Source organism: Pteronotus mesoamericanus, unplaced genomic scaffold (assembly GCF_021234165.1).
Source record: "Pteronotus mesoamericanus isolate MK-2021 breed Mesoamerican mustached bat unplaced genomic scaffold, CSHL_Meso_final contig_1205, whole genome shotgun sequence".
Lineage (NCBI taxonomy): Eukaryota > Metazoa > Chordata > Mammalia > Chiroptera > Mormoopidae > Pteronotus > Pteronotus mesoamericanus.
Window position 1 is genome coordinate 8,301 of NW_026555044.1, and position 143,496 is coordinate 151,796.

Below are 143,496 nucleotides of genomic sequence, written 5' to 3' on the forward strand. Positions count from 1 at the left end.
AACTTGAGGAACTCTCACGTTCTGTTTATTCAAATATTTAGTTGTAAATATCACAGATACAGATCATGAGTACAGTCCTCATGAACATGATCTACAGCAGAATTTACCTCCAAAGAGGAAGCAGAAAAGAACCATAGACATAAAAAAGTCCTGTTTGGTGTCGGTTGCTGAGAGCAGAGGGAAGCATTTTGAATACCTGAGGAGGAAGGAGAATAGAAGTTGGAGGGGGTGAGGAGTTGAGCGGCTTCCCTGAATGACTGAAACTGCGGCGCTGTGAATCAGCAGCCTTGGGCGTAAGAAAAAAAGATTTAGAAGCTCGCTATCGTGAGTGTCAAAAGGGTGCACATACCAGCTGGAGAGATTTACGACGGGCTGCAGATGGAAAAGGATCCTTCTGGCTGTGCAAGGAGAAAACGCTTCTGTGACTGGACAGACCTAGGGTCACTCCGAAGGCTCAAAGTGAGGAGGAATTGGCTCCCATGTGAGATTGGGCAATGGAATGTTTACGGTGCTGTTTTGTGAGCATTGAGGCTGTCTATAAAGAAGAATTATACAAAGGGTTCATGATCCCACTTCAGGTGGTAACCAGACTCTGAAGATGGATCTTTTCCAGGATCATCATGAAGGGGCAAGAAAACCAGAGTAGAATCCTTCCCCACAAAGGTTACTTTGGTGATAAGGAAGGTTCATCTGTGACACACTAAACTACACATATGCCAGAAACGCTTTTCATGAAATTGTACCTGCCTTTTAAAAATTGAGGCAAAATATACATAACAGAATTTATCACCTTACTTACTTTTAATTGTACACTTCAAAGACAATAAGTAAATTCATATTATTGTGCTGTGGTAGAACTGCTTTTTAAGAGTTTATGAAGCACTTCCGGATTTTGTGGTTCACTTGGTCATCGTGGAGAACAGTAATTATGGTCGTTCAGGAGGTTGGGAAACGCCTGCAGGTGGAGAAGTTCTACTCAGCAGATGACTGGCTGTGATTCTCTGGTGTTCTGGTTGTTCACGGGGTCTGGTAGGAGATGTTGGGCCCAGCGTTGGGCCATGGCGGTGTGGCTGTGTATGGCTCAGCGTGCGTTACCTGAGAGGCAGCATCGTAGAGGAGTGCAGAGCATGCGCCTGGAGCCGGGCTTCAGGGTCCTAACCTGGGGCTGTGTGACCTACTAGCTGCAGGCCCTTGAGAGGCTGCTGAACCTCCTATGCCTACGTTTCCTCTTTTTGAAAGGAAGGTCACTGTAGCTACCTTATTGGGTTGCTATGAGCATTCGTGAGTAAATATATAAAAACGCATCGAACAGTACTTGACATGTCTTAGGTGCTATGAAAGGGCTGTTATTATTATTGGAGGGAAGCGAGAGAAGAAGAAAGGTAGAAAGTGGAACGAAGGTGATGTGTCTGACGTTCAGGCTTGAGAGAGATGGAGCCAAGTCAGCACGAGAGGGTGGAGTCAAAACCAAACCAAACCAGGTGAGAAGTGATTTCTATCTGTGACATAATCCCACTGGAGGGGAATTTGGGAAGATCGAGCGCCCCTGTGTACTCTGAAGTACACACCCGACAGACCTAGCCATCTTAACAACAGTCACAAGGACTCACATGGGCCTAACTCAGAATTCTTAGCAAAGCAAATGCATACAGAAAAGAAAAACAGAATGGATTCCTGTAGGTCTTGTAAATTTTCTTCAAATTCTGTATATAAATGCCTGAGGGCATGTGCAGAAAAGAGTCAACAGAGCAAGCCTTGGCTAGCATCTGGGAACTTAAATTTCGGGAGGGTTCCTAGCATTCCCAGAACTGCTAAGAGTGGCTCACAGGACCTAAACCACCTGGACAAAAATATGGCTCATGCTTTCCTTCTGGGAGTCTGGAATTTGGGTGTGTAGTAAGCATGGGGGGCTTATGTGACTGGCCCAAATAAAAATCCTGGGTATGGAGTCTGTAATGAACTTTCACCGTAGACAACATCTTACACATTTTTCACACGTCATTTTTGGGGAACTAAAGGTGTTCTGTGTGCCTCTGCTTGGAGAAGACACTTGCGGGCCTGCGCCTGGTTTCTCCAGGCTTCACCCCGTGCACCTTTTTCCCTTTGCTGATTTTGTTTTGTATCCAAAGTAGCCTTGAATGGTTCAAATTCCCTTTGGTTTAACCGCTTGTATACATGTGGCTATATACTTATGATTGACCATTTGCAATTTCAAAAGCCAGAAAGACTCCAAAAAAGGACTTCGATCTTTGCTTTGCTACTTCCATCATTAGATTTCATCATGAAATCCTTCCTTTCACTTAGCTGTCTTTGGTATTATTCTGTGGAGTGACAAGACATTTTTAAATGTCCTTCTACCCAGAGATCTAGGAAGAAAAGGTCTTCTTGGGCAACTTCTACTGCTGAACACGTAGCAAGATAAAAATTCTTTCAATCTGTTCAAACAAATTCCTGTTGTTTAAAAAAAAAAAGTAATTAAAATGAGACTCTCCAGTTTATTGTAGTTTCATCAGAGGGTGAAATGTGGAGAAACCTGAATGTTGGATTACTGCTTCCCTCACCGAGGTGTCCAAAACTCCTGACCAATCCTAAACTGTGATGCTAAGCCAGCGATCGTCACAGTTTCTGTGGGCGTTCTAAACACCTTCCTTCACTTGGTGAATAGATAAGTAGAAAATAATGGGTGCCTTCAAATGATCTCACTGAGAAACCTGCTGGTTTCTTTATACCTTTAGTGTCTGAGTTTTCAAGCGCATCATCGTTTTTGTTGAATTACAAGAACTTATGTTTATGTACTTGCTAAGCGGGAAAAAAAAAGTTCCCACTTAAAATGAGAAGTTGACTCAATTTCCAAGAACTCTTTCTTCATTAAAAACAAACCAAAAAAAGTAATACATGCTTCCATGTTGTGTTAGTTCTCCAGGGTTGCTGTAACAAGGAACCACATACCAGGGGACCTAACAAAAACTTACTCTCTCACAATTCTGCAGGTTAGAAGTTTGAGACCAAGATTTCAGCAGGGTGGCTCCTTGCAAGGATTCTGAGGAAGAATCTGTCCCTTGCTTCTCTCCTGCCTTCTGGTGGTTGCTGGCAACCTTTGGTGTTTCTTGGCTTCTAGAAGCATCATCCTGGTCTCTGCTATCATCTTCGAATGGTGTTCTCCGTGTGTCCAAGTTCCCTCGTTCTATAAGGACACCAATCATATTGGGTTACAGGCCTACCCTACTTCAATATGACCTCACATTAACTAATTACATCCGGAGCAACCCTGTTTCCAAATAAGGTCACATGCTGAGGCACAGAGGTTAGGATTTCAACATGTGAATTTAGAGAGGGACACAATTCAACCCATAACACATGTGACCACATTTATCTTAACAAGTAACTACATGACATTGCATAAGAGATGTACCTTCTCTGGACCTCAGATTCTTCCTTTCTTAGAAAGGGCGACTGGGACTGTTCTGCTTCCAAGGCTCGGGTTCTCCAAGGGGCCAAGGATTGGCTTGTCTTACTGAATAGGCTGAGAGGGATACAGGTCCAGCTTTACTTTTTCTCTTCAGACAAGTACCTGGAAGCAGAACTATCCCCTCACTCTATCATCAGTGCTGTCGGTGGCAAGTCCTTTGTTGTCACTCACTGCAATCCTTGCGCATGAGCTGGGCTTCATTACCAGCTCAGCTGCAGCTCCCCACGTGGTTCCACCCCCTTTGCCGGGATAGCGCACCTCCCTCCTCTCTCCCAGTATGTGAGCAACAGCCGCCATTGCAGGTCCTCACATCTGGGTGCATGTTCATCCTCTGATTTAGTGGCTCTCTGACCAACTAACATCTCCAGCCTCCCTCTCCCAGGCCCTGCCTTATTTTCCCAGGACTAGTAAGGGACAAAGCTGATGTTTTAGCCTAGGCCTTTATATCACATCCAGACAGTGGGCATTTAACTGTATACACGGCAGTTCCCTTCATCACGTGCCTTGTTAGATCTGAGACTCTCCAATCACCGGATTGTCAAAGCTATACATCATGTATTCCCAATTCCTAGAATGGAATTCACTGCCATCCAACTTTTGGAGCAGTTGATTTGTGGAGCCAGTGAACCAGCCATTAAAACATGCTGGCAATGATTGTGTTCACAAACAAAAACTATCAAAATCTCATACTGTATTTAATAAGACTTAGTAGATAGCATACTCTCAGACAAGCTCTCGGGTCATGGAAAGAGGCTGAGAGGGACCTTTAAATAAAAAGAAGACTAGGTCCCTCCCTGGATATGTGATATAGGAAAGAAACTCAATCCTATGAGAAGATCGATGGGAAGGTTAATTTCATGTGTCACTTGGCTAGGTTATGTGGCCATTTGTTCAAACACTGGTCTAGATGTTGCTGTGAAGGTGTTTTGTAAATGTGATAAACACTTACAATCAGCTGACTTTGAATAAAGATTATTCTCAATAATGCCTCACCAAGTCAGCGGAAACTCTTAAGAGTAAAAATGGAAGTTTCCAAGAAAAGAAGGAATTTTGAGAGAGAGAGAATGCATCCTATTGGTCCTATTTTTCTGAAGAACCCTGGCTGATAGGATCAGACTCATTCTTAATGAACCGTGTGAATAAAGGATTTGGGATGAACTGAGAGGCTCGAAACCAAATCTGCGTACTTCAGATCTGGAGATGGGATGAATTCACAACCTACCTCTACAAGTAAATGCTTAGGAAATTTCCCTGTTAACAGGCTGTAAGTGTAAGGTGCACTTCTCTTCTGCATCTACACAGTTCTTGAAAAGATGCACCAAGTAGGTTATTCTATCCTCAGAGGCAATGAAATGAATTATGAATGACTCTGGAGAAAACTGTGCAGATAAAAAAATACACATCTTGTAGGCCAAAAATAAGCTAATTAAGTCAAAACTCAAAAGGTAAACATTAGATGAAGGGAACTATTTACTAACAATATGGAACAGAATTAATAGCCTTAATATTTAAAGAGGTCATAACATTCAGTGAGAAAACCCCAATAGATAAACATGCCAAGGATTCTACCAAACAATGTTAAAAAACGGGCTATATGAATAACTGGCAGACATTTGGGAAAAAGTACAATGTGATTCAAAGTGCAAACTGAAGCAACCGTTGAGATTGCATCTTTCCACCTAACAAATGAGCAAAGGCAGAAAAAAATGAAACTGCCCGTGTGGTAGCACTGATGGCCTATGGGAAAGCAGTTTGGCAATACCTGAAAGTCTTGACTCAGTAATTCCTCCCCTGGGAGTCTACCTAAGGAAGGGCTGAATGACCAGAATGTTTCATCCAGCTTTATTTAAAATAGCACGAAATGGAAGTATCTCACCAAAGATAACTGGTTCATTCATTTAGCCAGTCAAATACTTATTGAGTCCCTCCTATGTGATCATTTCCTGAGACTGCTAAACAACAAGTAGTTATTCTAGATGAATCTTCTTTTAAAATGTGGGAATGTGGGTAGATCAGTATAAATAAATAGACATATGTGGTTATGCATAAGCTTATAGGTGATTACATGTGTGTATGTTATGGCCGGAAGGCTGCACAAGGAACTCATAACACGGTTGCTGGGTGACGGGTAGAAAGGAGAATTACTTTCCACTGTACTCTTTTATACCATCTTGAAGTTTTAAACATGTACCTGGCTTTTGTTGGCATTTTAATAGTGCACAGTGTCTATCTGATCTTATTTTTCATAGACATGTCTTGAGTTGTCTTCAAGTGATTTCATGGGTGTCTCATCTTCCTGAATGTGAAAAGCCAGCTCTTCAAGGGAAGGGACTGTTTTATATTTCTTTGTATTCTCCCATAGTGCTTAGCAAAATTTTGACACGTAATGGGGATGCAAAAATACTTTAATAGAAAAATAATGTAATTTGGTGCTCAAATACCCTGCAAGTGGAAATTAAAATCAGTTGACTCTGAGTATTGCTTTAATGTTGACGTGTATTTTAAAGCATATCACTTCTATTTTATATCATAGTTTGCTGCTCTGCAATGGGGAAAAACAAGATAAGCAATGACATTCTTTGGTGAAACTCTGTATAGAGAAATGCCAAATTCCCTTTTAATTCTTATGTATCCATTTGTAATCTTAATAGTTAAATTGACTTAAAGACCTCAGTAGCAAGTAAGAAAACTATATATAGACAATCTGAAGGTTTTGATTATTACAAAAAAATTGTTATATAGGGATTATGCATTTGTAAGAGACTAGGTTTGTTTTCCTATATGTTAGGCACCTGTAATCTACAGCAATTCCTTTGTCATCAAACACAGTTTTATTTTTCTTTATTCTCCTCTAGATGAGAAACGGAGAACAAAGTTGTTACGGTGATAAGTTGTGTTCACCAGTGAATTTATCTCTTTTCTGCAGTTTTATGAATGAATGACAACATCATTTGAAACTGGCACCTGATTTAGTGTGTTGATTCCCTTCACTGACTTTACACACACACGCCCCATACCCATAGCCATTTACTTTCATTGCTGCTGAAGAAATTAGCTGGAAAACTATCAAAGGAAGTTTATTTCACTAAATGAAGTTCCTGAAGTGCAGCTTTTGGTTTTGGTTTCTTTTTCTTGTGCCAGCAACTTTAGATTATGAGACAGTAGGTTCTCTGCCTTGCATAATAAGGTACAGCCACTACTCGATGCAAAGTACAAAGCAGGGACTGGCTTGAGGAAGAGAAGGAAGGAACTGTCGGACAAAGGATCTGTTTTTGTGTCTGAAATTCATAGGTGGAATTCCATTCAACTTCATAGTTCGATGTTGCGTGAAGTACTGCTGGTGAAAGGGCAGACTGAAAAGGTTGGTCCTGTGTGAAAACACAGGCTTGGAGACAGGGATAAATAAGGTCTTTTTTAATCAAAGTGTGAAAAGGACCATGTTCAGTGAGCAGAGTCCTCCCAGCTGGTTCTGGGGATTTTGCTGCAGAATTCCGTCATGAAAAGAAACTCACAGACCTGCTGGAATGCAGTTAAGCTACATAGTGGGAAATTGGAAATTTTATTAAACTAGAAATATAGATCAAGATTCCAGTACAATAACTGACAGATTACCAACTGCCAATCGCCAGTCTGAGGCCAGAAATCAGAAAGGGTGGCCCAGGAAGATCTAGCGGGTACACCTTGTCATCGAGGGAGGGGGGACAGAGTGCTGTGTTTATTGTAGCCTGGGCAGTACTTCCTTCAGTAAGAGGAAGATGAAAGACCAAAAAAAAAAAAAAAAAGGAAAGAGAAAGAAAAAAGGAGGAAGAGAAAAGAAAACAAGGGAAAAGACAAAAGATAAAGAAATTCTTATTTCACTGAGAATAAACAAAGAAGGAGAGGAAGAAAGAGAAAGAGGTGGAAATTAACGTTTATAGATGTCCTCTCCTTTCCTCCTCTCTAGAATCCCAAAGTAGTATTTTATCCCCATTTTACAGAGGAAGGAGGTACAGGTCCACACAGCTAGGAAGGTACAGAGCTGGACTGGAGGCTGACTATATTAGTTCCCCCTCATTAGTTTCCATGGCGCATGCCAAAACATTCAAGTCAGCCGAGAGGACATCTGTGAGCTATGGTTCAGTCAGTCGGTGTAAGTGCGTAAAGGGAAGTCAGCATGTGAGACGTTACTTGCAGAACTGTTGCTGAAACATTAAGTTACACATCACCTTTGGGAAAGAGGTACTGAAGGGAGTGGAAAAGCTTTAAACTCCTTCACTTCAATCCTAAATACATAGGAATGGAATTTACAACCAGTCATAATAATGTGCTAAAGAGTAGGCCTTAAAGAAAAAAAAAAGGTTCATTTGTCCTGGAAATGAAAAGCTGAAAAGAGATGTAGTGTTCTGTGATTAAAAAAAAAAATTATATTGTAGGGACTTGCTGATATTTTAAATCATCATCAAAAAAAAAAAAAGAGGAGGGGATTGGGAACATAGTGTGAGTGTTTACAACTACAGAGGTGAACTGTAAACATTCAACTTGGAATTTTCTCTGTTTCAAAGCATCACCTATCCCTTAGAGAACTGATGAATTGGCTTAATGGTGTCGTGTCTAAAAGCAGAGGTTATGGGCTGAGTTATTTCTTTGTTGGTGTTAGCAGTACGTCAGAAGGAGCCGGGACATAGGTTCCAATGCAGTGTCCTTTGTTTCACAGGGGACAGGACCATAGTCCCAAACTCTCCCAGGTTACTACTGTCATTCCAAACCCTCTTCAGTCCAAATAGAATCCTCTATTCGTCACTTCTCACTTGGTCCCCAAAACAACTGTGTCTTCTCATTTCAGGGAAGACCTGTCGGGCAGTCCATGGAAATCACCTTTCAACAATCGCTGCGTCTAAGCACCTTAACTTCCAGCTTCAGGCCCCACACTCTGTCCTTGTCGTGGCCTGCCTCTGTCCTAGGTCCCATCCCGGAATCTTATCGCAGCGAAACATACTGCCCTCTTAACTGGCTAAGGGGGAAAGAAGACAAAACCACCACCATAAAGCAAATAACTGATTTTTAATGAATTATATTTAACCATGGTAAAATACACATAACATAAAACTTACCATTCTAACCAGATTCAAATGTACAGCTGTGTGCAACCATTTCTACCATCCATTTCCAGGTCACCGTTCAGTGCTGAAACTTGGCGCGCCCTGAACAGTAACTCCCCACCTGACCGAATTTGACGGCTCAAACTAACTCTCGTAAGTGGAATCATACAGTATTTGTCCTTATACTTGCTTTGTTTCACTCAGCATAATGTCCTCAGGGTTCCTCTATGTGGTAGCCTGTGTCCAAATTTCCTTCCTTTTGTAGGCTGACTAATATCCAATTGTATGTATAGAGCATATCTGGTTAACCTTTCATCCATCAGTGGACACTTGGGTTGCTTTGGCCTTTTGGCGATTGATTTTTAAAATCTTGCATTTGTACCTAAATTTTCAAGAAGGTTTCAAAGTCTTTTTCCATATGACCTTACTGTATTCTCTGTATCTTCTTCATTGCAGTTAGGGATCAATTCATAGAGTTAGGTTTTGACATGCATTTTGAAGGGAAAGTCTGTCCCAAAAGGTGGGAAACAGCCGCACAAAGCCATTGCCACCGGTCCATGGAGAGGCCGCATCAAAGGCAAGGAGGGCCCAGAGGCACCCAGCTCTGTGCTCCAGGGTAGGCTGGGTATTAGGTTGCCCTTGGCACACTGGAGAAACCCAATCCCAGGCCAGAGCAGGCAGGAGAAGGAAGGGCTTGCCCTAGACCTGGCATGTACGATCTGCTGCCCTGTTGTTTGATCACAGGCAAAAAAACATACACTAGGTCCGATATTGCTATAAAGCAGCTGAGGTCAGAACACAAATGACTCCCTTGTCATTTGTTAGTTAGACCTGACATCTATATAGTTCAGGATTAGAGAGATTTTTCATAAAGTTCCTATCAGAAAGAAGCCTCTATAGAGTTAATGATAAGGAAAAGCAGCCAAGAAATATGACAGTTATCTGATGAGCTCCTCAGCAGTCAGTCCGTCGTTTCACAAACGTTCTTCAGGGCCCGGTGGGTGCTGGCAGTCACACACGGTCGGCCCGCTCCGGCCCTGCAGGGACCCTCTGCCGCAGGCCGGTGCGGCCGCATTTTGCAGGGTCATTACCAGGCACGGGGCTCGGCGCGGCAGGTGGGCTGTGCAGCAGAGGGCCTGTCCCCACCGCTACCAGCTGGCCACCTGTAGAAGTGACTTCCCCTTTCTGAGTTTTGGTTTCCACATTTCTAAAATAAGGCCACCGATAACGCCCACTTCCTGGAGGCCGTGTTATAAAGGTGGGATGAGATAAAGTAAGTAAACCATTTAGTCCAATGCCTGGCAGGTAGCTGGCAGTTAATAGATTCCACCCATTGTTGCACATATGCACTCATCCCAGCTTAGCTGCCCAAAAACCCCATGAGGTGTACACTCTTAATATACCCATTTCTGGGTGAGAATACAGCAGCTCAGAGGAGTTAAGTAACCATCCAAGGCCTTGAGTGCCAGTTTTACTAACGGGTGGGGTTCACTGCTGGGATCTTTACAGCTGCCTGTGGAGCTGGACCTCCCCGTCCAGGAAGCTCCATTGTCCTGGGATGATTGTATGTGGCTGTCCTGACAGTGACGGGGAGGTCACCAGGCTGGGAGCTGGACGGGGCCCCCAGCAGCGTCTTTAGCCACAGCGCAGCTGTCGCCTGGGTACAAGACCTGACCTGCCTCATTTAGGAACCCTGAGGCTTCCCCCCTCCATCTACACGCCCCGCCCTCCTTGTCCCCCTCATCTCTCTCACCCCGTTTCTGCCTCCGGCAGCCACAGGCTCCCTCTTCATAGTTCCCTAACTTTGTCTCTTCCTTCCCCATTAGCCTAATTTGGGACGGAACTAAATTATTCTGTGTTCATTAGAGAAGGCGTTAAGTTTCCTGCTCTGAAGTTTTAAAAGCGAATGAACTGAATATTTAAGCCAGGCTTTGAAAAAGCGTCTAACTTCAGTGGCTTGGAGAGATGAAAGAATATATTAAAAGGAAAGGAAATCTAGGAAAATGTTAATTGTAGAATCTTAGGTGGTACATAGGTAAGTGTTCACTGCATAACTCTTCCAACTTCTCTGTATGTTTAGGAATTTTCACGTTAAAATGTTGGGGAGGGGCCATCACTGCCTTGATATTTGTCACTTTCAACCAATTTTTGTTAGGAGGAGGGCTGGGACAATGGCCTCAATGTAAAAAAGAGCTCTTGTTCGTCCTGGCAGAGTGTATTTGGGGGGTCTCAGTGCTGGCATCTCTTTGGGAGGGAAATCACTAGGGGCTCAGCCAGGGCCGGCCGTCAAGTGAGGCATTTCCAGACAAAGCTGGGCAGCGGCAGACGTGCAACTGTTGGCTTTTCTACGAGAAATCACCAGCTTCCGTGAAAGCTTTGATCTCAGGACGAAGAATATGAGAACTGAGCTGAAGTCAGTTGGCCAGGTCTTTTCACAAGAGAAACAGCCATAGGTAGATAACCCTTAGAGAACCCCATCCAGTTTGTTCCCTGTCTGCTGGGCCACGTTGCCCTAAATTACAACCGCGGCTTCCAGCTACATGAGTCACAGAACCAGTCCTGCCCCTGAGACTGAAGGTCCAGTGGAAAAGATGACAGTGGCATATTGGCCCAGGCATATTTGGAGAAGCTCGAGGTGTGTTTCTGTTGCTGCTGCTACCAGACTGCAGCTGCGGTCCGGAGGCTTTTTCTGAGCTCTTCCTCCACATGGCCGGATGAATTCTCTTCTGACTCCAGCCCTCTGGAGCAAACTCCAGCAGTAATCTCTGCTTTGCTCGCTGGAAAAGGAGGACCTGCCATAAACTCGGCGCCCTCCCTCCCCCACACCCGTGACCGGAGAGATCTCAAAGAGGCCTGCACAGCACCCCAACAAAAACACACGCAGATTCATTACGCAGGCCTGTCAGAGCTTCCGGTTTGAAACAGCCTAATCAGTCACCGTAGGCGACTGGTTAGATAAATTATGACACAGCCCTACAACAGAAATGCATGCAGCCCCTTTAAAAAGGGAGAGAGTGCTTTAGGTATTGACAAGGAATACGTTCCAAGCTACATTGTTAATTAGAAATGAAAGGAAATGTAAAAACAGTGTGGGGAGCCTATGCCCATTTGTGTCCTTAAAAATGTATACGTCTGAGGTTATATATGCAAGACTAGCTTTAGCTGGATGTAGAAGGAAGAGGTTGCCTCAGAGGATGGAGACAAGGCAGGGGTAAGATGAAAAACCACAATCAATAATAGATAACATGCTTTTTGTATTCTTTGACTTGTTATCATGTGTGTAATTTCTATTTAAAAAATACTACGTAGCTAAAGAAAGGAGAAACAAAGCCAGATTCTCAACGCAGCAGCATCAGAACCGTAGTATTCAGGCTGCCCAAGCTCCCATTTATGATTGACATGTGAGTCCCAGGTAATTAATTCAGCATTGAGCCTGGAGGGTTGGAGCTTATATCAGGTATTGAGGGGACCTGCTGGGAAGACTCCCACCAGCCTTCTGCAGCATCTGTTCTGAAAGCCCCACCAGCAGTGCCCCAGAGCAGGTTCCCTGGGGCGTTCACAGGCCTAATTTCCAATTTCCAGGCACCTGGTTTGGTAAGAAGGGAGGAAAAGAAAGAAGAAAATGCAGCAGTGTTGGAGTTTGGGGTGGAAGGTGTGGCCAGGTCAGGTCAATGTGGGTATTCCCAGGGGGGGCCTTTGGCAAGATTCTCTGGGGGTTAGCAAGCTGTGATCTCTCGCTCCCTAGGACTCCGACACCTGGGGATACTTGACCCTAGATTTTGAGAACAAGCTGCCCGGCTCCCCATCCTGGCTCCACCTTTGGCTGTGGGACTTGGGACCTGATAAGTTTTCTAAGCCTTGGGTTATTTTTCATTGAAAAAGTAGGAGGGAGGGTGGGCAGAGGAAGAGACTACTGCTCCTAATGGTGCCGTAAGGTCGCTGCTAAAATCGGACTTTCAATAAATGTTGCCTAATGTAGTAAAATCGTAGATTCTGGAGTCAAACCGCCTGGGTTTAAGTCACAGCTATAACATTTACTAGTTTGGTGAGCCTGGGAAAATTATTTAATTTCTGTGCCTCAGTCTATTCACCTTCTAAATGGACATAATAATAGTACTTATATCATATGACTTTTATGAGCTGTAAATAAGTTAACACATGTAAAATGCTTTAAATAGTGCCTTGTATATCAATATTTGAGCTGCATAAGTTCTTCACCCTGCTTTTTCTTTTTAATAATGAGGAACTGTGGTCCAAGGTCGGGGGCTATTGATTAGTGACAGAGTCAGGCGTTAAAACCAGTCTTCTAACTCCCATTCCAGTATGTTTTCCACTGTTTACTTGAGAGCAAAATGTCTTCCTCCAGTCTGATATGAAATCAGAAAGAAGTGAGCAAAAATCTGTTTGGAATCAAATAAAATGATATTGATTCAAATACCCCTTGAAATTCAGTTATGTGGCCACAGCCAAGTTTCTTCAGCTCTTGAAACCCCCTCTTCCTTGGAACTAGGTTGAGGATGATAACATGTACCTGGTAGCGCTGATGTGGTAAGTGATCTTCTGCGTGTGAGATACCTGGCACCCAGTGTTTCTCAGTAAATGGTAATATTAATACCACTTAATAATAGGTGATGGTGTAGTAAGATCCCACATCTGCGGTTAGACGGCTTTTATCCCTCGCTCTTCCAGGGCTTGCAAACTGACTCGGTAATAATCCCCAGTGTGGATAATTATAACGACACACATTCATTTTGGTAGCAGTTATTTTCCAAACAAATTGGAAATGTCAGTATAAGCTCTCAAATATCAGGGGCCGTAAATGAGGTTGTTTTCGAAGTTGGGCAGTAAAATTTTCTGATCAAAAGTAGGTGTGGCGTCATCAGGAAAATTCAAATCAACACCACAGTGAGAAACAACTCCACACCCACATGCGAGGCTAATATTTGAAAGACTTGATGATAGGTATCAAGTGTTAGTAAGGATGAGGCATCTGGAACCCTCATGCACTGCTGGTCAGAGTACAAAATGGTTAGATCATCTCAGAAAATAGTTTGGTAATTTCTTATAAAGTTAACTATAATCGTACCATGCAAGTTATCTATTGCTGTGAAACAAAATACCCCCAAATATAGTGGCATTACGCTTTATTTGTTAATTTCTCATGGTTTCTATGGCTCAGAAATTGAGACAGGACACGTTTTGCTCCACCTCATCTGGACACCGCTGGAAGTCTGAAGGTTGGGGACAAGAGCTCCTGAGGGCTGGTTCACTCACATGCGCAGTAGATGATGTTGGTGTTGGCAGGGGGCTATTGTCTGGAATCCCCACACATGGCTTCCCTGAATGGCCTGGGTTCCTCACATACTGTGCCTGGGTTCCCAGGGCAAGCCTTCCAAGAGAGGAGAGGGGGAAGGAGAAGGAAGAGGTAGGAAGAGAGAGAGAGAGATTCCTGAAAGCAGGGATCATATCCATTTTTATACTCTCACAATGGTTTCAGCCTGGTAAGCAACCTTGTCATTCAGCAAGTGAATTTTCCAAAATGGGTGTATGTTAGCCGGTGTGATAGTTAGTTTTATGTGTCGCCTTGGCGGGGCCACAGTGCCCAGATATGTGGTCAAGCATTACTCTGAATGTTTCTGTGAGGGTATTTTTGGATGAGGTTAGCATTTAAATCATTGCCCTCCATAGGGTGGGTGGGCCTCATCCAATCAGTTGAAGGGCTGAATAGTACCTCCACTGAGCAAGAGGGAATTCTACCATATAGAACCTTCAGAATTGAGGCACCAGTTTGTCATTTCACTTGGCAGATTTTGGGGTTGACAGCCTCCATAGTCACATGAGCCAACTCCTGAAATAAATCTATTCATCCATCCATCTACCCATCCCTCCATCCACCCATCCATCCATGCATCAATCCATCCTATTGGTTCCTCTAGAGAACCCCAACTAACATAGCCTGGTATGCTCATATTACCAAAGTCATGGAGTTTCTGCCCTTGGTTCATAACTTCAAGTGGGATTTTTATGTAAAATATTTTCTGTGCTACTTCCTAATAGTAGACAGTGTGCCCCTAATACAGAGCATTTACATAGCAGCTGTGAGGCTTTGTAGCAAGGTGGCAGCCCTCTGTGGTTTCCCAGGGAGGACGTGAACGGGAACCATTACTTGGCTCACCAGTAATCTGTTGCAAAGAAGCTGTGCCCATCAGAGCAGAAGCAAATCTTTCATTACTGGAAAATGTGAATCAACCCAAGTGAAACAGGGTTCTGTCAGCTTATAAAACTTAATTATGTTTTTAACTCCATGAATTTGTCCAACTAAAAACATTTGAAAATACACAATTTCCAGCATGAACCGACAGAAAATTAATTATAAGAATGCAATGTGTTAAGAAACGATCTGGATTCCTTAACTCTGTCTTCCAGCAAGGTTGTGCGCTTGAAATTTTTGTGTCACTCTGCATCAGAGTTGCTCAGTTGCTTCTTATAGAACAAAGCCCAGAAAAGTCTAAACTTTCTTTTCCCAAGAAGAGAAAATAGAGTGGGGGGGGGGGGGGATCCGAATGTGGCGTAGGTTTTTCACCCTTGTGGAGTGTAGGAAAAACACTTCAGCCTGAGGACAAAAGCTCCCTTGTTTAAGCACTTACCCAGCTGCACTTCAACTAAATATATCCTGGGCAGAGTGTTTTCACTTCTCCACCCCTCTCCTGGAGCCAATCACATGGTGACAAACAGCTCAGAGGCCCCTAGGGACAGGCCCTGCGGAGGCCCTGCCTGGGTTACAGGACTTCACCTTCCTCTCCAGCGCGCAGGCCCGCTCTGCGGCCGCCGCTTCCCCCAGAGGCTGCGGGGAGCCTCAGCTCCAAGGGGAGGCCCTCACGGGTTAACTCGGCAGCCTCCGTCTGGAATTCACGCACCACCTGGGCTGACAGCATGAATGACTCATTGTTCCCCCTCTGAGCGGTCTGAGGAGTGCTTCTCGGTGTCAATAATGGAGGCAAAGTCAAATTATTTTTTTCCCTTTCAACATAACCAGTTCTCAAAAACTGAATACAGAGCTGGAAATCTGGAGTGTATGTTTCTTATGGGGCAACCGTAGCCAAGGTTACTGCTCTGAGTTGGTCTGCGGGGACAAAGGATTTAAATTTACCGTCTACAAACAGAAAGAGGCCTAAAACCAGGGGTCCTTTTACTTGTAGCTGATGTGCCTGTCCTGTAAAACGAAGCACACTTAGTTGAAACCGCCAGTCTGCCTAAATCTGTGGTCGTACTGTATGCAACCCCAGATTTTATATTATTCACAATCTGTAGAAATGGAAATTTTGACGGATCATTTCCCATAGCTGAATGTAAGGCATGTATGCATTACAGTTTGTATGTGTCTTTCACACTCCTATTCCTAAAGCAGCGTGTTCATAATTGTGCCCCATCTTAAATTTTTCTGTGTGGCGCCCTTCCTTGCTCTCAGCGAGTTTTACGCTCCTTGGGAAACGGGACTGGGAGATTTGCTTGGACTGTGGAGTCATTTGCTTTTCATAAATGTATCTCAGCCCAAAAGCTTGAGAGCCAGATGACACACTTTTCTGTCTGCATGTGTGTCAGAGACAGCACATTTTCAACTCATGTTTCTTTGGCCTCCTCCTTCTATTTACCTACATGTATAGGTGTTTAAAGGGAAATATTGGGGAAAAAATGTGGAAAAATAACTAAGTATAGAAAGGAAAGGAGGGCAGGCCTGTGTAGATTGAGGACCTAGGTTCTAACTCAAATCTGGGGGAGGTGGGCGGCACACAGCAGAGTGTTCGTCTCATCAAATTAAGTGACAGCCCCAAAGATATTCCAAGTCACCGTCACTTGTGATAAGGATGAGGGCTCTTGATACTGAACGAAGAGGGAATTATGTACAGGATATGGAGGCTAAATAGGGTGCTTAATAAAACGGCAGTAATGCCTGTATTTTAGTTGCTATAAATCCATTCACATGGCCTTTAAATTTCGCCAGGAATAGGAGACTGGTTTGGGTTTGGCTGGTTTCGTGAGATGTATGGGCTGACTCTATCCCATGGATGGAAATTCATGTAGATTCTGAATTAGAGAAAAATCGCAATTACAAAGGGCACGTTCATTTCCTTCAAACCCATGCTATAATTTAGAAGGTTGAGTCTCTTTCTTTGGTTGTTAGCACCCTTAAAGTCAGGTATCAGAACACTTGCATTAGCCCTTTTGATGCTACTGAAAACCTGCAAAGGTTAAGTATTTCTCCGTTTTTGCAGACAGGACACGTTATTGCAGCATCCTTAGGGAAGTGGCAATAATCAAAGCTTTGGTTTCTCACATCTAACCACCAGTAAATGTGCAGTGCTCTGAATGAGCCTGTTTCACACCATATACAATCTATTTGCCAGTGAGCTTCCTTAGCTACTGAAGATTTGGGGGATGTTGTCCCAAGACCATAATCAGGCAGGGCTGTTGAAATATCTGAAGGACTGCGACTGCAGACAAGCAGAATAAGCAGGATCCTACCATGTGCAACACAGTCTGAGTTTTCCAGCAGAGACTGGAATGTAGATTTTGGGGCAGCTTCTAGGCTGCTCCCATGAGAAGTGACTCATTTCCATTTTCTCATCAGAACAGCTACCTTCTCCTTGTCCATACGGAGTTTTTTCATCAAAACACAGTTCTGAGGACTTCACCTCTGCTTTAGGTCCTTCCTGGTCACTGGTGGGTTCATTCTGCTTTTCTCAAGTCTGAAGTAAACGCAGTTTGCGTGGCTGATTGTTTTTTCTCCCAGTGCCTAGAACCCTCCCACCATGAGTTAAATAAGTGTAAAATTCTCTGACACCACTCCCCTTGAGAACCCTGTTGTATACCCTTCATTCATTTGTCAGGGGCCCTGGAAAAGGAAAAGGGCAGGTTCATAATGGAAGGTATGTCAGAATCAACTGCGAAGCTCTTCCTAACCAATTCTGCCCCAGTCACTTCCCTTGCACGTCTACACTTTGGAAAGGACTGATAAGGCCAGACAATACAATACCTAATGACTTTTAAATCCCTTAGATTTCAAGGCAAGGAGAAGGGGACAGATGATGTGAGTTACCTGTCATGATTTCACCGCGTATTTGGAGCAGAAAGGAACACTGTGCCTTGATTCCATGTTATCACCCCATACTCAATAATGTCATTAGAGGACAGTGAACACTCAGGTATTTAGAAAAATTCTCTGTTCCACTAAACCAGATACGATACTTGTTCAAACAATGTATTAATAGCTCTAAGCCATCAGACTTCAGGAGGAAATAATCTAAAATCCTTCTTTGAAAACAAAAGTGCTATTAAAAAAATCTCTGGAATTAAACACTGTAACATATTCAATTTTTTTTTAAGATTTTATTTCTTTTTTAGAGAGAGGGGAAGGGAGAGAGAAAGAGGGGGAGGGAATCATCAATGTGTGAGAGAAACATCAATCATTTGCCCCTCCCACACTCCCAAACAGGGACCTGGTCCTCAACCCAGGCATGTGCCCTGACTGGGAATCAAACCAGCGACTTTTCGGTTTATGGGATGACGCCCAACCCACTGACCCACACCAGTTAGGGCTTAAATATGCTTTTTTTTTTTTTTTTTTAAATCTTGGTTAGTTTTATGTGAGACAGAACATCAATACCCTTCTACTTTGTATGCACATCAATACTTGCTAGTGTGTTTCAAGGAGAAAAATCATATTTATGTAGACATTCATTTTGATATGAAAGCATTGATAGCAACAGGAGTAACAATTTTCTCTGGTTTATAAGTTTTACAAAATAGTTCAAACCTTGTCTATCATATATAAGAAGGTATGGATAATCCTCTAGAAAACCATCTGCGCGAAATGATTTTGTGTGCATATTCCATGCCTATTGAGTCATTAAGGACAAAGGGCATATATGAATAGATGAATTTATCTCACTGGTTTTTGATAAGGTAGTTGCTATAGGAATCTGATTATCATGTACAATCCAAATCCAGAAAATGTTAGATGTTCAGAGTGAAACTGAAGAATTGGCTAAAGGTAATACTTTGGGAAGTCTTATTTAAGTAGCTGGATTTAAGAGTTTGGAATCTTAACCATTTGCTGAACTTGTTTTTCTTGCCTTCCTTCTTTACTCCCTTCCTCAAACAACTCATGCGTATTTACCCTAAGGGTCAAAAACTCAAATATCTGTGGGACCAGGAAGATAATCTAGCAAGCAAAGCTAGTGGATTTAAGAAAAGTGGAAATAGACATATTTTATGTGCCTAAAAAACACAGACAACTAACTCTTCATTCCCACCGAGAAATGGGCTCTCCCATTATTCTTGGAAAATGTTTTAGTATTGCTTTCTTTCTTTTGGTATTGAGATCTATTTAGTCCAAGACAAATATCAGCTCAAACTCAATATAAATGACAACTCATATTTAGCCTCAATGGGGAAGCAGGAGCGAGTGACAGAAGGTGCAGGAGAGTGGAGAGCTAGTATCCCATCTAAGTGGCCCATCTCTGCACCAAGCACCTGCTGCCACGTGAGAGCAGGCCAGGGTCCGCAGGGGTGGGGGGGGGTGGGGGGGATATATCTTATTCTTCAAGAGAAGTCAGAGACCCTGGTTTTTATGTAAATTCAGGTTTTAAAATGTTACCTGAATCTTAAAAAATTGTTTTTTAAATTGATTTGAGAAAGAGAAACATTAATTGCTTCTTGTATGTGCCCTGACCTGGAATCAATCCTGCAACCTTGGCGTATCAAGACAACACTTGAACTAACAGAGCTAGCTGACCAGGGCTAATATTAAAACAATTTTTTAAAGGAGCCAAACAAAAGTTGGTGAGCTGGCTGAGGCCTATAGATGACCAGTTTGAGACCTTACATCTACTCAACTAGGCACCCTGCTATAAGGTGCTGGGGATGCAAAGATTTTTAAAAAATCTTTGCTCTCAAGAAGTTTATGAACTAGTACTTTAAACATGACAAGTTGTGTGTTTCCCAGGAGGGGAAATGACCAAATCAGAACGAGGTGCAGGATCAGGGGAGGAGGTCAGGGAAGGCTCCATAAGGAAAGTATAGCAGAGCTGTCTTGCTAGTTGAGCCAAGTAAGCAAAAACTAGAGGAAGGGGGTCTAGGCGGAATGTTAACACGTGCTAAATCACGGTGGCCACCAGCAGCCCAAGCCTTTTGTCAAAGCATCTAAGATAGGTGTTTGACAGTCAGAAGATGAACAGAGGGAAGAGGTCTTCCCTCTCATGCATCTCTAAGGCTGTGCAATGAAGAAGGATGAGGGAAGAGTGAAGACTGAACTCAAAGGAACATCAAAGCCAGCAGTCCATTTGGCAGTTCTGAGGCACGTTCTCATGGTCGGGTGCAGCAGGCAACACTGAGCATCTGTTAGGAATTAGGTGCAATTTTAAAAAAACCAGAAAGTAAGAATTTGAATCAGAATAGAAAAATTAACCCTCTGCATTTGGTATACACTTCTGGCTTCCAGCTCTTTGGCTAACTAGTATGTCTACGGAAAGAGTAGTCCACTGAGGTGAAAAGTTGAATGCAAGCAGACTCTTTGATGGAAAAGGTGGCCTGGGCTGTCTCTACATCCTTTGTCAGGGTAAATACAAATCTAAACAAATAAACAAATCTCCCCAGTACAAACAGGGAAAGAAACACACGCCCTTCTTTTCTTTCTGCATTTACTTCAGAAAATTTGTGATGTAAATTTTTTCTCTGTCCGTTTGAGAAATATGCAGACCTTTTCAAAAGCTAAGCCAGCCTCTTGCCAGCCTTACAAGCCAGGGACGTCTTTCTCAGTGACCTGGGAGCCAGCTCCTTGAAATGTAATTACCAAGGAAGATAACATCTCTATTTCCCGTTTCTGTAAGAGACTAGAAGTCTAACTTCAGTAGGTGCCTGGTTTCAAGTTATAAACCTTCCTCCTGTTATAAAAATCTAAGTTTATTTTTCCTTCAGATAAACTAATTAGCTAACAGATATTAGCGGCCAATTACCAAGGAGAATTTAGAATGAACTATGTGTGACAAATGGTGTTGCCAAGTCCTCCTACCTGAGGACAAGTTAGTATTTGTTTATCTTGAGAACAGGTATGTAACAGGGTGTGTCTGTTTAGCTATATACGCGGGTGAAATGTCTTTGCAGTCTCCATGGATTGCCAGTGCTGCACATCATATTTCGGTTTAATGCTTATCCAATAATAAACCTGTTTCCTTTCTCTTCTGCTTTTGTGGAGAGGGTTTTTTCGGGTTAGCTGGTTATTTTGTTTTTAATTATATTTCTTTTAACACCTGCCACAAAGGTTGGCTCTGTTTAGGTTTTTCAGCTCAGAGTATGATAAGCCATATAAAATACCTGGGCTGATGCAAATGTGAAAAGTTTATTCATAACAAAGCGGAACATATTTCTGGAAAAGACTTTGACACTCCTCCCAGAGGGTGCTGCAATTAGAAAACATCACGTACTTTCTGCAGTGTTTACAGACGCAGTTGAGCACAAGGCCAGCCCAGCACAGGCAGTCCCGACTGTCCGCGTGGTTTGAATCTGAGCTCTACCCTTTACTACCTGTGCGTCTGGGGCCTGCCAGACTCCTGGAGCCTTAGTTTCTCCATCTAGGAAACGGCAGGCAGAGTGGGGGCACAGTGTTTAGCAGAGTAAAAATCCTCAATAGTTGATTTGTAATATACAGCGATGTGTTTTTAAGATTTGTTATAGGCAGACACCTTTGTGGAAGACAAAGATGAATAAAACATAGTTCCTATGCTCAGAGGAATTTACAATCGTATAATAATTACAATGGTACTGTAGGATTCATCTGGGTATAAACCAACTGTATAGAGAGAGAAAAATAGAAAAATCAACGGGTATTTCTAAAGAGAGGACTGCCAAGGGCCTATTACCTCATTGAGATCCGCATAATTATATGGTTTATAGTCCAGTTTAAATCTCGAAAGATCTCTTCCTGAGCAATTTTAACAGGAAAAACCAGAATTCTTATCAAAAGAAGTGAATGTTATCAACAACTTTGAAGCCAAAAGCCCTGCCACGCCAAGGCTAAGAGACCATGGTTAAAGACCCTGAAACACTCCCTGATAGTTCTCTCAGACCACCTAACTAAAAAGGTTATAAAAGTAAATAAATATTGTCATCGAACTCTGTTAAAGTCAGCCGTAAAACTCTTGATTTCTGCTACGCTCAAGGGTGTTCAACTGGCTTTGCTTTGTTCCTGGCGCATTAAGACAGGGCTCGGAAGCCATCTTGGAAACAAAAGGGTTGCGTGCGCCAGGGGTGGAGGAGTTGGTATCCAGGCAACGAGATACGCGGCCTGCCGCGCAACCGCACTCCTTCGTGCCCACGGCCAGCCGCGTGGGCGGAGCTAGAGGGGGGCGGGTATGGAAAATTACAGAGGCTTCTCTTAAAGGCGCCCGTTCATTTCCTGCCCAAAGCTCTTGCCCTGGTCACCCTATTAAACTGAAATGTGAAGCGGGGTCTCCATTTCAGCTTCGGAGAGGAAATAAAATTCGGTTCGAAGTCAATTCCCAAGGCAGGCCTAGTCTATAATTAGGTAAATATGTTGGAATGAACAGGCTTCCTAATAATCAAGAAAAGAAAGGAGACAAAATAACCAAAACCCTGAAATATGGACTCTGGTACAGAAAGAGCTTCTAAACACCCAGGAATGGGACAAAAGAAAAGAAAAATCTGTTGCAAATTGATTATGCAACAGATTTAACATGATTGGGCTCTGAAGCAAAGACTTGACAGATGAATTGACAAATTATACTAAAAATTATCAAAAAAACAACGTGTTTTAAGAGGCTACAGGATGGGTTCAGTGTGCAGCGGATTTGTTTTTTATAGATCAATTTATACAGTAGAATAATCAGCTTTTTCCTGCTTCCTAGTCGCTAAAGAATTTCATGTGAGAAGATTTTATGATTTACAAGTTAAGCGTTAATTTATTGCTGTCTGTGTTTTCTGAAAGAAGAAATAACATGACTCCTTCTGGTTTTTGCAACATAAACATTTTAGAATATACTCTACTGCACTCCTTGGGTCCGCAGTTCTTCTTAGCAAGCAGTATTCACTAGAAGCCATCCTGCAAACAGCCGGATGTAAAAGATATATTGGTCTCAAAATAAAGCTCTTGACACATTAAATGTCTTTTCTGTCCATTTCAAAAGATGAAAGGTCGTCCTCCTGGCTTCTTCCTCTGATGGTTTGCTGCGTGGCATTTTCTTTTTTGTAAACTGCGATCGGGCATACCCATCCCCTCCTGCTGTACCCACGCTCTGACTGCAGGCATTACCGTGGGTATCAGAACGTGTTGACACAAATACGGAGGTGAGGTTCCAGTCTTACCATGGCCCAGGCAAACTGATTTTCCACTGCCCGACCGAACCGTTTCCACCGTGCTTTTCGGCTCTGTTCAAGCCAACCCTTCTCTTAAGGTCTCTTTTTTTCCCCTCATGTAAATTCCCTCACGTTCCAATCGCCACTTAATAATTCCTGACGTCCCGTTTCCTGTATTCCAGAACGCAGAGCTGTGATATCTGAGAACTAAGCAAATGTTTGGCAGGAGTTGAGAATACTAGAGCAGTGGTTAGCCTGTAATTTTCAAGCTTGACATCAAAGAAGGGATGACATTTGTGATACTGTCTTTCTAGAACCACAGGGAAAGCTGATCACAGCTAACAAAAAGGTATGTTGCGCAGAGTTGTCATCCACTTTGAAGCTGTAGCTTTAAAATCATGGGAATGGTGCGTTTGAAACAAAAATGCGTGCAGCTGCAGTGGGTGCCTGCATTTCTGGCCTACAAAAAAATTTATCAAAGCTAAGAAACTAAAATCTTTCAAATCAGATGATGTTTTTAACTTTTAAAAGTCTTGGTAGTGGAAAGGCTAGTCTGTAATGATACCTAATAACTGCACAGCTAGGTCAGTGCAGGTGCCCTCGCTGGGAACTGTGCCTGCCCACTTTCCTCCACAGGAAAGTGGCATTTTACAGCCCAAATAGCTCTGCGGGGTTTCGGTGGCAGGCAGGAGCCCTACGGTGCCCTGGGATAATCTCTGCAGAATAGAGACGGAAAGAAAATGCTGTATGTGGGAAAAGTAGGTTTACAGTCGTACACCTAACAGTGTATGCTTGTAGTATTACTAATTATTGTATTATTTTCCATATGAACTATGAACCTACTTTTGCCCCACCCTGTATAGAGAATTCAGATGAAAAGGGCCACCTGGATTTTCCCTCTGAGGCCCAATTCTACCATTAAGTGGCCAAGAGGCTAAGTCATTGTAAACTAAAATGTAACTCTGATGGTTAGAATATAATAAAAGAATTCTGGAAGAAAACAAAGTGTTTATATATGTGTAAAAATATTAGTAAGCAGAATGGGGAGAGTTTGGGTTGTTTATTTATTTAATAAAGATGATAAAATCACATAGTTCATAAAATTCTCCCAGAATTCCGAGGTCTCAGTGCAGGAAGACAGAGTTTGGGAATTCAGCCTTTGAAGTAGGGGTGCCAGATAAAATAGAGGATATCTAGACAAAGTAGAATTTCTGATAAACAATGCATAATTTTTGGTGTGTAATATACTAAATTATATAACTGCACTAAAGGATTGTGATCAGTAATGTAACTGTATTTCTTTATTAAAAATGACAATCGTACTTCAAGGGCCTTATGAAGGGCCTGCGTAATTAGGTTTCTCCATCTGCATGCGAGTGGTCAACACCATGAAAAGCTTCCGGTTCAAGGTGCCAGGCTGAGATATGAATGTGACACACGCAGCATACAAGTCTGGTGCCCCAGTAAGGAATAGATGGCCACTATGTGCAGCCCATTAAAATATCATGAGCACTTACTATTAACTTGCTTATTCATCCATTCATTAAACATTTTTTCATGAAATATTTATTGAGTGCCTGCTATGTGCCAGGCATAACTTCTGGGAAGAGTAATATAAATTAGGTAAAAATCCCCTTCTGTGAAGAGTAGTTATTTTCATCAGATGGACTAACATGTAAAATAATAATTGCAATAAATGATAGATTACAAGCTTGGTCAGAGAGCCCTGGGAACATCAAGTTAAGTTTATCTGACTAAGGCAGGGGGAAAACGGGAAGGCTTCAAAGGGGAAGTGACCTTGAATGAAGGAGACTGAGCTGGTGAAATCGGAAAGGACAATAGTAGCGGGAAATGCAAGTGCAGAGGCAAAGAGTATGAGGGCCTTGTGGGTTTTTTAAAAAGCAAACAAAGTAGGACACACCAACAACTTCAAAAGCAGTGAAAAGTCAGGTGTAGCAGGAGCTGTAAAAGGATTTGATGAGACTATTTGATAGTACAGGGTGGGGCCAGATTGTAAAGAGCTGTGTACCGAGCTCAAAAATCTGCTGTGGGCCATCGGAATAGGATCAGGGAGTGGTGAGAGAGACTGTGATAGGAGACCTTTTCAATTCTTAAAAAAAAAGTGTGGGGGTGTGTGTGTAGTTTCTTGTGCTGGATCCTTGGAACATAAAAATGAACACAATACTGATCCTACATTCTAGGTGCTTTTAGTTTTTTAGGGAAACCAGTTAGGTGGACAGCTACATTCAATACAATAGGATAAGTGCTATTAAGTAATAGAGGTAAACACTGGGGTGAGTCAATCCATCGAGAACTTATTTGTGCCAGACATTTTGCTAAGTACTGCGTTCTGTCTATTGTATCCTCACAAGAAAGAAAGAAATATCCCCAAATTGGGGGAAGGAACCCAAGGCCCAGAAATGTTAACCTGCCCAAGGTCACGCAGCTTGTAAATGACCGATCTGGAACCCGACTTCGGCTTCCTCTGACTCCTAAGCCCCAGTTCTTAACCGCCGCTCCATGGGGTCTTGAGAGAATGAGGAGCAGGACTTGGGGGCTATTTGATATGGGGAGAGAGGGAAATTTGGGGGAGACTAGAAGACAAGTGAGGCAGAGGCCTGGAGAGCCCCGGCCCTGCTGGGCATGCCTACAACTTGCAAGACCTTTTCCTTTCACGCTGGCACTGAGTGGAATCTGGATGCTTTCAAGTTTAAATAAGTTTTAAATGGAAAAAAAATTTTTTCTTCTCCCTCCTCCCATCCTTACCCCCTTCTTCATTTATATCAAGAGCAGATTTTATACTTCAGCTCCTAGGAGACAGGTTTCTAAGAGCTCTGTAGCTTCCAAAAGCTGTTCTAAGTCAACTGACCCTTAAAAGAAGTACATTTAAAAATATCCATCCATTTGATGTCTTGAATATCAGCTCTGAAATCTAAATGACATAACAAAAAATCTAGAGCTATTTTGAAAGGATTACAGTCAATCAATCAAATCTCATAACTGATTTTAAACTCAGGTGCAGTGCTGACATAGCTAAAAAAAAAATCTTCATGCGTTGTGTATTGCTGTGCACCTGTAGAATTAAGACTGTTTAGTAACTGGCCTCTGCACTTGGGTATTGTCACCAAAAGGAAGACAAGTAGAGAATAATAGTGATTGCCCAAAATTGTAGCTTTTAATGCATCAAACCCTTTTGAATAAATATTTTTAAACTGTGTTTTCTATTCTAGTGGAATGCATTTTAAACATAGTATTTAAAAGGGCTTCATTTAAAGAGAAACTTTAAACAACTAAGAGTTGTTTAAAATACAGGGGCAGGGCAAGCAGAACTGGAGATACTATCTCCAGGAAAGAGGTCATCTTCTCTGAATTGATTTTATGACCATCATGCAATGGCTCCTGATTGATATTTTCACATTATTCATGAATTTGTTTTATTCCTCTTTACCTCTTGATATTCTATAAATCATTTTTAGCGAGCAAAGGAAGGACCATGGCAAAGAGAGGTTTAGATGAGACTGTACAATGATTTTCTGGTAAAAGAGTACCCTAGTATCACTACTCGACTATAGAGGAGAAACAATAGAACTACTTGGCCACCTTGGCTTTAAACAGAGCTGTCTTTCCTGTCCCTGTGGATAAAGGGTCTAGCAGCGTATCCACACTAAAACAATTGAAAATAGCTAATAAAATGGTTAGTATGTGATGTTTAGAAGTGTTTAGCTCACATACATAACGGCATTCATTTACATTAGGTAAATTTTGGAGAATTACAAAACTTATGTATGTGCTGCACATTGGAAAAATAACCTCAGCAATTAGTTTCTTTTGAACCACATCTATACACAGAAATGAACTAGGTAAAAGAAAAAGAGGTTTCTATATAATAGGTTCACAGTGAAAGGATTCCTTTTAAATATTTTACTTAAAGTTAGACATCCACATCTGATGTTTGTTAGACACATATCTGTATCAAAACAACACACAAAGATTGCATGATTTAGCCCTGACTGGTGTGGCTCAGTGGATTGAGCACCAGTCTATAAACCAAAAGGTTGCCAGTTCAATTCCCAGTCAGGGCACATGCCCCGTTATGGGTTGAGGGCCAGGTCCCAGGTTGGGGGTTTAGGAAAGGCAACAATGTTTCTCTCCTTATCTTTCTCCCTCCCTTCCACTCTGTCTAAAAATAAATGAATAAAATCTTTTGGGGGAAAAAAAGATCAGTAAAGGCACCAAATTGAATATGCAATATAATCTCCCCAAAACACTTTAATCTATACCTGCAAGGACAAATACCTGAATTATTGGAGTACGTGTTTTCTTTTAACTGTTTTTCTAGTTTAAAAAAAATGAAACTTACTAAAATATTTGAAAATTAAAAATACATTTGCTCCTTTTGTCAGAAAGGAGTGCTAATGAAATTCTGGAGGCAAACAACCTAAGGTCTGAGGATGCTCTCTAATCCTTGTGCTTCTTTACCTGTCAGGCTTGTTTGCAGAAATAGTTGCCCAAGATTGTGTCTCAATCCTGTGTACAAAATGAGACAAGAAAGGGGTCTCCTTGCAAAATATAAGGACAAAATGAGGCAGGCTCCTTTTCAGGAATTACTAAGATGCAAAATGCGTTTTTTTCCCCTGGCTGAGTGAACAAGGGGTTTGAAACTTAGTCCAGCCTTTCTTTGACAAATGATGGACTTTAAAGTGAAATCTGTAAAGGCATGAATACAAAAAGGAGTGGCCGAAGGGAAATTCTCTCAAACTTCTGCTTAGGTCAAAAATCTGTAGTTAAGTTTTAAAACTAAAGTCTTGAGCCTTATGCCTCCTCCTGATCACATTATACCCTTTCTAGTCTGTCACTTAATAGCAATGCAGTATTTTATGAAAGCCTACGTGTTAAAATCCATAGCAGATTGAGGAAACCATACAGACTCCCTCCTTCATGAAGAAAGTTCATGTCTTTCCTGAGCTTTGTCACTGTAGTGTACTGTCATTTGAGGCCATTATTAAATTCAGAAATTTTCATTAATTAAACCTTGCAAACCTTTGGGAAGAAAGTTTTATTATCAAAATTAAAAAAAAAAATCACATTATTTCGGAGGCTTTCCAATGGTCTCACAAATAAGAAAGAAAATCTGAATCCCGACTCTAAGGGAACAAATTTATAAAAAAAAAACCCCAAGGACAAATGTCTCCTTTATGCTAAATATACCATCACAAGGCGAATGGCTTGTGCTATTTTTACACTCACTGGCTCTTTTACATCCCCAACTCAGTAAAGTAAAACAGAGAGAAGGAATGAAAATTAATCCAGGGCGGTAGTCCAGGCAGAGACGAAAGGGCTAGGTCCATGGACTTGGAGAGGAAGCTTTGGGCCTTTATCTAAATGCCATGCACACTAAGTGACTTTGCTTCCTTTCTTCTTTCCTGCATTACCTAATGCACAATTACCAACATCTACATTTTGCTTTTTGAAAAAACCCAGGTGGTGATATAAGATAACACAGCTTTGCACTCTGTCGCACTCTTTGTTCCTGAGCAACTCCCGGGTGCAAATCAAACCAATTCCAACACTTGGGCAGGGCAGGGCAGCTACTTTAAGGCCTACAATCATTCAGGGGTTTTTTTTCCTCCATCTGGAGGGAGGCTGGTCTAACCCTTTGTGCAAAGGTAAGAAATGGTAAATAAAGCTGCTGCAAAGAGAGGAGAAAAATATATTTTAGTCCAACTACGACTCGCCCGGTACTACCTGCAGCGCCTTCTCTCTCCCTCAGCAAGAAAACGCCCATAAGAAGGCGTTTCTGCCGTCCCGGTTATGGTTAAGTAGCAGCAAACTTAGGGACAAAAGACAGTGGGCCCAGAGAATGGAGCCGGCGGCTCCTAGCAATCGCACCGCGGGGAGCCTTGGGGGTGCCCAGGGTCTGGCCCGCTTGGCACGCGCGGCTGTTTGATCCTAGGCCCAGGGGCGGCCGGGTGACCGCCAAGGCTGGACAAAGGAACAGCGCAGCACGTCTAGAGTCCACCATTTGGCTCGTTCAGCCATGCCCTCCGATGTCCACCCTTTAAGAAACCCGTGGCCTAAGGGTCGTCCAGGGAGCCACACCCTTCACCGCTGACGCCGCCATCTTGTTGTTTTCTTCCCGGCTGGCCACGTGACGCGCCGCTGCGGAAGCCCAGGTCCCGCCCCAACTTCCGGTCAGACCGGTTCCAGCCGGCCGCGGCCTACAGACGCGCGGCTGCCCCCTGGCGGCCGGCCGCCTGAGGACCCGCCTACTCTTCCGCCATTCCTGTTACGCCTTGCTGCACGTCGGCGTTTTGCGGTAGCTCAGCGCCCTGCTGTTCGGCGCTGGCGCTGCAGCATTTTCTGTTGTGTTCACTGTGAGTCAGCTGCATCTTTACGCGCACTTTAAGCATGAAACGCATCACACTGCCATCGAGGGATATTGGTACGTGGTGATTGGCTTGTCAGGTCCTTCAACCACGAGTCCCCAAACGCGGCGTTCGGACTCTGGCCCCGAGCACGTGGCAACCCACCCATCCCCTGGGTGGGGCTGGGGACGCAATCCAGGGCCCTCCCCCGTGTCCCTACCCGCCCTACGTCTCATTCACAGTGCGTTTCCTGAGTGTGTCTTATGACAAAGGTTCGCGTGCGCGGTTTATCTTATTCAGCCTTAACAACTCAATGTTGGTTGGGAGTTTTGGGGTTTTTCGAAAGGAAACCGAAGCCAAGATTATTTGGACTAGTGGCACAACCTACGTTGAATATCGGGCATCAAATTTCCCACACAGCCGTGAGGCTCTTAAATGACCCTGCAGGTCTGCAGCCTCAGGGGGCTCCTTGCAAATGCAAATAGTGGGGCCTGCGTTAGCTTAGATTTACCAAATTCTTAACATTTGGCCACAGTTGCTTTATCATTTTTCTGTTTATATAAGATTTGCAGAGCAACCCTGTTTTAAAGTTAGGGAAACCAGAGTTTAGAGAAGTAAATGACTGCCCAAGGCGCTCGGTTTATAAAGGAGGGAGTCAGGATTTGAACCTGGGTCTGTGTGTCTATTACCTCCATTAAAAAAAAAAAAAAGTTAAATTTGCCTCAACTGTTTGAAACAGGAACGAACAAGGAAAATATTTCAAATGTTAAGAATTCCCCTTCAGAGGAGCTGAGCCTACCGGGCTAAGTTTCTCTCTTTGCAAAACACATCAGCCAAAGGCTGTTGTGATAAGGTGTCAGGAATGCTAGCACTCAAGCTTTTGGGCCACAATGTTTAAACAGCCCCTGAACGGATGGGGGCCATGAAAAGGAGCTAACGCAAGAAGGGAGAGCAATTTGCCGGAAAGGGAACAGAATCAGGGGCTTCTTCTAATCCCACTATCTCCTGGTTTTTGTTCTTTTTATGCTTTGATTCTCTTGAAACCTTCCATTGTCTCCACCCTAACCTCTGGCCCTAGTTAGATTCCTAATGCCCCCTTTAGCATATCTCTAAGCAGTCAGCTGCTGGATTCCAGGGTGTGAGCTATTGGTCTTCTGGTGGCCTGGCTTCTTTCTCCTGTCTTCACTGGCTGATGGTCTTCTCTCTGCCTAGCTGACTGACTTTGTTCTATTTTTAAGCTGTAGATGCAAATATTCCTTTATCTTCTGGGAGTTTCCACCTGGATATCAGAGTGAGCTACCCAATCACCATATAAAGTCCCTCCCTCCTCCCTTCAGTTTCCCTTCCATCTGCTGTCCTGTCTGAGCAGATACTTAGGAGCCATCTCTGGCACTAACCTATCCTGCGCCACCCCTAGCTAGTGAGTTCTGGTACCTTTCCCTGTCGCTCAGTCCTTTCTCCCATCTCCATTGCCCCTACCCCGAGCCAAGGCACATTCTTCTCCCCTTGACTCCAATGATAGTTCACTAACTGCTCTAGCTGCCTCTACTGGCTTCCTTCAATCGAATCCCCAGAGGGGAACCATGTGCTCCTGTCAAAATGCAAATCAAATCTAGCCACCAGCTCTCTCCCCTGGAGGGGTTAAAAAAACCTCAGTGACCTCCTATTGTGCTGTGGGTCTAGACCCAAATCCCCAAACGAACAAAGCTCTTGAGGCCACTGGTCCTTAGTCTTTGGGCTGCAGATACGTAATCGCACAGGGTTCCCACTTGTCTGGGAGCCTTTGCCTGAGCTCTCCCCTCCCACCCATCACTTCCCAGCTCCTGTTATTTCTCAGACCTTGGCTCCTTCCGTTTTTGCTCCTCTCTTTCTCCGGGATGCTTCCCTCTCCTTAGGGGATGAAATCTCCCCCGTACACTCTCACAGCACTTAGTAAGGCGTGATATTTTACTGATGTCATTCTTTGTCCCTTTCACCACCCTGGTCCATAAGGTCCACAGACAGGGACCATGTGTCTTCCTCAGCGGATCCTTGTATCCTAACGGTGGTGCCAGGTACACAGCAGGCATTGACTAAATATTTGTTGGTTGAATGAATGAATGAGTAAATACTGAGTAACAGAAAGAGTGTTCAGTTCTGAGAAGGACCCATCTTAATAACCTATTACTTAGCACTGTTATTGCCATCTAGTGGTGACTGATGTTGTCATACCCCTGGGCCCATTCTCAGTGTGGTCCTTTAGTTAACGTGATCTCTCAGGGTACTCCTGGCACACAAGGGAATCAATACATGAGTAAGGAAGACCTAAATTAAATTAAACTTGGTTGGTTAATTCTCTTGACTTTCAGTAAAGATTAACCGTGGATCTGATTCTTTGACCACACCAACGATTTTTTTTAATAACAGGATAGTTAGGAGATCTCTGCAGTAGTCAGAGAGTGACCTGAAAAAGCCCCACGCAGATGGATTTAAAGACAAAGCCTGGACTTTATACGCTGGTCTTTTCAGAGGCTGTTCAAATGCAGGCTTCCTGACAGCATCTAATCCAGAGGAAAGCCCCACTTCCTTGAATTGTCCCTAAAAGCACCTAATACAAACACAGATTCTACGAGTCCTTTCTAATGTCCTGGCACTGAGATGCCTTAACATTGTGGCACTAAGGTACATGGACTTCATGAGACTCAATGTCACTTTCCAAATACAGAGAAAACTTTCACCTTGGCCCTTGAGCAAGGGGGCAGAAGTGAAAGAAGCTCTGACTTGTGGTTATGGATGTTGGTGCCATCACTGTCCAGTTGAGGTACTTTGGGTGGCTTGAAGTTTCTCCAGTGCAAAGCGGGACTAATTGTATAAAACTATTATATTAAGTTCTGATAATTCATAAAGTTTTGTTTTATATACGGTAAGTCCTCACTTAACATTGTCAGTAGCGTCTATGGCTTTTCAGCAAAATGATGTACGATGATGAAATCAATTTTCCCATAGGCTCATTGAGATACACAAGAGTTAAGTTCCTACAACATCTGATCGACACTATTAACAAAATGACATTGACTGAAATGACCTTGTTCGAGGACCTCCAGGGTTGACACCAGGAACGGCTGGGTCTGCTCGTACTGCGTGTGGTGGGGGTAGAGTGTAAGGCGGGCAGCGGAGCGACTGCCCATGTTGAGCTGAAACACGGCAGGTCTTCAGCCATCCTGGGGCTTTGGATGGCTGCGTGCAGGTGTAACCCCACCCCTGAACTGCACCAGCCATACAACTCAAAAGGTTTTCCATTCCCAGTGGAAGGATATGTAAATCTGACTCAATTCACAGCCTCTCTTTAACAGTTCAGTTGAAATTGCATCTCATTTAGGCTCATTCATAATTGTCAATGTTGTAAATAACTGCAAATGTGGAGGAGCCCACCACAAGGCCTGATAATTACTTCAGGATGAAAACCCAACTGTAGGAACATCATGGTTGCTATGACAACTATGCGAGAGGCCCGGTTGCCCACGGTTACCTATGTTACCAGATGTCACTGGCGCTTGAGTCTTAGCTCTGAATGAGCCTCAGGAGCATAATGGGGAAAGGCAATGGGGACTCTGTGAGTGGGTCTGAATGAAAGAATCTCCCAGTGCCCATGGGGATGCCTGACATCCCTTTTGTCTTTTTAGCCCTGATGGGCTCATGAAGAGTATCTCATTACAGTTGTCATCTTGGAGGCAGAGTCCTAAAATGACCCCTCCTCTAAAAGACCTTTCTTTTGGCTTTTCTTTCAAAACTTCTTTGTTAAATTTAAAAAATAAGTAATGGAAATATGTAGTTCAGGCCCCCAAAATGCAAAAGGTCTGTGGGGAAGTTCTCCTTCCTATCCTTCTCCTCCCCCCATTTTCTCACTTCCTATTTTGCCCCAAAGGTATTTTGTATGCCTATCCAAGATATATTTCTTTCCTTTTTTTTACACAAAAGAATATATGACATACACAAAAGAATAATATATCATACACACTGTTATAGTCCTTGCTTTTTTCCTTAATGTATCTTGAAAGTGTCTTATATCTATCCATAAAGCGCTTCCTCAATCTTTTTAAAGTGCAGCCTATTTTATTATATGGATATGCCAAATGCATTCAGCCGGTTCCTATTGACAGCCTTTAAGATTGTTGCCAGGACTTTGCAGTCACAAAGGTAGCGTGGGTTAGCCTTATGTTAACACCAATTTGCATGTGTGAGTTATCTGCAGGGTAGTTTCTAGATGTAGAATTGCTGGTTAAATCCATAGATACCATATTGATTTGCACACACCCCCCCATCCCCCGCAACATTGTACATGAGGCTGTTTCTCCACAGACTCACAGAGTGTTTTGTCAGACTTTTGGGTTTTTGCCAATCTGGTAGGTGAGGAATGGTATCTCAGTGAGCATCTTTCTTGTGTAGATTTAGTTTCAGTGAACTAGCTATTCATATGCTTTGCCTATTTTTCTTTTGGGTTGGTGGCCTCATTCTTAGGGAGAGCTCTTAATATAGTAGGAAGAGTAGCACTTTGTGCTATGAGTTTCAAATATTTTTTTCTTCCAATCTGTCATTTATCTTAAAATTTGACAGAATAGCATAATGGGTGAGAGCACAGTCTCTGGAGCCAGGCTGTCTCCGTTCGGATTCCAGCTCTGCCTGAGAAAGAAAGAAAGAAGCACGTGGAAGTGAATTGAATTGAACTGCATTTCTCTGGGCCTTAGTTCCTCCGTCTCTAAAATGGGCGTGGAGAAGCCGAGTGGCCTCTGCCCTGGGGCTGGGGTTCCTTTGCGGGCTCTGGTTATCAGAGAGGGATACTAACTCTGTTGTTGTTATTTTTTTAAGATTTTACTACTTTTTAGAGAGAGGAGAAGGGAGAGAGAAGAGAGGGAAAGAAAGATAGATCAATGTGCGAGAGATACATCAATGGGTTGCCTCTCACACGCCCCCAAATGGGGACCTGGCCTGCAACCCAGGCATGCGCCCTGACTGGAAATCGAACAGGTGACCTTTTGATTCACCAGGCAGTGCTCAGTCCACTGAGCCACACCAGCCAGAGGTGGGGAATGTTAGCTTTGGCTCTGCGCTGGCTCTTCCCCAGACTCTGTATTTTCACATCTTCACCCTCTTTCCTAATAAAGTTATTTTTCCTCCCATTACATTCGTAATATATGCCCACCAGGTAATCATTGTTAATTGTCTGCCATATAGTCAACCAGATTTTTTTTTCACTCAATAAGAACATAATTTTTCAAGTTATTTTGTAATAAAATTGGCCATTGTGTGATTCCTCATCACAGTGCGATTTTTGTGGAGATTATTGAGTGATTCTTTGTAAAAACTTTAGTTATTGTTAGAAAGTGCTGGGGCAGGACAACATAGGTATTGTTTTAAGTTAATCAAACACGGGAGATGGCATGTATCCGCAGGGAGAAGCAGTGTAACCCGGGGGAAGGAGCAGCTACAGAATGGGACAGTTGAGTGTAAGATGCGGGACCAAACCCTGCCCCGAGCCCCAGATTTCATCAGATTGGACACAGACCAATGGGATCCATGAGTTTGGTGTCCAGTAGCAGCAGGAAAGACCTGTTAGTTCACTACCTACGGTTGCTTTAATCCACCCATCTCTGGAGATTCTAAGCCTCCCGCTCTCCCCTCCCACCCTAGGAGCGGGCTGTGGGGGGAATGCGTACCGTAATCTCTTGTAGTGTTGATCAACTGGAAATTTAAAAAACACGAAACAAGAATATATAATTCTAATGTACATGTCTTCCCTTGCCAAAGTAGAAGCATTACACAAACCCTCATACTACAAACTCCGTTTTTGAGTTCTTAATTTGACTTTCCTTTCACTTGGCCTCAGTATGTCTTCAAGTAAATTTTCCCCAAAAGCAGTGTGCAGGATATGTTTTCCAGTCCTTGGACATCTGAGAATAATTTTCTTTTGCTTTTACACATGAAAAACGTTTTGACTAGATTTTAGAATATTTGCTCACATCCTTTCTGCTCAAGATGTAATAGGTACTGCTTCACGCCTCTTCCTTTTCTGCCTGCTTCTGGTCACTCTGCGGTGTCTTCAAACAGCTGTATTTTAGAAAAAGTCCTGAAATGATCATCAAGAGGGACAGACAGATAAAAGTTACTGGGCTATGACCAAGCTAATTGTATTTCTTGCCTGTATTTTTGTAATTTACTTTCTTGGACCCTTGCTTCCTGCAGTCTAGCCTCACGCTGTTAAGACTGATGAGCTTCTCCTTCCCTTCCGAGTCTCTGGGAGCCCCGCTCCCCGAGAATGAAAGCCCACGTGGCTGTACCCAGCTGTGTTGTCCTCCATGTGCCCGCCCCCTCTCGACCATTTCTCTCTGACTTGGTGTCCAATTATTTTCCGTTTTAATCACTCTCTTCTTGCCAAACTGACCCTCTTCCTGTTCTTTGCATCTGTCTCAGAGCCTTTCCCCCTTGTAGTCTCTCTTCCTGCAACAGGCTTCCCCACCGCATTTAAAACCATAAACCCCTACATCCCTGCCTACTCTTACAGTCTTTTTTCCATCTCCGCTGGTGCGCTGGATCTCCATGCTGCCCCGAACCTGCCTGTAACCGTGCTTCCACACAAGAAAGCAAATTTAATGAAGGCAGGGATTGGGCGTTTTGTTCATGTCTGTATTCCCAGGGTCTGGAATAGGTGGTGCTGAGTGAATCAGTGTCTCTCCCTAGGGCTTCATATGGCTCGGCTCTCTAGTACTGAAAACGTATGTCCAGGGCAGCTCCTAGTACTGGGAACTGTGTATTTTATCTTGGGCTCTGTCTCTTCCCTCCTGTGGAGCCTGTCCCGTTGCTCTCCCTTGCTGTGCTGTATCTTAGGACACAGCACTGGAGTCTGATAAAATGTTGGTGAATGAGGTGTCCATGGGGTTTGGGTTATTTTAATCAGTGATAGCCTCAGGAGAACAGGCTATCTTTTAAACTTGTTCCTAGCACATACAATACACCAGTGTTTTGGTGTTTATAGAGTTAAGAGGTAGAGATTGAAAAAAAAAAAGGAAGGGAATATTAGTTTAATCATCATTTATGTAATGCAGGTTTATAAGCCTACATAAATTATGCATTGATGACCTTTAAATTAATTTAGGCTAATTGAGATGGTTTCATTATGTTTGAAGACGTAATGTAATTATTTTATTATGTTTTTATTGTTTTCTAAGCTTATTTATGCTTTATCCCCATTAAGGTCCAAGTATATGGCCTTCTTATGGAATATTGTTCTAGCTGTTTTTTGGTGTGAGGTTTGCAGAAGCCTGGTCTAATTTAAGTATGGCGTTTGCAAATTGTTTACTTTTCCAGGACACATTACAAATTTAATGGAGGCCTATATTTCCAAAAGAGGTAACTATTGTGATCTGAAAATGAGCTCTTTAAAAATGTTTGCAAGAGGAATCTATGTCATCCTGGGCACAAATAGAAAAATGAAGCTGTAGTTCAGCTGAGGCTCAGCCTGGTGCCCTCTAGTGTTGGATTTTGAAGATGCAGATTAATTTTGAACGGGATTGTGTCACGTGGAGTCCCAAGGATGCCCTGCGGGTCCCAGGAAATCAGAGGGGAAGGAGAAAGACGCTGCACAGGCTGGTCTCTGACCTCATCACATTCAGGCACAGAAGCTACACTGTTACATTATTTTTTTCAATTTGGGACGCTGCTAACCTCTTACTTGATAATATAGTTACTTTAATGCTTCACAAAGGTTGAAAAACTATAGTACTAGAGTGTAAGCACATGAAACCTACGGAAGTGCTTGTCCATTCACGTCATCAGATTTTAGGATTTGGGCGGTATTTCCTCATAAAAAACATATCCATACTTGGGCTAGTCCCAAATAACTAACCTATGAGGGAATCGAACACCTATATATTTTCATTAAAAAATATACAGCAGGAAATTGTTTTTAAGCCCAGGTTTCATGCCTTCATAGTCAAAGAGCCAGGCTTGGGGACTCCTTAGCAATACTGCATTTATTGCTTACAGTCACTGGGCCTTTGATCCCACTGCAGGGAGGCCTTGGTGGAAGCGTCCTGAAAGCAGTCCCAACGTCCGTGCTGTGGCCAGTAGAGAACTGTCCCCATCGACCCTTCACTGGCACGGGGAGAAGCAGAACATTCAGCAGCCTGTCGAGAACTGTCCGGTGACACTGCGCGATGCACTTTCATTCCCATCAGCAGTAAGTCAGACTCGCACAGAAGATGGTCACCTTGTCTGTAAGGGCAGGGGGCGGTTCTCCTGAAATCGGTGGTCATTTCCACAGTTGGAGGTTTATGAGCAGATGATCAGTCTTCGAATTCTCATCCAGTGTGCCCCCTCCCCTCTGACAGCGTGTTCCTCCTCTGTGAAGCGGGCGTGGAAATACCCCTCTCAGGGGGCCCGCAGGGTTAAATGGACTAATGTTCATCTAACATAGTCCCTGACACTTAGTAAGGGCTCAGACAGGGTCTTCCCTGTGATTAGTTTAACCCTGTGAAACTGCTATTTTTTGTTGATCAGACATGACTGAATGTCAGCAATTTCATGTGGTTCAAGCTAATAGTTTTTCTTTCAGAGTAAAACTTCATTTGAAATAGAACTTTCTACCTGAAACTTCAGTGCCTGGGAAGGGTGCTATGTAGAGGAAACAGTATGAGTCTCATTTTTCTAGCAAAGTCAAGGGACAAGGTCACACAGAAGTCACTGGGGTTTAATGACCAGCAGAGAGTGAATCATTAAAAATGTGTTTTTTTCCCTGATGCTAAAGGTTATACATTTTTATTGTGGGAAATTTGGAAAATATCAAATAGCTCAAGAAAGAAAATAAAAAGAATGGCATAAAGAGACTTTGGAGGTTCCCCCCCAAAGTAAGAGGATCTAAGGGGCATGTGATTCTTAACTAAGTTCCTTTTCTATTGGCTACTGCTGCATAACACCCTGACACTTGTGGCTTAAACTAACCATTTCCTTACGTCTACAGATCCTGGGGGTCAGAAATTCAGACTGGTCACGGTCGTGACAACATCGTGCTCCTTGATGTCTGGGCATCAGCTGGAAACCCTAAAAGCCGGGGATGACCTGACTGCAGGGGCTGGAATCACCTGGAGGCACCTTCATTCCCATGTCTGATGGGTTATACTGGATGAAGACTGGGATCCCCCCAACAATGGCTGCTCCATGTGGTCTCCCCGAATAGACCAGCTTGGGCTTCTTCACAGCGTGGACGCTAGGTTCCAAGGCAAGTATCTCAAGGAACAGGACGTACAAGGTGCTACTGTCTTAAGAGCCTGGGTAGATAGAGTCATAGTGTCGTTTCTTCTATAGCCTGTTGGTCAAGGACTGACAGAGCCCAGGTTCAGCCTTGACCCCCCCCTTGATTGGAAGAAAGGTAAAAAGTTTATGTGGCTCTGTTTTAAAACCTACACAGCCGCCCCCCCGACCCTCCCCTGCTGCCTTGGATGGCTGTGGTTAAATCTGGGCCTGGGCTCAGACTGCCTGGGTTCACACCTCACTTCCATGCACGCTGGCTGGGTGACCTTAGGTACGTTCATGGTGGTAGAAACTGTTGTTGCTTGCCAGTGTCTACCTCCATTTTTCTCTCCTCCCTAAGATCACCAGTATTTCCCAGCCCCTTGCATTCAGAGCTGAGAGACTAGTTTTAGCTGTGGCTGAGAGTGAGCCGAAGTGCCACCTGTCATCTTGAGTCGAAGAAGGTGAGAGTCATGGATATATGCTCACCTTGTCCTCTTCACCTGCTGGCTTAGCTGCAGAGGGTCCAGTGGACTCCGGCGCAGGAGGGGGTGGAGTCACGATAGGGAAGGAGCCTGAGCCCCCGAACGACTGCTGGAGTGAGTCCTTTCTCTCATGCCCGCTGCCAACAAGGACAGGGAGGACAGGTGGGCCTTTACGATGTCGAGTCACTGAGATGTCGGTGGTGTTTGGGATAGCAGTTACCTTATCCTGACTAGTACCATCACCCAACTTCTCTGAACCCGATCCCTTACCTGTAAAGGGGGGTATTAGCTTAGATACCTTTGGGTGAATTAGATACCGTGTGAATTAAGTAAAATAACTTAATGTGCAGCACTTGGCATATAGTGAGTGCTCATTGGATGGTAGCTATTGTTATCAGTGCATGTGACTGCCAGTTAGAAGGGGCAGGTTTGTGTCTGGGAGGATGGCGGTCTAGGAGGAGTGTTAACAGTAGGATTGTCATTGTCATCACCATCGTGAAGATGGAACCCGCCATTTACTGACTGGGCCAGGCTCTGTCCTCGGGTGCATCACTTGTACTCATTTCACTCCCCCGAGGCAGGTATTACTCGCCGCGAGGTCAGGGTGAGGACCCAGGAGCGCGGAGCTGCTGCCGGAGCTGTGCAGAGCACATGGGCAGCGACGGTGGCTGGCTCTCCACTCAGGGCTTCCCACCTCGGAGCCTGAATCCTTTACTTCAGAAATGACACCATGTGTATTTTGGGGAAATGTGATATATATTTAAAGAAAAAAAAATTTTTTTAGGTGAGACCTGCTTTGCTTCTTGCTAGGGAAGTATTGTTTTCCTTCTGAGACTCTCTCTACTTCACCTTGTAAGGCTTGGCTTTTATAAATTAATCCTTTGGCCCAGGGATCGGCTGCAGATGTGAAAGGCCCAGCGTCCTTTTCTTTCCCAGGGTCCTGTTGCTTCTCTTTTGTTTGAACTCCTTCAGGCTCTATGTGGAGTAGGTCAGTGGAAAACCGGACTGGATTTCCAGAACAATGCCTGTGTCTGAGTCCTGAGAGTCTCCCTTCAGCTCAAGGCCTCCAGTGAGGAGAGCAGCTATTTTAAAGCCCTCTCCGTGACTCGCAGAACCTGAGGTATCTAGCTTGTCAGGAACAGCTTCCATTTCTTCATTTCTGTGTGGAGTGAGGGAAGAAGATTTGTTTGTGATTCCACAAGAACAAGAAAGACTCGATGAAAACTTCTGAGGTGCTGGCGCTTAAAATCCTGATATTAGATTTACTAGATTAACCAAATGAATAATTTCTCTTAACAATGATGTGTAATTTCTTCCCTCGTCTTCCCCTTTGAGATAACAGTTTTGGCTTTTGCAACATGACCCGCCCTGTAGACCAGTAGACACAGGGGGTGTTGCTGGACCACACTGGCATTTATATTGCGACAACTCTACTTGCAGCTGTGTATGTCATGCCCACTTGCTCTGTGTTAAGACAGCAGGTGAGGACAGGTTTATGACATGTTTTACTTACACTGATCTTCTTCTGGGTCTGATAAAAATTTAAACACAAAACATATCTTCCCTTTTATCTCACAGTTCCTCTGTCAAAGGCAGTGCTAAAGGAAGAGGAATACAACCAACTTCTACACTTAAGGTTACTTTTGAAATATTTATAAGTATGTTCAGGAAAAAGCCTAGGATCCTCGCTGCTAGAGCAATGGGTTATGATGCTTTTATTCTAGAATATTATTATTAATAAAATACTATTATATTGGTAGAGAAGTTTGTAGAAATTCTACAGTAACACTTCAAAAGCTATATTGTTCTTGAAAAATTTGTGGCTGTTTCCAAAATAACACGAGATGGCGCTAGAGAGCCAACGTGGAGATGGAGCTGCTTCCAGGCCGGAGGAAGGCCTGCGTGGAAAGGGGGGGCCTTTTACAATACATTCTCTGAAGCACTGCAAAAGGGTCCCCATTTCTCCACATTCTCACGACACTTGTTATTTTCTTTCTTTTTTTAAAATAGCCATCCTAATGGGAGTGAAGTAGTCCGTTTTTGTGGTTTTGATTTGCATTTCCTTGAGCTATTGGTTTTTACTTATTTCTTAAGCCACAGAGTATTCTGTTGACAGCTTGTGCAGCATGGCCGGTGGTTGGGGGCTTGGGCCTGGGGTGCGCAGCCCAAGGCAGATTCCCAGCACCCCCTTCCTTTGAGTCACAGCCACCCAGAGCCGCGGTGCCTTCACCTGGGGGATGGACACTCCTGCACGTGGGTCGGTGGGAGGGATTCACAAGGTAGGTCTGGGCGCAGCTGCTGGCGTGCAGTAAGTGCTCAGGTGCAGGAGCCGTTATACAAAAGCCCAAAGGATAAAGCAGTTAACCAGGGAGGTGGTTAGGGAGATGTGGCCATGGCCTTTGGTCCCCCTCCTGAATACCAGCTTTTGTCCAAATTGCTGACACCCTGTCCCCACGTGGGACATCTTTAGCAAAGAGGAGCCCATTTTGAGTCCTTCGCTAAGAGGTATCTAGGATCCCTCTAAGTGCCAAAGTCTAAGCCGATCCCCAAGAGTCAGTCGGAACAGACCGGTGTCACCAGTATCCTTGGGAGCCATTCACGGCACTGGGCTTACACTCATTCTTCCAGAGAATGACAGCCATGCCAGGGTTCCTGCCTGTTAGAGAGTCCTGATTAGGACCCCTGGGTGACACCTGGTGCATCTCTCTGCCCTGCTCAGCTTCCTCTTTGAAAGGCAGGAGCCAGAGGGCTTCAGAAAGAGGCAAGAGGTAAAGTGTCACTGTTGCTGAAGACAGGGAGCGATGCTTGGAGGAAATGGGTTGTACTGAGCTTCATTAAATGTGTAAATGTGTTCATCCTTTGCAATTTGAACAGAGCAAGAAGTATTTTGAAATAGTGCTGCAAGTTCACCGAGAAGCCAGGAAGCCTGGGAGGAAAGAGAGGCCAGGGCAGGACCTGGGTCCCTTTTCCTTCCAAGGAGCCGGTGATAACTGCAGCATGATTGCTTTTTGGATCTGCGCCACCAGACTTGTTTACTGTGCAGGAACAGTCCATAAAGGAAGAGATAGTATCTGTACAGGGCAACTGCAGAGCAGTAGAAAGAGGCCGGCTCACAGGGAGGCTGGAGCTGGGGAGGGCCAGGCTGATGGGACAGGAGCACAGGGGAAGGGACCGGCTGGGCAAGAGGGAGGGCCAGCGGCCCGGGCCAAGGGAGAGACCTTGGATGGTTAGCAGGAGCTGCCTCAAGTGGCGATGCTGCAAAGCAGTCCTTCCTGCGGGCGAGAGCTGCAGCAGGGGGCTCCTCAGCCGGTGAGGGGGCCGAGGAGTGGGGCCTGCGAGACCCCCTCTGGAGAGACAGCATCGCCACCTCTTCTTTCCATTCAGGAGGATGCTCAACCCCACTGCTTCCGTAGGTCAGCTGCTCACCGCTCAGCAGAGACCGTGAAGAGCATCCATAAAAGAGACGTCGCAGATTTTGTTGGCCATAAAACTGAGAGATGAATTTTCCTATTACGTTTTTATGAATATGGGTTCTAAAGCCTTCCTAATGCCGGCGGGCCCTCTCCAGGACCCATGAACTTCCCCCTAAGGCGGTGATTGGTGGTGGTAACTCACCCAGGAGAAGACTTTGGATGACTCACATGTCTTATCGCAGGGAGCTGATGGAGGTGATTTTCTTTTTTGTTTTTTTCATGGATAGCAGAGGGAAGATTTTACTGTCTTCTGTGAACTTCTCAGTCCACAGATGGGATCCTCTGTGGGCAACTTGGGGGGATCCCGAGTAGGCAGGAGATGCCTGGTCCCCAACAGTATCCAAAGACCCTGTGGGTTAGTAAGAACAGATAAAATTAAGAAGTGGATTTTAAAATTTGTTTCATTTTCTTTTGTTTTAATTATTTGAATAGATAATACAGTCATTGCATGGAGAAATGTGCAGCAAAAAGTTACCCCAACTGTTTAGTACTTGTTACCTCCTCCTATAGGTAAGTAGAGCCTATTACCCACTTCCACGGTTTCCGATGCATATACAAACACATTCAGAGACACGTTCTTATGCCCACATTGTTTTCCAAACTAAAGATAGTATTTTCTGCCCTGACCAGCATAGCTCAGTTGGTTGAGTGTCGTCCCACAAAGCAAAAGGGTGCCAGTTCGATTCCCAGTCAGGGCACACGCCATGGTTGAGGGCCTGATCCCTGCTTGGGGCACTGTGTAAGAGGCAACTGATGGATGTTTCTTTTCTCCCCCTTTTCTCTCTCTTCCCCTGCCTCTAAAAATAAATAAATAAAATGTTAAAAAAATAAATGAAAGGGAAAAATAGTATTGTATTTTATAGCACTGTTTTCTGTCTTGCTTTTTCCACTTAATATATCTGGGAATGTGGATTTGAAGGAGCCTCTGGAGGGAAGGGAGTGAAGTGGACAAAACTGTAGATTGCGAAAGCTGGACGAAGCCTTTGGGGTTGTTTGCCTCCGTCTCTTAAGTTTACAGACTGGGCACCAAACCTTGAGCACGTTTGAGGCTTTAGTCAAGGTTATCCAGTGGCCTCTAACACCTAAAAATAATTCTTTAATTGACAAAAGCAAAGTTTCTTTTGTTAAGTGGGGCAGTTAAATGAACACAGGCCTTAATCTGTAGCCTAATAATAACCCAGAAGTTTTCTACTGCCCTACATTCAGTGAACCTCATTAGGGAATGGGGCTTTTGTTGCAAGAAGCCGCAGAGCATGGCCTGTTTTCCTCCACTTAGAAGGACAGCAGCAATTATAGCTTGTGGCCGAGGCAGTGGTTTTCTGAGCCTTCTCTGTGCCTGTGAGAGGTGAGAGTCATCAATGAGACGCTGAAGATCCCAGACTTAACTATGAGTGTACTTCTGCCTTTTCTGGAAGCGGTGAAGAGGCCTTTGTAATTTTTCTCCCCTTAAACTGTGTTGGTGAATTCAAGCCAACTCTGGAGCAAGGGGCAGATATGCAAAAGTTGGCCAGACTAAACACTATCCATTTTGGGGAAACGATGACAAGGGAGAGTGTACTCTGCAAGGGCACAGAGCCCCGGACAGTGGGCCTGCCCCTGGAGGCCTTGGAAGCTCAGTCCTCCCTCCACTGGCCTGGTTTTCTCGTCGGAGAACGCATGACCTGGAAAAGATCTACTCAGTCACAGCCTGTTCGCCTGGCGTGGCCTCCGAGTTGGATTACTCTTTTCTTTGTCATCACGGACCTTTGTTTGTAAACAGAGGCCTGGCCTTTCCCTGTATGCACGGGCAGTCCTTTCTTGAGAGATGCTACGTCAGATCTGCACAATGTATATAAAATGTCTAGCTTGGTGCCTGTTCAAGCACACAGAACGGTCCAATTATTTAGTTTAGGTTCCCCCAGAAACAAATCTTGAGACGCTCTGGAAGGAGGCAGGGGAAATGAGACATGGGCAGGCAGGCAGCCAATAAAGGGGCGTTATGCGGCCAGCTCCCACCCTGGGCAGCTGGAGCTCGATCCCGTGGGAGACGTGGGCTGTGCTAGGGAATTATCCCGATCGAGGGGTGGGGGAGCCGGGGTATTTATACCCTAGTTGTCAGTGGTTGGTTGAGAGCTGGTGGGCAGTGATTCCTCAAGTGCTTGCATATCTTCTGCAGCTTTGAGCGAGCCCTCGGGCACGGATGCCACTGGCCGTTGGCAGTCAGCCAGAGCACTGGCCCACAGGTATGGGATTGAAGGGTGTAGAGGGGACTTTCTCCATATACCCTTTGGTATCTTTTGAGTGTCAAATGATGTGGATATGTTGAGTAGGTACTCAAAAATATAATTTGACAGTCTGTGCGTTCTTTTTGTTATATTGCATTTCCTTATTTGTAAATAAGGAAATTTCAGTTTCCTTATTTGTAAAATGAAGAAAATAGTATTTATTTCAGAGAGTGATGACCCTTATGTCTACTTGTTTATAGCACTTGCTGCTGCCCTTATAGACTTAATTTTAGGAGCAGATGACTTGGTCTGTCTGCTGCCGGAGGAGAGAAGTGTGAGGTCAGGTCCTGGGGGTTGCTTGCTCACCACTGTATCTCTGGGGCCTGCATTTGGTGGGTGCTGAACAAAAATGGTTTTTGGAGTGAATAAAAAGGTGAGAGTGCTTTGTTAATTAGAACATGCTCTTTATGTATTTTTGTTATTTATAGAATTAAATTGCAAGAGGTAGTAGGGCATAGAGGCTCAGGTAGTCTGCGTTCAAATACCAGCTCTGCCACTTGTTAGCTGCGTGACCATGGACAAGTCACTTAACCCCTTTGTGCTCCACTCTCCTCATTAGCCAATTGGAAGCTGTGAAAGTGCCTATCCCGTAAGATTCCTTTTGGGGATACAAAGATCTCTTGTCTCTAAAGGACTTAGAACAGCACCTGACACTCAGTAAATGTGAGGCATGATTACTTGCCAAGACTTTGGTACTTTTCCTGTTATAAACACTCATCTTTACAATTCTGGCAAAACTTCTTTCAGAATTTGGAAAGACCTTTAGAAGAGTAGTGATACCTCTCTGCTTGTTTTCTCTTTGCATTTTTCCTTTCCTGGAGCATTAAGGTGGCTCATCCTCTGAAGGGTCTGTCTTATTTTTCCAGAGGAGATAATTCCAGGAACGGAGGCTTTCAATTTAAAGGGCAGTCTGCCCGCAGGTGATTGGGCAGGGGCTGTGGGTGGGGATCTTCCGTTCTTTCCTTTCTCTGCACTCGGCACTCAGAGAGTTCACACAGTCCTGAAGTCCCCAGGTCCTCGAAAGGAACCCCTTAACTCCCTGCAGGCCTTCCCTGTGAAGCCACGCCCTTCTCCTTTCCCCAGGTACAGGCCTCTTCAGCCTCTCCCTCTGCAGGCCTGAGGGAGAGGAAGCTGGCACAGGAGTCCCAGAGAGTAGCGGGATGCCTTGGGAACCTCTGCTTTCTGTTCGAGCTGGTGTGAAGAGAGACGTTGGCTGCAAGCTTCCTGAAAATTGTGGCTTGAATGGCCTTGATGGAGAGCCGCAAAGGAGACAGAGAGTTGGGGCCTGAAGTGCTCAGCACAGCTGCTTAGGGGCTGAGCTGATCAAAGTGCATTGGGAGAGAGGCTTTGAGGCCATTTTCTCAGCATCTGCCGGCATTCTGATGGCCTCCCCGTCATTGCTCCTCGCCCCTCGAGTTTCTGAGTGTTCACCCCTCTCTGACAGGTCCGGGGTGGTGGGCCGGCGGGCAGCAACTGCTGCTGGCCTCGCTCTCCTGAGCAGTTTTCATCGCAAGGATTGCACTGCAATCGTCATGCTCCAGAGTGACGCTGGGAGTCTGGGTGCTGGGGGGACATGGCTCATTAGTGCCCAGCATTCTCCGCAGATGCTCTGTGCCCGTTGCAGGTGTCTCCTGCAGAAGGTGCAGCTGCCTCGGGTTGGCTCACTGGAGCTTGACCAGGTGGCCCTGAGAGACCAACTCAGAAGCCAACAGGAGCTCTGCACACCACTGCCTGGGCTTGGAGGCCAAAATGAATCTGCTTGCTTTTTCAGAAACCTCTAGGCATGTTGGCTTTTCATCTTGTTTCCTGACACAGGATAACATCTTTTCACAGTAAGGTGAGACCTCAGTGTTCACGCCCCCCCCCCCCCCCCCCCGCAACAAATCATAGTCAGCCATATAGAAACAGCAATGAATAAAATCACCAGAGTGTTTCAAAAACTGAAGGCAGGACAATGAGTTGGCAGCAGCCTGAAGGGGAGAGAAGAAACCCACCCTCTCTCTGCAAATTTTAGGATTTAGCTTCTTATCTGCTGGATCCTGGGGGCAGGATGGAGAAAGAACTGGAATGTCTGATGGTGGCTGTTTCTCTGTTTTGAAGTCCCCATACCCCAGAGTGCATGAAAAAGAAAGAAAAAATTTACAGAGCTTGATCTTTCAAAATAGGAGGAAGCCAAAACAAACAAACAAACAGGCAAATGTCTTGTTTGTCCCAGTCTCCTCTCTTCACACCCCACCTCCTAAAAGCAAAACATGAAGGCCACAGATTGGTAGGTTGCAGGCTGTATCTGGCTTGCTGATGTGTTTTGTTTGGCCCACACAGAATTTTTGTTTTTTCTTAAACGTGAGCCAACAATGGGAGATTTCAGATAATCCAGAAAAGCCGGAGTTCCTGAGCACATACCCTGTTGCAGAACCAGATGGAGCCGTGAAGTTGGCAAGGGTTTGTCCGCTTCTTACCGTCTCCCTGCCTGCTGTCTTAGTTGGTCCCTGACCCCTGAAGGGGCCTGAGTTTGCCATCTCTGCTGTAAAAGAGCTGGAAGCTACCTGCCGTGGCAGGACTTTTCTGGATTAAGTTGCTGGAGCAGTAGGGTATGGTTCACCAATATTCCTAGACTCTTCTCCAGATTTGTCTCCCCGGCGCAACTCCCTTGATATGCTGTTTTGACCCCCTTCCTGTATTCATGCCAACCCTGGAAGGCAAGCTTCCTTCTGAGTCTCTCTGCCAGCACCCTCGTTAAAGATCTTTGCTATTTGATGTTAAATCATGAGGCTTTGTCAATTTATGAATATTCTGGCTTGAATGTTATTGAGAAAGTGAGAAAGTGTAAGTGTGTAGGTGTATAAACTATAGCATTTTCCCTCAGTTTGTAATTGAAGTCTCCGATTTGTTCTATAGCCTTGGACCCCATCAGCCTAGTAATTTTTTAAAATTTATATGTTAATTGTGGTTAACTTACAATATTATATTAGTTTTAGGTGTACAGCATAGTGATTAAACATTTATGTGCCTTACAAAGTGATTGTCACAATAGTAATTTCTTCAAGAAATTTGTCTCTGTCATCTAAGGCGTATTTTTGTCATAAAGTTGCTTATAAAGTGTCTTACCGTTTGCAGGATCTACCGTCACACCCCTCTCTCATTTTTGATACTGGAATTGGTGTCTCTTTTCTTTTTAAACGTTTAGTCTAACTTCATGGTTCTTCACACAGCTATTCTTTGGCTGTGTCCCCGCGTCCACACAGACTCTCTGTGCCATCTTAGAGTCTCTCGGTGACCTCTTTTTCCTTAAGGCACCAACCAAATTGTGGACCTTATTGCAGGCAGCACTGGGCCAACCAGCACCTGCCCAGAGAGTGTTGCTTCGCTCCCCTCCCTGCCCCCCACCCCCACCATGCAGCCTGGTCAACTCGCCATGTGCTTATAGTTTCTGGTTCTTCCTGCCATTTATGGACTTGAATAAACAGAAGGATTCTCTGTGGGCATTGGCATGTAAGTGCATGGACAGTTTAGGCCTAACCAAAGGGAGGGAATAGTCCAGACAGGGACGAATGTCAGATGGTTACGTGGTTACCTAGTTGTACTGTCTCACATGATTCTGTATAATTTTCTATATTCCTCACAAGATTATTAAAATTTTGAAGACAGAAGTCTTAGAGTGACTCCCCCTCAATGTCTTCAGCATGGTGATGGACATGTAGAATATGCTATGAAGACACGTGTGTGATTGGCTGGGCTTTTCTGTGTTCAGATGGTGAAATGTCCTCCTCTCTTGGTTACAGTTGACCTTAACTTTGACCTCTTAGAACCAGGCTGCAGCCAGGAACATTGCTAATTGATTGCTTTTCACTCCTATGAGATGGACCAGGAACATTTAGTTATTATAAACCAGTGTTGAATTCTGCTTCTTTTCACCTTCAGCCACTGAGCAGCTGTCAGGCACCACTGACTTCCAGTCAATTGCTGGGTGTCAAATTTATTGGGTGAGTCACTGGCAACCTGTGAGTGTTTCCCAGTGAACCAGTCGCCTGGAACGTGATTTGGAATTAAAGCTCATGCGTTGCTTGGAAGGAACTGGCAGGTACAGCCGTAGAGACAGAGAAGGGGCGGTGGCAGAGGCAGGGGTTGGCTCCTGCGGCTTGTGGCGGTGGGCATGACGTGGCATTCTTTCCAGCTAGGTGGGAGAGCAAAGCTCAGGACATAAATATTTCCCTTTGATGCTCACCTAAGATCAAGCTGCAGCCGGGAGCTCTCTGCTTCTGGGGGTGAACTAGCAGGTGGCTGGCTTTTTTAGTGCTGATGCGTTCGATTTAGAAGAAGGGAGACGGAAGCAAGCGCGGAGCAGCCCTCTGAGGAGCGGCGGGTGGGCGGCAGACCCGGGCCCGCCGGGAATCGCCCTTGCCGGCGCGCCTGTTGGCCCTTTGGCTTCGGGGCCCTGCCCTGAAGTAATAAAAATTCTCCCAGAATTCGGGGATTTCACTTATTAGAGGTTCGTTACTTACGAATTGCCTTCTCTGAGCATCTGGGTAGCCTCTGCCGAGGAGGCAGGAGGCTAACTAAGGTTATCAGTTCTTCCCACCTTAGTGAATTAATTTAGCAGATGACTTTTGTTTCTTAGCCGGGCAGGGAGACGGTGAGAAGCGGAGGGACTGGAGGGAGATGAACATTCATAAAGGACCTGTGATGGGCCAGGGCCTGTGCCAGGAATAGTGCCCACGTATCTCGGTCCTCACAACTGTGGGGAAGAATGTTTTGGGGTTTTTTAATCTCACAGGCAGAGGATGGAGTTCATGGCACCGCATGGTTGGTTGGTGCCCTGTCCCTTTCTTGTTTCACTGATTTTCCTACCTCGTGTCTAATCCTCTGGATCCGTTCCCCAAGCTTCCCAATGGCAACCATTCAGTGTATTTGATGTGTGTCCTTTTGTTTGTGTTTTTGTGTATTTATGTATTTTAAATGTACGTAAATTGTATGGTAGATATAGTCTTTTATTCTTTTTTTTTCACTCACCACTGTTTTTAAAACTTTTTGTTATGCCAAAGTTTCTAACATTTTAAAAGTAGATTAGGATCATGAGCGCCACTGTTTCCATCACTGTAAGTCTAACGTAAAGGGAAGGACAGTTCCATCTGTTCCCCATCCCTGCCCACCCCTTACCCTGCCCCATTCCCCCTCTTCCTGGATTACTTTGGAGTAGGTCCCAGCATCCTGATATTTCATCAATGAATATTTTAGTATGCATCTCTAAAATATAAGAACGGTATTTAAAATACATAAATATAGTCTATTGTCATCCCTAAAAATTAGAAGTAATCACTTAGTATCATCAGCTAGTCAGTTAGTGTTTAAATGTTCAAAACTGTCTCTTAATTTTTTTCTTTGTATCAAGATTTAAAAAAGATGTATACATTGGGATTGGTTGCTATGTCTTCTGAATCTCTTTTAACCTATGGGTCTGGCCTCCATTCCTAAAAATGTTTTTATTTTTAGATCAGGTCATTTTTCACAGAGTTTTCCACAGTTTGAATTTTGCTGATTGGATCCCTATGATATTAACATGTTTCTCTGCCTTCTATATCTCTTGTAAATGGCAGCCACAGGAAGAATGTATTTTCAGAAGGGACTCTCACTCTGCAGAGAGAGAGAGAGGTCAGGGGAGATGAGGAATGAAAAATGTCTGTTAAATTTAGCAATGTGGAGTCATGACTATGCTTACAAAGAGCTGAGCTGGGCCAGAGCCACGGGGAGAAGGAGGAGAGTGGGGAGCGAGGAGACGCAGACACTGAGGGGCTTCTGGGCGTGTGCTTTAAGGGGGTGGGTGAAGTGGTATGAGGCCTGTCCGTCTGCCCCATCCTCCTACTTTCAGCCAGGACGGTGAGCGTGGTGGCTAGACAACAGCAGCGGTCATGATGGGGACCCCAGGAGGAGGCCCACACAGAGACCTCAGGCCCGACGCCCTTCCCTTGAGCTGCTGAACCACTGCCCACTGTCACCCACCACTGCACACTTCTTTACACGAGAAAAATGAAACTTTGTGTTGTTTGCAGCTGAAAATAATTTGTCTTCATATAGGTGCCTTACCATTTACTGCAAATGAACTGTTGCAAACTGTTGTAAGACAGGACCCACAAACTGCATCTATTTCTGCAGCGAATTTAACTCTAATGGCTCCTTGCTGGTGATTTGGAGTCTCTTTTGCTTCTACTGCCTTGTGCTGTGGGAGGACTCAGTTTCCTACCTTGGTCCCTCTAATTGGATTGCTTCAAAAATATGTATATGTGTACTGCCTTTATAGCACAAAACTGGGCACTGAAATCTTGCAGTAAGTCTTCTATAAAGATGTTACCAAATAACGTAGAACAGTCATATTTGAGATGACGAGCAAATTGAAAACACAGGAAAAAAACTCTCTTGTAGAACTGCTGGATTCCCAAGAAGATGTCGGTGGAGCCCAGTTTGAGAAACACTGGCTGTAAAAGGAAACCCTCTGTCCCCTTGGGGAAGGCACAGATGACATGACCTCTTTTTCCTTTCCTTACGATTAGGAGAGAATGTCAGGCTGTGAAGATTCTGAAGGGAGGGGAGCAGCAGGAGCCCAAGGAAAGGCTTTAGGAAGGGGGAGACCAGCCCGTGGAGGCTGAGAATTCCCCGGGTGTTGCCCTGAAGACAAAGGGAAACACTGGGTGTTGACAACAGCTAGATTAGGGATAACTATTTGGAAAGACCCAGTGCAGCAATTAAGAGTTGAAGAGCAGCTAACCCAGGACCCTAAGGCAAAGGTTCTCAACCTGGTTGCCTATTAGAATCACCAGGGGAGCCCTTGAAGGAGCTGATGCACAGATCATCTCCAGAGGTTTGAATTAATTGGTTTGGGATTGGGTATCTGTCTTTGTAAAAGCTCCCTGGGGGATTCTAATGTGTCGCCAAGGCTGCCGACCACTGATTTAAGGGAAGCTTTCTCTACAGTATAACTACCTTTAAGGTCACATGCATTAATTTATTTCATGGGGGAAGGGAACCAATCCTTGCTGAATGCACTGTGCAAACTCTTGAAATAAAAATAAATAGCAGTGACATCTAACGTTTAGTAAAAGCTTGTTATATGCCAGGTGTTATGTTAACCACTTTACATCCATTTAATTTTCACAATGTCTCTATGAAGTGGATATTATATCTAAGTTTTACAAAGGATGAAGAAACAGAGGCTCACGAGACCAAGAAATTTGCCTGAAATTCAAGGACAAACAAATAAATATATAAACGAAAGTAATAACTTGCCCAAGGTCATGCAGGAAGGGGCACAAGATTTGAACCATGACCCTAAGCCCTTTTGCTGCAATTAATTGCTATCTCAATGAACACAATTAGCAAATAATTATTAATAGTGGACCATATGTGTGCCTGACATTAGGTTAGATGTCGGGAATGTGACCATGAGCGAAGCAAAACTTCTGCCCTCCAGTCTTGTCAGAGAGACAGTTCATTCCACAACAATGTGATCGATGCCATGCGGTGGTCCAGTGCCCCTGGGACCCTGGTTTTAGGTGTAAAAGTTCTTCATCCGGGACAACTCTTCAGTTCTGGGTGAACTGGGACAGTTGGTCAGCCATGCTGTCACAGAGGAACACGTGGGCTGGGGTGAAAAGACCACCCTGCCTAGAATAGTAGGGTGGGAATTCCCGTGAGGGGAGGAGTCTGGAGTCTAAGGGAACAGTTGGGAGGACGTCATACAGGGGAGACATGAGGATAGGAAAGAAGGGTAACATCAGTGATGCTTGATACCTATGGATTACTTGATATGTACCAGGCACTGCCATGAGCTCTGTACATGTATTATCTCATTTAATCCCAACAGTGAACTCTTGAGTTGGGTGCTATTTTATGCCCATGTTACAGATGGGGAATTTCAGACTTAGGTTAATATAGTTTAAAAATTCACACAGAGAGTAAATGGCTGGGCCAAAATTCAAACTCTTGCTTTCTGACTTTAAATATGTATGCTTAACCACTGTGTTACCTGACGTAAACTAAGGCAGTGCATGTTTGTCCATTCAGAACGTTTATTAAGCACCTACTGTGCCAGGCACCTTTCTGGCTGACAAGGACAAAGTGATGAACACAGCTGACAAAACCCCTGACTTGATGGATGTTACCTTTGCGTATTTGTCTGTGTGTGTGTTGGGAAGACAGGTAAGTGAGTGAATGTGGATGGCTTTGGACTCTATTCCAAGGGAGAAGAGAGGACTTGGTGGCGTAGGAGGGAGGAGGGGAGGAGTATGGAAGACCTCTAGGTGGCTGGCTCTGCTAGCTGATGTGTGGTGGTCCGCAGAGACGGGGAGCTCAGGAGGCAGAGCAGGTTTGGGAGTGAGACAAGAGTACAGTTTTGGACACGTTGAGCTTGATGTTCCTGGAGACAGACACTCTTAAAGATGGTGCAAATTGAGAGAGTCATTTAAAGCCAGAGCCATCGTTGAGGCCCCGGAGAGAGCGGACTGAATGTGGAGGGGTCTCAGGTGGCAGCCCTGCAGACTGAGCTAAAGGCAGGGGAACCAGCTCTGGAGAGGGAGACAGAGGTCTGGGGGAAGATGGAAAACCTGGAGAGTAAGCGGCCCAGTCTGCACGGAGCAGAGAGTTCCAAGGCAGGAAGCCACCTGGAAATTCCTGGAAGGAGCAGCTAGAGGTATCGGGAGCCAGGTGGGGGCACAAAGTTGAGGGGACTTTTTGGTAAGTGATGAGAGACCAGAATGGGATGTGTCTAGTGGAGGATTAAAGAGACAGGAGAAAGTGGAGGCAATTTGTGGGACAAAGCCTTAGGGGAGACAGAGACAGGATCCAGAGTAAGTTGCAAAGAATGGTCTTGAGTGGGAAGAACATCCCTGGTACGGAAGGGGAGTAAGGGAAGAGGACTCGGGAGGGATGTGGAGACAGGAGGGTGTGGAGTGGGGCGAGGCGGCATCTGCGGAGAGTGAAGGTTTGGAGTTCACACTGGAGGAAGGCGGGAAGGAGCCACCTGGGACCATCTCAAAACACCCTTCCCGTGTCTCAGTCCTTTAGAAAGCTCTGCCTGGGAATTCAGACGTGAATTTGTGCAAATGTAAGGCCTAATTCAGGCCTCCTCTGAGGGGTTGGTGGCAGCAGCTGTGGGAATCACAGCAGGGCAGGCATGGACAGGATGTCGACGCGGGGTGACCGCTCTAGGGAAGGCAGACCCCCGTGGACACACACAGACGGCAGCTGGTGCGTCTTCCTCAGGCGGGCTGGAGTCTGCCTCACAATCGCTACTTATTTTACAAATAGCCTTTGGAGGGTGAACTGGCCCTGTCCCCACCCTCACTTCTGCCCAGCTGGTCTTCGCCTCTCAAAAACCTTCCTTTTGAGAAGAAAAAGAATGCCTGTGACTTTGATGTGTATTAGACAAAAAGGAGCTTGACAGATGGGCCACCCTTAGCTCAGAGGTGGGGGCCCTCCTCCCGTGATGCACTTGAGGACTTTGTGTCCTATTAAAAGCCCATAAAAGTAGCTTTGTGGGTGGCACTTTTTGCTGCAGTGTGATTGGCCGGGAGGGTCCCATCAGCCAATATTATGTCATCTCTGCTTGTTGGCAGGCTATCCTAGGGGACACTTGAGAAACTTTGATAGAAATATTTCTCTTTGGCAACAGCCTGCTGTTTCCATGGTTGGACAATACTAACCAGATGTGAAGAGGGCCATCAAAGGAGAGGCACGTCCCAGGGAGAGAAGGTCTGTCACATGCTCACGTCCAACCCTGTGCACATCAGACAGCGTCACGAGGTCTCTTTTTTCCTAATCATTGATCTAGAACAACCTGAGCCCCAATTATCTTCTGGTGTTGTGAGCATGAGTGTGAAAAGACTTGGACAGTATTTTTAGTGCTTTTGGTGAATGATTCTCAAGTTCTTTGGAGGATATATTTCAGAAAAAATAATAAAGCAGAACTTAAATGAAATGACCTTGTTTTTGCTTAAGGGGAATAAACTATTGTTTGCCATTCTTAAAGCTCTAGTAAAGAGTCTTCTCACCTGATACTGGCAAAATATTTTTAACATAATTTTTTGAAGAGGTAATAAACTCGCATGGTTCAGTACTCCAAATACGTGAAATTGTATAGTCACTATGTTGTGCCCGGCTGTTGTCCCCGCCATCCAGAGTTCCTCCCCGTAGGTGAGGTGAACAATGTGTCCTGGTTTTCCCAGGGCTTTCTGGCTTAGCACTAAAAGTCCCTCATCCCAGGAGAAACCTTAGTCCCTAGCAGACTGGCTGTTACCTCTGTGCTACAGGGAACCAGCGTTACGTCTGCTGTGCATCCTTTTGGAGGTGAGCTGGCAAGAGCAATCAGTGTGTCATAAAGATCATCACACGTGATGAAACAAAGACCTCAAAATAGCTAGTACACGATATTGAGGGGGACAGGTGGACGCATAACAGCACTGAGGCCCAAATCTTTTCTAACAATGGTTTTTAAGCCTTTCCAGCTCTGGAATTACTGCCCTTCTGTAAAAGAAATCTCGCTGTCAGGCTTGAGGAAGAGTCACATAAACGTTAACAATCTGTGGTCCCATTTCCCACAGCCGTGGTTGATCAGACTCTGCTATGCTTTTGTTTATCATTTATTTTTACAGAGTTAAAAAAAAGCATTTGTGTACTAGGGGCTTGGATTTTGTAAATAGGGTTATTTGCCAAGTAATCTTTTAGAGTTCCCTGTGTGAGTGTAACTGATTTGGGAAAGCCCAGTTTCAGAGAAAGCATAACACTGCCCTTTATCAAGTGCGAACTGAGAAAGCCATTGGGAAGCCTTTTCCAGGCTAAAAATAGACCTAGAACTCCGTGTATTTTAGCTTTGGGACTTTCACAAATTGCCTGGCAAACCAGCACATTATTATTTTATGAATCAGGCATCGATGTTCCTTTTAAATGTTCTAGCTTCAGGCTATTTTACTTCTGTGCAAAGAAAGATGAATTATTTATAAAAATAGGCACGAATATCATATGATAATACCCTCATTTCTAGTGCGGAGTAAAATGAGCTGCCGCTGGTACTCTGTCAGCTCCCCAGGAGAGAGGAGTGGGAGCAAGTGTGGGGGGCCGCGTCCTTCGGAAGGGGCTGATGCTGGGATGCAAGATGCTCTCCTCCGAGGGTGCCCACGTCTCCCCTCTCTCATTCATGAAGAATATCTGATATAAGAATATCTTCTTATTCTCTTACTCTTTCTTATTCTTCCTCCCTCTTTCATCCTTCCTCCCTCCCTCCCTCCCTCCCTCCTTTCCTTTTTTTTTCCCCTAACTTTTTCACTTCCTCCCTCCTTCTTTCTGTCTCTTTCTGGCGGAGTTCAGAAAGCAGAGTAGGAGACCCTTTCTAAGCTGAAGTGTGGGCTGCTTTTTTGGAACTGTTTGTATACACGTTATTTAACATCTCCAAGTCTGTTTCTTCACAGTGATAATTGCATTTTCTCCAGGGGCCTGTGTGGAGGATTAAATGGGACAAATATGTAAAGTACCTGATACTGAGTGAACACCCCAAAAACATTAGTTCTTATGAAAGCCTACCAGTGGGGGAACACGTGCGTGAGGCGTGCACGCGGGCTGAGGAGCGACAAGAGTCTGAGGCTACATAACCTGAGCACAGAGCAGTTGGGTAAAGTGACCCACATCTCCTGGTTTGTCGGGGACTAGCCTGTCTTCAGAAGGAAGGTCCTGCATCTTGGGAACCTCTCAGACTTAGGCACACTGTTGGGCGGGTCCCTCTCTCGAGTTAGGCTGGCTTGACTTTGCCTTCTTTAATTCTTCCTCTCTTCTCAGCTGGAGGCAGAATTTCAATGAAGTGGTGCAGTTTAGACCTTTACTCTTCCGACAGATGAAGGCCGTGGTATCTACAGCCCAGTGACAGAGGAGGCACCGGCGATGGCGGAGCCTGCAGAATATCTGTCCGATGGACAGTGCTGTTGGTTAATAGCTTCCTGACAGAATCTTTCCTGGGTCTCATTTTGGCTTTGATTCTAGAAGTCTAGCCAGATTCAGCTGCCTTTTTCCATGCCTGTTCGAATGGGAATTGTAGCCAGTGCAACATCCATTTCTTCTTTCTCTCCTCTCTATAACAGAACCTTCCCTCTCCTTTAACTTCCTTCAGGGGGCTGCCTAAACCCTAGTTCCAAGGCAGGTCCAGATGAAATCAGTGCATGACATTCCCCTGGTGGGCTGTCACTCAAGGCGGACCAGTCAGAGGGAGAGGTGGGTTTCCATTTCATGCCAGAAGGTTTTTCTCTTTCTCACTTGCTGTATGTGTGTGGACAAGAAGGCGTGCCACCCTGATTGCCCCTGAGCAATGTCATGACCAGGAGGCCACCCTCCGAAGGTTGAAGTTAATGCTGTGGGCAGCAGAGCAGAGATGGAAAGACCCTTGGTCCTGGACATCATGTTGCTGCCGAATCAACCAACCCTGGGCCCTCCCCGTCTGGGATTTCCTTTATTTGACAGAAGAGATTTGCTTTGCGTTTAAGTCAGTGCAAGTTGGGTCTCCTGTTTGCCATAGCAGAAAGTATCCTAACTGACTTGCTTCTTTCTTTGCAAGCCTGATTCTCTACACTCAGAATTTTTCAAACAACTTTTCTTTTTGTATGAGGAACTTTTTGGGCCGCTTTTGATTTCCAGTCTTAAGAAAGGAGAAGGACTTCAAAGAGCTTTTGTTTATGTGTGTTATACCAAATTGCTATACTTACTGCACCAGAAATTTAAAGAGACAACTTTAAAATATTTAATTAAAAACAAAACAATAAAGAGATTAACATGTTAACATCAATGACATTTAAAAACTATATTTTCTCAAAAAATTAGAAAAGTGGCATTGCTTAACATGTTTTACAAATCTATTCAATGTCATGCTTACTAGAAGGTAGCTGGATATCGTTTTTGCCTCAGTCCGTGGTGGTTTGGTGTTTTGGTTGAAGAATATGAAGAAAAGTCCAGCCTCACCCAGATATGCAGTTAGAAAAGGGAGATTTTAAGAGCCTTTTCAGACAGGATTGGCATTCTCCATTGATGTCTTACCAAAACTTTAAAGAAGTAGTTTCTTAAAAATTAGTTGCAACCTGAAACCTAGCACCATACCAATGAACTTTTGTACTACGTTGCCTCTAAATCCATTGCTTTATTTTGTACTCTGAGTGGATCTTTCACCCATCCATGATTTTGTAACATTGTGCATTGGCCGTTGGGAAAAATTGGTTTGCTGATGTACGCTCTTCCAAATTTTAACCTATTTCATTACACAACATCCAAACGCCACACTTTTTAGCACCACCACCATGCGCGTCAGGGAAGTCTTGAAGTATTGGGGAGCAGTCTAGCCCACGGCAGAAAGCACCTGAATTGACAAGCTGTCTGAAAATTTGAATTTTCACGTGAAGGTTTGAGTTTTTATCGTTGGCTACAGTACTGTTAGTTATTATCCTTGAAGTGACAGGCTCACCTTGTGCGTTTTTGAGAAGAGGCCTGCCCAAGACCAGGTCTGAGGTTTGTCAGGCACTCTTCTGATTAAAAATGAGGTTCCAGGAGAAAAGTGGCAAGTTCAGTTTGCACACATGCTTTTTCTTGAGACAGTCATCATGCTTCATTGTGCAGCAGAAGTGATTTATTCATATTTAACATTTCATCACATAAAATATTAAAATGATCTGCTCTCAAGGGTCAAGATTTAAATAATGTCATAGATAGTTCAATGCCATTCTAAAGTGAAACTGGCTTTTTTCCCCCTATGGTTCATGGTTGTGAAGAATACAGTTACTATGAGTGTGGCTTGTCCTGATTTGTGGTAGGCTCCCATCTGGTTTCGTTACCACTGCTTTTGTAGCATCAGTGCGAATGTTGACTCAGTGAAAATGTCAGATAGCAACATAGTGTTGTTATGGAATTGATTTTGACTTTGCTGGTTCCCTAAAAGGGTCTCAGGGACCCCAGCAGCCCACAGACCACACTTTTAGAACTTCTTATCTGCCTGACAGTTGATCCTAAGAGCAACCCCACATGCTTCCAATAAAACCCTCTTTTTCTGAAATCAGCCCCAGTTGGTTTCTGTTGCCTGTCATCCATGTTCCATGTTAAAGAAAAATGTCATGTGAGTGGTTGGTTGAATGAAAATATGTAAGAACTCTAATTTAGGGTATTTTGTAAGTCCTTTCTCACTGAGGATTTGCACAGCAAATAGGAAGAACGGAAGATTGTAAAATTTTACTTTTATTAAGAAAACTAACCTTTATTCTTTCTAGATTCATGATATTAAGTCGATATTGTATAGTTAACACAAATCTGTGCTGATCCATAAATTACAGAAAAAGAAGGGGTAGGGCACTAATATTTTCTCCCTGCTATGACTGCTTCCAGTGACCTTTTAGAGCTAAGTATGACTGTCCTCATTTTAGACATTAAAACAAACAAACAAACAAACTTGAATTTGGTGGTTAAGTCCTTGGCCAAGGCCACTCAGCAGTCAAACCTCTCATCTTGTCTGAGAGGCTCCCAAACCCCAGCACCTCTTTGCTTTAGAGGCACGTAAGAATTCCTGATAAGGATAAAATTATGAAACTAGGATGTCAGAGGTGTATGCCATAGAGGCCAGTGCTGCAAAAGCATAGACGTCAGGGGTGGTTCATTAGGAATTTTTAAGTAAATTTGATGACATGATAATGCTGGCTCTGTATTAAAGCAACGTTTTTAAAACAGCGCACATGTATCGTCTCTCAGCTGGTGTGCTTCAGGGTCTCTTACAAGGGTGCAAGGGTGTGAAGGAGTATTTTCGAGTTGGAAGAGACTTGACTCAACGTGATCTGTCCAGATTTCTCACCACTGGAGCATGCTGGAATAGCCAGTGCGCATTTCAAATAGCACTTCCTGGGTGGTGACTTCTGATAACCTGATTAGTGCTCATTTCATGGAATCAAAATGTAGCACAGGCGGTGGCAGCCCTCTCCTTAGATGGCCTGAAGAAACCCCTCTCCCTGATAGTCATACCCTTGTGTGATCTCTCCCCCTGTGTGTGGACAAGCTCTGTGACTTGTCTCTAACCAACGGAATATATATAGCCAAGGGGTGGGGATGTCACTTCTGTGGCTGGGCTTCAGAAGATAAAGACTTCTGGCTTGCGAGCAGCCTCTCTTTTGCCCTCTAGATTTGCACCTTTTAATGAGGCAAGGGGCCATGTCGGAAAAACCCGCATGGCGAGGAACAGAGAGCAGCCTGTGGCCCGCAGCCAGCGAGGAAGTGAGGCTCTCAGGCCAGCAGCCTGTGCACAGCCGAATCTGGCCAGCAAGTATTGGCTGGGCTGGGCAGCCCCTTCCCCACTCTAGTCTCCAGGTGAGACCCCGGCCCAGCTGGCACCTTGATTGCACCCTTGTAAGAGACCCTGAAGCACACCAGCTGAGAGACGATACATGTGCACTGTTTTAAGCCATGGAGTTTTGGGATAATTTGCTAGGCAATAATAGGTTACCAATACACTCTGCTTTCTTTGTGTCTTTCTCTGTCAGGTCCAGGAGGGAGCTGTTTAAGGTCCCTGAGTTCTTGTCATAAGCCTTTACCTGTTTACCCACCACTGAAGAGTTTTCTGTTAGAATCCACCCCCTGGTGAAAGGAGACACTGGAAGCCCTCAGTATGCTTGGTTTCTGGGGCTCCCGGAAAGCTCTCTGTGCCCTCCACCGGATCCCACTTTTGGACCTCACACTAGAACCTACAATGAAGCATCATTTAGCTTGCAAATAAGAGGCAGCCCAGCAGTTCCCTGGAAACTTCAGCCTGGGAGGGAGACACTATGAAGCCCCCAGCTGCTGTCCACAGCCAAGTTATGGATGCAGAAATGCACATTCCAATCCAGTTCCTACGCCGAGGTGCAAAATGTCTGAATAACTGAAGCCATGAGGTAGGAAACCCTTTTTGACAGGGAAATTGGGGAGATGCGTTAATGTAGGCAATGCCCAATGCATCGTGCAGTCCACTTCTCTCTAGACATCTCGGTTTCCCCATCAATAGAATGAGGGTTTGCCTCCAGGTCACAGAGTCTTGGGTTCTCCGTCTGGCACAATCTGGGTTGCTGGGGGCTGGTTCTCTGGGTCCTAAATCAACTATTAAAGGAGAATAACAAAAATAGTTATCTCCTAAAGGGGTTGTGAGACGAAATTAAACGGAAACTGCAGCCCAGAGCCTGCAGGAGAGTGAGCCTGGCCCTTACTACTTCTTCCAGGAGTGCCAGGTCCTCAGGGCGACTGGGGCGGTGAGCCGAGCGCAGCCCGCAACCCGGCCTGGTGGCCTGCCCCGCCCACGTGGGGCCGCGGTCCGTCGAATGACTCGGTGCAACGTGTTTGTGGCGGCGGCGCGGGCTCTTCCGGGCGCCGCAGTTTCCTGCCAAGCACCGCGCAGCCGCCTCGGCCGCAAGAGCGCCGGGTGCAGGCCTCGGCGCGGGTGCAGGACCCGGGCTCAGCCGCGCGCCCTGCCCGGCCCCGCGCCGCCTGCCCGCACGATGCGCGCGGTGCCGCTGCTGCTGCTGCTACCGCCGCTGCTGCTGCTGCTGCTGCTAGTGCTCCTGGCCGCGCCCGCCGCCCGCGCCAGCCGTGCCCAGTCCGCAGCGGCGCCGCAGCCAGAGCATCGGCCGCCGGGCTTGGGGCCTGTGAACGCCACCCGGACCGGGTCTGAGGAGGAGGCGCTGGCAGGCGGCGGTAACTCCAATAGCAGCGGCGACGCTTTGGTGACCCGCATCTCCAGCCTGCTCCGCGACCTGCCCACCCTGAAGGCGGCAGTGATCGTGGCGTGCGCCTTCACCGCCTTCCTCATCGCCTGCCTGCTGCTGCGCGTCTTCAGGTGGGTCCAGCCGCCTCATTTCTTCCCCCGCAGGTCCACCTGCAGCTCCTGCTGGCTGTCACCGCGCGCCCGCGCCACCTTCGCGCACAGAAGCTATGACTGCCCCGCTCGGTGCCACCCAGCTGCCTTGGTGTGCTCCGTGTACCCCCGCTCCCGTTGCCCTGCGGTGGTACACTCGCCGGGTTTTCCTGGTAACGTTTTAGGAATTTTCTCCTCTTTTAACTAGATAGATAAAAAATAAATATTGGTCTCCCTTGAACTCTGTTGATCCTTCACACTAACGATAGTGCTCTGAATTTTTATAACCTTACATGGAATTTACTTTTAAACCCATTTCGCAGCTGAGGAAAATACTTCCCGCAGGGCATGTTGGCTTATCCAAGTAAACTCAGAGATGGAGGTAGAATTTGAACGCAGGTCTGCCCGACTCAACCTTTTTCACCTTGCTCCCCTCCCTCCCTCGATCTGAGGTTCCCCACCCCCTCCCTGCCTTTTTTCTTTCCCTTCCTTGTGCTCCCGAAAGAAGCAGTGTCTAGCCTGTGGGGATGTCCACGGGACCCACGTTGCAGGTGTGCTTTGCACCCAGGATTGGAGCCAAGCTTCAGGATGCTTGGGGACTCTTGGTGGCCTCCAAACTTTCTGTTCATGGGGGACAGATAACTCTGGGGTGCTCCTGCCTGTCTGAGCTGGCCCACTGCAAATTCCACCGGCATAAGGGATGTTGGAGAGGCTTCTGTAGGTGCTCAAGATCGTAGAAAAAGCGTCTGGGAAATTGGGAAGGGTGCTGGGTCCCGGGAGTAGTGAGATGGGAAGGGCTGCAGGGGCTGCAGGGGGGTCCTCACGCCGGGAAACCCTGTCTTTGTGGGAGATGAACCAGATGTGTCCTGTTGGCGGGCTGCCAGGTGGAGTGTGTGCGTGTGTGTGTGGGGGGGGGTCACTCACTGCCCATTCCCTCCCCTTCCAAGTGTACACAGTGTGCTCTGGTGTTTGATCAGCTGTTAGAGCTTTGGGGCCAGGGGCTTGCTCTCCCCAGGGAAGCATTTTCAGCGGCAGGAGCAGAAACCAGACCTGGAAGGGCAGGGTGAGGCGTTTTCCACAGGTTTACTGTTGTTGCTGTGTGACTTTGAACCAAAGTGCTTCCTTGTGGGTCTGTAGGATTAAATGCCAGTGGACGTAAGAAAATGGAGAAGAGAGAATTGGGATCCTGGCCATCTTTGCTGGTCCCCTTCGTGTGGGGATTGAGGGGTCCCCCTCTTCACCCCAGCCTCCCCACTGCCCCGCCTCTCTGTTTGCAAACCTCAGTGGCTCCCTGTAGCTGTTACCTAGACATGGCATTCAGGGCCCTTATAAGCTGACGCCAGTGCACCTTGCGGCCGTCAGCCCTTCAGTGCCTTCTCTCTGTCACTTGGTTCTTTTCTCACGCTCCACAGTGCTGGCTTGTGCTTTCCTGCCCCTGGGTCGGGCCGTTGCTGCGTTAATGAACCTGCCAAGGCTGCATGCAGCCACCATGCTTCTCCCCCTGTGTAGCTTTCCTGGGCATCTGGGTGAGGCCGCGGCCTCTTGCCGCCCTCGCCCTGTTCATCCGTCACCCAGCCCTTCTCATGCTGGGTTTAGTGCCCGGCTCCCATACTCAGAGACAGCCCTGAAGGGCTGGAGTCACCAGTCCATCCCAGACTCTCCCTCCCCCTCGCTGGCTTGGCATTCAGCAGGCACTCCATTATCCTTTGCTGACTCCCTGATTGTTCAGTTGGAGTGAACGGCGATGCCTAGAGCAACTATGAGCCTGCAGGTTTGAAACATTTAGCTCAAAGTAGGCCGCCGAGCCCATAAGGCCATGTGCTTTTAAAGAAGGTATTTGAACTATTTTGCCAGCCCGCTCTTTATTATCCAGGAGTGGGGGAAAAGCAAGCAGCATGCGGCCAGATGGGAGGGCGCCGAGCCACGTGTCTGAGTGGAAGAGCAGCACCCAGGCCTGGCAGGGATGGGTCCTCCCTGGCTTGGATGCAGAGTGTTGGGAGACGGTTCTGGCTTCACAGAGAAGCCAGTTATGGGCGTGATTTGTCTCCTCTCCCTGGGCGGATGGGTCTTGTTGGGGTGGGTTTCCAGGAGGACAGCTGCCACCCTGGTTGCTGATGTAGACAGGAACTTAGGGCATTTATAGCTGGGAAGGGCCCAGATGGTATACAGTGCCCATGTGCTCCTTGGCAAAGGAGAAAGTTGTGTCCGAGGGCGTGGTGTGAGTCCTCTGTTCGATTCTGGAGTGCTCTACAAGTCTATGGCCGAGGCAGTGCCGAGGCCCCATCACGCTGCTCGGGGGTCTGTTCTGTGACCTTTCCCCTTTCCACGGTCCTCTGAGGCTCAGTCCGTCAGGGTCCCAAAGGCCTGCTGCACTGGCTGGGCAGCCTCCTCACCTGTTCTCTCTCCAGTTACCATTCCTGGCCATTCTCCGCCCACTCTCCCTGAGGCTACCTCCCCCGTGCCCACAACCCCTTCACCCACGGAAGCTTCTCCACCTGCCAGCGTTCTGCCCGCCCTGAATCCCTGCTTGGTCTCTGAACCACAGAAATGACCTTCCGGCTGGTGTTTCTGCCACCAGCCTTGTCCCTGCTCCCCCCGCCCCCCTCTTCTTAGCGTGTGGGCAAGGTGGCTCTTCCTGACCAAGGCCCTGCCTCCCTTTGAGCCCTGTCTCGGCTCTGTCTGCTGCCCCAGCCCTCCCGGGCTTCCGGGGGCTCTCACCGTTGTCCTGTGGGCTTCGGCCTGCGTGTCCTGCCCCGCTCTGACCCTCTGCCTGAAGCTCCGTTTGTCACCAAGACCGCACTGCCAGCCCCTTGCTGTTTGCCCTCCTGCGTTGCCTTTCGTGAGAAGCCTGCCTGGCCGGGCTGCCCAGTGCCCCCAGAGCGCACTGCAGTTTTGACTTTCCTGCGTGGCGTCAACAGAGTTACTGAACATGACTCTTTGCCGTAGGAGGCTGAGTGCTCCCAAGAGCAGGGCTGGGCCACACTCATTTGTGTCTCGAACACCTACTGTGGCTCCAGGCACAAGCTCTCATCTAATAAAGATATTTTAGCAAATGAACGTTGAACTTCCAAGTAGTTCACACTGCTGCTGCTTCTTAAAATGTCCACTGTGACTGGGTGCCTGGCTGATGCCAGAAACCTGTGAGGTAGGAATTTGCCTGAATGGTGGCCCTTCATTTTTTCTTTTAACAATATGGAAACGGGAGGAAGAGTATTGTATTGTTGCATATTAAGTGGCAATCCTAGCCCGTTGGTCTGTTTTCCCTGAAGGAATACTTTGCCAGACAACAGAAAAAAATGTGGATCCAAGGAAACTCTTAAAATTAGAAGCAAAGAATGTGTGTTGTAGTGAAAATTATCCATGTACATCTTTAACCAAGCAATTCCGTTCCTAAGGCACACACATTTTTCACTGTGATACATGTTCTTTGCTTCTCATTTTATTAATTAGAGGAGGAAGCAAAGATGCATGGGCAATGAAATTCAGAGTAATTGTATTTGATGACAAAAAGGTTTAAATAACCAAAGTATCCAACAATTGGGCATTGGTTAAAGAAATTGTGGTAATCCTCTTAGTGGAATACTGTGTAGCTATTAATAATGATGTTTTTACAATATTATATATTATTGACTGGAACAGGCTATAAAACACATGTTTGGTGTGAGCTCATTTAAATATATATGTGAATGTGCAAAGAAGTCTATGTATGTGTGTGTATGTATACACATGAATGTACAGACTATTTATTATGTCTTTATCATTCATGACATAGTTCTACGTTGTCTGAATTCCCTTTCAGTGGACATCTCTTCATTGTTTCTCTCCCTGTCTATACACTTGGCTCCTTTCTGCGTTCTTGGACGTGTGTTCCTGAGGACCTGTGCAATAGCTTCCTGGGTAGACACCTCAGAGTGGGATTTCTGGTCCCAGGGTGCACATATGTCATTTCCTTGAGTGTATACTAGTTTACCCTCCCATCAGCAGTGCCTGTGGGTTCTCAGACCCTCCCATCTTATCCAGCATTTATTAGTATCATCAGACGTGCTAACGTTTTGCAACCAAATGGGTAGGGTGTGGTAGCTCATTGCTTTGTTTTGCATTTCCCCATTTTCTGTTGAGGTAGAGTAGCCGTGTCTTCCCATGCTTGTTAATCCATAAGGTTTCCCTGTCTGCAGAATCATGTGTACTCTTTGGTGTATTTTAATCATTAAGGAAACTTTTTTAAGATGAGACAAAATTGGAAGGTGGGAAAGGCAGTTGGGCGGCAGAGTGCCCTTCGGTGAGAGTACGTGCGCGCGCGCTGCACACACAGTTCTGCCCCGCTCATGATGCAGCCACCCTTCGTGTCTGTTCCTTGACATGTTTTTGAGAGCTAGGAGGGAATCAACGAAGAGGCCATGTCTAGTGAATAGAAGACTTTGATTCCTCCAGTTGTTTGTGTCGGACTGTCTGCTGGGGTAGCATGGATGCAGGGATAGCGCCCCCTGGCCCGTGCACAGTACCTTTTGCCGCCCGTGCTCTCTCAGGCCTGACTCCTCCCTCTGAGATCTGGGGGGATCGAGCTTTACTCTTCGGTGTCTGACAAAGAAGGTGGAGACAAGTCAGAAACCGCCACCTGAAACCACCGCTTTCCTTTCCTCTGGGGGAACCTTTCCCTGTCTTGGCGGGTCTCCCAGCTCACCTGCCCAGTCTACCTTTCTCCCAGATCTCTATTTGGCTATATGCCCAGCCACCTCCTGTTTCAAAAGCTCTGTAAAATCCTCTTATCTGAAAGAAGGGTTTGTTCTGGTGCTTCCTGGGGGACGGAGAGGAAGGAGAACTCTAGGTGATCTGCAGGCACCCAGCTGTCGCACAGGCTTCGGGGCAGAGACGCACAGCACCGCGCCCTGCAGGTGCTGGAGGCACGGAAGCTCGCTTATTTTATTCAGCCAGGCCTTTGGAAAGGAACGGACACTTTCCTGCTTAGCCCGGCACCCCCAAATGCCCCTTTGTCTGGGTATTGACATTTATAGTAGGATGGGAGTTAAGAAAAAAAATACAAAAGCTTAAAGCCGTTAGGATTTGGGGAAAGTTGCCATTCTGCAACGTTTTTAGTTATTGCTCATTAGTATGTTGGTATTGTTTTAACAAACTGGAGCTTCAGGCACAGTCACGGTTAGAAGGCCCCTTTCTGTGACTTTGAGACTGGAGTTTGTTCGACATCAGGAGGGTCAATGTTGGCTGACTTAAGATTGTGAATTGGGGGGAAAAGCTGTAGAAGTGAAACATATTCATCTTACTTTCTTTTAAACTTTTCGTTGATTTTTTTCCTTCAGTTGTATTGAGACATAACTGAGATACAGTGTTGTGTAAGTTTAAGGTGTACAGCATAATGACTTGACTTACATATATTGTGGAATAAATTTCGTTAACACTCATCATCTCAGATTTTTTAAAACTGGGTGTTTTTGGGTGATGAAAACTTTTGGGGTTTACTTTCTTAGCAGCTATTAAATGTACCACATAGCAGTGTTGAGCTCTCGTCATCACGTTGTGCATCGCCTCCGCCGTGCAGATTTGCCTCATAACTGGAAGGTGGTACCTCCTGATCACTTTCATCCAGCTCCCCTCATGTTTAATTGTATGTGCCACAGTGAAGAGAGAGTGGTAAAGAAATCTAATACATCAGAAATCCATCCAGATATATTTTTTTAAGCGGGTAGAGAGTGTTCCCTTTTTTCAGTTCTCTATGAAGTTAAAAAAAAAAAAAAAAAAGCCATGGCTCACAGGAAGTACAAGGCCTCTCAGCTGAACCCGGGCAGGTCTTCCCTGTCCCCCTCTCAGGGATCGGTTGGCAGTGTGTGGAGACATTTTTTATTGTCGTGGCTTGAGGAGGGGGATGCTACTGGCATCTAGTAGTGAGGGGCCAGGGATGCTGCTGAACACCTACTGTGCGCAGGACAGCCCCCTCTGCAAAGAACGATCCAGCCCGAGATAGCAGCAGTGCCAGGCGGACAAACCCGGAGAGCTCCAGCGGCGAGGCCTGCTGGCGGCCTGGTGCAGGCAGTGGCTGCACCTTCCTGGGCGTCTGCTTCCCACTGCTAATCAGAGTGCACGCTTCCAGGGGCTCCTGGGATGCTTAGAATGAAGCGGACTCACCAAGTCCCTGGCTCCTCTTTAAGCAGCCAAATGTCCTACTGTATTTGAAAGCACCATCCTGAAAACAGATAGAACTTACACCCAACCTTTGGTCTTGCCTGCAAAAGAGGATACAGCCATGTGGCCCAAAGAACCAGGCAGGTGCATCTATTTCTGAACTGTTCAAAAACGGAATGGGTGACTCCTTAGGCTGTGAGATCTTCCCTGGGCACATAGGACCCCTTGTACTGAACCTCCCTTGACTGCTGAATTCCCAGGATGCAGGAGGTGTCCTTACTAACAGGCCTGTGATTACCTGAGACCTTCCACTGATTTCTTCTATCAACTTGGAAAGGGAGGAAAATCGCTCTTTATTTTCACCTCGAGCCCTCTGGCTTATCTGGCTTTACCTGTATACTCTCGTGCCCATGTACCTACTTAAGTGCTTAGCCTCCTGTGGGAAGGTGTCACGGGAGGGAAACCCTCCTGGATTTAAGCAGCTGTTTCCTGAGTTGTGTGCAGTGTTTTGGTTTTATGGCTAATGTTTTGGTTCTAACCATTTGCAAAGGGAATTTCTGGGACCATGAATTTAGAATCATGTTGTCATGGTTTCCCTTTAAAAACCTGTGCTGAGTCTAAGGGCACTCTGTCAGGGATCCAGACTTGGTATTTCTTTTCCTGAGGGTGCAGTGAGGAGGGGACTCACACTTGTTGGCCAGTGTGGCACAGAGGCATGCGTGGCAAAGAGCGTGGGCAGGGCGCTCAGGACAGGGAGGGCCACGGGGTCTTGTCCCCTCTCAGGTGGCAGGTGTCCTCACACTCAGGACTGCCCTGACCTCCCTCCCTTCATCCATCGTGCAGGTGAAGAAACTGAGGCTCAGAAAGAAAAGACTTTGTTAAGGTCACCCAGTGAGTTTGTAGGAAAAGTTGGACTTAAGCCCAGTGGTTCTGATGCTCAGCTTGGCCCTTTCCGGGCCTCCAAGATGTGGTGCGTTGGGTTCTGAACTGGGCAAGCTGGCTGTCCCCAGTACCCAGCCAAGGACCTGGGAGAAAACATGGCTGAATGGCTAAGTTCTTCCCAGTGTATTTCATGGGACCTCCTGTGAATGTAGGGGCTGCCACGGGGAACACCCAGAGGCAAGGGAACTTCCAGTTCAGTCTGGGAGAAAGGACGGTGCCCTTGGATGCTGCTGCGGGGCAGATAAGGAGCAATCCGGTTCACAAGGGGGAGTCATGTATCAAAAGCCATACTAGGTAAGCTCTCAAAGGAAGGGCCCAGGGGCTTTGGAGGGGTACGGAGTGCCCTCGGAAGGCAGGTGGGGAGGAGGGTCTGGACTTGACCGGGCATGAGGCAGAGGAGATTCTTCTAGGGCCCGATGGACCAAGCAGGTTTCGTGGCGGGTAGGGTTTGAGCAAACGATCACTTAGAATCATGATGATGCCAGTAATAATAGCAACTATCATTTATGAAGCTGTTACTGTGTACCAGTCAGCCTCTGTGCTAAGTATTTCGTTTAGGTGTTCCCTCATTCTTCTGGCGTGTTGGAGTCCCCATTTTACGGATGAGTAAATCAGGGCGCAAGGATGAAGTGTCTTGCTCAAGGCCATGCATCTGGTGAAGGGCAGGAGTTTGACGTCCAATTCAGCCTTCTCACCCTTTCCCTGTTGCGGATTTTGGAAGATATGAATTCCAGCTGGAGGATTTTGGGATTTGTCGTGGGTCAGGGGAGCAAGTGGAAGATTTGAGTACAGGAGTGAAATACTTAGAGGGTGGCTTTAGACCCAGGATGGCTGGTGAGAGCTGTGGAAGGTGCTGGAAGCACCAGGAGGAGGGATGGAGGCCTGAGTGGAGGAAGAGAAACGTGTCAGGATGCCCAGACGGGCCTGAAGTGGGGTCCGTGGTGGGGGGGTTAGGACTAGTGAGTTAGGGTGGAAGGCTTGGTGCGAGATGATGACGTGCAGGTAGAATTTGCACACGGAAGTGCCAGCCACACAGCTGGACGTCTGGGCTTGCGGTCGGCAGTGTGGGAGCTGCGACCCAGAAGCAACTGTCCCTGAAGTGGGGGTTGTGGGTGGCAACTGACATGTGGCAGAGACAAGGAGATGCTGAAAGGGTCACTTATGACGCGTGTCCCAAAGCACAGCAACACCAGGTTTCCAGGTGGGGTTGCGTCCCCTGGGTTCACCAGAGAGTCCTCCTCGGTCATCTTGCTGCTGCCCTTGAGCCAACGGAGCCGCCCCTAGAGGCTGCCTTCCTCCCTCTGAGCCTCACCCTTCTCCACTGACCTCAACCAAAAACGAAGTGCACCCAGCCCTTTGCAAACACACTTGAGAGCTGGAAGAACAGGTCTTGGGCCATTGCTGCTGCCGTATTTCACACGGCTCCTCAAACAGGCCAAACCCGGGGTATGATTACTTTGTTTTAGAAGAATGAGAGTCGGGTTTGTCCCTCAGGCGTTGAGAGAGGGAAAGAGAAACACAGGTAAGAAGCAAATGGAGGCAAAATGCTGTGATGTTACAGAGAAAAGCCCTAAAAAATTTTAACTGAGCTTTGAGGGGTTGCCTGGCCCACGTTGCATGATCCTGTATGAAGCATAAACCCCACCAGGCACACTGTGTGTTGTGTGCTAGATGCAACTGTTGGGGTCAGTTCACATGGCGCCACTTTGTTAATCCCAAAGGGACAGTGCCCAAGAGGAGAGGGAAGCAGCCAGGTTGTGTGAACAGCAGTCGGTGCCCTAAGATTGCAATTGAACTGGTAGGGAACAGATTTGAGGGAGACCTTGACTGAACCTGTGTATCATGGCAGCTCTCCGGGCTCAGGGTCTTTAGCTGAATTATTCAGTGTCACTCGTGCTTGGCATTCGCGACCAAGTACACCGTGGCCCAGAAATGGAGTCACAGGTTGCAAACCGACGGCTCACAGGTAAGTTTTTTGTGGTTGTGTTGTTTTGATCTGCACAGTGTTTTTTGACTGAGGTAGTTAAGAACACTAAAAAAGGGGGAGTCTTCAAATCAAAATCTAGATCTCTTGCTCTTCTTGATAAGTAGAAATATCTGGAGATGCAGGGCCTCTGTTCCGCAGGGCAGTACTGTGTGGAAGCTGGGTAGCTGCTGTCTCGTCCCTGGGTTTGTGAGCACCACTTTCTGTATCTCCTCAACTCAAAACAGAGAGTTGGCTGCCAAATGGCCAGACGTCATGTTTGTCCTAATGTTTGCGTCACACCAGGCCCTCTTCACTGGTTTTCTGTGCTTATGGGGCCCTAGGGCATTTGAGCTGTGACGTAGCACTTTGAGTCATTTCACTTGACTTGGTGCTGGTACTGGAACGGGGGGGCCCCCACAAGGTGGGGGGTCAGCCCCAGGACAGGGGTAAGGCTGGCGGGCTCCCAAACACCTGTGCTCAGGAAGGCTTGGCCGGAGCCCTGTTAGGTAGACATAGGGGCTGGTGACTTGCTCAGAGGCACTGAGACAAAGGAATTGCAGGGCTGAGATCTGAACCCCAGTCTCTGGCTGTGCCAGCTGTGGATCTGGCCACCACACCCCCAAACTGAACTTCCAATCACAAACTAACCCTTATAGGCTTGTTTTGTTTGGTTCTCTTTGTGGGGAGGGCAAGGAAGGCAGGCCTCTCTCCAAGTCGGCCAGCTGAGCTCCGCTGCCTCGCCTGTGTGTTTGCATAAGCGGTGCCTGCCAGTGTCCACTGGGGACCTGCTGCTGACCAGCTGTTGAAAGGGCCTTCGAATAAACAACCCCCCTGGCTTTAGGATTGCATTTCAGAGTGAAAGAATTTTGAACTTCTCCTCTGTCTTGTTAGAAATGTGTATTTTGGCTCCAGGGGAAGGATCCTCTGTCTCTTCTAGCACATCCCTGGTCTTGCCTGATCCTGTGAAGCGCAGCATGGACATCATTTAAGTCCACCACGGCCATCGCTCTGTTGAGGCCTCCTGGTGTAGCAAGACTTTCTTCCAGGAAAGAGCACTTGCGCCAAAGGGGCCATGCTGTTGAGGCTGAGCCAGCGATGTATCTCCCTTCTCTGTTTCCTCCATCTCCTCCTCCTCCTCCTTCAGGAAGTGCCTTGCCCAGGAGTTTCCCGAAGCCGCTCTCCTGCTCAGTCCCCCCACCCCCATCCATGTGTGTGGGGAACAGGCCTGTGTATAGAAACACTGGGTTTTGAACCCACGTCTGACTCCACACCTGGGCTCTTTCTGGAACCAAGAGCTTCTTCCTTAAGCTGCATGCGTCTCTGGGTGACGTGAGGGCTCTGTCCACAAGGCTGACCCACTGCCGCTGGAGAGACGCTGATGACCATAGAGCCTCTGGCTTTTGCTCAGGCCACCGGCCTCATAAACGGCCCGGTGAGGAGCCGCCACCAGGGCACTTGTCTTCTGAGAAACCTGTTCGCAGGGAGCCCGCAGCAAAAATTTTCATATCGTCATAGAAGCACTTTTATGTGTATGGTTCTTTGTTTCCAGAGCGGGGAAAGAGTCCGAGGGTTCTAGAAGGTTTGAGGAAATGGGACACTTATGTTTATATGTGGGAGGTTCATTATGAAAATGCAGACAAGCCCCACGATGGTATTTGTTATCACGGGGTGGTTTCAGCACCAGTGGCGTTGTCTTCCGTTCCTGGCAACCCTGCCTTCCTTTCTTGATGACCCTTTGGCAGTTAGGTTCCTTTAGGTTGTATGTGACTGAAAACCCAGCCCAGCCCGGCTTCGGTGAAGAAGAGAGTTATCAAGGGGGGCTGGCCTCATAGGAGATGTGAAACTTGGGCCCTCGCTCTCTTTGGGCGTCCACAGGGGCTGCCCCAGGCCTCGGCTTTGTGTGTTGCGGCTCAGGCACCTGGCGCAGCCGGCAGAAGGGCCTGCCTCTCGCCTTTGCAAAGCCAGGTGCCCCTCCGAGCAGCCATGAGTCATCGGGTGGAGACAGGGCCCGTTTTCCTGAGAAGGGTGTGGTGTGCGGGTCTGCGTGTGGCGAGCCTGACCCTAGTCTTGAGGGCACACGGATGGGTGGTTTTCCTTGTGGCTTTGTCTGCGGTTGCCTGTGACATTTGGAGTCACTTCTGGGCTTAAATGTCCCCTATCCATTATTGGAGATGGATTTCGTCAGGGATCATAAGTCCTCTAGGGCAGGATGCAAAGATTTAATTCACTCCTTTGTAGGGAGGTGGAGGTAGATCAAGAATCTGTTAATGTTGAGAATGTGGGACCAATGGTGTTTTTATACAGTTAGCATTTACACCCCTGCACAAAGCCTGCTCCCAAAATACCATTGTCCCAGGGCCACTGGGGAGGCGACTGGCTATGCTGCCCCTTTTATCTCCTGTCACCAGGCTTGGCATTGGCATTATGCTCCAGCCTGTGTTCAAAATCCAAGCAGTCTCACACCCATCTCTCTCTCTCTCTCCCACCCCCTTCCCTCCCCAGTGATAAAAGGGAGGACAAATTGTTCTGTGATGAGACTTAGGGTTCATTGGGGTTTATAGCTCGTTTCTTTCTATTTCCCAGAGTCTCTACCCAAAGAACTCAAATGACCATGGAAGTGTTGTTGGTAAATCATACTAGGTAGGTAAGATGAGCAAATTGATGTTGCTAAGAAAACTGTGAGGAACCTTGGAGAGCGAACTTGTGTTTTCCTTGTTTTGTGAACTTACAGAGTTTCTGTATGCCGAGGACAAAGAGCTCTCGCAGGTGTCTCTGACCTGCCCTCCCTCGGGAGTGGCATACAGTCTGCAGGAAGAATGTTGAGAGAATATGATTCTTCAATGCCCCGTTTATGAGTTTTGGGGGTTGGCTGGTTTCTCATAGACACTACTGAATATACTTAAAAAGGAGGGACACTGGAGAAGACAAGGCATTTGGGAACGAGCTCAGGAGAGTGGAGGGATAAATGCAAAGAGCATCAGCAGTCATAATAATAGCAGCGTTCCCAGTGGCATCGTGAACGGTCAGCCATTCCCTGACAAACGTTGCATCCTTCATGCAGACAGAACAACGCTGGAGACTGAAGGCCTTGTCTCAGCACTTTCCGTGTGGCCCACAGTGGTCCTCTATTATTTCAGAGGTAAAAGCTTAGTGTTATAATGCAGTAGCCTCATAAATCCTCATGATGGATACAATACTGACTCATTTTTACAAGTCCTGGCCATAGAAAACAGGCTATAACACTTGTATTTGTTTATTGCATTTACTAACAGTCATTTTTGCTGAGAGCCTCCTGTGTATAGGATTGTTACATGCATCATCTCATTTAATCCCCCCTCACCTGGGTGGAGGGGGCACAGATGTTATTCTTATGCCATTTTATTTATGAGGAGAGTGAGGCTTAGGGAGATTAACTCACTTGCCCTTGACTACACTGGTCGAAAGTGGCCAGGCTCTGACCCAGATCCCACCTGGCCGGCCCCCAGGGCAGTGCTCATAATGCCAGCTGGGCCACCTGATCTGGAAGCAGTGACCAGCCAACACAGCAGAGCCGGAGCCGGGTGAAGGGAAGAGTAGGGGGCACGGGGTGCGTCGTGCCTGTGCAGGTGCAGGGCTGGATCCTGTCCTCATGGGGCATTTTGATCCTTTGTTCATCACGGATTTTCCTTGCATTAACTTTGCCTTTTAAAAATATTGTATTTGGGTATTATTATCTATCTTGGTTACCGGGGTTGCCAGCGTTCAGGGCAGGTATAATCATCTCTGTTTTGTGAGTGAGGACCGCCAGGCTTGTCAAGGTCAGGAGCTGGGGTATTTGCCAGGTCTCCTGGCCCCCAGACTGGGGACAGCAGTGTGGCTTGCCTCAGTGGGGACTGTGGAGCTCTCAGCAGTGCGCTTCTCTTCCAGGTCGGGAAAGAGGTTGAAGAAGACCCGCAAGTATGACATCATCACCACTCCGGCCGAGCGAGTAGAAATGGCCCCACTGAACGAAGAAGATGACGAGGATGAGGACTCCACAGTATTTGACATCAAATACAGGTACAGGTGGGGACAGCAGCTACCTCCTTGGCTCCCGGACTTGGGGTGGTGGGGCGGTTCGCCTCTGACAACCCCACAAGGCCAGGCGTGTGTTCTTGTCCTCGGGCCGAGTGTTTGACCTGGGGATGTGCTGTGCACGGGGCAGCGGCCCTGACGCCTACGACAGCACACGGCGCGCAGGAAGCCGGCAGGACGCACTTGCAGAGAAACGGCTCCTCCCCACTGTTCCTGAATGAAAAGCCAGATCTACAGGGCGAAAGGGAAGGCCAAGTTTCAGACATGGAGCCAGTCATGTGCTTGCTGTGAGGGACTTGGTCTGAGCAGCCCCGTCTGTCACACACTGTACACAAAAATGGAAACTTCTCTCTCAGCCTCTCTTGAATTCATTCCCCAGAGCAGGGAGCGAGAGTGGCCTTTACGAATAAACTCGAAAGCCAGGGGCCTTTCCTCCAGCCAGCCTAGGGAAAGGCCAGCTTGGTGGTGTGACTTCAGGAGGGAGTGTGGTGTTGGATCCTTCTGGGATGTGCTTAGGATGTGCGGGATTCTCAGTGTGCGAGCTGGGGGTGAGCACAGCTTAGAGAGGAGGGCTCAGGGGTCCATAGAGGGCGTGTTGCTTGCCCAAGGTCTCAGTTACTAGTGGCAAAAGTGAGACACAAATACAGGCTGGACCCAATCCTGAGCTCCCCCCCGCCGATGGCTCTCCAGAGAAATAGAACCAGTAACCCTGTATCTATATATAGAAAGAGATTTATTTATAAAGGTCCAAGCCCGAAGAACTGAGAACCAGGAGAACTGAAGGCGTAAGTTCCAGTCCCAGGGTAAGAGAGGACCACTATCCCACCTCAAAAATAGTCAGATAGAGCACATTCTCCGTACTCAGCCTTTTGTTCAGCTCAGGCCTCCAACAGATGGGGCGGGCCCCATGCACACTGGGGGGGGCAACCTGCTTTATTCAGGCCAGGAGATGGTTGTTAATCTCCTCCAAACCACTCCAGGGACAGGCCCAGGGTAATGCTTGACCAAATATCTGGGCACCATGTGACTCAGCAGGTTAACTCATGAAATTGACCATCATACACAGCTTTTCTGCACCTGGGAAGGTGAGTCTCCACATCTCCCTGACTTCTCCCCCATGGCTTTGGCTCTTCGGAGCCCCTGGCCCTCCCATATAAATCAGTAGTCAGATTCGGCAAAACAATGTTTGGGATTTTGATGAGAGCTGTATGGACTCTTTCGATCAGTTTAGGGAGAATCAACCGCTTTATGTTGGCTTTTCCAGTCCATGAACATGAACGGACTTACTGTTTTTTAGATATTTTCAAAACCATCTTTCAGTACTTTCAAAAGTTTCTCTGTAAATCTATTATAAATTTTAGTTATATATATTCCCAGGTATTTTATATTTTGAGACATTCATGCTTTAAAAATACCATTTTTTATATTCATGTCTAAAAAATGATTTTTTACATATATTACTGATATTAGAAATAATTTGTTAATGAATCACACCTAGAAGACATAAACAAAACACAGATTGGTTATAGATAGCAGAGTTTAGGAAGAAGTCATTAGCTATAATTTACATTTTTTGGTGAAGAGCAGCACCTTTTGAGAAGAATCCAAACAATTATACACATGCAAAATAATATACACATACAAAAGATAGTGATCGTATTGATTTTATTGCTAAACCATTTTACCTGCATCACATTCAATGCACAGAAATAAAACATAATGAGAAGAAAACTATTTCTTCATCATTTGTCACAATAAAAAGGGTTTGCTGCACCTCGCAGGCCACAGGCCGGGTGGTATTGTACAATAGGAGCACTTGATAGCTTAAGTGGATCAGCGTGCTGTTTTGATTCTGAGCCACTGAATAGAATTTTATCCATATTTGGTGACCGGAATAACTCCTTGGGAGCTGTAGTACGCTGAGCCCCTTTTGTGGTAGCCTCAGATCTCACTAAATAAGAAAAGGCCCTCAACAAAGAAATGTAACAATCAGTCGGTCCAGAAATTCTATCTATAGGCTCTTTCTTGAGTATAAGGTGGAAAAAGGGGTCCTTTCTCGAGTACATGGATACAAGTATTGTAGTCTAAAGACTACTAGATTGATACTGTGTCAGGTATAATGAAGATAAGGTACATATTGAAACCACCGTCAGATTAAGAAACTTCCCACAATTCGTCTCAATTCTTCCAACAGAGTAGCAAGTTTCCTTCCCAGGCTGAGGATGAGTGCTGTATTCGCATTGCTGCTGCTGGCTCTGACACTCACCACCAAAGGCAAATGAGTTGTTCAACTTTTAAATTTTTTTCAGTTTTATTGAGGTTTAAATGATGTGCGTTGCTGTATAAATTTAAGGTGTACAGAATAATGACTTCACATACACATACTGTGAAATGATTACCACAGTAAGTTAACATCTATCGCTTGATATAGTTACAAGTTTTTTTTCCTTTGTGGTGAGAACTTTTTGGATCTCTTCTCATAACAGCTTGAAAACACACCACACAACAGTGTTAACTGTAACTCTAGTCATCATGTTGTACGTTATATCCTCGGTACTTATTTATTTCATAACTGGCAGTTTGTACCTTTTGACTGCCTTTGCCCAATCGCCCCAGCCTCCACACACTCACCTCTGGTAATCACAAATCTGATTTTTTAAATGAGTTTGGCTGTTCTGGATTCCACCTATAAGTGAGATCATACAGTATTGGTTTTTTGCAGCCTGACTTACTTCACTTAGCGTGATGTCCTCAAGGTTCATCTACATTGCTGCGAATGACAGGATTCCCTTTTTCTTATGCTGAATAATATTCCACTACATCCATATCCATTTTATTTTATTTTTTTAAAGAGTTTATTTTTTTTTTAGAGAGAGGAGAAGGGAGGGAGAAGAAGAGGGAGAAAAACATTGATGTGTAGGAAAGACATCAGTTGGTTGCCTCTTGCACATCCCCAGCTGAGGACCCGGCCTGCAACCCAGGCCTGTGCCCTGACTGGGAATCGAACCAGTGACCTTTTGGTTCTGAGGCCAGCACTCAGTCCACGGAGCTGCACCAGCCAGGGCCCATTTTCATTTTCCATTCATCTGTTGATGGAGACTATGGTTGTTTCCAAGTCTTGGCTGTGGGAAATAATCCTGCATGAAGATGGTGGTGCAGATATTTCTTCAACAAAGCGATTTCGTTTGCAAAGGCAAATGAGTAAATGAACCCCTTGGTAGGTGTTAAGGTAACAGATAATACTTCTGTTTTCGAAGGAACAACTTTGCCCCCTGCTCAGTTGCAAGGGCAAAGGCAGGTAGGAAACCAGGTCTCCGAGCGCGCTCTGGAGCGTTTTCATTGTAACAGGCACTCCATCTCTGACACAGTAGCATGGGCCCTTCCACACATGGTAATTTGTAATAGAGGAATCTGCTCCTTCATCACCATTCTAGGCAGAAACTCAGGGCCCAGCAAGTCCACGTGTATTAGCCTTTGACCCCAGATCATCTGTCATAATGAACCCCTGTGTCCTGCAGGATCAATCTCCATGCCGAGGTTTCTGCTTCCAGGGCTGCCCGCTTTTCTCTGCGATCACTCTGGGGACAGCTTCAAAGACAGGGTCCTCTGTGAGCCGTCGTCACATGGTCTGACATCTTGCCTCTGGTATCTTTTTAAAAACACCATTTTCTCACCTTTTGCTCATGATGTTTAAAAATGTAGTTGATTTTTTAAAATACTCATTTTAAAAAATCCAGGAACTTCTTTAAATTGTTATTAATTCTAGTAGTATCAGTGGGGATTTGGGGGGGTTTTATAAACCCCCCAAATATATCATCTGTGCAAATATATCATCTGAGACTAGTACCAACTGCCTCTAAGTCCTTCAGCATCTTCTCTTTTTTCTTTTTTTCGCTCTTTCTTGTACTCTTTTTTTTTTTTTTTTTTTTTGGCCTTTAAGTCATTATTAAATGGAAGTGATGATAATAGGAATCCTGTCTCGTTCTGGATTGTATAGGGTATGCTTTTAATATTGACCAAGAAGAGTAGTGTTTGCTATAAGGCTTTGTAAATTTTTTTCTCTTTCTACCAGGAAGTCTCCTATTCCTAGTTTGCTAATGTCAAATTTTGTTAAATGCTTTTTCTGGCTCTATTGAAAAGATCATACTTTTTTTCTTTACTCTGTTAGGGTGGTGAAATTATATTCATTGATTTTTCTAACATTAAACCAACTTTGCATTCCTGAGATATAAAACAAGCTTGGGCATGGTTGTGTTATCTTTTTATACATTGCTGCATTAAGTCTGCTGATTTTTTTTAAATATTTCACAATTTATATTGTTTATTAGCGTCTACAGTCTGCTAAACAAAAGCAGGATTCAGTTTGCCAATAGTTCGTTCAGGGCTTTCTTACGTCTCTTAGTGACTAAGATTGGTTTGTTGTTTTCCTACCTTATAATATCCTTGTCCAGTCTTTGGTAAATGGTTGACTAGCTTCATAATACAAACTGGATGTGTGACTTATTTTCCTTTTCTCTGAAATAGTTTGTATCAGATTATAATCATTTGTTTCCTGAATGTTGAGTACATCTTGCCAAAGCTGGCTGGGAATAGCCTTATGCTTTCTTTGTGCAAAGATTTTAAAAAACCATTGATCAGTTCTTTGAACAGTTCTAGGGCTATTCAGTCTTTCTTTTCTCTTGGATCAGTCGTGATGGGTTGTATATTTTTGGAAATTTGTTCATTTCATCTAAGTTTTCAAATATATTGTTCTAAAGTTGTTCACAACATTCTGTTATTGTCATCTTTTTAATCTTTGTAACGTGTGGTCATGGTCCCTTTTCATCCTTAATATTAATTACGTTTGTTCTCCTTTTTCTTGATCCAGCTTGCTGGACATTTAATTTTAATTTGTGTATACAAAGAGCAAACTTTGGTTTCTTTGATGCTCTCTATTATATTAGCATTTTCAATTGATTTCTGCTTCTCTTCCACAAGCTTCCTTGGGGTGCATTTCCCTCTTTTTTCCTAACTTCTGTGGAATATTGTAGCTCATTCACCGCCAGCCTTCTTTCCTGCAGTGTTGATTCTGCAACTTGGTCTCCTTCAGCTGCCTCCCACAGGCTTTCCTTGTCGTCTTGGGCACCAGCCTGCCTCCCTGTTTCTTGGGAAGAACTGGACTTCAAGTAGCTCAGTTAGAAGTTTGTTCTGTTTATGGTTGAAATAATACAAGGATGTGAGTGAACTTGAAGTGAATCACTACACACGGGACTGTTATATAGTCCTCAGGCTCAAAGATAAGTTGTCCATTTAGACCATTTAGAGGCTTTTCAAATTGCAGGTGTAGTGTATGGTATAGAAATACAGTTAAGAAAAAGGGGAAATAAAATTAATCTCACCGCTTCACGATAACCACTAGGGTGTGTGTGAGTACATTTGTGGAACTTTCCTTTTTATAGAAATAGGACCACGCAACTCACGCTGTTTTGGAAAATTTTTCACCTGAACAGCATATCATGAACAACTTTTCAGGGCAATACATTTGAAAAGAACAAGAATTTCGAGGGTAATTTTATGTTTTGTTTAGTGCTTTTGAGAACTTTTTTGTCTACATGTGATGATCTGTTCACAGGTCCTTGTCTTTCCTGTTTAGATGTAGCTCAACTAAATGTTTTGGTTCCCTCTGGGAAACAGGACGTTTAAATCGGATGTGACTGGATCATGACCCTGGGTGATCCCATGAGTGACTGCAAAGAGGAAAATCATGTTTGTGGTGCCAGCGCAGCCAGGCAGTAGCCTGGCTCTTACTGTTACGCGTGTGTAGTTCTGAAACCACCGCGTGACTTAGATCCCGCATGCCTCAGCCAGGCAGGAAACAAAGAGAAGGCGGCAGGGCGAGGCTGCCGCCAGCTTTCTTTTTGGGCTTCCATCATGTGTAGGGCCAGAAGTTTGGGCGGGGGTGGGGGGTGCTGCGTGGGGTGGGCGCTGTAGAAAAGAGATTCCAACTGTGTACTTAGAAAGGCTAATTAAAGGAGAGGAAATGGTGGCTAAACGGAGTACAGAGAACCCTGGCACTTTGAAACGGCTCCATATTTCATAAGGCGATTAAATCCTGGTTGCATATGTTTTGAGCTTGGCTGGCCTTGCTTGCAGTTGTGGCTGATGTTTTGGGCCTCTCGGCATCCATAGTTCATTACAGGAGACTTTTGTGACACCCTCTGGGCACCCCCTAAGGCGATGCCGCTCTTCCTCCCATCTGTCCGGTAGGTGGCACTGGCATCTGTGACAAAGGCTGTCCAAAGGGATGGTGTGGGGAGAACACACCGCTCCTGCCAGCCCCGCCTACCCCACGAGGGAGGCCCTTGTTCTTTTGCTTCTTAGATTTGGGAAGCATATGGCCTGTGGGGGGTACAGGCAGTTGTTCTAGAATTGCCTGCCTCCCACCCTCTTGAGGATAGAGCTTCCTGTGGGAATTTAATTAGAAACTGATGAGATTTCTGTTGCACCCCTGGAGGCCCTGCCTGACATCTTGTCCTTGGAACAAAGGGCATTGGGTGGCTGTTTGCAGCAAGGGGACCCTGGAGGCGAGGCTGGGAGTAGGAGAAAACAGACGAGACTTGCTCATTCCTAGACTGAAGCCCAGGGCTCAGGGTCCCCAGGAGCACCCAGTGGCAATTGCTAAGCACACTCAGGGCAGGGACTCCTTGGGAGGTTGAGCCCGAAGGCTCTAGTGCCCACTGCATACTTCCTCCCTCATCTTTTGAGGATGGGCAGCAAACCTCCTTGGAACACATCAGCATGTGGACGGTGTAGAGGCAATGCATAACGTGGGCTTATGAGGCCTGAGGCCAATCGGAAGGGACCTAGGGACCTGCAGGCTCCCCTGAAGGTGCTGGAGCATCCGACCTGGGCCTGAAACATCCGCAGGGGTTACCCCCAAACCTGTGCAAATAAAGCTCTGCCACCCTCTTTCTTGCAGAATACTGAGCTCATGTGTTAGAAGTGGGCCTCTCACGAGGCATTTTTGTTTTTTTTGAAAAGCAAGATTGGCACTTGGAGGGCAGTTCTCAGCTATGCTATTGTGCATCTTAAAAGTATTTGAGTTTTATGTCTGTAAGGAGCGAGCCTATGTGAACAGGAATTTTTGTGGCAGTGAAAATTTACTACTGAATCTGATTTACACACAGTTTACAGTGCTACCTAAGTGCCTGTCAAAAAAAAAAAAAAAAAAAAAGAGAGAGAGAGAAATGGAAAACAGCACACATAATCCTGACTAGCAATGCTTTTGTAGAAACTAGCCACGTTCTTAGTTTTTTGGGGTTTTTTTCTCTGTGTTTGGTGTCCTGGGGTGAATGAAAACGGTGGGACTGCGGAGGGCTCCCATGGCGCACGTCTGTCCTGACGTCCGTCATCTCAGGCATACTCGCAAACGGGGCCTTGCTCCCCCTCGGCTTCCCTGCCGTCGTTTATTCCTGCGGCCTCCCTGCCCTCTTGCAGCCGCCTCCTTGCTTGCCGCACCATGAGGTCAGCTGCCAGGGGGCTGCACAGGCACTGAGAGAGGTGCTTTCGTGTCGAGGGCTCTTTCCACCGACAGACAAGCTTCTTGTAGAGCAGGTAGGGACACGTCCCTCTCCTTCTCTGGGATGGTGGTAACCCAATGTCATTGTACAGGACACCTGGAAATCTGAAAGGAAGACGCATGGGTTACAGCTCCTAAATGTGCCTTCACTTCTCACAGAGTTTCCAGGGAGGGCAGGGGCAGGGGCAGCCTTGACCTTCTTTCTGGTTCACCTTAACCATGATACGGGAATGTCGTCAGCAGTTTGGCTGTTCTGGGGAAAAGAAAGGGGCCAAGGGAGTCCTCTTAGAAATCTCTGCTTGTCGCCCTTTCCACGTGTCCAGCTCAAGAGCCTGCTCATCCCGTTCACTGTGAGTGCAGAGAGTGTGAGGCTGGCCCGGCTCTCCAGGAGCTTGTGCTGTGACAGGGAGACAACCAGAAACAGGGACACAGGATGACCTGGTAAGGTCTACTGGGAGGAAAGAACAAGGTGCTGTGAGCAGCCAGGAGGGGCACCCCTCCCGGGCAGGAAGCTCCTCTCAGAGCTGGTGAAGCTTATGGAAGGTCTGAAAGGCCCAGGAAGTGAGCTCAACATGGATTAAGGGACAGGGAGGAGTGAGCGCATTGCAGGGAGAAGTAGGTTTGAGCGAGGGTACGGGCCAGCAGGCGGGCTACGGCAGTGCACCTGTGCCCCCAGGGCCTTCCTTGGGGGAGAACCTCAGGGGTACAGGTGCAATGAAGGGACCAGGGACTCGACAGCCAGCCTGCCCACCCCCTCCCCGCGTCCACAGCCCTGCCAACTTCCTGAGTCACCGTCGCGCCAGAGGGTCTGAAGGGCAGCCAGCTACCCTGCTCGGACTTGGGATGGGATTGCATCCTTATGGAGGGCCCCCAAAGGCCAGTGACTGCTGTGGGAGTTCTCAGGTACCCAGAGCAACTGCCCCCCGTGGAGGTGTGAGAAGGAACTGGTGCGCTCTCTTTTCCCATAGCAGCCTTGGAGGTTTAGCGCTGCTGTGGACAGAACCCAAGGGTTAGCCACGTGCTGGGTGAGTTGTGGAGGGCTCCTGCCGTCTGCTTCGATTCTCTCCACCCTGTGTATGTTGAGGTGTGGGTGCCTCTCCCTGCCAGCACAGGGGTATCAGCAGCTGCACAGAGGGGTACAGTGCAGGCAGGGGCCCTGGCAGAACGTCCTCGGGGTATGCTCTTGGGGCATCTGTTACATGGCATGTCACCAGGTCAGAGATGCTGGGATGCCCGTGAAGGTGAGTTGTTAGCAGGTTGGAGGTGTGTGAAGTTCATACCTCTGTGGATGCTGGCATCTGCCCTTCCCAGAGTCCGCAGGCCCGCTGTGGTTGGCTTTGGCTCCCGTGCATGTCTGCTCTGGTGTAGGTATCACAAACTGGGTCCTTTCCCTTTGGTCTGATTCTTGGCTCCCCAGACCCTGGGCTCCCACCTCTCCTCATTAGTGAACTTCCAGGAGATGCAGTGGGAGACCTGACTGTGGACCAGGCCCAAAGGGGGGTTTACCTTTTGAGGCCCTCAGGCTGCATCTGTAGGGTGGGGGTCAGTGTCCAGGCTGCTGATGTCGGTCAGTGGAGGTTAGCCTCCCTCTCAGCAGCCTAGAGGAGAGGGCATTGTTTGCCATAAAAAAGCCAGCCTCTACAGCTTGGACGTGGCGGCAGAGATTTATCTTTATTTTCTAGTCTGTTGACCCAAGTAGCCACGTCCATATTTTTTTTTTTTTTGAGATAACTTTAAACTTAAAAATAAAATAGTATAGGTAGCCCTCTTTACCCAGATTTTCCTATTTCAACATTTCACCTCATTTGTCTAATGATGGGTCTGTGTGAACACAGGATTTTTTCAGAGCCATTGAGAGTAAGCTATATTATGTGTATCTAATACTTAAGTGTCTATTTCCTAAAAACAGGACGTCGATATCTTTTCGTAGGTAGTTACCTGGCATGGTAATATTTATATTTGAGATCATAATTATGAGAAGAAGTTATTTCTTTATAAATTCTATTAAGTCCCCAGTCCTTCTCCATGTGTGATTGTTTAATGCCCATGATGGAGCGTCAGTAGATGGTGGTGGTGGCTCTGACCTCTCAGACTTTCCTCATTTTCTGAGTCCCTTTAGGTGATGCCTTGAATAGATTTTAAAGGTGAGTGAACTCAAAGCTCTGCCTACAAGGAGCCTGCAGACTAAGCAAGAGACAGATGTGAATCAGATAATTACATAAATGAGGAGTCTGCAAACTGCATGTAAAATTACATGCAATTCAAACTTCAGTGTTCATAGAGTAAAGTTTTATTGGAACACAGCCACAACTAAACATTTGCGCTGTCTGTGGCTGATTTTGCCCCACAGCAGTGAGTTGAGTCAAAAATACTTACCTTGTGGACTTCTACCTAAAACTTTGGCTGAGCTCTGGCGTAAACACCTATAGAAGTGCTAGGAAGGAGGACTACAAGGAGGAAAGACTTTATGGGCTAGGGGGTCTGCGTGGGGAACTAAGAAAGGGTCCTGAGCTGGGAGCTGAGGGAAGGGAAGGAGTCAGCCGGAGGAGTACACCTTACCTTCCAGACAGCAGCACCTTCAAAGGTCCTGTGGTTGGGGAGTGTGAACCACGGGACAGAGACTGTTAGGGAGGGGGCAGAGGGGGTGCGGAGCTCTGCAGGAAGGCACTGATCACTCTTCCTTTCCTTTTAGGTAAAGCCTGTTTTCCAGCAGGTTGGCGTCCTGTGTGGAAAGTTGAATAGCTGCAGCCTGAGTGTGGAGGATCTGGAAGCCGTCTTCTCCAAAGAACTGAAACTAAAACAGACATTTATGAAACTCCGGCACGTTTGTGTGTATGAAACACCTGCTCAGAATGCCACTGCAGGGGAATCACCTCTCCCAGCCTCTGGACACCCCTTTGAAATGTCACCCTTTCTTCCTTCTGAAGAAGTCAAAGGGAGAAACATGTTGACTTAAAAAATATATTAATTTGAAAGCTACTGTTGACAAAAGTAAAAGAGATCAGAAGTTACAAGAGCCCCCCCAAAAAGCCTGCAGGATATCTGTCTGTGTATTTAGAATTTCTGACACCCTGCTCTCCTGGATGACATTCTAACCCTCTAAACCTTTGGTGATCTTCTTCGGCTTGGTCAAGTTCTGGCCTTATCTCGGGAATGACTGTGTGAAAGTTCAAAGTGAAAATGCTTAGAGCTGGTCAGCCCATAGCAGAAATATACACATTTGTGGCCCCTTCCCTTCCCTTCTTTTTTCTTTTCTTTTCTAAAGGGTTCAGCAGGATTAGACATAGCTAGTTCACAAAGAATTTTGAATATCAGGGACTGTATTTGAAGTTGGTCTTGGCCAGGCTGGACTAGAAACCCACTGAACTCAGGAGGTACCACAGGTGTGGGGCAGGGGTTCAGGTGGCTTCTGGGAGCAGGGACTTGGGCTGACTTCTCAGGTTGATAGAGGCTCCTGCTTCACTGTTCCCCCAGGGTCAATGCTTCTGCTAAAGTCGACTGGCAGTGCCCTTGGGACCCTGGGACTCTGTTCCCTCCGGAAAGGTGTTTTGTACTTTTAAAAAAAATCTCTTTTCTTTTATGGCCGTCGGCAGGGTTTGTGTATTTGCCTGTTGATTGCACCATTGCTTTGGATGAAAACTCTAGCCTTTCCCTGGTCACCCCTTTTTCAGATTCTTCAGTTTCCTGAGAAGGGGCTGCCGGAACTGTAGGGTCCCCTGGTTCCCGAGGCCCCCTGGGCACAGTGCTCTGCAGCCCTGGCCTGTAAGGATGGTACGTTGGCCTCTGCAGGAAAGAGGGGGACCCTTGGGGAGACCATTATGAGAACAGTGCTCGCTGCATGGGACACACGTGGCATGCCTGCTCCTCCCTGATTTCACTTCCTTGTTGACTTTCCTTTTCTCTGTCCTGTTTGCCAGAGGGCAGGCCTGCTTTATCGCTCCCTTCCACGGTGCGCTCATGGGCCAGACTGGTGACTAAATGGGACCAGCCACGTAGCAGCTGTGCACCCTCTGAACCTTTGAACTGGAACTGTGGCTCACACTTGCCTTTCTGACAACTGCCAGGGAATGATCAGTGGGAAAGCTGGCTTCCTCTGGCTTACAAACACCGGCCCCAGCTGCCAGGCACTCATCGCCAGGCCTGGCAGAAGCAGTGGAGAATGACCTTCCAAATTCTGGAGCTTCAACACTATAGGATCTTAAATAAAACAAACAAGCAAACAATAACAGCAGCAACAAACAAGCCCTTTGGTGGGAACCATGTGTGTATTGGTATTTGGATGTTTTTGAGATTGAGCCCAGCAAGGTGACACTTGGTGATCAGGGATGAAGGCGCAAGGCTGGAGGGGGAGGAGGTGGGACCCATGGGAGGTGCCTGGACCTGGTGGTTTAGGAAAAAACTTAGAAATAAAATGGCCCTTGTTGGGGGAGCAAGCTGCTATTCCATATTAGTTTACATCCTTAGGTCCATCTAATCATTTCTTGAGAGCAGCCTCTTTGGTTAGTAAATACTGAACCCTCATTGTTTTTGGAGAATCTTAGGATATCTCCAAAGAATAGAGAACTAGTTGAGTCAAAAACTGCTGGCTTATTACTGCCTCTCCTACTGGGCTTGGCATAAGCTTTCTAGGAGTGGGAACAGGATAGGTTCAGGTTGGCTTAATATGCCAGTGAGTAAGCTCCAGAAAGAAAAGGTCGTTGGCTTCCATTCTAACATGAGGTCCTTCGATGATATGGAGATGCTGGTGGGTGAGGCCTTACTATCCCAAGGAGCTGTTCCTGTTCTCTGCCTTGTAAAGGTGTCCGGGGGGCTCTTTCTTGATTTCAGGTTGTTTTTACAGTTGTCCTCTGTACCTTTTTCTCTGATCTCTTCCCTTGTGGTTTGTTCTTCTTTAGTGTTTTGTGTAGGTTCCTTTCTCTTTGTGTATGTTTTGTAGGTTTTTGGTTTGTGGTTACCCATGAGGTTTATGTATATCATTCGTTATAGCAGTCTATTTTAAGCTCATTGACGTTTAAGTTCCAATATATTCTCTAAGGACCACACTTTTACTCCACCGTACATGCTTCATATTATTGATGTCATAGTTTAAATTTTTTTGTGTTGTGTATCTCCTAGCTACTTATTGAATTTGATACTTTTTTCTTTTAACCTTCGTAGTAGCTTTTTAAATGTGTGATTTGCTGTATTTATTGAATATTTAGTTTTATCTGTGAAGTTTTTCCCTTTCTCATATTTTCTTATTTCTGACTATGGCCTTTCCTTTTCTACTTAAAGGTTGGCCCTTTAGCATTTCTTTTAAGGTTGGTTTAATGGTGATGATGAAGTCCTTTAGTTCTTGCATGCCTGGGGAACCATTTCTCCTTGAATTTCTTGTTGGGTAAATTATTATAGGTTGCAAGCTCTCTTGCTACTTTGTACACTCTCGCTCTTTGTAAAAAATAGATCAAGAACTGTATTGTTGGATGAAAACAGTGCCTGTTCATGGATTCCATGCTGTAGTACTCCCTCCCCAATTATTGACCCAATCTGCCTGGTCTGGGGCTTTCTTCCATCTTGGCAAGATGAAGAGATTTCCCAGAAGTTTTCCCAGAGTGTGGACCAAGTATCAGGGAATAGGCTTTAGTGCCCAGTAAAAACCCTGAAGCAGCTGGGGTTCTTCAGCTTATCATGTATCATACTTGGCTCTTCTAGAATCAAGAGAGAAGTTAGCAGACCCCATTCAACAAAGAGAAGAATTCTTGAAAGAGGTCCTGCCACTCCCTTCTAGCCTGTAAAGTTGCTGATGAGAAATCAGCTGACAGACTTATAGGGTTTCCTTTATAAGTAACTGGTTTTTCTCATGCTTCCTTCAAGAATGTCTCTATCTTTAAATTTTGTATTGACGTGGGTCTCTTTGGGTTCCTTTTGCTTAGAACTCTGTGTTTTCTGGATCTGGATGGCTGTTTCCTTTCCCAGGTTAGGCATGTTTTCAGCCATTATTTAAATAAAGTTTTTGTGTTTTTATTTCCTCTCCTCTGGGATCCCTACAATGCAAATATCTGCATGTGTGATATTAACCCAGATGTCTCTTAGATTATCTTTTTTTCCTTGTTTTTAATTCTTTTTTCTGTTGTTCTGACTGGTTGATTTCCACTAGTCTGTCTCTAGATCACTGCTTTGATCTGTATTAGCTAATCTGTTGATTTCTTCTGTGTTGTTCATTTCAGTTACTGTGTATTCTTCAGATCTGCTTGGTTCGTTCATATACTTTCTCTTTGCTGAAGTTCTAAGTTCCACTATTCTACTTTCAAGTTTGATGAGGACCCTTATGCCCATTTCTTTGAATTCTTTATCAGGCAAATTATTTCTATGTACTTAGGGGTGTTTTTTTTTCTCCTGGAGATTTTTCTTATTCCTTAATTTGAGAGATGTTGTCTCATTTTGTTTGACTTTCTATGTTTGTTTATATGAATTAGACAAAATAAAATTGCTGTCCTTTCCAGTCTTGGAAAAGCGGCCTTCTATAGAAGCCGTCTCTATGTAGTCTGTGTAGCAGGTGGTTTTGACAGACTGGTAAAAGCTGAGCGGGTGCGTAAGTCCAGGGCACTGGACCACCGAGCAGGAGGGGCTCTGGGCGGGGAGGGCAGCTGTGTGTAATAATGCCCCGCTGGTCCTGCTTGCTCTTTGTTCTGGTAGAAATGGGCTCCACTCTGGCCACGTATCCAGAAATACACCCCAGCAACCTTGCACACAGGCCAGAGCACGCAGACAGAGCCCCTGCCCACCCTGTGGAGGTGGTGCGGGGGGGATGAAAACCATACAGATCACCAGCCTTTCTAACCCCAGAGGGCTCCGGAGGGTCCTCTCTCTCTCTCTCTCTGGTTGCATTAAAAGTGATCCGTGTAGAAGCGACTTCGTGCGGCCTTTTGTTCCGGGAGGTTGTGAGAAGCCGTGTGGCGAGCATGCGCTCTTGACACCTGGAGCTGAGGCTCTCAGGAGGAGCGGGTGGTTGTGGGAAGCCGCGTGGAGCTAAGCATATGCTCTGGGCATCTGTGGCACGAGACTGAAGGAAGGAGCAGGTGGTTGTGGGAAGCCTCGTAAAGCCGAGCATGCGCTCTCGGCACCTGGGGCACGAGCTTCACAAGAGGAGCGGGTGGTTGTGGGAAGCCGCGTGGAGCTAAGCATATGCTCTGGGCATCTGTGGCACGAGACTGAAAGAAGGAGCAGGTGGTTGTGGGAAGCCTCGTAAAGCCGAGCATGCGCTCTCGGCACCTGGGGCACGAGCTTCACAAGAGGAGCGGGTGGTTGTGGGAAGCTGCGTGGAGCTAAGCATATGCTCTGGGCATCTGTGGCACGAGACTGAAGGAAGGAGCAGGTGGTTGTGGGAAGCCTCGTAAAGCCGAGCATGCGCTCTCGGCACCTGGGGCACGAGCTGGAATGGAGGAGCGGGTGGTTGTGGGAAGCCGCGTGGAGCTGAGCATACGCTCTGGGCATCTGTGGCACGAGACTGAAGGAAGGAGCAGGTGGTTGTGGGAAGCCTCGTAAAGCCGAGCATGCGCTCTCGGCACCTGGGGCACGAGCTGGAATGGAGGAGCGGGTGGTTGTGGGAAGCCTCGTGGAGCTGAGCATGCGCTTTAGGCTCCTGGGGCACGAGCTTGACAGGAGCAGCAGGTGGTTGTGGGAAGCCGCTTGGTGCCGCGCATACGCTCATGGCGCCTAGGACCCACCCTGAATGGAGGAGCCACTCTCATTAGGGAGGCCAGTGGCTGTTGTTCCTGTTTTTTCCCTTTGTCTGAGGCTGAAGGCTCCAGGCCGTGTAGCTGGTACCATCTAGCAGGTAGGCCACAGCCCCGGGTGGAGGGGTCCTGCTGCCCCACCGAGCAGAGGGGACGCGGATGCCTCCCGGGGTGTGGAGCGTTCCCGCCACTCCCGCTCCCTCGGCCTCATGGGCTTCTCCCTGTAGACTATTTCTCTCGTTCGTTGTCAGAAGCTGGTTATTCATTCCTCAGTTGTCTCTCAGGAGTAATTTCTACTTACATTCGTGTGTAATTGGTGTTGCTCACGAGAGGGGCGAGTGCATCGGCTTTTTATACGGCCGCCATCTTTACCCTTTGTGCCTTTTCTATCAAGGAAGTATTATATGGCTATTCTCACACTGGGGATGGGGAGACATTGGGAAGGTTGTTGCAAAATGACATTTTATAAAGACATTGGCATAGTATCCCCAAAAGAGATTTGTGTTCCCTCCTTCCATGGGATTCCTTTGTTTAAATATTTTAATAGAATCGGGGAAATGACCTAGAAGAGCAGGATATGGGGGATGCAGTGTATCAGTGTCCCAAACTTGCTAGTGAGATTTTAGCAACCACAGCCGTTTCAAGAGATTGAGACATTTGCTGGAAAGAGGAGGGGAGGGGAGGAGAGGGGTGTAGAGAGGAAAGCATCAGCAAAGAGGGTTACCGCTTAGCTCCTCCACGGGGGAAGCATCACCCAACCGCACTCCTGCTGACTGAGCTTTCGTCAGCTACCCACCCTCCCTGCTCACCTCTTCCTAGAGTAGAGTCATGAATTTGCAGGTCCCAGTATTGCTTGCATTTCTCACCACCGACAGTTCCTGGGCCTTCTGAGGTTATTGGGGTTAGGTCTTACCTTGTATAATTAAATGTCTTCATTCTTTAAGGTGGGGGTGAGTGAGCCCTGGTGACTTGGAGGTGTCTGCTGCAGCCCACCAGGGCAGAAAAACGGTCTGTACCAAGGAGACCGCCAGGCTGCTCTGAGAGATAGGGGGATAGCTGGAAGCCAGTGCTTACTGTGGGCCTGGCTATGCTGACACCTTGAAACATCCCTGTGGGTTTTATTTATCAGTCGGTTAAAGAATGCTTGATGTGGACTCAGTGCACACAGCACACAGGTTGTGAAAGCAAGGCTTATTTGCATTATTGTTGGGAACTAAGTAGACACAAACATTCCGAGGTGTTGTCATGAGCCATACCCAGCATTGCCTGAGTCCTTGGTCCACGAAGTACCTGGGTGTGACTGTCCTTGTAAAGTGTCTCAAAATGTGCTGATGTTTTGTGTTTAGTCTTATCCAGGTTTAGTGGGTTGGCTTATCGACAAGCTGTATTTTCCTGGGGATGGGTTTTTTGATGAGCTAAGTGGAGAGGGATGGGAGCAAAACGAACTCTTGTGTATCTGTGGATGAGGCAGGGGGCCTACAGTCTGTGGTTTAAATATTTAGCTGGCTGCTCCAGCATAGAGTGCTATGAGTTGTGGTCTGCCTATTTGTGAGTCACCATCGGAGGCTGCAAGAAAACTAGTCAGACGGTGCTAAGCGTGGTTGGAAGAGGAATCAGAATGCAGGCAGACCCCCTGTGATTCCTGGCCCCACTGTTCGTGAGCTCTGTGAGCTTGGCCTCGCTTTCCTCACCTGTAATATGGGAACAAGCTTCCCTCTTTGGTTTTTGTGATCATCAAAAGGATTACGCCGGTAAAGTGAATGCTGAACATGCCTGATGCAGTGTCACTCAGGAAAATTGTCACCTCTGCCTCCTCCACCACTTCTACCACTGGTAACGTTTGAGTCCCTTCTGTGTGCTAGGTGCTTTTGCATCCACTTTCTTGTTCAGTCCTTTGGAGAGTCCTTCAAGTGTGTGTCTTTCCTGGAACTGGCTTGGAGTTCTGCCATCATTTCCGCAGGTCTAGGGGTTTTCCCACCAGAACCATATTGCCTTCCTGGGGTCCCCGTAAGATAGCAAACAAATTGGCCTAGCATGTTAACACTCTCTTAGTTGAGCCAACAACGTGGCCAGGGTGGTGATTATCTTCATGTTGTGCTTGGAAGAGCGGGACTAGGAAGGTTTCATCGCTATGCAGGGACACCTGGTTATAAGGAACAGGTCTTGGACCTGGAGTTTCCTGCCCACTACAGCACTTTCCCGGAAGGGAGGAGGCAGGGGACTTTCTTTCTGAGTGCATAACAACGCACTCATGGGATGACATAAGATGTCTGAACTTTGGGTCAAAGGCACTGAAGGTCCCACGTCAGCTGGCACCCCACACTCTAGAGGGCACCACTCTGGCTGTGGTGTCCTGATGGGGAGAAGCAGCAGCAAGGCAGAGGGGATGTGCTCCCTGGGGTCCATGCCCTTCCATTCCTGGGTCTCACACCAGAATTCTCTGCCTGCATGTCCCTGAGCTGGTTTCCAGGACACCCTGCCTGGGTCCACTTGTCATTCTGCAACTCGGCCAAAGAATGTTTAGGTGTGACTGGGTTGGGGTGTGCAGGTTGGATTGTCCCTCACAACGCGGACCAGACTGGGGTGGCAGGAGAAGGGATTGGGTTGGCTCAATTGGGACTTGACTTCAGCTGTGCATGGACCAAAATAATGCCTTTGGTTTCGATTTTAGTTCTGATCTCATCAGCATTGTTGCACAACATTCGAACCACGAATGGGTAGATAAGGAGACACACACATGCAGTGAAGAGCCCACTCTGGGTGCCTTGAGGTTACGATGGACCATTTGCCAAGTGAGAGTCTTGTTCCAGGGGATTTTTCATGTCTCTTTTTTTAATCACAGATATGGTAGGGACGTGCTTGGAAATTGTCAATGTTCTGAGATCACATTGTTTGCATTGATTCTGTCTCTGACATTGTAAGATTTTGAGACCAATATTGATTCATGTGGCCTTCACATTAACCCCCATTTTCTGATGCTCTTACTTGCCCTCACAGTTCCCTTGATGTCATGGTGAGCATCAGTGTACTTTTCTCTCCTTTACTTGGGATCACTATCCATGGAAAATAATTAGTTGGAAATGTTCTGGAAAAGAACGTGAAGAACCACAGAGTTATCCAAGCACCATATAAAGTAATTAATGAATGGAATAATCTTCTTTTCATTCAAAGCAACCCCAGGGCACATTGCAGGGCCTTGAGAATCAGTCTCCCTTTGTCCACCTCAGGTTGTCCTGGAGATGCCTAGCTCAGCTACCTTCTGGTTGGATGCCTTTGGCCGAGACACTGAAATTCTCAGCTGTCCACAAGGCAGTGTGTATGTATGAGCTGAATGAGATCAGGGGTCCATGGTGGGCACGTGATAAATGCAGTGTCATTGTGTTTCACATCCAGAAGGTGCTCAGGGAGCAACAAGGCAGAATGTGGGCCCTCTGGCTACAGCGGTGGATGGGCCAGGCATGCCCCCATCCTTTAAGGCTGTTAGAGCAGGAGGGATAGGGGTTTGCACACAGAGCCCCATCATGGCCATCCTCTGCTTTACTAAGGCATCTGCAGCAGCGGAGCATCAACCACCATTTATTCTGCTTTTAATAGGCTCCAGACACAGCTCTAGGAGCTCAGGCTCTAAATTACCATTTCGAATCCTGGTTCTAGCATTTACCGCCTGTAGGACCTTGGGCATGGCCCTTACCTCTCTGCAAACCCCTCTTCTTATCTGTAAACGGAGAACAGAAACAGCACCCACCTCTTCTGGGCATCATGAACTGGATGCATTAGTATCTTTAAAGCTCTTACACCACCACCAGACACACAGCATTGATGTGTTAATGTGTATGTCAGTACTCTAAAGTAGTTTCTGTTATCATTTCTATATTTACAAGGAGGAAACCTAGACTTTGGTAGTGAACTCACCCAGGTCCAAAGCCCTGGGTGCTAAGCACAGCACTGCATCGTCATCCAGTGTAAGGGCTCAATTCAGACTTGCAGACAAGTGCCAACCAGGCCCCTTTGCCTCCAAGTCCTGCCAGAGCTACAAAATTCTGTGGGAATCCAGGAATGCAGAGAGCATTCTGGGGATATGTAGGAGTCCCCTGAGGCTGCTCTCTTCCCACTGGGCAAGGCAACTATGGTGACCAGTAGTTCAGTGGGGTCCAGGGTTGTAGCTCCTGGGCAGAGGGGAAAAGTGAGAATGGAGTGGGGAGAGGAGGCTGCTGAAGGGCCTTCCTTGACCTGGACAGTCCAGCTCCTCGTCCTGGGAGGCAAGATCCATATTCAAGAAGCAGAATGAGTTCAGCCCCACAGGGGCAGAGTCAGGTTGGAAGGAATATTGGACTTGGGTAGGGTGTCTCCCACTTTTCATCCTTATTATGAGCCTTTTAGAGGGGCCAACTTTAGGTGAAACAGGCCTGCTATTCAAAAGGATCCCACAATCCCAGCAGTACTGCCTTCTTCCCTAAGTAGGGTGCCTCTTCCTTAGATGTGGGGGTCTTGTTCAGATTCCTGGGGCACCCCGATTCCAAAGACTCGGTTCCATTTCTTTTATGAGCATTTGGTACCCTGTCAGATCATGTCTCAGTACTGGCGCTAGAAGAGGTGACCGCTACATAGACACAGCCTAGTTCCATTATCTTTCAGATGCACTGAGACGAAGTTTTAAGAAAAATATTTCAGACTGATATTTGACAAAATGTGAATTTATTATAAAAATAATTTTTCATTGGTGAAATTTTGGAAGACAAAATAAAATAAGTTTATCTAGATAATACTAAGACTTAACATTTTGGTGTGTTTTCCCCTGAACTAACTTTCTTCCTTTCCTCCTTCCTTCCCGCTCTTCCTTCGGGCATTTATCCAGCCATCACTTGCACACACCTGTTGACTGCCCACTTGTGCCAGGCACATTGTTAATTGGGAGGATCAAGAAGTTGAGTCTGGGGAGGGCCAGACGTGACTTCTGGGGATGAATAAAGAGCTGAGACAGGGCCGCAGGGACCTCAGATGCCCCAACAAAGGGACTAGCTTTGCTTGTACAAGGAGTGAGCTCTGGGCTTTGTGTGGTTGCCTCTTCCACGTTTTTCTTTACAAAATTAAATTATGTAACCTGGGTGGTTTTTTTGTTTGTTTGTTTGTTTTGTTTTTTACTTATGAGCATCTCCCAGTATCCATAATATTTAAAAACATTTTTAAAAAGAGGGCCTTAGAATTTTATTTTGTAGGATTGCACCGAGTGGCCCTACCTCTAACCTGTATTGGCAAAAGCTATGGATACGAGAGGCCCTATGGCAAAGGACAAGGAGTGAGGCCCCCAGGGTCTGAACTGGCCCCCAAGAAGAGGTCTGATACTCATTAGTGTTCTTTACTCCTCCTCCCTCCCCTTTACAACCCATCAATATTTCAGTCTGAAACCTGGAGAAGGATGAGCCTGCCTGAATGCAGAGCTCAGCTTACCACGGTCTGTCATTATTTCCACGTCACCAGGGAACGTATGCTCACTTCTGGGCCCAGCTGTCACAACATGGCTGCGTGCACTTCTGACCCTCTGCTGGCTCATCCTTGGCAGAACAGCTTAGTGGCCATCTGTACATCCTTGAGTGGAGCCCACGAAAGGCAGCTGCTCCATGTGGGTCCTGTTCCGTTGGCTCAGTGGACAGAGTGACTTGAAGCTCCTTGCCCCTTCCAGGCCCATCTGAAACCCCCTCCCCCCCCGCCGCCCCGGCTTGCATCCAGCCCCTGCAGGCATCACAGCCCTGAGAGCCCGCATTGGTGCTGATGTGCGGAGAGGGTTCAGAACTCCTGGTCTCGCTGCACCCTGCCCCTGAAGCAGCTGTCATGTGACGTGTACATTCAATTTCATTCTCAGATGTCCATCCAGTTGTCCCACCATCACTGACTTGAGATGCCATTTCTGTCACATACTAAGTTCTATATAGAGTTTTATGTTTAAAGCCTGAAAAGGTCCAACACAAGGTCTGAAGACTGAGTGTTGCTAAGCAGGATAACACGTGGGATTTATTGTGTGTGTGTTCAGGCTGGAGGGGCACTTGGGGACCATGGAGACAGTATCCTCATTCTGTGCTTGGAAACTCATGCTCACAGAATTTATGGAAATTCCAGCTGTTTACTCCACAGGGGGCTAAATTCCCTCTGAGGTCGGACCATTTGTACCCAGATCCCCAAGCAAAACTCAGCTGGAGGCCACTGGCTTCCTCTTCCTCCAGTTCTTTCTTCTACACTTATGCCTCAGGGCTTTCCTGCCCTAATCCAGGGAGGAGGCTGAAGGGTGTGTCAGGGGAACACCTGATCCAGGTCCAGACTGCAGAAGGTGTGACCACTGCATGAGGGCCAGAGAATGGATTTGGACCCATCTATAAGAAAAGTCAGATTCTACCAAAAGAGCGCACGGTATTTCCCAAAGCTATCGGCTCAGTGACCAAAGGATCCAGGTCATTCAGTCAACTCTGAGAGTCATGAACTTCACCAAGGGGGAACAGGAGCTCTGTGACAAGTGGTGACCCCAACTCCTTGGCTATGGCCAACTTCAGCTTCTGCTACAAGGGCTTTGGCTGCATGTTTCTCAGTCTGAACGCCCTGCCAGAGCACGCCTGGGTTGGGACAGAATGTGCCCGAGTTGGGTGTTCTACGAGGGCGTTCTGGGGCCTGGGGAGAGGAGGCAGCACCCAGGCCTTCAAATGCCAACAGTCAGCCCACTGGTCCCCCCAGAAGACCCACTTGGGGCCCACTATGAAGTCCACTGTGGCCAAGGCCACATGACATGTGGAGATGCATGAGAACTTGCCCCAGAAGCCCAGATAGATTCAGGAAGCCTGTGGTCTAAGATTCTGCATTTCCGCAAGCTCCCAGGTGAGGCCCGTGCTTCTAGTCTAGGGAACCACGTCTTAAAGAGCAGGACTTTTAGGTGGCTTTTTCCTGTATATTGCTTCATCACCAGTCCTTGGCTTTCTGCACCGTAGCTGTGGAAGTTAGCTCGCAGCCCCCTGATCACTGCTGACCCCGCCCCGTTATGCCAGAGCCTGCAAGACTATGGTGCTTCCTGGATGTCTTGACCCAAGGGTCCCCTGTGCTGACTCCACAGACCATCTCGGACACCTGAGGCTAGAAGACTGGGACAAGGATATTACTCATGCCTGGAGGAGACCAGGGAGTGACGAGTGGGGACTTGGCTGGAGTGACAGTTTCTCCCCCATGCTTAGGAGAACTATGCCTGTTTGGAGGATCAGGGTTTCCAGGATGGCATGTGCCAGGAAGGTGATTCTGATGTCAAGGGAGGGCCCAACTAGCCAGATGGGGGTATTGGAATAGATGCAGAGGAGAGAAAAAGAAACACCCTGGAACCTTTGATTACAACATAAAGTTGCAAGTCCATACTTTGCAAGCAAGAGAGAAAGAATCATGAAGCTCATGCAAGAGCATAGTAAACACGTAGGTGGGATATTTTAAATATCTTGAAATTCAGATGTTTGCTCATGGGATACTTCGAATGTGTTAAGGACTTTTTTGTAAGTGGGGGTCTAGATGGTATGAGAGAAAAAGTAAGTGGGTAGATGGGCAGCTGTGTTGATTCTAAGCAGGGCTGAGAGGACAGCAGTGTGGCGATCCCTTGGCCTGACTTCGACAAGCGGCGGGCAGCGAGGACCCGGGGCTGGTGAGAGCTGCCTCACTGAGGCTCACGTGTAAGTTCTGTACCCAGGGGTGTATGAACGGCTGCCAAGAGGGCATTTTGGGGTGGCACATGTCCCTGTCCGGTGAGACATAGACGCCTCTCTTAGCACAAGGCAAGATGGTGTGATGCCCCTGTTCACTTAAGACAGAGGAAAACAATGAGGGGAAATTTGCATCTGAGAAAAGCAGAATGAAAATCAAAAAGTTCTCTCACCTCTCTCCCCAAAATGAGCTCATCTGGCCCATTTCCCAGCTACCATGCCCCAGGGCCTACCTGCCTCTGTCCCGGCCCCCTGGGTTCCCTACCCTTCTCCCAGGCACCAGCGTCCTCCACATCATCTTTGAGTCAGTGTCTGTCCTCCTCGCCCCTCACCGCCTCTGGCCAGCTGCTCACTGGTTCTTGTCACTTCTCTAGCATCCTAAGCCTCAGCCTGTCCTTTCCACCCACAGCCCCTGCTCCCCTCCAGGCGCTCCTCCTGCAACTCTGACCCTGCTCAGTTTCCCGCCAGGTCTCTTGTTCCCTGGGTGCTCCTGATGCTGGGGCAGGGCCTCTCAAATACCCCCTCAGAGGGGGTTGTCACAAGCGCTCTTTGACCCAGGCGCTCTTTTGGCCAGTGAACCTTCCGTGGCTTCCCGTTACCAACAGATTAAAAGTCCAAACTCTTTAACTTAGCTTAGGAGGCTCTCTCTAGCAGGCTCCTGGTTTCTCCTGTCGCTTTCTCCGCTGGTTGCCTGCACAGCCCTTTTGTTTGTGTCCAGCCCACATCCTCAATTGCTTCTGGAGATGCCCAACCCTCTTCCCATCCAGTCAAGATCCACTGCAAGTTCTTCTTTAATGTGGCGACCACCTCCAAGGCTGCCAAGTCCAGCGGAAGTTTAAGGTCAGGAGAGTTTGGATGCGCTCCCGCTCTGGGTTTTTTGGAGGCCTGGGGGGCTTGTCGGTCATCCTGCCCCCCTGGTTCCTGCCCCTGTCCATCTGTCCGCTCTCTCCATTTACTGAGTAACCCTGGGTATAATATAATAAAGAGGCAAGCACAGATAATATTTGGGGGCAGTCTCTTGATTTTTCTGGAGAACGTGAGGATGTCGTGGGGAGGCCTCAGCTTGGTACGACAAACATACGTGCACACTATTTTACAAGGGTGCCTTAGACATTCCTGCCTCCTTGCGGCTGGAATGATCCCCTGGCCCCAGGGTCAGTGTCCAGCGTCATACTCTTGCCCACTTCTCTTTTTGCCCACTCTCTCTTATCTTGTTCTGCTTACTCCTTTCATCCCTTCCCCCAGCCAAAAAAAAACAAAACTTTTTTTTTTTTTTCAGACTTCCCTCTTGTCACAGGAAGTTCACCCTCTTCCCTAAGCCTTGGAGTGCTCCAGGCCAGGCTCTCAGACTTTGCCTTCTGCTGAAAGCACTGATCAAATAGCATTCTCTGTCCCAGAAGATGCCAGCTGTTCAGAGCTCGCCCCCCGCCCCGCCCCAGACACCTGTTTCAGCAACATCACCAGAGCACTCACTGGTCCGGCCTTCCCATTGACCCCTCAGCTTTTGGGGGTGGGGAAGGGGGGCCGGGGCATGGACTATTATTTTTTGTGTGATCGATCAGGTTTTGCCCTAGGGCAGCAGGGCAGTGATGACTTGTGACAGTGACAGTAGTGGGCGGACTTGCTGGAAAGTGACACTGGGAGTGGTTTGAGCAACGGAAAATAGAGGCGACCGGCACTTGACGGTGAGAGTGTTCCAAAACTGCCTGAGGACCCAGTCCCCTGAAAAGTGGTGTATGAAAGAGATCAATGAAGTGAGGCAAGGAGGGGGTTCCCGGTATTCCTCAAGGACGAGGGAGCCCTGGAACAGGCTGTTCTGGGCCCCAGGCTTTGTGTAGACATGGGCTGATCTTCACTTTTGTGCCACGCGCTGGAGCAGATTTCCCAGGGTCATACTCCCCCCTCCAGGCCGGGGTTATGTGCTAAGAGATCTTCATGGCTCCTTGCAAAGAAAGATGTGGGGAAAGAGGTTGATGAGTTTTAATGGTCCTAAAAAAAAAAAAAAAAAATGGATCTTTTCCCTTCACATAGCAAGAGGATGCCTCCAGCGTGGACACAGCAGCTTTTGTAGAGAACCGACATCTGGACCCAGGTTCATCCCAGAAAAGGGCACAGTGAGGGCTCATTGCAGCATAAGAGGGGTCGGTTTATTCTGCCATGTGACTCAGATGTTTTAGCATCCCTGGGAGGTGACTCCCATGAAAACGTCTTAGGGAAGGTAAGCTGCCAGGGGTACCTGGTAAAGAAAGACTTAAAGGATGGCTCTTTTCTCTGCAGGAATAATTTGAGGCCTAAGATGACATTGTCTTGTCCCAGAGAAGGCTTTTCTTTGCTGTTGACAAACGCCTGCTGGCCGTACCAGGCCGGGGTCACCGTGGTCCTGAATAAACCAGGTGACACGAAGCCGAACTGCACAAATACTGAACTGGCTGAGTCCTCATTCACCTTTACTCTGAGAGAGTAACTCTTCAGGGTCAGTGTAAAGGAGGTGGAGGAGGGCTTGATAGGGTCCCCATCTTTGGTGGGCCTTTGGGAGCTTAGCTCAGTTTCTGAGCAGATTCATCTGCACCCACCAGTGCTCTCAAGGCCAAAGCAGTTTTGAGAGCTGAGTTTACTGCTCTGGGTTTTCTTCTCTACAACTGTACCCGGTAATTTCTCACTATCTTGTCTCTTCGATGCCTTTAAGAAGATGTTTGTTTTATAATATCCCACCTTTAAAAAAATTGTCTTCCGGGGATGGTTTCAGTGGCTCAGTGGGCCATTTCTAGAAGCAAAAGTCTTGGCTACTTTTCTTATGCCCCCCTCAACCCCTCATCTTGCAGTGGGGCTTCTCACCAGCTTCAGAGATACCCACCCTGGGAAAATGGAGTCCAGCCGGGTGTGTGGGCTGGGGAGGGCAGGGGGAGGCAGGTTGGGCCCTGGTATCGGAGCAGAGGCAGGCACATTTGGACATTTGGGGCAGGAATTGCTCAGATGTACAGCCTCAAGTCAGAGACCTGCCTGCCTTCCCAGGAAGGTTTGGAGCGTCCAGCATCGGGGCCACCTGAGGGATCTTCCAGACCTGACATCTTCAGTCACTAGCTGCCAAGTCCTGATTTTTCTAAGAGACTCTGGGGACAGGGACAGCAGGAGAAAAGAGGAGGAATTGGAGTGCCGGAGGAGCCTGCAGAGCTTGGATGACCAGTGAGGGAGGGTCAATTTGTCTGAAGACGGAAAGAGCTGACATTTCTCAGGGACTCTCACCTAAGCCCGTAGGTAGGGTATTCTGGGGTTTCCCTCCCCCAAACTTAGGCAATGCTATGGAAAAACAGGTCCAAGTGTAAATCACATTACAGTTACATTTCTTTAAATTCACTCCAATTCTTTTTTGTTATTTACATATATGTTTATGGTATGGGGATCGGCCTGTGCCTCCTGATCCATAGTCTGTTTCTGCCGTGTTTCACAGGTTTCTGTGCCAGTGACCCCCCTGTTCGGTTTGGGACACATTGTATTCAGGTCTCTCTCTTTATAAACCTCTGTTAAGGAGAAGGAGAAGAGCAATGAGGGATGCTAAATCCCGAGGCCTAGATGACAGCTGCATGGGTGCTCAGAAGGCTGGAGGTGAGCCCAGGGAGACACTGGGGCGCAAGCTGAGTACAGCAGTGTTTTCTGTTCTGAGCAAAATGCTACGCACTCTGCAATGTACATTATCTCCGTAAACCCCTGTACTTCCTAAAATTTACAAAATCCCTTGTGGACTTGGTTTGAATTTGAGGTTCCTGCCACATTTGCTGTGTGAGTGGATGGTTTTCTGAGGAAATGTACTCTCATGTATCTAACCATTTTCCTATCCTGGGATGTTTCTGTCGCTTCCAAGTTTTCACTGTTACTAGTAATGCTTTGAAAAACATCCTTTTACAGGCATCTTACGATCGCCTTCTCTTTTTTTCTAAGAATAAATTCCTGAAAACGGGATCACAGGGGGAAAATGTTCTTGGTATACACAATCATTGCTTTTGATTTTCCTGGAGTTCATGCTAGCTTGCACTCTAGGAACCCACCTGTGAGCATGTGAGCATGTGAGCATCGCCAAGTGCCCCTGTGAATGGGCCCTGTCCCGGTCCCACACTGAGCCCGAATGTAAACTTGGGAGTGCCAGGGGGCCAGCCCAGGAGAATAAAAAGAATTGGGACTGTCGAAGGACAGTCAGAGAGAAGGGGCAGATACCGGGGAGTTATGCCCGTAGGCCATGATGGTGGCTCCTGGGACATAAGTCTCTCTTTTTTCTAGTGATTGCCTTGGCCTTGGAGTTTATTAGCTTTTTATACCAAGTAGAACCATGCTTCAGCGTTTGCAGAGGTTGTGCGGAGGTCCTCGCGCCTCCCCTGGTCATCCACGGCCTCGAGGGAGAAGCATGCCTTTTAGTACTGAGGAAGCTGCCCTTCTCAGTAACTGCCTTGGGCAGCTTGGCTGGCAGGGACCCTCTTTAACTTCACAATCTTAGATCTGCTTTCACTTTGTAAGGAACCAATCTCGAACCATTCATTCATTCATTCATTCATTTCAAAAATATTTACTGAGCACCTACCATGTGCCAAGTCCTATTTTGGGCCCTGGGGACACACCAGTCTACAAAACAGACCAAAGAATCTTTACATCCTTTGGAAAGATTTCCTGCATGAGGGTAAGTTTAGGAAACTTTCACTTTTCTAAGTCATTAGAGTAGACGTTTCCCCCCCCCCACCACGCCCACCACTCCCCCCACCCCGGCCATGTGTCTGAACAAGGATGGTTCCTTCCAGGACTTGTTTCGCCCACAGCCCACGATAAATAAAGGCTGGGTAGATCCCTCAGTCATGTTTATACCTACAGGGTAGGGCAAGTGGCAAGACAGACCAAAGCTCGGTGTCGTCACTGGCAGGCTTCCATCAGGGGAGAAATGCTGGGCTGGGGCTGGGGGAAGGGGGTGGGCTGCAAGCTGGTCTGATGCAGCATATTGCATATTTCCCAGGCAGCCCTGATGTCGGCTAAGAGAGGTGCAGCAGTTCATTTAGCCTGAATGTCAGGACCTGTGGCTGTCAGGACCTGTGGTAATGACATTACTTAGGTTTAGAGGTATATCCTCAGGGGACTGCAGTGATTGAAGAAAGACTTGATCCAGTCACACTATGGTCTGGATGCATTCATTTGCATTTTCTTTCTGTTACGTGGATTAAGAAATGGGATAGAAATGGGATGTACAACATATTTGCATGATTGCAATTTAGCACTTCTGAAAACCTGCAAGTGACTGAGCTCCATGAAGACATGCCTGTCATTGACAAGGCTACAGTATAGGAGAGGGGTCACCATGTCATCTGCAGCCATGGGATCCCAATATCACCAGGGCTCCAGGCCACAGTTCTACAGAAGGTCACAGCACACCGCTGTTTTCCTGCCAGTTTCCAGGAAGGGCCTTTTCTCTGTCCTCTGGCCTCAGACTTCTACTTGAAATCATGTTGCCCCTGTTCACAAATGGCGAAACACAGCCCCTTTACCATTTTCCCCAGACAAGCCAATCCCACTAGACATTTCTCGGTCTCTTCTGTAGACTTGGCTGCTTCAAAGAGAGGGAGTCATGCTGAGCCACATACGGTCTTCAGAAATGTCACCTGTACCCTTCCCCTGTACTGTCATGGCTTAGCTCCTCCCAACTCCCTTCCTGTTAGGTGAACGCACTTCTCCGTAGGTCTGACCTTGCCTACTTGAACCACTAACAGTGCTCCTTGAAGTAAAGGGCTTCCATTCACCCATGCATCCTCCTCGGCCACGCTGAGGAGGTAGCGGAGGTGACGGTTAGCACTTCGGGAGATGCGGAGGGAGAAGGCAGCCAGGGTGTTTATGTGTGGAACACCTTCCCAGGACGCAGTCCACCTGAACCTCGTCCTGCTGAATCTGGCTGTGAGCCCATCAGTACTTGTTCTCTCTGAACTGACAGGGAGAGAGGGCTGTGATGAGGGCGTGGCCAGGGACCATCCTCTACCCCTCCAAAGACAGTTTCTGGAGGTAAGGGAGGGGCTGCCTCAGGTCTGGTGAAGCTCCTGTGTCCCAGACTTGGGGGTGGACAGGGAAGGCAAGTGTGGTTGCGTGCCTTCTCGAGGCCAGATGTCCTCATCTAAATAAGAGTGCAGTTGGTGCCTCCCAAGGGACGCACTTCTCCTCCCGCAGCAGTAGTGAGGCTTTTCCCAGGCAAAGGCATATTTCAGGATATTTTAACGGGCCTGGGGAGAGAGCATATATCAGGTTCTACAGTGGGCAGCATGCCAACCAGTGCTTTACATGTGCTTTAAGATTAAGCTCTGGAAGCATCCTAGAGAGTTCGCATGGCCGCCTGAGCAGCTGGATGAGGGGAAGTGCTTCCCCTCTTGCGTTCCTACTGGTCATGGATGGTGCTGTGCTGACAGCAGTAGTTTTATTCCTAAGATCTCCTGGTTTCTCCTCCAAAAGAAATTTCTAGGGTAAAGTCAAAGTTCTATTCCTCCTTCCAGAACTCCTTGGTTTTTCTCTTCTATACAGCACATTCCCGCTGGTCAGTATTTTCTGTGCCCTGGAGGAGGAGCTTGGCAGGCAGAACCACTTGGGTCACACTGTTTTTGATTGCTTTTTTGGATCCCAGTATAGAATACCATTGTTTCCAGGGGGTCAACTGAAATACACAGATGATCCATCAATAACCACAATGCCAAGACCAGTGAGGCTGTGCTTCCTGGAGCCCTGCTCTAGCCCCTGTACCGCCAAGCTCAGCAGCTTTCTCTTAACAGCTTCAGCCAGAATCAAATAAGCTATGCCCAGAGCCAAGAAGCAGCCGGGTCAAGCAGGAAGAAAGGGCAGAGTCCTACAATAAACTGTTGATACTTATCTATTATATGGCAAATTCCCCAGGGCAAGGACAGGCTGCCTCCTCTTTTTCGCAACCAGCTCCCTTTCCAGGAGCTGGTCTGCCTGTGAGACTCAGGAGATGTTTGTTTCAATTAAAAAATGATCCTCAATTAGATGCCTTCTTAGAACCAATTTCTGAGTCTGCCTTTAAATTCAAATGCAGAAACAAAAAGTAAGGTTGACATCTCCGAAACATTCTGGAGGAAGTTTATGAATGTATCACCTTTCATTTAATCACCACCTAATTTTCTTTCTCTAGGTTGTCAATACCCAGAATTGTAAGTAATCGAGTATCTAGTCATTTAGTTGGCTGATAAAGGAAAACTCAGGTCTTTGAGATTATGTTAGGGCAGGCCAAACTACTATAACAAATAGACCCAAAATATAAGGCTCAGACATGACAGAAGTTTCTTTCTTTCTCACATAAAGTCCAGAGCAGATGTTCCAGATTGTTGAAATTAGGAGAGGTAGTTCTGTGTATGGATTCCCTCAGGGACGCAGGCTGATAGTGGCTCTGCCATATTTCAGTGGCTTCCGAAGTTGCTATTATCATCATCATTCCAAGTTATGGAACATGGGGAACGTAGAGGAGGATACTCAGGAGGTCGTATGGGCTACCTGGGAGTGGCACATGTCCCTTGTGTTCACATTGGGAAGAAAATGGCTGCACCCAGCATGACTGGGAAACCAGGTAGTAAGTAGGTGGTCAACCGTGCACCTAGCAGCCTTGGAAACAGAGGATGAATTTTGGGTGGAACTAGAGGCTTTGGATTTGGAAGCGATCTTAGATGTCTGCTCGTCCAATGACCACCTCAGTCTGAGCACTAACCGTTTTGCTCAAAGAGTCCCATACCCTAGCTATGTGCATAAGCTGACTTTCTCATTCAGGGCCTGAGGAGTACTAAGCTTAAGTCTGTGGGAAGAAAACAGGAAGAGTCTCTTCCTTCACACACACTATTAATCACTTGACAAAAATGACAAGAAGAAAATAAATCCCGAGAAGCTGCTTGCATGGGGGAACCCCTTCTCTGTGGCCCTGGGGGACTGGGATTGTGTCATCCCAGCCGTTAGTCACCCACGGCTTACTGTACTGCGTCGCCGATGATGCCTGAGGATCCCTGGAAATTGTAACTGCTGCTTCCAGCTGTCTGGGGTTGTGTTACCAGAAGGATAACTCGTTTTTGAGATTCTGGAGTAAAGACAACATTAACCCGTAGGTGACTTTAGAAGGCTTCCTTGCCTCCAATTAGCCTGCCTCATGAATAGTCTCTCTCTTAAGCTTGACTGACCTCACTTCCTCATGTCCCTTCTCCCCTCACTCCTCCCCACCATCCCATTTACTTTTTTTTTTTACACCAACCCTCTAGTCCGGCCTAGTGGTGTCTTTGATTGTTCTTAGACGTATGCGTCTTCCTGCCACTGCCCTTGAGCTCACATTCCACTGCGCTATGCAGACCTCCTCAGTCGCCCTGCCCAACTCTCACTCCATCATGAGAGCCTATCTTGGGACTCCTGTCTTGGTCACTTACATGTTGCTTGGATTGTAGCGTAACTTTGCTCCATGTTAATTGTGTCTTCTAAGTGACATTGTAAGCTCCTTGAGTGGAATACACCTTGTTTCTTGGTGTTCCCTCGGGCTAGCGTGTGGTGTAGTGAGCATTCTGTAAATGCTTGTGCATGATGGTGGATGTGTAAAAACTTGGGAGACTGCAGTGACCTGAGCTAGACACATAGATGAATGTAACCCTCGAGTGGCAGGGATTGATAAAATCTCTCTACTGGGCTAGTCCCTGGTGCCTGGGAGCCGAAGAGACGTGGCCAGAGGAGAGAACAAAAGAAAGGGCTCCCAACTTCACTCAGCAACAGTGAACTTGACTCTAGCAGGGTCAGGCCCTAGTGGCAGTGTCCGGGGCCTTGGGGGCTGTGTGGGCAGTGCCAGACAGCTGACAGTCTGAGGGGCGAAACTCCCGGCTCAATGGAGAGGACAACAGCTTCCCAAAGAGATGGGGAGGCCAGGATGATGAGAATGGACCGCGGCTAGGAAGGAAGGGCAGAGGGCGGGCTTTGGGCCACTTCTCCCACCTTTCCTGCTTTATTTCTCTGGGGGCCTTATTCCCCCGGGGGCCTTTCTTGCCCCTGAGAGGGTAGAGGGTAGGACAGGGATGAGAAGTCATTTATTTCTTGTGTCCAAAGTGAAAAGGTGTCTGATGAGCTTAGTCTCATCCTCTTCAAGTGGGAATTTAATGGGGTCCCGGTTGCTCCTAAACTCCACTTATTTAGGAAGTGGGTGACAAACTTGGCTCTATTTGAGAGCCTGAGTCCAGGAGCCCAGGACTCCCTGAGCCGAAGGGCCCCAGGGTAAGGAGTGTTTGTGCAGCAGAGACGGGTGGGAAAAGGCCTAGGGATGCAGGTGCCATGGTTCTGCTGCGCAGATTGACATGGGGCATGCCTCAAAGCACATCTTCTCCAAAATTCCCTTTCTTTCCATTTTCTTTTCTGCAGACACTGGCTCTCTACCTCCACCCAGTGATCATTACCTTTCCTCCCTCAACCTAAAAAGTGACAGGAAGTATGCAGGGGTGAGTGTTGGAGAAACACGGGATTCTGGAATGGCATCCATAGAATGGACTCTCTGCTGAGACCATTCATCCTGTGCGTTTTCTATGGTCCAGATTCCAGGAGGAAAATTTTCTATGTCTGATCCCCCTTCTCCAGCAGCTCCGTCAGGGTACCTGTTGGGTTCCTGTGACATGCTACAGAGGAATCTGTCACTCTGTCCACTCTGCTTTTTACTGTTTTACTTCTGTACATTGTAGCAAAGCCACACCCATCACTCATAGACGTAAACTGCAAGCTCCCTTCCTAGAGGGGGCTTCTCCTGCCCCCAGCGAAATGGAGGGAAGGGAGGCCCTTCACCAGCTCATTCTAATTCTGATTGTTTCCCTCTAAAACCTAAGAGGGGGGATCCAGGATTTCCAGGACCCCAAGGGATACCACCCGTCTCCTAGAGCACCCAACAGTGAGTTGTGGAATAACTCATGGGGTCTTGAACAAGATTGAAATAATAATAGAAAACATCAGCATGTACTGCACATAGTAGGGTAATTATTGTTTTTGTGAAACGTAGGTTTCATCTTTAAATACACCAGTGGGTGTAATGGGTGCCCACGTGATATGTATTTCTTACTGTGGTCCTGGTTAACAAAATACATGAATGACTCTCCTACAGTGTCTCAGCTGATCCCCACTCATCCTGGAGTTGTGCAGAGTGAAAGTGAGGCCCAGCCGGGGTAGTTGGGGAGGCCACAGCGAACGAGGCGAGTCTTTTTATCTGCTTCCCGGGAATGCCTCCTCTGATCCTTGAAGGGTTAGGGTCCTGGGACCCAGCCTTTCTGGGCCTGGAAAGCCACCATGAGCCTTGTGCCCACATCACTTCCGGGAAAGGAATCTTCCAAGAGAACCTGGGTGGGAGGAGCTGCCCTTTGGGAATTTAAAGGGATTCAACAGTGGAAGTGCAGACATGTCCAGGGCTTTTCTTCATCCCTACATTCCCTGTGAATTTCTGAGATGCACAGACTGGAAGAAGAGAGCCTGCTGAGCTTGGCAGAAAGGAGGGCGGTGAGCTTGGCCTGCTTCCACTCCTGCCTCTGGGGTTGAGCACCCCCTTCTGCAGGGGGTAGGGGATTGGAACAGGCAGCATTTAGGGGTATCTGGGCCCATTCTTCTAGTAGGTCCAGCTCACAGTGGCCTCAGAAGACCCTCTGAGGCAGAAAACAGCATTTGGGGCAAGAGGAGTCCTCCGGGATGGAAGCTCACAGTTTACGTCTGAGAGTCACGTGTGTGGCTTTGCTACAATATACAGAAGTAAAAAGCAAAGAGTGGATGGGGTGGGTCTTTAAGAGGGAGGGCTTTGGGGGTTCCCTAAGAGTTTAAGGGTAACGGGACAGGCCTAACCCACGAGGGAGGGTTTCTTAGCATAGGCATTCTGATGGGAACAGGGCTTTGTTGTGATTTTTTTTCAAACAGAAGCATCTTGAGAGTTGTCATAACTTCCCCAAGCTACAGGCTAAACCATGGCTCTGAAACATTGCCTGAGGTAATTTCCACAAGTACGTTCTTCCCCGAAGTCTTCAAGCTTGGGGTTGGGAATTCATTTTCTGTTCTTCATCTCCCACTGCTTCCCCCTCACCCGTTCTGTTTACTCATTTTTGAGCTACAAGAGGTCACTGAAGGCCCAATATTTTCAAAAAGATGGGAAGAGTGAAGATGTCCTCAGCCACCTTCCTCTCCAATTTCCTCCTAGGTTGCTGACTGGGAGAGATGGGTCCTTGTCCAATTTATCCATGTGAGGGAGAGTGAGGTGTGCTCATACTAGAAAGAGCTCCCTGAGAGATTAGTGCCCAGGTATGCATCCATACGGGCTCTGTTCATCATAGGGCACCACCTAAAAATGTTTCATAGGGTTATCACACATCCCAGCAAATGAAGACGCACCCACATCCCTAAATGGAAGGACTGTTCAGAGTCCCATTCTTGGAATGTATGAGCATAATCTTTCCCAAATACCTTCTCTCAAAACTGAAACAGATTAAGCAAAAGAGAAGAAAAACCAATCCCAAGAAATAACCTTTTTCAAGAAAAGCCTGTCTTCCCAGGACTGGAAGGTGGGGCCGGAGCTGTGGCCCTGTTTGCTTTGGCTCCAGGCCCCCGTCTACCCGTGTTGTCTTGCAGACGGGTGCCCTCAAGTCTGGTAGAAGCACGTCTGACCGTTAAGTCCCAGCCCGCTCCTTGCGGATCGGGGGTGTGCGTGCTTTCTCTGGGGTGAATGGTTTAGTCTGGGGATTCAGAGGAAACCTGGGGAGAGAACGTTACCTCACTGGCAGTGCTAGAAAGCCCACAGGGGTTTCCGCAGGCTAGTTAGTTTGGCATCTGAAGACACTCTTCACTTGAAACTCTTGAAGGCTCTTCTGACTTGAACCTCTATCTCAGTGTTTCCTATGACCTTTCTTCATAAGCCCTCCTTCCCATTGGCGGTTGAGGTCATGTCCTGTTCATAGCCATTTCCTCCCTGGGGCCACCGCCGCTCCAGTCATTGAATGTCACCCTGTCCACACAGCCCAGCCAGGGGCCCTTTTGTCTTTCCCAATCCATGTAGTGGTTTCTGTATATTACATTTGGCTTGGTTCTATCACTATCCTCTTGGCTTATGTTTAGATTGTGTTTATCAAAGCAACAGTTTCTGGTTATAATTTATATTGTTTACAGAAAACATGAAAACTATAGAAAAGTATGAAGAGAGATCATTCATAATTCCATCCTCGGAGATAGCCACCTTGTACATCCTGGTGGATTTGCCACTTTTTTTGGTGATCATTTATAAAATTGACACAGTGCTGTCAGTGTAGTTTCTCAGTTTACACAGTTCAGGTTACAACACAAGTATTTCGCCTTTCAGGCATCTTCCCAAATACTAACCGTAACCATCCTGTTGAATGATGGAGAATCATAATTCAGTTATTCGTAGTCTCCAGAAGGGTGTTCGTTCATACTTCTGTTAGCAGTGTGTGAGACTGCCTGTACCACTTTGGTGTTTGAGAGGCCTTCAGACATTTGTGAAGGCAAGAGAGGAAAGCATTGGATAACAGCCTCAGGTTGCTGGGCGATTCTAAGCAAGTTTTGGGCAGGGGATGGGAAATCCCCAACCACAGTTTCTCAAAGGGGCAGTTCCCAAACAGGCAGGAACGGGCTGGTGCCACGGCAGGGGGGCGGGCAGCTGGAGCTGTCAGTCAAGTCTGCTTCCCAGAGGCAGGTTCTCTTGAAGGAGACCTGAGCAGCACAGCGCCCCTCCCTCAACCACGGTTGCCCCGCTGTACCTGATCAGCCATGAGTGTGAAACACACAGCAAAAATGGACTCATTTGTTGGTCTGCCTTCTGATTTAAGCTTGAGATTGAACAAAGGCTTCTCGTGAATTTTGTTACAGACTTGTGTCTCTTCTAAAATTGTATGTCTGGTTTCTCTGTTTACCCATGGTTACTTTCCTTATTTATGCATAAAAGTGTTTGCTATATTAAAAGTAAATACTCTTTGTCCATTTCCTACTAATATTTTTAACCAATTTACCATTTCCTTTTCTATTTTATGTAGCATGTTTTTGAGGTGTTTTTAAGTAATTTACTCTCCTGTTATGATCACTTTCATTTGCTTCATACTCAGAAAGCTTTTGCTCATGTAGGCTTTAAATAACCACCAATATTTTCTTAGATATTTTGTAGATATTTTTGGATTATTTTTTTCTACATTTAACACACTGGGTTTTATTTTGGTGTATGGTATGAGGGAGGGATCAAATTTGATTTTTTTCCCCCTCCCAAACAGCCACATTTTCCAATTTCACTTTTAGAGAATTCAACCATTGCTTTCTGGTGATTCCTTTCTCAGATTTAAGCTTTAAGAATCTATACAGCAGATTTCAGGACTGTCTAATTCTACTTCATTGATTGGTCTGCAGACTCTTGCATCAGCACCACAGTATTTTAATTACTGTATCAACAATAATAGAGTTGGATTATCTCTTCAGGAAAACACCTTGATATTCTTTAAACAGCTTTTAGCTATTCTCATTCCATTTTTCTCTTCTGGATGAGCTGTGGAATCTTTCATCAAGTTAAAAAAAACTCCAAGATATAATTAGTATTGCATTTCACCTAAAAATTACTTTGGCAAGGCTTAACAGCATTAATATACCTAATATTTCAATCTAAGGTTATGTCTTTCCATTAACTTTTCTTTTTTTATCAACCTCTGTAAAAAGTTTGTTTTTAATATGGGTCTTGGATATTTCTCATTAATGTTGTTTCTAAATTTTTTCAATACTCTTATGAAAGAAATTTTTGCCCTGTAAGTTTTCTGCCTATTGTTGCAGTATAGGAAAGGTATTGATTTGGGAATTTTTGATATATTAATCTTGCATCTTACCACTTCCTTAATGTCTAATTCATAGTAAGAATGTTCCAATTGATGCTCTGATATTACTTGGTGCATAATCATATTATAGTCTACAGATAAACATTTTGTTTCCTCCTTTCTAACAGATATATAGCTATTATGAGTTGAATTTATTTTGAACTTTTAAATAACCTTGAAGGAACAATATGTGATTTTAAGGCTTATCGAGAGGAAGATTGGCTTTAAAAGCTTGAACAATGCTGTTTGGAGTGCCAAGCGAGCACAGTGGTCTGTATTTCAGGATAGTCCCATGCTTTTCACAGCTGTTTGGGAGTGTGGTCGCTGATGAATCCCGGGAGTGTGGCTACTCCGTGATGCTGGGTAGTCGCTGTAGCAGGCTGCACAGCTGGAGTAGGGTTGGGGTCTGCTAGGAAAGCTGAGAAAGCCAACAAGGTTGGAAGTGCATGGGCCTGGGACAGCACACATAGGCTGGAAGAACAGCGTTTTCCCCCAGACAAGCCAACCCACAAAAAGCACCCACAAACACACCCCTTTGATATTTTTCAAAGTCCTGGTCAGGGTGCCTTTCCATCAGCTGCTCTAGGAGATGTTTTCCAACTGTTGGTTTATGAACTTGGAGAAACACTTGGAGGAATTAAAGGAGGTAAATATCTAATTTTAAAAATCTGTAAGTATTTTCAGACGATCCCCTTTTAAAGCAAAATGTGGATGTTCTGCGCATGTATTGATTGCATCTGTACAGTAGCTGGGGAGACTGACTGAGTGTCTTCAGGACTCAAGCCGTGGAGCAGCTTAGTGCTCAGCTGATCCTGCCATGATGCTTTCGGACCACCAAGGAGTTCAAACTCTTCTCCTTAGTCCTCCCTTATTTGAACAAGACACACAATGGACTTGTTCAAAATAAGAAGCCAAGGGAATCCTGATAGTAAAGTACAAGTTAATGTGAAGCACAGACAGAAAAATAATTTCCTATCATCCCAATATCTCAAAAATTAAGAAAGGAGTGATAAATGGGGCCCAGCATGATATAATCTGTGGTGCTGGCCCTGAAGTAGAAACAATCTTTTGTGTTTTTTCCCGTCGGTTTATGCTGTGTACTGCATTGAATGCTGTCAGTACTGTTTATGAATCAGTGGGCCCAGGGATTTTCTGTTTAGATTTATAACCTGTTTTTAGAAGAACAGCCCACTTCAAAATAGGGAGGGCCCATTGCTTATGCTAAAAAAATCTTGGAATTCGGGTTTAAACAGTTATCCTTTTAATGGAATATACAGAATAAATAAAAGATCGCCTAAGGGTGACCATATTCCCTGAGCAGACAGATTGCAGCACACACACAGGAGGAATGCAAATGTAGTTGGCTTCAATTTTTTTTTAACTTAAGAGAAGGCGGTCTCTCCTCTTTAAACACCCACTTGAGCGTTCATATTAGCTATGCAGAAACAGAGCTAATATGAACTCATTTTTTATAGGTTTGTTACAGAACTTTCTGTGACTTTTCCTGAATCTCCTGAATGAAGAGCTAACTAGGTGAGGAGGTGGACCTATTTGCATGGGAGCTAGGGTCTTCTGTGACAAACTCCAACCTCTAATTCCTGACATCAAAGTCCTGAAGTTTTTTGGGGATGGATATAAGGGTGCGCCAAAGTCAGGCATAAAACACTACCTTGAAGAAGGACTGCTGACCCAGGCTTAGTATAAGCAAAGTGCAAGGAGAGTGTGAGCTGGGGAAAGGGCTGGGATTTTAGCACAGTGTGTGATAGGGGTGGAAGCAGCACTTGACCCAGCTGCTCAGGCACACTGGAGGTGCTTTGGAAATAGCAACTGGGTGTGTGCGCGCGCGCGCGCATGTGCTTGAAGATACAGCACCCTAGATTGAATTGAACACCAAGAAGGCGGGTCCGTATTCTCTTGCAGAATCCTGCAGCCTAGCCTGTTCAGGGGCCAAGGATAGCGTCCTCACTGTGGGCTAGCCCAACAGTGGGGAACCACGCAGGGTGGGTGCTCCACAGTGACACCATGCGGCAGTGAGTCCCAACAGCAAAAGAAAAGCTGCTAAAGAAAGCCAAACCAAGGTGGCACTTGTTGAGTCAATTCCCCGAAACCAAACTGTCTGGCCTTTCCCGTCAAGTGATGTGCTTCCTGTTTTGAAGAAGTCCATTGTGGGTCTTGTTCAAATAAGAGAAAAGGTATTAAGGGAGAAGTGAAACTTCTCTGGAGGGATTTCTGAGCACCCCCCTCCTTGGAGATGAAGGCCCAGGAAGACGACCCAGGTTGGCAGGGCCTCTCCAGGGGTGAAGAAGGCACCAGGGGCAGGTACAGTGTGGGTTGTTTCTATTTCTGGAATTAGACACAAAGTCTTTGGGCCTTTTTGAAAACAAATGATGGACGTGTAGAACATAGAAGGGCCAGCAATGCAGTAACAGCCTAGGGAGACCCAACCTTCCTGCGTGTGCAGGGTGGCTGGCGGTTCTCGGCAGGTGGCTGCCGTGTTACTGTCTGTTTCGTCTGGTGCCTGTGGAAGCGGGTGTCTGAGGATGGAAGTCCAGTGACCTTTCAGACCCTAAAGGTTGCTTCTGGTGGGAGCCACCATGAAAGCTATCAGCAGGAGGTCCCTTTTATCTAATATTGTGGAATGTGAAACCATTGTCAACCAATTAGTAAAGTGGTTGGGAAGTCCAGTTCAGCTGGGAGAGAAGCGAACAATTTTCTAAAGGCCCATTCTCCACTATTCTTACATCATTCCGGGCATTTTCCTCCTAGCACTTAGAATTGTAAATACAAATTTGGGTGATTATTTGATTAATGTCCGTTTCATCCCTCTAGAGTATGAACTTGCTGGGGACAGAGATCCTGTCTGTTTGCCCATCATTTTAACCTCATGAAGACACAGGAGGTTGAAGTGTCCACCTGAAATTTGGGGGACATAGCTACCTGTTTTAGGTGCAGGATGCGGAGATGGTATTTGGGGGCTGTCAGAGGCCACTCCATTTTGGGTCAGTGGCTGCTCAAATCAGGGGGGCATGTGCTTAGTGGCAGCTTCAAAGCTGTCTGTGGAAAGGACCCCCACCCTGGCCAACACACTAGTTTTAGACTAATACTCCTGTGCCTGCCTTGTCAAGATTGATTGGGGCAGGGAGACTGATTGTGGGGAGAGGAAGAAAGGGGGCATCTCTTGGGCCCCAGGAGAGTTAGTGCGAGTGGGGTGAGCAGTTTCCCTGGCTTAAGAAAGTCATCCAAACAGATGGATTTAACATCTGGTTGGGAGGAAAGCCAGTTGAAGAGAAGGCCAAAGAGTAAAGGAGAAACTGTCACTCCCTTGGGAAGCCCTGGCCTTAGGGAAGCAGCTAGGAGCGGGGAATTTCTGCCCCTGCCTCCCTGGTACCCCCCATTTTCCCAGTTCTATGAGCCCCATCATAACACCCCTGGGGAAGAGTCACTTAGACGGGGCTCCCAGGGGCAGCATCCCCAAGGAAATGGGCCTAGGCTGCCCATAGCCTGAACTTGGCCCCAGGAAGGAAGAGACAGTGAACGTTAGCCAGATTTATAAAAGTTTCTTAACATCAAAAGGTTCCAGTATCCTGTAAATAAAACAAAGCCCCAAAGCAAAAAGGGTGCCATTGCTATCGAGTTGAGCCAGGAGGAATGTCTTACCTCCTCCCTGCTGGATTGGAAAGCTCATCATCCCATGCTAATTTGGGAGGAGGCAGGGACGGGGACCTAGCGCAGATGCACCAGTGAACACTGTGTATTTTTGATCGTTGCTTATTTGTCTATCCGTTCTACCCAGACCTGAGTGTTGGAGGCGGGGTCTGACTTGTTCATTTTTCATCCCCTGGGCTGGTACCCTGTCCCTGCCAGAAGCATTCAAAGTGGGATCCCTGCTAGTGCTGTCACCTGGTTTCTATTCAGGCAAATGTCAATATGAGCACAATAGAATTGAGGAGACATGGAGCTGGGTCATGTCGTGTTGACTCCTACCTATGTCCTTGACCTGTAGGAGGCAGGAAGAATTGAGTTTGGGTGAAGAAGATAAAGCTGATGGCTCTTCACAAAATGATGGGCTGCTAGTGCCAGAGGGTCACCTCCCACCCACTGAGTCCAAAGACCTCATTTTATATCTGGGGGAACCGTGGCCTGCAGGGCCCCATGCATTTTCTTTGCTTTGTGCCAGCCTTTCTGAGGCTGGGTCCAGTGTGTCTCCACACATGACATAGCCTGGGGGAGTCATCATTGTGGCCAGTTTGTCACAGCCTACAATGGCTTCTATGGCTTGGGCGGCTGCCTTGCATGACCACCCCTCAATGGGGCCAAAGAAAGTTTTGTCTGCGAGGGCACAGGCATATAAGAGACTTGAGACCCAGTATCAGCAGGGGCAGCTCATCTTTAGTGGCATGAAGACCAAAGTACAGAGGGAAAGACACAGGAGGACTCACTCCAGAGCAGCTTACCCCCCAAAAAACAAGTCCGGGATTGGAAGGAAGCCCTCAGAGGTCCAGCTGGACTCCCCTCTGATTATCATCTGGAGCAGCTTCTACCTGCTCCTACCCCCGCCGACTGCCACAAAGCCTGTGCCCCCACCTGGGTGGTGCCGGGGACCACATGCTGGGAAAGCCGCCCACCACAGACGTTCTTTCAGAGGCAGCTACCCAGGACTTTGGGATGTTCTGGCAATATCAGAGGAGAAGCGAGCAGGGACGTCCCGTACCCACCAAGTATGGATAGAAATAGCACTTCACAGGAATTTGGCAGGTGCGAGCACCAGGAGAAGCGGCCCTGATGTCTGGGCAAAGGTAGACTTGGCTTTTGTGCATTTCAAGAAGCAAGAGCACATAGCCTTGTTTTGGTTGTAGCCCGCTTTTCTGCAGAGATCCCCATTGCTCTCAGTAACTAGTGGTCAAGAAAGAAGGCCCAAATCACAAGAAGTGAAAGTGTCTCTTGCCTACTCCAGTGAGCCAATGGAAAGAAAGGTGACGTTTTTGTTCCCCAAGGACAAGTCAGTTCAGAGGCACGGGGTGCTCCAGGCAACACACCAGCTGTCCTCTGTGCACTGCCAGGCCCTGCCATCCACAAGGCATGGCCCCCCTCTGCTCAGCTGTCTATCAGTAGGGAACTGCCAGTATTGCCCAGGGCAGAATGACACCCAGGTCCAAGGAAAACATTCTGTAGTACCTGAAGAGATTGGGTGTGTGGGGGGGGAAATAAGCACCTGCTCGGACTCATCTGTCTGATGGGATTTCTATGATACTGCATCAAGGAGGTAGCACTTCCTGCTTGCCTACCACTCCTGCAGATGAACGCTTTTGACTGTGCTCTCACATAATGGCAGATCCCCCATGTGGACTAGCACCCAGTTCTCCCACACCGGAAACCTGGATGTCACCTTTGACCCCAACACAGCAACTGCTGTCTGTTTCCACTCCCCAAGCCCTCAAAGGCGTATCCACAGTCTCCAGATGAGCCCTGACCCTGGCTGCCAGTCACGGGAACTCCTGCACAGGTTCCCTGCCAGGTGCAGCCCTTCCAATTCTGAGACCCAGCCCTGCCAGGCCTTTCCGGGCACCAGTGGCGATTCTCCCCTGATTCCGTTTCTTCCTGGCTCACAAAACCCTCAGCAGCTTCCCATTGTTTACAGATTAAAGTCCAAACTCCCCAACTTGCTGTGGGTGACCAGACCTTCCCTGCATAGCCCTTGGCTGACCTCTTTTGCTTTGTCTCTTACTCTTCATCTGGAGGCAGATTACATTCTTGTCCAAATGTTTCCTCAGTTGCTCCTTTTCCCTCCCCATGCACCCCCACCTCCTCTCACCGTTGAGAACCTCAGACTTCACTCAGCTTCCAGCTGACACCCCCATCTGCAGGTGCCTGGCACTCTTTAGCAAGCCTGCAAACTGGGATGTGTCCTCCAGCTGCCTTGTATGGCGGCCTATGATTTGTCTTTCTCTCCAAAGACACTGTAAATTCCTTGAGGGCATGGATTGGAGTTTATGGCTCTCTGAAGCCTCAGCCTTAAACAAATGGGCCTGAAGATTGCAGTTTCTTGCTCTGCTGGGTTGTGGGTTAAAGATTTTCCCAAGACCCCTAGGGTCCAGGTCTAGGGGAACTCAGTTGAAGAGATGCATCATTGGCTCAACACTGATGTCTGATTTGGACTGGAAGATACCTGGGTTGAGATGAAATGAGGAGGGAGAAATAGAGAGAAGACAGAAGGTCTGGAGGTAGCTCCTTGTGACCCTGGGGAGGAAGGGGAAACTCTCTGTACCCATCAACAGGGAATACCAACCAGGCAGGCCCCGGCCCCAGCCCCACGGCAGCCTGAGTGGAAATTGCTGTCACTATGCCAAGCATTTGTAATATCCACCCAGGCTTCCAGGATGAGCCAAGGGGGCCAGTCTGGCTGCAGGTCAGTAGAAAAGCTGGTGGGGCTGCAAATAATGTCATGAACACAACAAATAGCAGTTGTTTAAGAAGAGTAAACATCTCAGACTGATGCAGAGTGACCTTCATCATCCAGAAAGGAATGGGGAAAAGACTGTGAGTGCAGATGGGGGACCTTGGACTGCACCCACCCTGCCTGCCCAGGGGTGGGGCAGTGGCCCCGTGGGGAGGGCCAGAAGGCTGCAGACTTCTCTCAAGTGATTCCCAGGGTCTCTTCCTCTTTACGTTGGAACTGAACGTCATCTCAGACGTTCCCCAAGCCCTAGCCATTTGAGGTGTGGTTGACAGCCCACCCTCTGCTAGACCCTCAGGGTCAGGGATGGCCTCTGTTATGAAAATGTTTTTATGGGTAGAGAAAGGAGTTGAGATCTGAAAGATTGGGTCCTCTGCCCCGCAGGGGGAAAGTGGGCAAAGGCCAAGCCTGCACTGGCTGCATGCGGTATTGCTGTCTGGGGACAGGGACAGCGCCTGCCCCCTCCCGCCCTGGGGAAGGATCTGACCTTTTTTCCCTCCACCACGTGCCCCCTTCTCCCTGCCGGTCTCCCCCTAGTCAGGGCTGCTGGGCACCCTGCAATCGTGTGAGTGCCTGAAAGAGAGAAGAGGGTGGGGGGCGGGGTTCAGGGATGACAGCCATGCAGAGGGATGTGGGGGAGCCCTGCCCTCGTCCAGCCTGGCCTCTGGGAGACTTTGCTGGGAGCAGATGCTACCTGCGCCGCGGGGCAGCCCGACTCCAGCCGCCCCAGGGGACGTGGCGGGTGCTGAGGGGCCTCTTGGATCAGTTCAGATTTGGAACTTTCCCCAGTATTCATTCAGAGCAGAAAGCTTCCTGTTGGGGTGCAGGAATGAGGAAGACACCTTACTAATCCCACACGGCAGTGTTTTTCATACTGACAGCCACAAACCATTAGTGGGTTGTGAAATCAATGTAGTGGTTTATAGCTAGCATTTTAAAACAGATCAAAAACAAAAGCATCAGTGTATCACTTGCAGAAAGCGAGTTTTGTTTTTTACAATTGCATGTTCATCTACTTCTATCCATACCTATACCTACACCTATACCTACCTATACCTATAGTATATCTAAATATCTGTACTGGGAGAAGAAAATGTTATATTTCTTACCAGACTGGCCTAGACTAGAACATCAGTGCTGGGCCCTGCTGGCCCTGCAGTGTCACAGAAAGAGATCAAACCAGATGTTCGGGGTCTTTTTTGGCCACATGAGTCGAGAGACCTGGGATTAGGTGACCACCTCCTCCTTGGGCCCTGTCTCTCCTTGGGCGAGAGGACATGCTGGGGGCCCCTTGGTGGGAAGAACTGTGATGAGAAACATCCTGGAGGACTCTAAGTGTATCTCTAGCAGCCTAAATCCTGTGGTCCCCCAGCGCTTGGGGGCTCACATTAGCTTCTGAGACGTACAGACTGGAACAAGAGAACCCAGGAGGACTCAGGATGACCTGAAGAGGCAGAACGGGAAAAGTGCAAGTTGTCAGCAGCCCTCTGGGACTCATGGGCTGTCAAGTGAGCCTAGGGGATGGGCAGGGACAAACACTTGTCTTTGGTAAAAGCGTTAAATCCAAGACTAGCTGGAGAGTGGAGGTGCCAGGGACAGAGACCTTCCTGGCAGATCGGAGTCGCAGGACTGTTCCAGGAGGACCGTTCATTGGAGAAAGAACAAGGAACGAGGGAGGGGGCAGTCCCTGCCAGATGCCTCCGAGCAGGCACCTCTGCTAGCCGCGTGCTGCTCTAGAGAAAGACAAGCATGCAAGGCCAGTCGTTCGTTATAGGAATGCTTCACGACTTACTGAGGATTGGAGGATAGCTTCCACAATTCTGAGAGAGGAGAGAGTGTGTGTGTGTGTGCGCGCGCGCGCGCGCGTGCACGCATGCCTGCACACACAATGCTCCTGCCTGGTGTCTAATGGTGACCTCATTGGGTTGGGGGGATGCCCTGGGTGAGGGGCCTTGTGGATCAGGGTTGTGGGAAGGCTACACAGAGGATGGCACATCTTGCTGAGGAAAAAAACGGTACACTGTCATCTCGCACACTGTCTTTAATATACTCATATACTACATGCATAATTTACTTGGAATGGTTTTACCCAAGATATCAGAATTATTTGTGCTTGGTAGTTGCTGTTTAAACAGAGAAGTAATTCAACAGTGCATTGTGCCCGGGGCGTGGGAGCATTCAGATTGGGATTCAGGTGTTCAGTAGAAGCTCCTGCTTTCGAAGCTTAGATAAAGTGTGCCTTGTCTTTTCTTTCCCCACTGATAAGAGACCCTTCCCCTTCCCTCATTTTCTTCCCTCCTCCCTTGTCCTCCCCCACCCCTTTCTAGGGCTCCCCATCTCCGTGGCTTTCAATTCCCCATGAAGAGGGCAGAAAAATTGACAAAGAGAAGGCATGGATTTGAGTGTTGAGTCTACTCTAGGCCACTTCTCAGGCCCAGTCCTCAGCCAGTTGTAACTTTCATTTGCTCCTATTTGGGGACAACAACAAAGGATCCTCCCTGCCTCTGAGTCATTACCGAGCTTGAGCTCATATGAGAGAGCAAAGAGATCTGCATGGTATTTGCCACATTATTGTCAGTTTTATCATCCCCGGAGACACCCTGAAGCAGCAATGACTGCTCAGTAGTGGCCATTTCTCATGAGTATTTCCACAGCACTTTTGAGCACCCCGTGTTGGCCAGCGCTGTGCCCGTAGAGGGATCCCAGCAGGAGGGAGAACAGAACAGTGCCCCCTAGGAGGCTCCAGTTGTGCTGAGGACAGCATGGGAACATAGACAAAGAATAAAGGACAGTGGCAGCTAGGATGAGATCAAGAGCACCACTCTCTCAAAGGAATTTCACTGCTATTGTGGCTTTAGGATGGGATGCATTTTGCTGATTAAACATCTGTGTTAGTGGAAAAAGCTTTTTGAGAGCCTTAGGAGCTTCAGCTTTCACAGTGTGAACTTGAATCAGCAGAACTGTTCCTCACGGGCAGGAATGCACAAGAAGGCTAGTTATTACATGGCTGGGGAGACCCACGCTGGCATCACAGCACCTCTTTTTACAACAAGGTTTACAAAACTATGAAATGAGCATGCCTGCCATTCTCTCCCTTGGGTCGTCGTATGTACTGCAGTACTCTGCCATGATTCCTAATCCGTGGTTTGCGTCTGAGGTCCCCAGATTCTGTCCCCAGCTGCCCCAGGGCGCTGCAGTAAACACACAGGAGTGCCACAGAATATTTTTAAATTTCCAAAGTGAACGCAGTGACATTTGTCAGGCACCATGCTCTCAAGTTGTTTGCACCTGGCCACCTGTGAGTGGAACCGTCCGTTACCTATTTCAGGGTAGGGGTCACTGCAAACTCTTACTGAGACAATGAGGAAGCCTTTCCCTGAGAGTGTTTAGCAACCTTTTATGGGTGTAGTGAGACACCAGCCTGTACCCAATCTGATGGACACGTGGCAAAACGCCGACTCACAGACACCGTTCCTGCATAGCCACACTCAGTTTTGTCATTGGCCAGGTCCTCTGCCTCTTGCCATTGGTTTGTTTCTACAAAATACTTGCATATATGGCATGTGTTTCACCTTGTTTCATAACACAGCCGTGACTCCTGACTTTTAGGGCTCTGAAAGAGCCAGCTTGCTCAGTGGCCTGGCAAAGGCTGTGGGTTCTCCTCCTTGGGGCAGGCCTCCAGACAGACACGCAAAAGTTGGCAGAATCTGCCTTTATACCATCTGATAACGGGGCCCGTCCCCCCTCCTCCTGGGTCCTGTCAGTTGTTCTCTGCCGGCTGCCAGCATGGTCTCGGCTAGCCCCTTCCTCCTTCCTGTCCGCTTGGCCCTGCAGACCCCCGGCGGGCCTCTTTTTCTCTGCTCCCTCCTCCCAGGACTGTGGATTCTGCAGTCCAGTGCCTTCATTCGACTGTTGCCTTCAACTGCCATCGGAATGTTCCCTCGCTAAAATTCTCAGCAGTTGGGACCCTGGTTCTGCAGCTGGTTGGACTCTCAGAAGGCCCCAGAAACTTGGTTCAGACCTGCCTTTGGGGATCTAGCGGCTAGCACACTGGAAATGCTCAGTGAACATGAGATGAATCAATTTAGTGACTTAATTTCCAGCATGGGTTCTAAGCCAGTCATGACTACACTTGAAATCTTGTCACTACCTGATCATTTTCCAGGAGCTCTCCCTGACTTCGCTGAAAAAACTTGATGTGGAGCCTTGGCAGGCCCAGGAGGGATTTGTGGCTGGGGGACATTGGCTTCCTTGTATAGCCCCTCTCTTCCCCCTCAGCTCTTGTGTCTGTCTTTCCAGGCAGATGGCCAAGTGCACACAGCCCACAGAGATGGGGCAGGGCTATTTGGAATGTATGTGCTGGATTGAATAATCTTTTCCCTTCTCATGGCGACAGGGAGAGGAGACCTGATGTCTCCGCTTCCCACCGTGGGAGGCCCAACCTCCCCGGGCTGCCGTGACTCACCAAGTGCGTGCAGGGGCTGGGCTGGGGCTGGAGAAGAGGCCACCCCTGCCTTTGACCCACCCAGACTCCTCAGTGTTACCACCCACCCTCTGTCAGCACTGAAAGGGAATTTTAAAGATAGAAAGAGGCCCTCATCTATTCCATTTTTTTTGAATACCTTGAATGTTTTTAAAAAAATAAGAAAAATGCCAAAAATCAGTACAAAAATTGTGAGCAGTATATTCTATTTAAATGTGTAATAAATGAATGCTCTTTAATACAAAAAGTGCAGTGGCTAGGCAGTCCCTCAGGTGCAGAGAAGGTTCACCGCCTGTAGTTTGAGGCCCTTTGTGAATGAAGTTCAGAACCCGCGGCTGCCCCCTCCATGTTAGGTCTGGTCACCTTTTGTAGGTTTCTTGCCAGAATGCCCAGAGTCCTACACTCCCTGGGACCAAGCTGTGCCCTTGGGCAGGGAATGGCGCCCTCAAGCCACCCTGGCCTCCAGTGTATGATATCCTTGCTGGGAGTGGTGTCTTTGCTGGGTTGGGATGAGGAGCAGGGAAAGGGAGGCACTCAGGACGGCACCTGGGGCGCAGGCCCCCGGGTCCTCCTGATTGGGGCTAGTCACTGGGTATCGAGGCTCTCGTTACAATGCAGGCAAAGGAACTTCTCCGAATGCCTTCCCTCAGCCTCTGCTGCTTTCAGACCTGAGCTCTGTCCTCAGGGCCAACCTCCTCTGGTTCCTTCTGTGAAGGTATCAGCTGTCGATTCACTGTCTGACAGGCCCGCAGTGGCCAGGCCTTGTGCTCAGAGCTGCAGACACCAAGTTATTCACAGCGGCTGTTCTAGAGGGGCTGAGAGTTGACTTGTGGGCTAAGCACAGTGCATGAATCACAGCCATAATCAAGTGAGCCCTCTGCTCTGGTTGTGACAGAATAAGAAGAGCCCCCCACCCCGTCCCTAGGGCCCAAGTTTCTGAAGAGGCCCTGCCCCAGAGGGAGACTGAGCTGAGTCCTGATTAAGAAAAGATAGCCAGGCCAGGACTGGGTTACGAACCGTCTATACAGCAGCAGCACCCACTTTGGCAAAGGCACAAAGGAGTGATGGAGCAAGGGTGGGGACCTGAGTATCAGGAAATCAAAGAGAGGTGGGCGTGCAGAGGGAATGCAGGCAGCAGGGGCTGTTATGCTGTGGAGACTAGTGAGTAGCAGGTCAGCAAGGGGGCAGACTGGTGTCTGGGTGAAATTGTTCTTAAAAAAAGTGAAATGCATTGAGGAAACGGTGGTTAATAATATGTAAATATCAGGTTTATAACATTATAATTCGATATCCGTACACGCTATGGTGTGCTCATTGGGTGGAATTCTTTGGTTGCGCTCTGCAGGGTACAGGCCTAACTAAACCCAAGAACACAAGCAAGTGTGCAGGCCGCTGCTGTGGCCTGGGCAGGGGATGAGACCCTAGGCGCAGGGACGCAGGAGGAGGGCTTGAGTGGGAGAGATGGACGATTGCAAGTTAGGGATGGCCCTGGTAGATGGCACCATCTAGGAAGGGGGCAGCTGGGAGGTGGGGCGGCAGCTGCTTTTTAGAAGAAACCAGTAGTGCTTTGGAATTCAGTAGGGAACTGGGTGACGAGAGCGCAGTCCTGAGAGCCTAGGAAAGGCTGACCTGGCCGAGGAGCAGACAAGGTCTCTTGTGGCCTTGGGGGAAATGAAAGGGAAGGTGTATGTCTTCTGCTTTCACAGTGAGGGCAGATGAGGGGTGCTGCCCAGGGAGGGTGAGAGGAGCCGTGGGGCAGGGGGTGGAGGGATCCCTGGGGACAGATGTGTAAGTGCCTGGCCAAGGAACCGGTCAGGCAGAGGGGCCAGGGCACGGGTGGGAGAGCTTGGCAACGCAGAGAGTACCGTGGGGTGGGCTGTCTCCTATGCGCCCTCTCCTGCCACCAGTGTGCAAAGGAACCCTTTGGAGGCAGTGACCAGAGCCTGCAGGGTTGGTGTCTCTCTAAGGTGCCTCATAGAGACAGATAGTAGAGGCAGTTTTCTAGGGTACAATTGGGTAGGGTTGGGAGGGTGGTAAGAAAATAGAAAACAGCAAGTTTCAATATTCTTCCTAGACATTTGACCAAGACAGGCAGGAAGGAGAGAAAATACAGCACTCGTGGTTGAGGCAATTTTTAAAAATTAAAAATAGCTTTCATTGCCCCCACCTGCTTTCCTACCCCCAGAAACCCATTGCATATTTCTTGCATGAAAGCTATGTAATAATGTAAGAAAGGAAAAAATAAAAATAAGCTGTAATTTTTTTCATTAGAAAAATATATGCTGTTAAACCTGCGGGTAATTTCCTTTCAGACTGTTTTTTAGTAGGAAGGGCATCACAAAGTACATTCTCATTTTGCCACGTACCATGTTCACTTAACATTTTCATTCTTTTCTTCGGATGGGGGGTTGCTGAGGGCCTGGAGGCTTTGTTTCTCCGCTGGCCCACAGGGCGGTGGGCAGGTGCCCACAGGGCCGCTCTCCGGGCCCCCGCCAGGCCCCTGCCAGGCCTTCCTCCCTCTGCTCCCACTTCCTGCGCCTTCCACTCGAGCAGCTGCCTCTCCCCAGACGCTTCACGTGCATGATTTAGTCAAGGTGCTGGCCGCCCTCGTCGTGCTGCTCCTGCTGGCAGGCCAGGGAGGTGGGGAAGCTGCCACGCTTGCACTTGAGCAGCCAGGCAAGGTAGTGGGTGCAGCAGTCCCACTGCTGGAGCTCCAGCTGCGCGTCATTCATCTCCTGTGTGGCCACCATCTCTTGCACCTTGCAGCCGGGGGAAGCAGTAGTCGGGGCGGGCGGGAAGGTGGGCATCCGCAGGAGGTCGAGTTCCCCGAGATATCGCCCAGGCAGCATCAGGCCAGGTGCCCCCACATGGCTGCTGTCGCCACAGGTTCCTGTGACAGCTGGGATCACCTCGTTCCTTCCCAGGAGCACTCCCCCTTCCACTTAGTATTTCTCGAATACTCTTCTCCGTCTGAGCTACTGTTCTTCCAAAACATCCTTTACAATTTCATTTACCTGTCTAATATATATGATTCCTGTGGTTCAAACTGCAACAAGTAAAAAAGGGCATTCAGTAAAAAGTTTCCTATTATCCTCTGCCTCTGAGCTACTTAGTTCTCCGCTCTGGATACGACTGATGACCTTACCATAACCAAATGGTGGTTAGATATATTCCAGTGCATGAATGCTTCAGAATTTAAATAACTTCCCATTGTGTATATTTAGATGCTATTTAGTTTTATTTTGCTCTTATACTAAGGCTCTTATAAATATTCTTCTAGTTAAATCTTTGCACACCCACCTTATTTTCTTAGAGTCAAAATCCTAAAAGTGGAATTCCTGGGTCAGAAGGTAGTACCAATTTTTAAAAAGTCTTTCAATACCAGATTTTGCTTCCAAGGAAATTGATGTGAATTGATACTCCCAGAGCAGAGCACGAGAGTGTTCCTATCCCTGCCTAGCCCGTCGCTCATGTTATTAAAACTTGCTTCCTCCAACAGTGCCTCTACCCTGCACTGTAACCTGTATCCCCAGGCACCATTCGTTTGGGGAGAAACAGGTGGCATTTGGAGCCTCGGAGCCTACCTACAGCAGGAGCCTAGGTGTTGAGAAGACAGCTCTAGGTGCCTGGGAGGGGCTGGTCTGGCCGAAGGGCAAGATGAAGCCTCATGGTGGGCAAGGTGGTTGCATCGTCACTGAGTGCTAAGCCCTGGGACAAGGCCCTTCTTCATTTTCAGAAACCCCCCTGCGGAAGGGAGGGAAGGCCCCAGGTCATGAGAAGCCTGAGGGTAGCAAAAGAAGCAGAACCTGTAGGCAAGGCTCAGAGACAGTGGGTACCCAGGCTGGATTTTTGTTTGTTCACTGTTCTCCTTTATAAGAGGTAGTCCTGTGGGTTCTTTACTGATGGCTTCTGGAGACACTGGGAGGGGTTCCAGGAGCACTGTGGAAGGGGTGTGAATGCTCTTGGGTGAGCAAAGCCACCTGTCCCTAGATTTTGCACAGGCCTTGGGGTGAGAGCACGTGTCCTTGCGCACTCTGATGTCGGCTGCATGGTTCCCAGTTGGGGAAGGGAGGCTAAGGGCTCCTTGCAGCATACATCCGGCTAAGAGGGGGGGGGCAGAGGAACACCAAAGAGAGCTTTCCCTCCCTCACCCATAAACTCCAGGTCTTGCAAAAATTGGCCCCAGAGGGTAAAACCTGGATGTCTGGGTAGGTAGGACTTCCCTCCACACTCATCCTCAAAGCCTCCTGCTTCTGTAGTGCCGACTCCAAAGGCAGCTACTTCTCTTTGGCTTATTTGAATACTATGGGCACTAGACTATTTTCTGCATTCCTCAGAGCTTTTATCCTGAAAAAAAAAAAAAAAAAGAGGAACAAGATAATTTGTTCGACAATATAGAGTTACTTGCCTTTGGGTTCAGGTTGCTGGAGGCTATGCTTCCTTGCTTCCAGTCTGGTTTTGCGAGTTTGGGAGACCAAAGCTAACTCAGTCTGTGCTTTTGTTGTCATGGAGCATGGCATTCCCCTCTTTGTATGTGTCTTTGTGCATCTTCTCCTCCTCCTATAAGGACACCAGTCACTGGGTTGGGGGCACACCCTAGTCCAGGATGACCTCATCTTAACTCATTACATTTGCAAGCACTGTGTCTAAATAAGGTCACATATTGAGGTTCTGGGCGAACATGGTTTTTGGGGGGGTACCATTTCAAACCTTTGCAGAGTCTCTGCCAGCAGACACTTACAACCATCAGTTCATCCCGTGGACCTTGTCAGAGCCGTTTTTCTCAAGCTGAGTGAGGGTGGAACTCCTCACTCGCACCCTAACACCCTTCAATGACTTCCCACTGCTAACAGAATAAAGTCCTATCTCTTTAGCTGAGTTTTAGAAGCCTTGCCATCCTCTGGTACCAGCGACCCATTTCGAGTTCCATTTCTCAGTCTCTTACACCCTCCAATCCCATTTGCAAGGTCTTCTACGTTGTTGAATATGATGTAAGTGCCCTCATCTTCTGCCTGGTCCTCTGTCTCTTGCCTAGAGGCAATCTTTCTCAAACACCCACGTCATACTATACCTTCCCTCCCTCTCTCATGAGAACATTCCCAGCCAGCTGAGGTGGAAGGGCTCATCTCTGTTCACAGACAGACCTGACTCCACATTCCTCACCACTCAGCCTGGAGTGATGCTATGCTGGACCTGAGTTTTTACCCAAGGATGTGACTCTGTCTTATACTTCTCTGGGTCCTTAGACTTTAAAATGGTGTATTAAACTGTGTGGCTTCACATGGTAAATGACTGTGGATGCTGCTGCTGCTGTGAGCATGCAAAGGGGTTGACTGGCACCTGCAGCCATTAGGGCTACCTTGTTTCAACGCATTAACTGAATCACTCCATGCCTGCAACCCTGTGAGGCTGAGATCAGATGAAGAGCCCTGGGCTGAGATGAAATGAGGGGAAAGGAGAGAAAGGTTGCTGCGCTGAGAGTCAAGGACAGTGATCTTTCAAAGAAAGAGTGAACTGACAGAACCACTGCAGGAAAAGGAACACTCAAGGCTGCGTGCTGAGGGGCCTGGGCTCAGTGGGAAGCATGTAACAGAATCGGGGGATCCTCCTGCCCATCCGCCCTGGTGGAGAATGGGCGAGCAGCATGCCGGCAGGGGAAAGGACGGGGAGGGCGGTAAAAGAGACACATGGGAAAGACAGCAGCACCTTTCACTCCTAGCTTTAATAGATGCACCAAAAGTAACGAGGATTTGTTAGTCCAAGAAGTGCTATGTTTTTGCTAACTCCATAAAAGTGGCAATGATTGGTCATTGGCAACCGGCTCTTCAAACTCCCTTCCGAAGCATTGAGTCTCTATTGGGACACAGAAGGAACTTGGTTCTTTTGGCAACAGGTTTCCTCTAAACTTTTGTCTTGTGTACTGAGCGCTTTTTGTTTGATGCCTCAGTTTCAACAAAGCCCCATAGACATTGCCCTTGGGGATCAAGAAGTAGTGCACCCAAGAGAGAAAAGTAGAAGTATGAAGAATTAGGAGGAATATCCCAGCTGGATGCTCCAGGTGTGGGCTCCAGGCTGGGCCCACTGATGTGGGACATTCTGCATTGCGGATGTACCAGGGTAGGTTTCCCACATTAAAATCTTTGAAGCCATTAGGACCCTTTCTTGATGGACCTCCAATTCAATACTCCTCCATGTTGTAGGTGTAGAAACTTGAGCTACAGACACACCTGAGGGAGTGTGCCTGCCTCTGGAAATGTTTATGGACAGCTTGTGATGGTAGCTCTGATCCTTGCCTACTCGATTCATAACTCTCCAAATATGGCCTCACTGGACTGGATTCAGGAAATATCTGTTATTGTAAAAACAGACAACCCTTGACTCCAATAAAAATTATAGTTTCTTGGACATCCCATCAGAAAGGTTTGCTAGGTTTCCTCTTGACAAATTACCAATGTTGGTATTTCTTGTGTCAATATTTAACTCAAGAGGATGGACTTAGTCAAATCTCCTTGGTCAGTAAGTGTTCCAGGCAACACATTTGTTTCTGCGTCCTGCCAGCAATTCTTCTCCAGTTCAAATAACTAAATACGAAATAACAAAAAACAAAAACTAAAAGTAATGACTCAAGTTTGCATTGGTCACATAAAGAATATATGTGAGTATGAAATGTTCTGAGAATCAGGAAGGTGAGAGGAGTCCTGAGGAGAAGGATGCATTTTGTCCATGATTCTGCTCTTAAGCAGTGGTTTTTCTCATCCACTCCCTATGACTAGAATTTTCCATCCCTCTCTGACAAAAGAAAAATACAAAGAACATTTGACACAAACTAAAACATGAAAAAAAAAAAATCTTTCAATGGCTCAGTGTCCTGGCTGAGTCTCAGAATTAGTCATTAGATTAAAAAAAAAAAAAAATGTGTCCAGGTTGGCTCCACACCCAGGTTGGCATCATTGTCCAGTGTTAGGAGGTTGGAGCAGAGATGGCCAATTAATATTGTTCTTCTTGACATTTGCTGTTTCTATTGGGGGAAGCTGGGTGGGTTAGTCCACTCCAGTCTAACTTCTGAAATATCAAGGATTCTAGATATTAGCTCCTGTATCTCTTTTCCCAACTAGACAGTGAATTCCCTGAAGGAAAGGATGACATGCGTTTGGCTTTGCCTTTGCAGCAATCAGCTCAGTGATGGCATGTAAGAATACCTCAGTACTTTTCTTTTTTTTTGAAAGTGGTTTAAAAACAGTGAGGCCCTCTGTAAATGTAGGACATTCTACACTTGTTTTACTCCAGAGCATGTAAATATTTGATACGAGGTTGCGCTACAATTGGGATTTTGGCTCACAGTAGTGTTGGTACCTAGGGCCCTTGACTGAGAGACCAGAGCTGGAACCCTGGTGAAAAGGGTGGAGCCGATGGGAAGTTGCCATGTGGGTGTTAGAGATGGAGGATGAAGCCGTGTCATGTTGCAGCTGTAACAAATTACAAGATTAGTGGGTTAAAAGATCACAAATCTATTCTCTTACTGTTCTGGAGATCAGAAGTTCAAAATGGGTTTCACGGGGCTAAAATCAAGGTGTTGGCAGGGCTGTGTGCCTTCAAGAGGCTCTAGGAGAGAATGGTTTTCATGTCTTTTCCCATCTCTAGAAGCCACCTGCATCCTTTGGCTCATGACCCCCTTGCTCCATCCTCTAAGCCAGCATCTGCAGTGTCTCTCTTACTCTGACACTGGCCATTCTGTTTTTCCCTTTCACTTCTAAGGACACTTGAGATTACACTGGGCTCATCCAGATAATTCAGGATAACCTCCCCATCTCAAGGATACCTGATTAAGCAACCTAAATTCCATCTGCAACTTTAATTCCCCCTTGCTATGTAACATAACATTCACAGGTTCTGGCGGGTACAACAAGGGCATTTCAGGACAGGGGGAAGGCATTATTTTGTCTACTGCAGAGGGCACTTGGAGATTATAGAGTTCATCTTCATTCTACACTTGAGGGAACTGGGGCTCAGAGATTTTCTGTGAATTCCAGCCTGAGGCTGGACCATCTGTACCCTGAACCTTAAGCAAGATTCAGCAGAAGGCTTCTGGCTTTCTCTTTCTCCAGTTTTTTCTTATACACCATGCCTCACGGCTTCCCTGTCCCTCCCAGGGGAGGAGGCTGAGGGGTGTGTCATCGGGGCTGGGAAGCACAGCTGACAATGTCCAGACTGAATGCAGAGTGCCCTTTTCATGAGGTCAGAGAATGGATTTGACCCATCTGTAAGAACCTAATTGTTTCAGCAGAAGTGCTAGCTCTAAGAGGAGCACCTGCCAAGTGTCCACCTGGGGACACCGAACTCAGTGCCCAGGGGTCCCGGGAGTCTGAAATCCTGGAATTTCTCCCCTTGAAGGTCCATCAGGGGAGTATGAGGGTGATTGCAGTGTGCCGGTTCACAACCGACGACAGTGACATTCGCTGCCTGGGAAGCTGCTGTGGGTTTCTCAGTCTGGAGACCCTGTTAGACTAGGGCCAGCTTCTGGCATGAGAGGGTTTCAGCTGCCGAGTGTTCTCTGAGGAGATGCTGGTGATTCCGGAATCTGAGCCCAAGGCAGCAGGTAATCCAGGAGGCACAAGAGCAGGTTTCCTGTCAAGGTCAGGGTCAGAGGAGAAGACACAGGAGGACTTAACTACATGAGATGTTTACTTGAAAAGAGCAAAGCATGATCTGGGGGAGTGGATGCCCAGGGCAGGGAGTCAGGTTTCATTTATGTTTTTTCTTGTTACTCCATTCTGTGTAGCTGGCCAGCCCTTCACCTGCCCTTTGCACCTGGAGATGGAGACCCACAAGGACCTGGCCTCTGGACCCAAGGGCCCAGGACTTTTCTTGGAAAGTGAATTCCTCCAAGCTCTGAGATGCAGCCAGTCTTGGGAGGGAGATGAGGCACTGAGCGGGGACAGCTGGAATAATGAGGAGAAGGCATCCTTGGCCTTCAGAGGGGGCTGACTTGCTCTGTGAAGCAGGTGGAGCCACAGCATGTGGCTAGGGGTCCTACCTGGGAAAGCTGTCCTCTGTCTCTAGCAACTGACAGGTGGAGAAAAAACTCTGGCTCCTAGGGGTGGACATTGGAAAGATGAGAAGTCAAGTTCTATGGCTGAGCCTTCGGGGAATTGGGATTACCACATGCAAGCTCTTTTTCTATTAAGAGAAAGTCTTCAGCACGGTACTTCAAGACCCATTGTTCTCTAAGAGAGACACAGCTTGAAGTCCCAAAGGGTAAAAGAACTTTTGCAGGAAATGGGTATGGAGATTTTGATAAGTACATGCTGAAATGGCCCAGGCATTGGCCGAGGCCGAGCTCAGTAGTTCCCGTGGTGTGGCGGTTGGGGAATATGAGGGCTGGGTGAGCAGCTTGCATTTCTGAGGAGACCCAGTAGCAAGGAAGAATGGGGTAGGGGTATTCTTCAGCCTGAGGAACATTTCTTTTGTGGAAATGAGCTCTAGTTGAGAAGTGATGACCGGGGCCACTCACTGGGCAGTGAGGATGGTGCCTTGTCCCACAGTCATCCCAGAAAAGCTTGCAGGCCCTGGTGAGGGGAGGGGCCTGATGCACTCGGTCTACACTCACAGCTGCAGACAAGAAGGCAGGGCAGCGGCCTCTTCCAAGGAAGAGTCAGTTTGGAAGTACAGCAGATCCTTGCTGCCAGGGCCTCCACAGGCTTCCACAAGCCTCTCAGACAGGGGAAGTGGAGGAAGGGGGCCCGAAGGATGGTGGGGGGCCAGCTGATGACTGGCTGGGTTGGATTTCACCTGTAGTCACCTGGGGCCTCAACGCGCTCTGACACTCCTCCTCAGGGACTGGGCATCAGCTACCAGGTTCCATGTTTGGCTCTGGGCTCTCCTGGCAGGAGTTCCTGGATGGGAAAGCTGAGAATTGAGATTTTCCTTCAGGAACTCAGTGTTCAGCTGGAAAATGTAGAATGACCCATGATGGTCCTCTCTCCTTCCCTTGGGGCTTCCAACAGCTTCTAAGATGTACAGACTGGAATAAGAGAATCTAGCAGAAGTGGAGGGAGAAGAAAAAGGGGCAAGGTCTTTGGGCCCGAAACAAGGCTGTGGGGAGAGCCTCCTCTTCCTGGGGGTTGAGAGTGGAAGTGTCGTGGGGAGCCCATCCAAAAAAGTTCAGTTTCTGGGGAAGGGATGGACCCTTTTGGGACTGATCAGCTTGTCTAAATACAGCCAGGTTGTATTCCTCAGAGGCACTGTGGTGGCCTCCATTGCATTATTGCTTATGAGTGAAGGCTGGATCTTTTGTTGTTGTTGATGTTATTTGTGCAGTGGCTGTGATAGGGGTGAGTCTTCCAAGCGCGGAGGGTGTGTTCATAAGAGTACTTCGTTGCAGAACATAATTGGTGGCTCAGTACCCGTGTCACGTGAACCATTCTTTCCAGATCTTGGAGAAGCCTTCCTCTGTACCCTGGGGTGGCACGGCAGAGGCAGCTGCAGCCTGGTTGCATCCGTTACCACACTTGGGCAGAAGGCACATTTCTGGTGAGGCCCCTAGCATTGACCATGAGTGTTTAAAAGAAGCACCTCTTTGGAGTTTAGTGAAGACACTACTTGATTTCGAGTAGTGTCATCTTGGTATCAAGAAGCTTCAGTTGATTGCAGTGCTTAGTCGTGTTTGCGTGTAGATCATCAGTTTTCTTCTCCAGTTGCTTCAGTGTTGAGCAACTGTCTGTTATGAATGGCACTGTCTCCATCGCTTGACTCGCCATCAGGTGGCTCATTGCTTCTCTTCCTCTTCCTTCTTGCAAGACGTAGAGTTACTTTGTCTGTGATAACTTCTTCAGCTGTCTGTTCTGAAACGTCCGAGGAAAGAGTGGTATCATCGCACTCAGGTTCTTCCTCTGTAATTGATGCAGGACGTGCGTAGTATCATGGACCTGTTGGTGGGTTGGCAGGCAATGGAGATGATTGTTGAGGACAGGGGGACCATTTGGTGGGATTTATTTTTTGTGTGTGTGAACTCAGCCATTCTGCATCCTTTGGGATGATTCAGTTTTTTAGTCATCCACTGCTTGCGAAGCTGGTGACCTGCTGTGTGGCCTTTTGCGTGCCTTTGATGATGTGGCCACTACATCTGGTATAATGTCACCTGAGTTGAGGATTGACCATTATTCTTCTGTAAATGAGGACTGATCTGCTCTCTTTAGCTTTCACTGAAAGGCATCATGTAGTTTTGTTTCTGGGAGTCCTTCTGTATTGGACACCTTTGCCTGTAGTTCTTCATAACTGAAGTAATTTCAGATGCATGGTACAAGGCAGCGGATGCGAGCTTTTGGATATTTTGATGACGCTACTTTAGCAGCTTCAGGATGGCGAGTTGCTTTCGCATATGGAAACCATTCTGGTCCTATTTGCTGCTCCATGTGTTTCTAGGCCTTGAGAAATTTTGGTATTTCATCAGTCACTCTAAGGATTAGAATAAGAGTAGAGTCAAACTCTTTGAGAAATGTATTTATAGCAGTCAGAGATGTCGTCTGTTCTTTCTTTGCAACCATGTGGACCTGTACCATCAGAGACTGTGCCACTCCATGAACTTGTGTTGCCAATGTGTCAACCAACACTTGGTGTCCCTAGTTGCATGCTGCAATTGGGTAACATAAGTGGATGTACCGGAGTAGGTAGCATGCATTACTCTCGATCCGGCTGCTACCTTGAATGCATTTAACCTATTCTCAGCTGCTTGAATGTGAGAATTGGCTCATGAGTCACGGTACAGAGCAGCTGGGATGTGAGTTGCTGCATAGTAAAGCCAGGACAGTGTGCCACAGCATCAGGAACTGGTAAAACTGAGCTAGACAGTGATCTATATCCAGGTGGTGGCCATGCTGCCTCCTTCCTGTCTGGTGTCTTAAGATGAGTGTCCACTTTGAAGTGCTCTCAGAAACCGGGAACAACGCTGTGCAGTGTGGCTGCGCATATTGTGGGTGGCATGTGCCTCTTCTGTGCATCGTCGTTATAGAGCAGAAGTAACGATGGGGCATGGCGCTTGGAGACAAGATGAGCAATGTGCTGGAGCTATGCGAAACAGGCCGCTAACCCCGTAACTGATCCGTTTTCAGGAATCAGGGAGGGTTAGGTGTTCGATATAAGTGGTTAGGTCATCATTTTTCTTATTGTTGCAAGGCTGGATCTTAAGCAGAGAAAGTCCTGTAGGCTCTGGAGCCCCCAAAGATGTGTGGATAGAGTCAGGCATTTCTGACTCCAAATGAAAGTATTGCCGTATCCTTGTTCTGTGACCAACAAAACTGAGACATACAGAGGGAGCTTGTTTGTCCTTGTCATAAGTTGGTAAATGGCAGAGATTGGGGCTCAGAGCTGGGACCTTTCCATTTCAGTTTCTGGTCTGTATATTCCACTGAACCCTGATCCCTAACATGAAAGCATTCATAGGGGTGTTATCTTTTAAGGGGCAATATTGTGGTACTTTGAGCTTTTCCTCAATCCTCAGAGCTCCTTTAAAAGTAAATAGAATGATTGAATGTTTTAAAAAAAGGCAATTCTCCAGACTTCCCTAGGAATCCTTTTAAAATGCCTGAAAGGATCCAGAAGTCCCAGAAATCCTCAGCCCACACCCCCTGAATGGACCTACTCTTCCTGAAACAGGGATGTTAAACTTAATGATTTCTTCCCTAATTCTGCATTGTGGTGGAGCTACTAAATTCCGTAGTATTGTTTTCTACTCTTCAAATGCATTGTTGGTTATATTATTGGTGTAATAGGTTTCTGTGGGCTGGACTTGGAACCTTACCAAAACTGACTACGTTATTTCTTCAGGAAAATGTGCTTTGAGTTCCTTATCCAATGAATAGACATTTTTTTAGAACTCAATCTGGTTTTTAGTGGGGAATGTCTTATGTGCTGATATTAAATTTCTGGAAATTTTCTCTCTGGCACACACTTTGAGAAAAATGTGGTATTCTTTATTATTTTAGCCTAAGAGTTTAGCTCCTACAATAGTATGTACCACTGAAGAATGCAGGCATAATATTTATATGACGGGATGGATTAAGAAACACACACTAAGAGAACTGGACATCTTTTTCCATTCTTATCCCAGATGGGAGAGGCTGATATATTAATGTTTATTTCCTCTTCCTAAGATTTTTATTGACTAGTGATTTTCGGCATGGGTGTCCTAGGGAATGCCAGAGGGCTTGAAAGCACTTGGGCCCCTTGGAGGCAGGTAGGATAAATCCATTGTAGCAAGTGACAGCTCAAACTCCAAGGCTTGGTGTCTCTAAGGCTCTTGAGGTCGACTATGGCTGATGTCTGAGTGGCCTTCAGAGGGGCCTGCAGGAAGGGTTTGGAGACGGCTTGATGGAACCCAAAGACAGGTTGCATTTTCTTTCACGACTGAGAAAGCAGATTGGGGTTACATGGCCAGACCGGTGCCCCACTGGCTGGGTGCCACTGTGTGGCCGCATAGCTAGAAAATTCAGACTAGTGTGAGACTTCACAGGCCTTTCCAAAATTCCAGGAGTATTGTATATACTTGATGGGTATGGGTCATTAGATTCCTTCCCCAAATCCCAATGTGCTGCCCTTAGGCCCTCAGACCTCTTTCACTGTTTCTGTGCCTCCGCCCCAGCCCTCCTACCTTACCTGACACCCACCTCCCCCCCCCCTTTTGAGAACACCAACCAGAGATTTAATAGAAATACAACCAGCATAGAAAAATTCAAAACTATACATAAGCCCAAACCAGAGGGCCAAGTGGTCAAGACAAAGGGTAGAATTTTGGGCCCTTCGACTCGACCATCTCCCCCAAGTAAACACCAACAAAGATGGTGAATCAAGAAAATGATAAGCAAAGATTCATGTGATGCTACAGGAAGAGAACTGGGGAGGGTATGCCTGTGTCGCTCAGGGAACAGCTGAGGAAGACTCTGGGGTCAGAGCAAACCTTGGGCTGGGAGGGCCTCGGCTAACATGAGAGAGACCTCAGCTCCTCTGCCTGCGACTAGGCTAACTCTGAGCAGGCCGTGGATTTAGCTTGACTTTGCATCCCTGCCTGAGTTATTCCCAGTCTTTGCCCTGTTTGCCTATTCTCTTAATGATTTTCTCCTGGGAGCTCTTAATATAGTATTTGCACACAGATCTTTGCCTCTGGGGAACCCAACCTAAGTCCTTGGTTGTTTGTGAATCTCAGCTACAGCAGAGGGGGTGCTAATGCTTAGATCTTGCCTATCTACTAGTGCAACTTGAAGGTTTGTGGTAACCCTGTGTTGAACAAGTGTATTGGTGCCATTTTTTTTCCCAACAGAATTTGCTTACTTTGTGTTTCTGTGATAATTCTCGCAATATTTCAGACCTTTTCATTATATCTCTTAAGGTTATCTGTGGCCATTGATCTTTGATGTTACCATTGTAATTGTTTTGGGGCACCACAAACTGTGTCCATGTAAGACAGTGAGCTTAATTGATAAAAGTGTGTATGTTCTGACTGTTCTACTGACTGGCCATTTCCCCACCTCTCTTCCCTCTTCTCATGCCCCGCTATTCCCTGAAGCATAACAATATTGAAATGAGGCCAGTTAATAACCTGTGTGCCTCTAAGTGTTCAAGTGAAAGGAGCAGTCACACATATCTCATTTTAAATCAAAAGACAGAAATGATTAATCTTAGTGAGGAATGCATGTCAAAAGCCAAGATAGACCAGAAACTAGGCCTCTTGTGCCAAACAGTGAGCCAAATTTGTGAATGCAAAACTAAAGTTCTTGGAAGAAAAAAGCCCCCAAAAATAAAAATTCTACTCCAGTGAACACACAAATGATAAAACAAAACAGCCTGATTGCTGATATGGAGAAAGTCTTAGTGGTCTGGATAGAAGATCAAACCAGCCACAATATTCCCTTTAGCCAAAGCCTAATCCAGAGCAAGGCCCTAACTCACTTCAGTTTTAGGAAGGCCAAGAGAGGTGAAGAAGCTGCAGAAGAAAAGTTTGAAGCTACAGAAGTTGGTTCATGAGGTTTAAGGAAAAAAAGCTACCTCCATAGCATAAAAATACAAGGTGAAGCAGCAGGTGCTGATATTGAAGCAGCAGCAAGTCCTCTAGAAGATCCAGCTAAGATAATCAAGGAAGGTGGCCGCACATTCAACAACAGGGTTTCAACATAGATGAAACAGCTTTATATTGGGGAAAAAGGTCATTTAGGGCTCTCATATCTAAAGAACAGAAGGCAATGCCTGGCTTCAAAGCATCAAAGGACAGGCTTGACTCTCTTGTTAAGGGCTAATGTAGCTGGTGACTTTAAATTGAAGCGAATGCTCATTTACCATTCTGAAAATCCTAGGGTCCTTAAGATTATGTTAAATCTACTCTCCTGTGCTCCATAAATAGAATGACAAAGCCTGAATGAGAACACAACTATTTACAGCATGGTTTCCTGAATATGTTAAGCCCACCATTGAGATCTATTACTCAGAAAAAAAAAAGATTCAAAATATTACTGCTCATTGACAATGCACATGGTTACGCAAAAGCTCAGATGCGCAGTGAGATTTATGCTGTTTTCATGCCTGCTGACACAGCATCCCTTCTGCAGCCCCTGGGTCAAGGGGTAATCTTGACTTTCCAGTCTTAGTTAAGAAACACATTTTGTAAGGCTATGGCTTCCATAGATGGTGATTCCTCTGATGGGTCTGAGCAAAGTACATTGAAAACCTTCTGGAAAGGATTCACCATTAAGAACACTTATTATTGATTCATGGGAAGAGGTCAAAATATCAACATTAAAAGAAGTATGAAAGAAGTTGACTCTGATCTTCATGGAGGACTTTGAGAAGTTCAAGACTTCAGTGGAGGAAGTAACTGAAGATGTGGTGGAAATAACAAGAGAACTAGAATTAGAAGTGGAGTCTGAAGATGTGACTGAAATCTTATGATAAAACTTGAAATCAGTGAGGAGTTGTTTCTTATGGATGAACAAAGAACGGGGTTTCTTGAGATGGAATCTACTGGTGGAGATGCTATGAAGATCGTTGAAGGGACAAGAAAGGATTTAAATATTACATAAACTTTGTTTAAACATTGTTCTCCTGGTTTTCTTTATTTCTCTGCACATGGTTTCCTTTAGCTCTTTGACATATTTAACAGTTATTTATATTCTTTGTCTGGCAAATCCAATATTTGGACTTCTCAGAGATGTTTTCTATTTCTTTTTTTTTTAAATGGGTCATATTCTCTTACTTCCTTAGATCTTTCTCCCCCTCTTTCTTTCTCATGGTTGTTGTTGAAAACTGGACATTTCAAAAACTATAAGGTGGTAACACTGATTCTCCCCCATCTGTTGTTGTTACTAAGTATGGGACATTGTTGTTTGGTTAGTGACTTTTATGAACTATTTGTGTAAAGATCATACTCTTTGTCATGTCTCTCCTTGTTTGCTAAATGGCCAGCTAATAATTTCAGAGATTTCCTTGAAGGCCTGGAGCCACACAAACAAACAAACAGAACCTTTCCCAGTCTCTGCTGATCAACTCTGTGGTGGGGCACTTCATTGCTTAGCCAAGCCATTTACAACTCCCCCTTAGCCCTTCCTTTCTGCTTTTGTGGAGCCTAAAACTCAGCCAAAGGTAAATACTTGGGGTTTTAGGTCTTTTCTGAGCATGGGACACACACGAGTCCCTTCTGATTCCTTGGCATATGCAGAAGCCCCCCAGAACCCTCATCCTCTCCATGCGTCTCCCCCCGAGCGTCCCCTGAACAGGCTCTTCAGTCCCCCCGTTTTTGCCCCGTGTGTGTCCCTTGCTCCAAGCAGCTATGGTTAGGACATTTACCTCTGAGGATTTTTGACAAACACCACCCAGGGGCTGCCGTAGCCCGGAGGAGGTCCCACACGGATTCCTCAGAGGCCCGCCAGCCCGCCCAAATGCCACAACCACCATTCTGGAGAAAAGATCAGCCTTGCCCCCGTGACACCAGTGAGCCACATCCAGCATGTGGGCCACCGTCCCCACTGCTGCTGCTGCTCTGGGGAGATGGCAAGAGGGTAAGGTAAAATGTCACTGTGGTTTTTTGCAAAAATTTGGTAGCTGCCTTCTTCATTTAACATTCCCCTAGTTGTAAGTTTTTGATTAGATGCCAGAATTCTGAAAAACATTGATTCTGGTAGTTTTTGCCAGCTTATAATTATTTTCCTGGAGTTTTTTACTTTTCTGTTTCAGAGGCATCATCAGGTCTGTTGGTTTTAATTCTAAAATGTCTCTAAAATGTGGCTTCGTTTATCCCTCCCCACTGCCCTCGCCCTGGGCCAGGTCGTCGTCATTTCGCACCTCAGGCAGGGGCTTCCTAGCTGGTCCCCTGACTCCCACCCTTATTCTCCTACATTCTGGGGTGAGGTTTTAAAGCAGGAATCTGCTCTCATCACTGCGTTGCTTATTGTAACCATTGTTTTTAGAACAAAGGCCTAAACTTTCATTTTTTCTCTTGCTCTTGGAGCTTTAGCCCTACTCCCCAGTTGGGCTTTTGGTAGAATCTTCCTTTTGTATGAAATGCTTTATCCATAACTGTATTTTGTTAATGCCTATTCACCTTTTAGTTCTCAGCTCAAGAATCACTTCCTAGTGGAAAGCATTCTTGATCTGCCCAGGCGAGGCTCCTACCACCCTGTGTTTCTCTTCTCCAGCACCTGAAGTAAACATTTGCAGGTGTGATTATTTGATGAGTGGCTATCTCTTGGACGGGACTGTGAGCTCCATAGATGCTTTGTTTGTGTGTGTACTACTTACGTCTGCAGTGTCTAGCACCAGGCCAGATGTAATGGGTTGAACAGTGGTCCCCCAAAAAATACGTCCATGGCTGAATCCCTATAATCCCAGTGTGAAGGTGATTTTATTTCACAGAACAGTCTTTGTGGATGTCATTAAGATCTTGAGATGTGGAGGCCTTACTGTATTACCTAGACGGGCCCTAAGTCCAAGGCCAAGTGTCCTTATAAGAGACACCCAGAGAAAAAGAAGAGGAGACAATGTGACTACAGAGGCAGAGATTTGAGGTATGTGACCGTCATCCAAGGAGGGCCGGCAGGCGCCAGAATCTGGAAGAGGCACAGAATGTGCTTGGGGGTTGAACATGTTACTAGCCTAGCCTGACCTGACAACTGACAAGTACAACCCCTGGGCAACCACAAGGCCTTCGCTCGATGGGCCTAGATTTGGCTCAGAACCCCGAAACGTTTATTTTAGCCCCGTGACTCCAAAGTGATGAAAGCACTTTCTGCTTTTATTTGCTTATTCAGACAATAAATATTTCCTGCCCACCGACCATATGCCAGGCCTGTTCATTGCCTGTGGCAGCTGGAAAAAGTTACCACCCTAGTCGAAGGGATTGGTAGTTGGAACATCTCATCATAGCCCTTCAAGGGTGGCTGTCTGGGATGTTGGGCAAATTGCTTCATTTTTTTGAATCTTAGTTTTCTTATCTGTGAAGTGGGTTTTAATACTGGTTGCTCCACAGGCTTCCTAAGAAGAGAAAATGAGATGATTTATGTACAAGGGCCTAGTAAATGCATGCAAACAAAAGGGATTCATACTGTGAATTTGCCTTTAATGAAAACTCCAAACTTTTATACTCCTGCAGTGAAGATGTACGGCTATATTTACTTTCACCAAGGGAATAATAACACCTTAGATTTGCAGTTTGCAAAGCACTTTGGCATTTATTTTCGTATTTAACCCACACAACATGTCTGTGAGGAAGGAGACAGCTCGGCATGACCGTTCCTTTTTTATATTGGAAAAGGAAGAGCCACAGAGAAGGAAATGACTTGCAGGAAGATACTTACCGAACTAGTTAACTCATGAGTGACAGAATCAGGCCTAGAATTGTTACCCTATCTCCGCAGGAGAGATATAGGCAATTGAGCATCCTTATTGGGAAACATCGTTTTCTGTTTAAATTATTTAAAAATGTCCTGCGGTAAATAACAGGCCTCAGGTGGATAGTATCAGGGGCAAGTTTGGAAATTGTTCCCTCAGGGAACTTGTTGCACAACCAATACAGGGGTAGTGGGAGGGCGTCTCCAGATGTGGGTGAAGTCTGCAATTATAACAAAGTTAGGGAGAACCCTCAGAATCTGCCATGCTTGGTCTAAAGCATCTGCATGGCTATAGTAATTTTTCTTTCTAGTTGAGAACTCAAGACGAAAAAAAAAAAAACTTAAGAAACGGGAGTGTTGTAACTTAGAGCTATAAAGGAATGTTCAAGTCTCTAATTGACAGTGCAAGCGAGGCAGTGGCTGCTTTTGAGACCACAGGGAGGAGCTGGCACCTGAACTGGCCAGACAGGCAGACCACAGGCTGATTCCCCAGAACTGCACACTTTTAGAAGGATGCTTCCCAATCAGTTTTGGATGAAAAGCTAGGATTAAACTGCGACCAATTAGTTGTTAAAAATTAGAGGGAGAGGGCTTTAGATAGCACATGGCTTTTTGTCCCTGGCGTACCCTTTCCTTACTAAAATATCCAGAAGTGGTGAAAAGAGATGAGGACTCATTAAAATTGAAGAGGCTGGCACTGAGATCCACCAGTGACTGAGTTAGGGAGACCTTCTTGCTCATTGTAAGGCCACTGGAGCCGGCTGGAGAGCAGAGTACTGACCTGCTGCTGCCAAGGGCTGTCACATGCCTGGGCAGATGGGGCCACTATGTCGGGGTGTTGATCTGGTTGTTGTCCTGGCCACCTTATGTTTCTCTACTCCACCCCCTCTCCTACCCTACTCAGTGACACCTGAGTGCTGTCTCCTCATCCCTCAGATTTCTGACTCAGTCTCCCCTTCATACCCTCTCCTTGTCTGCAACAGAGTTACCGCTTACTCCCACTGCAGGCACGAACTCGCTCTCTATGTCTTGGAAAAGAATCCACAAAGTGGTAAATCCCTCAGTGTCACATGTCAAACTTATAAGCCTTCTGTTCCTGCTCTGTCTTCTCTCTGAGCCAAAAGTTGTTAATATAGACAAATGAATCTTTTATAGAGTGTTTCCTGCCGCCTTTTAAGAAAACCCTTCCTTATCAGCTAATATTCTCTTAATTTTCTTCTTGAAGCCCTAGAATTTACTTCTTGATACTTAAAGTCTTTGATCTTTCTTGAGTTGGTTTTTGCATATTTTGTGAGATAGGATTCCAATTTTATATTTGCCGCGGGTATAGTATAGTTTTCTGTCTCGTTCTTTTTACTGAACGACCTCTGTCATCACGGGTCAACCACTGTCGTCTCTGTCATCACCAGTGTTTGTCCAAAAAGAGTCAGTGTCTGGGCTATTTATTCCACCCGTAATTTTATGGCCCACAAAGATTATTATTATTGAGAAAGTTGGGTAATTTTTGCCCTATTTATCAGAGTAATGGTTTTAAGTATTTTTGCCTATTGGAGGATTGGACCTGAAGTTTCAGTGCTAAGGAAACACCATGAACAACTGTGAAAGAAGGTGTAAGGAAGGGGGCTGGGCCACTTTATGTATCAGGCCGAGTCAGGGTCATTATGTAAGTACAGTTGTGACACCCCTGTCCTGGGTGTTCACTAATGACTCTATTAAGGCTATTTGTTGATTAGACTATTTATGAGAAGAATTCTCCTTTGAAGACTTAATTGCACGTATGGCTATTATTCGCAGGTTTCTAGGAATTGGGCACACTAGTAATGGCTCAGGGGAGCTGTATTATGGAAGGTAGGGTGATAACCTTCAGTAAGGTCTAGATGTAGAAAAGTATTATTATTAGTGCAGACATGATAAGCAATTCCGAAGTTTATAATGTTAAATCAGCAATGAGGAAAAGTATGATGAAGAGTGTAGCAAGTGGAAAAATCTTGTTCTAAACACCTTGGGTGAAAACTGTCTTTTTCATGAGCTCACCAGCTTGTTCTGAGTATCTTAAGTTAGAAGTCTCTTCTGTGGACTGTTTACTTCTGGAAG

General features: G+C 46.8%; 1 protein-coding gene across 1 annotated transcript; it reads left to right on the forward strand.

Moving 5' to 3' along the window:
* Positions 1-61,288: 61,288 nt before the first annotated feature.
* On the forward strand, positions 61,289-89,729 carry FAM174B (family with sequence similarity 174 member B). Its single transcript, XM_054585173.1, has 3 exons — positions 61,289-61,626; positions 74,594-74,725; positions 84,991-89,729. The coding sequence occupies exons 1-3, from the start codon at positions 61,289-61,291 to the stop codon at positions 84,992-84,994; spliced, it is 474 nt and encodes a 157-aa protein (XP_054441148.1). The 3' UTR covers positions 84,995-89,729.
* The last annotated feature ends 53,767 nt before the right edge of the window (positions 89,730-143,496 follow it).

Bases quoted from the DNA above. Each gene is read 5' to 3' on its own strand.
- FAM174B (XM_054585173.1), top strand. From the start codon at position 61,289: ATGCGCGCGGTGCCGCTGCTGCTGCTGCTACCGCCGCTGCTGCTGCTG. The intron at 61,627-74,593 runs GTGGGTCCAGCC...CTTCTCTTCCAG, and splicing joins CTGCTGCTGCGCGTCTTCAG to GTCGGGAAAGAGGTTGAAGA.